The 144179-nt window shown below is 38.4% G+C and overlaps 2 long non-coding RNA genes across 3 annotated transcripts; one reads left to right on the top strand and one right to left on the bottom strand.

Moving 5' to 3' along the window:
• Positions 1–69651: 69651 nt before the first annotated feature.
• On the bottom strand, positions 69652–114167 carry LOC139075058 (uncharacterized). The gene is made up of 4 exons (XR_011525088.1): positions 114026–114167; positions 105880–106035; positions 73179–73214; positions 69652–70274 (listed from the first exon to the last, which is right to left on the bottom strand). It is a non-coding gene; the product is annotated as an uncharacterized lncRNA (long non-coding RNA).
• Positions 114168–114311: 144 nt separating this feature from the next.
• Positions 114312–143577, top strand: LOC139075057 (uncharacterized). Of its 2 annotated transcripts, XR_011525086.1 has the most exons (6): positions 114312–114671; positions 118401–118462; positions 130572–130972; positions 134534–134711; positions 140995–141722; positions 143056–143577. It is a non-coding gene; the product is annotated as an uncharacterized lncRNA (long non-coding RNA). The 2 variants fall into 2 exon arrangements; XR_011525087.1 differs by lacking the exon at positions 134534–134711.
• The last annotated feature ends 602 nt before the right edge of the window (positions 143578–144179 follow it).

Genomic DNA, 144179 nt, shown 5'->3' with positions numbered 1-144179 from the left:
ATCTATTGAAATAATCATGTAAATTTTTATTCTTCATTTTGTTAGTGTGGTGTATCATGTTGATTAATTTGCAAATGTTGAACCATCTCTGCATCCCTGGAATAAATCCCACTTGATCATGGAGTATGATCTTTTTAACGTATTTCATTTGCTAGTATTTTGTTGAAAGATTTTTGCATCGATGTTCATTGATATTGGCCTGTAATTTTCTTTTTTGTGTTGTCCTTGTCTGGTTTTTGTATCGGGGTAATGTTGGCTTTGTAGAATGAGTTAGGAAGCTTCCTCTCCTCTTCAATTTCTTGGAAGAGTTTGCGAAGGATAGGTATTAAGTTTTCTTTGAAAGCTTGGTAGAACTTACTAGGGAGGCTGTCTGGTCCTGGGCTCTTATTGGGGGGAAGGTTTTTGATTACTGTTTCAATCTCCTTACTGATGATTGGTCTATTCAAATTCTCCATTTCTTCTTGATTCAGTTTTGTAAGGTTGTATGATTCTAAGAATTTATCCATTTCTTCTAGATTATCCAATTTGTTGTTGTACAGCTTTTCATAGTATTCTCTTATAATCTTTTGTATTTCTGAGGTGTCTGTTGTAATTTCTACTCTTTCATTTCTGATTTTATTTAAGCCTTCTCTCTTTTTTCTAGCTAAAGGTTTGTCAATTTTGTTTATCTTTCAAAGAACTAGGTCTTAGTTTCATTGCTTTTTTTTCTATTTTTTTTAGTCTCTATTTCATTTATTTCTGCTCTGATTTTTATTATTTCCTTCCTTCTACTCATTTTGGGCTTTGTTTCTTCTTTTCCATTTCCTGTTAGATTGTTTATTTGAGATTTTCCTGTTTGTTGAGATAGGCCTGTATTGCTATAAACGTCCTTCTTAGAACCACTTTTGCTGTATCCCACAAATTTTGCCATGTCATATTTCATTTTCATTTGTCTCCAGGTATTTTTTTTTTATTTCTTCTTTGTTTTATTTGTTGACTCAATCATTGTTCAGTAGCATTTTGTTTAATCTTCACGTATTAGTGGCTTTTCCTTCCTGTAGTTGATTTCTAGTTTCATATCCTTTTGGTCAGAAAAGATGCTTGACAGTATTTCTTCTTAAATTTACTGAGACTTATTTTGTGGCCTAATATGTGATCTATCCTGGAGAATGGTCCATGTGCATTTGAAAAGAATGTGGTTCCTGCAGGTTTGGATGGAATGTTCTCTGTATATCTACTAAGCCCAACTGATCTAATGTGTCATTTAAGGCCAATCTTTTCTTATCTAGCTTCTCTTTGGATGATCTATTCATTGGTGTAAGTGGAGTGTTAAAGTCCCTTACTATTATTGTGTTACTGTCTATTTCTCTTTTTATGTCTGTTAATAATTGCTTATGTATTTAGGTGGTCCTATATTGAGCGTGTAGATATTAACGAGTGTTATATCCTCTTGTTGGATTGCTCCTTTTATCATCATGTAGTGCCCTTCTTTGTCTCTTGTTACAGTTTTTGTTTTAAAGTCTATTTTGTCTGATAGAAGTATTGCTACCCCAGCTTTCTTTTCATTGACATTGCATGGAGTCTCTTTTTCCATCCCTTTGCTTTCAGTTTGTGAGAGTCTTTAGGTCTGAAATGTATCTCTTGTATGCAGTATATATACTGATATTGTTTTTTTATCCAGTTGTCCACACTATGCTTTTTGATTGGAGCATTTATTTCATTGGCATTTAAAGTAGTTATTGACAAAAATGTATTTATTGCCATTTTGTTACTTTTTTCTGGGTGTTTTAGTAGTTCTTCTCTGTTCCTTCCTTTTCCTCTTGCTCTCTTCTGTTGTTGTTTGATGGCTTTCTTTAGTATTATGATTGGGTTCGTTTCTATTAATTTTTTGTGTCTTTGTTATAGATTTCTGGTTTGTGATTAACATGAGGTTCATATATAATAACGTACATATATGGCAATCTACATCAAGTTGATGGTTTCTTTAGTTTGACCTCTTGCTAAAAGCTCTGTTCTTTTATTCCTCTCCTCCCACATTTTGTGTTTTTGATATTATATCTAACTTCTTTTCATGTATATGTATGTGTATGTGTTACCTTCTTATCATGGAAATAGGTCATTTTAGTACTTTTGTCATTTGACCTTCATATTAGCTTCATATGTGGTTGATCTGTTACCTTTACTCTATATTTGCCTTTATCGGTGATTTTATTGTTTTTTTTTTTGGATAATTTTCTTATTCCTATTTCTGGTCTTTTCTTTTTCACTTAAATAATTCCCTTTAGCATTTCTTATAAGGCTGGTTTCTTGGTGATAAACTCCTTGAGTTTTTGCTTGTCTAGGAAACTCTTTGTTCCTTCTTTCATTCTGAATGATAACCTTGCTGAGTAGAGAATTCTTGGCTGTAGGTTTTTTCCTTTCAGCACTTTAAATATATCCTTCCACTCCCTTTTACCCTGTACGGTTTTGGCTGAGAAGTCAGCTGATAGCCTTGTGGAGTTTCCTTTGTAAGTCACTTGTTGCATTTCTCTTGTGCCTTTTAGGATTCTTTATTTATCTTTAATTCTTGTCATATTCATTTTAATGTGTCTTGGTGTGGGCCTCTTTGGGTTTATCTTCTTTTGTGCTCTCTGTGCTTCCTATACCTGGATATCTGTTTCCTTCCTTAGGTTAGGAAAGTTTTCAGCTATTATTTCTTTGAATAGATACTCTGCCCCTTTGTCTCTCTCTTCTCCTCTGGGACACCTATAATATGGATGTTAATGCACTTGATGCTGTCCTAGAGGCCACTTAGACTGTCCTCATTCTTTTAAATTCTTTTTTCTTTTATCTGTTCAGCTTGGATGATTTCCCCTAGTCTTTTGTCCAGCTTGCTGATCCATTCTTCTGTATCATCTACTCTGCTTTTGAGTCCTTCTAGTGAATTTTTCATTTCCTATATTGTATTCTTCATTTCTGACTGGTTCCTTTTTATATTTTCCAATTCTTTGTTGAAGTGCTCACTGAGATCATCCATTCTTCTCCCAAGATCAGTGAGCATCCTTATGACTATCAATGTGTACTCTTTGTCAGGTAGACCATTTATCTCTGTTTCATTTAGTTCTTTTTCTGGGTTTTGTCCTGTTTCCTTATTGGAGCTTATGCCCGTGCCTCCTCATTTTGCCTCTTTCTCTGTGCTTATATCTATGTATTAGGTAGGTCAGCTGCATCTCCCAATCTTGGACAGGTGGGCTTATGTAAGTGATGCCTTATGAGGCCTAGCAGTGTGCCTCCCTCTTTTCACCAGTTCCAAATGTTCCAGGAGTGTCCCCTGCATGGGCTACATGTGTTCTGTTGTGGCAGGGTTGTTCTTGCTGTAGGTGCCTGGGAAGGCTAGGCTGTTCCCCTGACTGGCTGGCTGTAATGCTAAGTTGTGTGTGGCTGCTATGGGCCCTTTAGTCACTTTGTCATGTGTGGGAAGCCCAGTACAGTTGGCTGCAAAGTCTAATAGCACATTCCTGTTGCAGTTTTTCTAAGTAAGTAGACCCCCAGCATGGTTGGTTGCTAGGCTCAGGGGCTTAAAACCTCTGTAGTCCTCCAGCTTGCAAGGCTGTTGTCAGCTCTCTCAGGATTGGCACTGATTGGGGCTGGCCTCAGGCATAGGACACCCAATTGCTTCAGGCTTTTGAAGGAGGAACCAATCCCCTATATGGCTGTTTGAGAAGCACAAGTCTGCTGCATTTGACAAGTACCACTGCCCACAGGGCCAGACACTCCATCAACACAGTTCTGCCCTGTGTACACACGCTGACCCACTGAAGCAGACCCAGTCATCCCACTGTAGTGGCCCCACATACTCCACCATTGCAGGCCCACCCCTTGCACATGCCATGTTCCACAAAGGCAGACCCACTTTCCCAGCTATAGAGGTTACAGTCACCCTACATATGTGGGCCCACAAGTTGCCCAAGGTCTTGCTCTTGTGTGGGACCAGTCCCTAGAATGGGCTATGTTCTCTGGCTGAGCTGGGTTAAATGGGTACTCTAGTAGGTGGGACACACCCTAGCCTAATAGCCCAGGGGAGAAACCCTAATGACATCTGCTAGTGTCTGTGTCAGCACACCTGTACTGGGTCAAAATAAAGGCTGCTGCAAATTCTTCAATCCCTGGAGAGGTCTCACTTCTCACCAAGATGTGCACAGAGCCTATCAAGTGAGTCTATTTTCACCAAATGACTGTGCACCTTTCTTTCTGGTGGTTTTATGTTGCTTTCTGAAATGGATGAATTTGTGCATGGGCCCTTTAAGAGCAGACTGTTTTTCCCCTTATGTCCAATAGTTTTTCTGGGGGTATTCCCCATTGTAGTCAATAGGCAGCAAAACCAGATATTATGACCCTTGTCTCAGTAGTGCTGAGTCTAAAAGCTGCTTATTGTGGCAATGCTCCCCAACTAAAATCTGCCACTCCTTCTGAGAGGGTTCCATACCTTAGGATTGCTCTTGGCTGGCCATGAAGCTCTGTGACTCTAAGATTGCTTTTTTTCTCTCTCCAGAAAGGAATTTCTGCCTCTTCCCTCTCAGTCAGCCTCATCCCTTATTGTTTGAGTTCTTTGTATCCTGTTTTCAGTTCTCTCTCAGGGGTAATTGATCTAAGAGTAGTTGTAAATTTGTTGTGTCCATGGGAGAGAGTGACTTCAGAGTCTGCCCATGCTGCCATCTTGACCCAACATCATTCTTAATAGTGAGAAACTAGAAAGTTTCCCTCCAAGACTGGGAACAAGGAAAGGATGTCCCCTCTCACTACTCATTTTCAACATCATACTTAAAGCCCTACCTAAGATAAGAAAAGGAAATAAAATGCATACAGATTGGAATGGAAGAAATAAAACTGTTTTTGCTTGCAGGTGACATTATTGTCTGGAATCTGAAAGAACTGACAAAAAAAGAAAAAAAAAAACCCTTCTGGAACTAATAGCAATTATAGCAATGCAGCTGGATACAATATTTAAAAATTCAATTTCTTTTCTATATACCAGCCATGAACAAGTGGAATTTGAAATTAAAAACACAATACCATTTACATTAGTATCCCCCAAAATTAAATACTCAGGTATAAATCTAACAAAATCTGTATAAGATCTATATGAGGAAAACTATAAAACTCTGATGCATGAAATCAAAGAAATAAATAAATGAGGAGATATTCCATGTCCGTGGATAGGAAGACTCAACATTATGAAGAGGTCAGTTCTTCCCAACTTGATATATAGATTCAATGCAATCCTAATCAAACTCACAGGATGCTATTTTGTAGATACTGATAAATTTATTCTTCAGTTTATATAGAGAGGCAAAAGATCCAGAATAACCAACACAATATTGAAAAAGTTGGAAGACTGACATATACCTGACTTCAGGACTTACTATGAAGCTACAGTAATCAAGACACTGTCATAATGGTGAAAGACTACACAAATAGATCAGTGGGACAGACTAGAGAGCCCAGAAATAGAGTCACATATATATATAGCCAACTGACCTTTGACAAAGGAGCAAAGGCAATACAATTGAGCAGAGATAGTCTTTTCAACAAATGGTTCTGGAACAATTGAACACCCACATGAAAAGTAAATAAATCTATACATAGACCTTACACTTTTCACAAAAATTAACTCAACATGGATCACAGACCTAAAGGTAAAATGCAAAACTATAAAACCCCTAGAAGATAACATAGGAGAAAACCCAGATGACTGTGGGTATGGTGATGACTTTTTAGACACAATACCAAAGGCACTATCCATGAAAGAAGTAATTGATAAAATGAACTTCATTAAAATTAAAAACTTCTTTCTGAAAGACAATGTCAAGAAAATGAGAAAATAAGTCACAGACTGGAAGAAAATGTGTCTCTAGTGAAAGACACATCTCATAAAGGACTGTTATCCAAAATACACAAAAAACTCTTAAAAATCTTCAATAAGAAAACAAACAACTTACTAAAAAAAATGAACAAAAGACTTGAACATACATCTCACCAAGAAGATATACAGATGACAAATAAGCATATGAAAAGATGCTCCACATATGTGGATCATGTGTGATCAGGGAAATGCAAATTAGAACAACAATGGGATACCACTAAATGCCTATCAGAATGGCCAAAATTTGGACCACTGACAAGAACAAATGCTGATAAGCATGTGGAGCAATGGGAGCTCTCATTCACTGTTGCTAGGAATGCAAAATGGTAGTCACTATGGAAGAGTAAACACACTCTTACCATATGATCCAGCAATCATACTCCTTGGAATTTACCCAAAGGAGTTGAAAATGTATGTCCGCACAAAAACCTGCACATGGACATTTATAGCAGCTTTATTCATAATTGCCAAAACTTGGAAGCAACTAAGATGTCCTCAGTCAGTGAGTGGATAAACAAACTGTGGTACATCCAGACATTGGAAAATTACTCACTGCTAAAAAGAAAATGAGCTATCAAAGCCATAAAAAGACATGGAGGAGACTTAAATACATATTGCTAAGTGGAAGAAAAGCCAATCTGGAAAAGGTACATACTGTTTAACTCCAACTATATTCTGGAAAAGACAAAACTATAGAAACAGTACAAAGTTTAGTGGTTGCGGGGGTTGAAGTGGGGGAGGAAGGAATAGGTGGAGTACAGAAGATTTTTATTGCTGTGAAAATACTTTGTATGATACTATGATAATGGATACATCAACACCAAGAATGAACCCTAAGGTCAACTACGGTCTTTGTGTGATTATGATGTGTCAATGTAGATTCATCAGTTGTAACAAATGTACCAGTCTGGTGGGGGATGTTAACAGTGAAGGAGGCTGCCTGGGGGCAGGGAGTTTATGGGAAATTGCTGTACCTTCCTCTCAATTTTGCTGTGAACCTAGAAGTCCTCTAAAAAATAGTCTTTTACAAAAAGTAACTATCACTATTACATGTGAAAAACTAGTATTAACTGCCGTGAATAATCGGAAACTGTAAAACTATCACAGTGAAAATAAATTCGTATTATTTATTGCTGGGGCCTTTTGCCTGCTGAAGGCTCTGAAGCTGTTTCTTTATTAAATAAGACTAGCTGATATTACAGAGGAGTTAGGGACACACCATAACCAAATTGAGTCTTTCTCATTCAGATAATCAGAAGGAATGGAAGAGAATACAAAAGAGAATATCTGTCACTATGTTATTTAATACCACGCCTTCATAGATCTTAAATAATCACGTGTAACCTTTACAAGCACATCCTACATTTTAAGATATGTTGGAATAGTGCTCCCGAGAGAGCTACTGCTCAAGTTTGACTGTTTGGGTTTAAATTCCCGCTCTGCCCGTTTACTAGCCTGTGTTATCTTGGGAAAATTACTTCTCCTCTCTGAATCTTGATGCCTTTTTCTTTTGAATATTAGCCCTGAGATATCATTTGTTGCCAATCTTCCTTCTTTTTTTTCTCCCCAAAGCCCGAGTACATAGTTGTATATGCTAGTTGTGAGTTATTCTAGTTATTCTATGTGGGATGCCATTACAGCATGGCGTGATGAGCAATGTGTAAGTCTGTGCCCAGGATCCAAACTGACAAACCTCAGGCCGCTGAAGCAGAGTGAACGAACTTAACCGCTTGGCCGTGGGGTGGCCCCTGAATCTTGATGTCTTAAAATAGGAAATAATAATAGAATAATACAATCTTTCTCATGGGATTGTCATCAGGATTAAATGAGATGGGCTGTGTAAACTACTTAACAGAGACTATGAGACTAAACACAGTACTTGGCTCAACAGACATTTCGTTTAATATGCACTGTCTATCATGTCATGCTATACCATGGTCATCGGGGGTGAGAAAAGGGAATAAGATGCTTTCCCGTTCTGAAACATTTCACTGTCAATTTTAGCCATTCATACCTTTATGGAAAGGTATACATCCTTTCATATAAATACCAATGGTATTATATACCACTGGTTCTCAATGCTGGTTGTGCCACAGAATTACCTGAAGAGCTGAGAGAAGAAATATAGACTTTCCAGCTTCTCTTAGATCTGGTGAACAAAAAGTTCCTTGGATGAGGCCCAAGCATGCATGCTTTCAAAATGCTCCCTGGTGATCTTTCTATCCAGCTATATTAGTTTCCTAGGCCTGCCATGATAGGTTACCATGAACTGGGAGGCTTAAAACAACAGAAATTTATTCTTTTAAAGTTCTAGGTGATAGAAATCCAAAATCAAGGTGCCAGCAGGGCCACGCTCTCTCTGGAGTCTCTAGGAGAGGATCCATCCCTGCTTTTTCCTAGCCTCTGACAGTGGCTGACGATCCTTGGTGTTGCTTGGCTTGTAGATACGTTACTCAAATCTTTGCCTACGTTGTTTCCATATCTTGACTGCTGTGAATAATGCTACAATGGACATGGGAGTGTGTACATCTCTTTGAGATCCTGAATTCTCTTCAGGTATATACTGAGAAGTGGGATGGCTGGCTTGTATGGTGATTCTATTTGTAATTTTTGGAGGAACTGCCATACTGTTTTCCATAGTGGCTGCACCATTTCGCATTCCCACCAACACAATCTAAGGGTTCCCATTTCTTCACGTCCTCACCAACACTGGTTATCTTGTGTGTGTGTTTTTATAATAGATCTCCTAACAGCTGTGAGGTAATATTGCATTGCAGTCTTGACTTGCCATTGTAACGTCAACTTAGCTTTATTACATCTGTAAAGAGCCTGTTTCCAAATAAGGTCACATTCGCAGGTACTAGAGTTTAGGGCTTCACATATATTTTTGGAGGACAATTCAACCTAAATACCACCTGTGGTTGAGAACCACTGTTTTAAACTTGAATCTTGCTATTTTACAGTGATAATTATTACTACCACCATCATCTACTGAGCAATTAGAAAAATCACCTACTTCACATTATGTTACTTTACTGTTATCCCCATTTTATAGAAGAGAAAACTGAGGTGTGAGATTAAAAAACTTGTTAGTTAGGGCTGAAGCCAAGACTGGAACTCAGGACTCTAGACGTCATTATTCCTTAGGGAGACCTGCAAAGACCAGGAAACTGTCAGACATCCATGCTGTCTTCCAGTGAGCTAATTCCATATTGATGAACATAAGGCTGGAATCTCATCCCCAGATGTTTCAGCAGATAATGAGGTGGAAAGAAGTCTGGACTGGAAGGCTGGTTTCCTCCCATCTCTGCCAGTAAGTCACTTTCTCCCTGGTGCCAGAGGCAGACTCAGGCAGAGTTATTGGATCCATACCTCAGCTTCAATAAAGCAGGTCATTTTTTAACTGTTTGGGTTTTTTTTTTTTTTTTTGCATTGGAGTTACATCTAAGATTTCGTTCAGAAAGAAAACTGTATTGCTAAAAAATATTTTTGTAAATAACTGACTTACAGGCTGGCCCAGTGGCATAGTGGTTAAGCACTTGTGTTCCACTTTGGCAGCCTGGGGTTTGTAGATTCAGATGCTGGACATACACCATTTATCAAGCCATGCTGTGGCAGCATCCCACATACAAAATGGAGGAAGATTGGCACCGATGTTAGCTCAGAGACAATCTTCCTCAAGCAAAAAGAGGCAGATTGGCAATTGATGTTAGCTTAGGGCCAATCTTCCTCACTGAAAAAAAAAGAACTGACTTCAATAGTGGCTAAGCAGAGAGAAGAACACACATTCTCTACCCAGCCTATGCTATTTGCCATAGATGTGAACTGCTTTCTTAAGTTCCATCTAGGCTTAGATGTGACATCAGTTGTTCACTTTCAGTCTCTTTCAGAATTGACTCCAGGTCAGATCGCTCAAGGTTTTCTGGGGACTGTTCTATTCAGGAGGAGTGGGGTTCTAATCGTTAAATGTGAACCTGTATAAATAATTTTAATTAAACATCCTAATAACATGAATAAACTTTCTGGTTTGGCAAAGAATGACAAACATGCTTTTTATATGTAAACATAGACTATAGGAATGGATTGATATTTATGAGGCACTTGCCTTGTGCAAAGAGGAGTATTTATTCCTCTCATTTCCAGCGGTGTAGAGATCTTCTCTCTTCTCTCCAAAAGGGGAACCGCTAATAAGAGGATCACTTCTAGCGCATGCACAGGGAAAACAGTGACCTGTCTTATTGGTGATATCTAAGAAAAGGGAGAGGGAGAATCTTTGATCAGCAGTTAGCAGGGCCCTGGACTATGTATGTCTCTTTCACTCAGGGCCATTGTCCACCTGATGTGCTTGCTTTCTCTTTGCTTTTCCTGGAGTAAGGGCACAGAGGAAGGCAATGTCCCTGAGTGTGAGTCTTGCAGGAGTCTGGCCATTCCATGTTGAGTGAGTGAGAAAGTTCACTTCACCAGAGAATGGGTGGGAAACCTATTTTAACCTCAGATCAAAGCCCTATGTTCCTATCCAGCTTATACCTGTGAGGTAAGGTGGAAAAGCTGATATTTGGATCCCTGTTTGCCTCCTCTGTCTATTTCTTAATGGTTCAGAATTTAGAGTGTAAAGGGGTGGGATTATCACACTCAAAACCTCAATAGGTTGTCTAATAGTTTGGAATATAAAAAAAGGAAACAAAAGAACCCCTACCCATAGGACTTAATATGGGTGGGTAGATATTTGGAAATAGCATATGATAAATTTCAAATGAATGGTGTTCTGAATTGAGCCAGAGGGAAGAATTCATAGACTCTATTAATATTAGAGCTTGAAGGAGTCTCAGAAATGATTTTATGTGATTCCCTCATTTGACAAAGGAGGCCTAGATATGGGAAACATCTCATTGAAATTAACCCACAAATTAATCCACGCAGATAGAGGATAGCACATGCTCCAAAATGCTCAATCCTTGTTCTTGCTCTTTCACCACATGGTCATCACACTCAGGCTTTCACGTGCTGGTTTTCAGTGGTAGCTGGCAATGAGATAATAAGTACCTACTAAGTGCCAGACTGCCATATGGTGGGCTCAACATTGGCATTTCGCTTATCTTATGTCACTTGATCCACAGACATTATGAGGTAAATACTATTGTGAACCTATTTTTCAGATGAAGTTATCAAGTTCAGAGACTCGATATTCCTTACCCAAAGTTGCAGCTTTGTAGGTTCAGGAGTCAAAATCTGAGCCCAGATCTAGCTGATTCCAAAGTCATGCCTCAACTACTTAACTGTACTGATTTTATTTTTTTTTGTGGTCTTAATTAATTCCTTCTCTATTGTAAGTCCTGGAAACTAACAAGAACACGGTCATCACTGAACCTGACCCCTGGGAGTGGCTCTGGGGTGGTTGGAGAAATTTTCAAAGGCCACAGAATGATAAAGACCAGAATTCACTGACATCTATAGCACCTATTTTTGATTCCAGGAAGAATTATAATGACTCCTCAGTAACAGAGTGTTCTTGCCCTCCTTCAAAAAAGAGGATAGGGAAAGAGAGTTGGCTGTGGCTGTATGAGAAGGTCAACAAACTCTTTCCTCAAAAAGCAACTTTAAAACTAGAAGAAATTGACAAAAGCCACCATTTCAGCTCTCTGGAAATCAATCAAAAGAATACAACAATCTGAAAAGCACTTATACTGGAAAAACTGAGGAACTTTGGGTAAGAATGGTGGGAGTCTGTAGTGTTCTTGGCTGAGAAATGTCTTATTTCTACCCCCATCAACACAGAAGTTCTTCCAAGGAAGGGTAGGTGGTAAAGACCAGAAGCTTCACTGTCACAATTGAAGAAGGATTACTAGATTTGGATAAGTGGCAAAATTCAGTGATCTTTTTAGTAGAAGTGATGGATATCAGGTTATGCATGGCTAACAGAGCTGGAGTTTGCAATTGAGGCTACAAAAATACATATTCCTGGCTAAGGAAGCAAGCATGTACAGCAGAGACTGGAAAAGGCCAGCAGAAAGTAAAGGCTGGGACAGATTTTAAAGTGGCCTCAGAGGCCAGCCCCATGGCCAAGTGGTTAAGTTCATGTGCTCTGCTTTGGCAGCCCAGGGTTTGCTGGTTTGGATTCTGGGTGTGGACCTACATACTGCTCAGCAAGCCATGTCGTGGTGGCATCCCACATAGAAGAACTAGAATGACTTACAACTAGGATATACAACTATGTACTGGGGCTTTGGGGAGGAAAAAAAAAGAGGAAGATTGGCAACAGATGTTAGCCCAGAGCCAATCTTCAAAAAATAAATAAAGAGGCCTGAATTTATAATGTACTTTTTTTATCCAAATAGATTCATTGGCAGAGGACGGAAGTCTCAGTGGGTAAAAGTATTTGAACACAGTTTCTGTCCAATAATTGGATGGCATATTAAGCATATCCAAGGTGAGCCCTAGGAAACTGGGCTTCAAGATGGAAATGAGAATTATTAAAAAAATAAATAAATAAGAAGGAAAGAAGAAAGAAAATCCTGAGCAGGGACGTCAGAGGTTGCACACCCTAGAAGAGACAGGTTTCACAGATTTAGCCAGAAAAGTTACAAAACTAATAGATGAACAAAAACAGCATCAACGACCTTTTTTGGGAGAGAGGGTGTGGAGAATCAGAATCCAAATGTGCTACAATATATTATCTAAAATGTCCAGTTTTCAACAAAAACTTGTGAGATATGCAAAGAATTAAGAAAGTATGAACCAGACTCAGGGAAAAAAGTGGTCAATACAGTCAATAGGAACTATGTTCCCAGATATTGGATTTAGCAGACAGACTTCAAAGCAGCTATTACAAACAAATTCAGAGAACTAATGGAAAGCATGTTTAAAGAATTAAATGAAATTATGCCAACAATGAATAAAAATATTTTTCAATAAGGAAATCGAAATTATGAAAAAGAACCAAACAGAAAGCCTAGGTTTAAAAAGTACAATAACTGAAATAAAAAATTCACTAGAGGGATCAACAGAATATTTAAGCTGGCAGAAGAATCAGTTGAATTTGAAGATAGATCGACAAAAATTATTCAACCTAAAGAACAGAGAAAAAATATTACTGGAGAGAAATAAAGAGAGCCTCAGAGACCTACGGGACAGTATCATGAGTATGAACAGACTCTCATTACGTATGAGAGTGCCAGAAGGAAAGGAGAAAGAGAAAGGAGCAGAAAAAAATATCTGAAGAAATCATGGGCAAATTTCCCTAAATTGATGAAAATCATTAATCTACATACCTAAGATGCTAAATGAACCCTAAGTAGAATAAACACAAAGAGATTCACACCCAGGCACAACATAGTCAAATTGATGAAAACCAAAGACCAATAGAAAAGAGGGCATAGCTACCTGAGTGTCTCACAATCTTTATCAATACTCTGCATGAAGACATCTCTGATCTCTACCTCTTTAGTAATTTGCTCACTAAACTATATAATTGAGTCTTTTATCCATGGGATTTGGATGGAAACAACTCTCTCTTTTCCAGGACCCTTGTGATCACTTGTACATAGTGCTTTATCCGTGACTATGGAACAAGTAATAATAACTTTAATGTAAAAGTTTAATCACGAAACCTACACAACTCGCCCATGTTCAGAGAAGCTACCCTGGCCTGACAGAATACATCTAGAATGAAACTTTTGGCTCAGAGGAAGATGTCAGTTGCCTCTTGGCATTTCAGGTGCATCAGATTCCCCAAAGAAGATAAGGATTTCCCAGCTTTTCTGAAAATGGTGCAGGAATGTTTACACCTGGGGAGGGCATATATGAACCTATTAATAGACTTATAACTAGCAAGAGCTCATCAAGACCTCACTGCTGATGCCTATTTTCTTTCTCCCCAAACTCTGCACTTGCTCATTTTCTCTCCCTAGACAGTCTTTCCAGTCAGGCTGATTTCTTCATGCAAGAATTCCCAACAGCACCTTTGAGAACTGAATGTTCAGATCAAAGCATGGGAGCATTCAAGAACAATACAACCCCAGCAATACAACTCCCATCCCCCTAATTTCTCGGGACAATCAATCTTTGTTCATTGTGAATCTGCAGCCTAGATGACAATCTTTTGGAAATTACAAAGCCTCAGATCGGCTTGTCTGTCAATATCTCAAAAACAGTGGGTCTTGCTCTGCCTGAAATAAGCTGGGCAGATCGAGGCAATGAAAGATTTTCCCACTCTAATCTTCTTACTCTCTTTATCTTCAAAGGATATTACATTAGCAGGATTCAAAGAGGGCCTCCTACTGTCAGCAAAACTCTGGTAGGTAGAAAGAAAATAAAAAGCAAGACCAAACTCCCAGCTCATGGGAGGAATTTACAGGGCCTAATTTTCAGCAGTGATACTGCAATGTCCTTACTAGATTTATGAGTGCCTTAAGGCAGAGATTAGGTCTTATTTATCTTATATCTTTTGACAATATTACATAGTATGTATTCAATGTTGAATCTTTACTTGCAGAATATCTGTTCTGGGAGTTTATAATTAGTCATAATCTTTTTTTGGCCTGTGATTCAAACCAATTTATTGGCCTAAAATACACATTTACTTAATCTCACTGGATGCTGAAGGTTCATTAATGTTCAGAGTATTTCCAATTTCTTTTTATGATTCCCTACCTAATGAGGCATCTATTTGTAGTGTGCTCAGAACATTTTACAGTGCATTAACATACATTGGTTCATTTTTTGAACTAGTACCTCATTTATAAAAGCACTGTACAAATAACAACACTTAAGTACATATATTAACAGTTCTTTTCACTTTTCCAAAGAAACTGAAAATAATTTTCATAAGCACTTAATTCCTTCAACCAAATTCATTAAAATATTCCTTCTTTTGCCTTTTCCTGTTTTAGTTTCCATTATTTGCTTAACCTTTCTAACCTGTTTCTCTCATAATCCAACAGGAAGGTGAAGGGATGGGCAGGGAGGAATTATAATCACAAAAAATTTTTATACACAAATTTTTTTCCTCACCAGGTTCTTTGGTAGTGACTGTCTCTGGCCCCAAGACTTTATATTAGCTTGTGCTGTCAACTTGAGCTATGAAAGTATTTGTAATTTTTATTTTCCTCTAGTCTTTTAAAGATACTTTTCAGGATCTTTATTCCATAACCAGAGGATGGCACATGGCTGAGCAACATCAGCATCACCTGGGAGTTGTTAAAAGTACAGAATCTCAGGTGCCATGACAGACCTACTGGATGAGAGTCTACATCTTATCAAGATCAAAAATGATTTCTATGAACATTAAGGTTTGAAAAGCACTGCTCTAACCCACTGGTTCTCAAACTTGGCTGCATATTGGAATCATCTGAGTTGTTTTCAAAACTATTGATGTTAAGTCACACTCTTGGAGTTCTGGTTAAATTGGGATGGGTATTGGTATGTTACAAAAATTCCCCAGGTGATTTCAGTATGCTGCAAATTTGAGAACTACTGCTATCACACATGTGTTACATATACAGACATACATTGGTAGATTTCTGTAAATAAACTTTAAGTCCTATGCCCATGATCTCAGTAAAACTAGGAGAGGAGCAGGTAGGTTATTAATACGTCAATTTTACAAAGGGAGACAATAAGAGTCCAGATGGAAAAGTCACATGGGGGGATAAATATGATGGAGTCTTCACTACAGCTTGCTCTTCTGATGCTTTTTCTATCCTGCCACATTGTCTCTTACATTAGTAAGGCACAAAGTACTATTTTAAAAACTTAGACTATGCGTAACATAAGCATGCTTTTTCAAACCCTATCACCAAAAGCCAGTTCTATTGAAACAACTTGAATTTTCTATATAGGTTATTTTAGAGAGCTTAAGTAGGAATAAAAGGAATATCAAATGAGCTCATCATTACTTGAGTAATTTACTTGTTATTTTTAAAAATAGAGGTCAAAGCTGTTGAAGCCCACTGGCCAAAAGCCATTAGGAACAACTGGCAAAAAAGTTTGGTTTATTTAGCTTGCTGCATCAAAGGAGGACACCTTCCAGAGAAACCAAGGAAAGATCTCAGTAAGAGGGAAGGAGGCTGGGAAGAGCTTCTTACAGGATTCAGGCTTATGCGGGATGATTCTCAGGAGAGATTAGGGAAACAGTGGGGTGGTTCTTGCCCAGAAGCTCTCAGGAAGCAGTAATTGCGTATCTTAATGTATTTTATCTAAGAGGTAGGAGGATTATAGGAGGCTAGAGTTGTCACTGGTAAAGAAGCAGCAGAATAATGCATGTCAGTCAGAAGAGGTGATGTTTAGTCATTTGTGGTTGCAGACAGGCCTTGCTTCTGTCATGTTCCAAATGTGGTCCTAAGGTGGTCTTGTCTGAGCCTTACTCATATTCTGTGAAAGCTCACAGTCCAGCTACAACATGGCTATTTCTTTGCTTTATCAAAGTGTTCCTTTGTATGCCTTTAAGTTCCGATTACTCTTTTCAGAATTCTAAAAGGAAAGAGAAAAAGAAGGAATACAAATTCTTATGTTCTTATTACTATTGGGCACTGAAAGTGGACACAGTGGAGATTCCCTTTGGAAGTGGACTCTAAAACATTGTTATTATAGACAAAAAAAAAAATCATCATTTATAACACAATGGCTTTTTAAACAGGGTGGATTTTGGTAGCTGGGAAGTTTTTCTTTTTCTTCTCAGGAAGATTAGCCCTGAGCTAACATCTGTGTCCATCTTCCTCTACTTTACATGTGGAACGCCTGCCACGGCATGGCTTGATCAGCGGTATGTAGGTCCATGCCTGGGATCTGAACTGGTGAACCATGGTCAGTCAAAGCAGAGTGCACGAACTTAACTGCACACCACCAGGCCAGCCCTCATAGCCGGGAATATTTTTGTTGTTGTTCTGTTGATTAAATTCTAGGCTAAGTGTTCATGCTAAAATGTTAAGGGTAAAAGAACAGAAATAGAGAATATAATTACCAGAATAGTAAACAAGGGGAAATGGAGTAGGAAAATAGCTATCTTAATCAATCACCAGAAAAAAAAATTAAAGTCAACAGTAACAGAGGGAGAAGAAAAAGCAGAGAGTAGGGGTGACCTGCTGGCATAGCGGTTAACTTTGCACATTCCTCTTCAGTGGCTCAGGGTTCATGGCTTCTGTTCCTGGGCTCAGACCTACATACCACTCACCAAGCCATGCTGTGGTGGTGGCCCACATACAAAACAGAGGAAGATTGGCACAGATGTTAGTTCAGGGCCAATCTTTCTCACCAAAAAAAAAAAGCAGGGAGAAAACAGAAAGAGATAGACAGCATAAAATGAGACAATAGAAATCAGTTCAAATACATTTGTAATCACAATTAATTAAAATGGAAATGCCTGTCAATTATAAGACAGAAACTAGCAGATAAAATTTTCAAATTCAACTCTCTGATATTTAAAAGACACATTTAAAGCCATAAGACTGAGAATATTAAGAGAAAAATGATGCAAACAGGCAAGTACTAACCAAGAGAAAGCTGAGTTATGAGACAAATTATAATAATTATAAATTATCTCTTTAAAGTAGATAAAGAGTGTGATTAGTGATAAAGTAAATTATTGTCAAATGCTTATATGATAGGTTCAACTTACCAGGAAGACATAATAATTATAAAATTATATGTATCTAATAAAATATTTATGTAAATAAATATTTATGTGTGTAAAATATTTTATGTAAAAATATTTATGTATATATAAATATATGATGGAACTACATGCACACATTGATAGACCCATCATCATGATACAAATTTTCAATGTATCTTTCTCAATTTTAAGACAAGCAGATGAAAATTAGTAAGATACAGAAATTTGAATACACACATAACAAGCTTGATATGATTGAAGTACAGAGAACTCTCCCTCAGAAAACTAGAGAAAAATCATTTTTTAAAGTACATACGAAATATTTATAAAGCAGACCTAACACCAGGCCACAAAGCAATTAGCAACAAATTTCAGAACATAAGTATTATTAGAACACATCATATAAGTGCATTCCATTTTGAAATAAATGTAAAAAATAAATTTAAAAAAATAGCTAACACCGGAGGAAACTTAAAAAATAATTCTAGATGGACTGACGTCAGCAACATGGCTAAATGAGCAGTTTTCTTTGTCTCTCCCTCTTCGAACTACAACTAATTGGACATTCATTGATCAATGGAAGATACTCACGTAGCACCTCAGAATGCTTGAGAGACCCACGCTGCTATACATCAGAAGGTGGATGCACTACCCTCAGGGAGGAGGTGGAGATAGGTGACAACTCTCTGGACCTAAGACAGCTTAGTACTTGTGAGTGGCTCTCTCCCAGCTGACACTCTCATAGCATCGCCATGGCCCCGAGGGTGGGAGTGCACATTGGCACAACTATGGAAACAGGTGACTACAGCCCTAAGCTCCCTGTGACTGCTCGTTGGTCCAGTGGGAAAATCCATGGTCCCACAGCAGCCACAGGGAGAGTCTATGGTCAGCCCTAGTGAAGAGGCCCCACCCACCAAACACAAAGGCTGGGAGACTTTGGGTCAGGAGTGGCTTGGCTGGGTGAGCTACCCATTGGCTGCATTAAACACCCACAGCTCTGCTGTGACCCTAAGGGGGCAAGTGTGATCAGGACCAGACATTTCTCCAAAGAAGATACATGGATGGCCAATATAGGCACATGAAAAGATGCTCATTGCCACTGATGGTCAGGTAAATGCAAATCAAAACTACCCTAAGATATTACCTTACACATTAGAATGGCTAAAATAACCAAAAAAAAACAAAAAACAAAAACAAACCACAAATGTTGGAGAGGTTGTGGAGAAAAAGGAAGCCCCATACATTGCTGGTGGGAATGCAAACTGGTGTAGCCTCTAAGGAAAACAGTATGGAGATTTCTTAAGAAATTAAAAATAGAAATACCATATGACCCAGCCATCCTGCTACTGGATATCTATCCAAAGAACTTGAAATCAGCAATTCAAAGGGACCCAAGCACCCATATGCTCATTGAAGCATTATACACAATAGCTAAGATGTGGAAGCAACCTAAGTGTCCATCAACTGATGACTGGATAAAGAAGATATGGTATACACAAACACACACACACACAAAACACACACTGGAGTACTACTCAGCCATAAAAAAGGATGAAATTGTCCCATTCACAACAACATGGGTGGACCTTGAGGGTATTATGTTAAGCAAAATAAGCCAGATAGAGAAAGACAATCTCTGTATGGCTCCATTCATATGTGGAAGATAAACACACACATGGACAAAGAGAACCAATTAGTGGTTACCAGGGGAAATGGGGAGTGGGGGCTGGGCACAAAGAGTGAAGTGGTGCACCCATAATATATAATATGACTGACAAATAATAACGCACAACTGAAATTTCACAAGGTTGTAAACTATCATAACCTCAATAAAAAAACAAAAAATAACTGAATTTTTTGTCTAGACAAAAAAAAGAAAATTATAATGAAATGAAGAACACAACCGAATAAAAGTAAAATATCGAGTATATTGTGTTATAGTCAGATAACATATAACATAGAGTAACGACAATTGACAAATTACTGGCACATGCAATCACCTGGATGAATCTCACCAACATAATATTGAACAAAGACGACAAATACAAAAGTTTACACAACCAATGATTTCATCATAAAAGTGGCAAAACTAATGGCTGGTAATAGATGTCAGTATCGTCCTTGCTTTCAGGAAGGGATGGTGACTGGGCAGGTGCATGAGGGTGAGGGTGTGTTCCGAGGTCCTGATAATGTTCTGTACACTGACCCGGGCAGTGGGTACATATGGGGAATACCTCTGTCACCACAACTACCACCACTAGTATGACTTTTATTTTATAAACATTTCACACACCGCAAATTTATGGTTTGTGCATTTCTCGATGTATACATTTCAATAAAAGGCTCCCTTTAAAAAAGCAAGAAAACTACATAAAATATTGTAGATGAATACATATGTGCTGAAACCTTTTTTTTAATAAGCAAGATAATGGTACACCCAAAATTTAGAATAGCAGTTACTCTGAGGAGCAGTGGGATGCTGGCATGTGATCTGGGAGGAATGTAGCACATCATTAGAACTGGTGGTGTTCTTGCCAGGGGTTGGCAAACTTTTTCTGTCAAGAGACAAACAGTAAATATTTTTGCTTTTGCAGACCTTGAAGTCATTGTTGTAACTATTCATCTGTTTCATTGTCGCAAGAAAGCAGCCCCAGACAATATATAGATGCATGGGCTTGACTTTGTTTCAATAAAACTTTATTTACAAAAACAAGTGATGGACTAGATTTGGCCCACAGGGTGTAGTTTGCTGATCCCTGTTCTAATTCTTCACAGAAGTTCAAATGGCCTCATTCATAGTTGTTCTCTACATTTTTATCATTTGAAACTTATATCTGCTTCATTTGTATAGTTTTGGATATTTCAGAAAATAGTCACCCACCAAACTCAAGTGGAGTGGTCTGAGGGAACCCAATGTGGCAGTGCTTTTAGGATGGAGTTGCTATTTTATATTTCAGTGGTACACAATGTGTGAATATATTAATGTCATTACTTCTTGGCTAATTGACCTTGAATAAATTATCTAACCTCTGTGTCTTTGCCTATAAATAAGGATAAAAATAATGTCTGTTTTTCATAGCTGTTTGTGAAGACTAAATGATATAGTACAAATAAAGTGCATAGCACTCTATCCAGTTCACAGTGGGCACTCGATGCTGCCGCTATGACCGCTAGGACTATGGCTGTCACTACTGCAGCTGCCACTGTACTGCCACTATCACCTATAGAGTCCCAGAGTCTTTTGGTGAAAAATGAAGGAGATAGACAAGGGAAACTAAAGCTGCTTCTAGCTCAGTGTCATAGGCAGGCAGGAACTGAGTTAGGATTGACGGCTTTGTCCAGTTTAGGTGATGATTTAATGAGTAAACAAGAACAATGATAATCGGCCTATGTATCGACTGGGTTCTTCTGATGCCCTCGAGGATGCTTGAGGACGGTTCGCTTCCCTAAGTAGTTCAAACACATCCACAGCAGCGTTTACTTACACTGGATGTGAAGCAAGTGTTTGCTGAACAAGGTGCAGTGGTAGCTTCAATATCAGAATGTTTACAAATCCCAAATGAATTAAGTCTTTATCGTAGAAAAGATACTGGAAAGAGGTCAGGAAGAGGTGAAAAAAAAAGTAGGGATAAATGAGGCCACGCAGCCAAGAATTTAGTGTAGCTGAAAAGTTCAACTGATGAGTATATGGGTTCTCCCAGTAGACCAAGATTCCATCTTGATTCTGCTCCTTCCTAACTAGGTCACTGATGGAGTTACTTAAAGATAGAGCCTCAGTTTCTTAATCTGTGAAAAGGAGGTAATAATGGAAGGCACCTCTTAATTGTGGAATACATATCAATCACTTGGCTTCGTGCCTGCATGTAGTAAATATTCGAAAAAGGGCCTTAGTATCACTTAATACCCAAGTCTGAGTGTTCCTTTTAAACAAGGAGGACAGAAGACAAGCTTTAAAATCTGCAGCACTTTCAAAGAGTCACATTTTTCCCATAAGGAATCAAGAATCAAAAAGGCCACCACTCATTTGTCCCTGCTCCGTGCCAGAAATCAGTCTAGGGATTTGTGTATATTATCTCACTTAATCCTCAAAAATCCCGCTGAGGTGGACATCAGTATCCCATTACAGAAAAATAAGCTGATGAAGAGAGAGGATGGATAACATTCTAGGTCACACTTGGACCTTAATCAAGGTCTCTCTGACTCTAAACCCAGTACTTTTTTCAGTTGACTACATTGTCTCTTTTCAACAAATCCCTGTGTTTTGTTACAATGTTTTAGTGGTTCAAATCAAAGGTATATTATTGCACCTGAAATTTGGGTATTGGTCTCTGACCTACTAGGCTTTCTGTGTCAGGGCTCTGAGGTTACCACATTCCTCTCTTGGCCTAGAAGTTAGCTTTGGAGAATAAGACAACTTCCTGTTTCCAGATGCCTCATATGTGAAGACATCTGCTGGAGGAAAAGTTGTCCAAGTGTCTTTTCAGGATAGACTGCATAGAGGCTGCTACACAAAGACCATGTGCGCGTGCTCTGCAAATCTGAGCCCCCTTCTCCCAAGGGCCAATACAACTGTATTTTACGTAATCCCAGCAAGGAAACATTTTTGATACTTCCCAAAAATCTACCATTACCTACTCCCAGTTGAATCATTAAGTCAAAGAATTTTACGCTTAAGGAGAAAAAAAGAACTGGGAAACAGTGGAAAAAATTTGGTCAACTGTAGGACCTTGAAGTCCTATAAAAGCCCCAATTTGGAAGGGGCAGACACAGTTGATGCCAGCAAACGTCCCGTCTGCCTGAGACGGACTTGGCTTCAGTGTGTTCCTTATTCCAACTTGCCAAATTCGAGAGAAAAATCACACTGCTTGCACACACAGAATCAATACGCCGTGATGATACCACTCACCAGCATTTGTGAGCTATTTTTGTCATTGTGACTGTAGGTTGACATCTTTCAACTACACCACTTCTGACCCATATGCAGTTGTGCGGCTGGTGTTCATAATTCATAACTATGAAAGTTAGAAGAAACTAATCGGTCTACAAAGATATCAGGCCCACTGAATTCCTGAGTGATGTCCATGTTCATCAACCAATTTAACTAGTATTTTCTTCTCTACTGACTTGGTAAAGTCACCTAGTTTACATGTGAGTGCAAAAAATTAATAAATTAACATATGAATATGTGTAAACAGAAGGAACTACACTGAGCAATACTCTGCACCAGAGTCTGCTCCAGGCATTTTAAATATGTCATTTGATTCTTAATATGACCTTTAAAGCAGTGTTATTATTCCCATTTACAAGCGAAACATATGGACTCACAGACACTGGGTGACTCATTCAGTGTCTTGAATCTCAGGGACCAGATTCAAATGCACATGCATTTTCATAATGCCATGCTTCCTTTCTCCTATAAAGTTTCCATTTTAGTCCCCATGCAAGGCTTTCAGGTAAGTACTATTATTATTTCCATTTTACAGATGAAGACACTGAAGTCCAGAGAAGTTAAGTAAATTGTCCAGGATGGCAGAGTTTGTATATGCAAAAAATAAAATTCTCATTCAGGTATGTCTGATTCCAACAATGATAAGTAGTAGTAGTGATACGTGGCCTTTGGTGTTCAGTTTTTTAAATAAAATGCTATGTCCAGCTGAGCCAAGTGACCATTAACTTGCAACTTCCCAATTGAAAGACTGGGACTGCATGGAGCCAGCGTCAACATTACACAGAGAGGACAGCAGTCTCAAAAGTATGCTCTGATTGGGCACTCATCAAACCTCTTTCTCCTTTTGTCTAATCAAGGGGCCGAGGGACTTAACTATTGCTTTGTCACAGCTTGATTAAGGACTATTGTGCTTTGATTGAGCAGCAGAGTTATATAAGTGAGAAGAAAAAACCCAGCAGAAAGTATTTTGCTTGCTACCTCCTTACTACCTTCCAGAAAGCATAGAGTGGCCTGGGGGTGTGGTGAACAGGGCAGTGGGAAGGAATTGGGAGGCCTGATGGTAAATTCTCAGGCTGAGCTGAGATTTGAACCAGGCAAATCCAATTCTGCTGGATGACCCGGGGCAAGTTATTTAAACTCCTGGGGTGTTATAAGGATTAAGCAAGTTTGTGCAGGTGATGTATTTGGCATAGGTCCTGGTACTAGTAATAAACACCTAGTAATAAGTAATAAATCATGAACACCATAATTGTTCATTAGTTTATCATTATAGCATCAACCAGGGCAGAGGGATGGAGGTGAGTTCCCACTTCTATTAACCATTTCAGTCCAGACTAAAATCTATCTTGGTTCATGTAAAGTGCCTCTTTCTCTTCTCTACTCTCTGAAAAGCAGAGGGGAGGGGGCATGAGGATGGCACCCAGGATCCCCTTGAGATGCTGCCTGCAGCTTTGCAGTGCAGACTGTTCTTCAGACCAGGTGTTCCAGTCACCAAATCTTTTGCAGGTATTTAGCAAATCAAAGCTGACAGCAGGAAGCTGTCAGCCTGACATATGATAAACACCCTCTGCAATTTAGCGCTTTAACACAGGGAGTGTGCTAGCAGGATGAGTTAATTGCCAAGCTATCAATGGAGCTAATGTTTCTCGAGCACCCTGGAAGCCAGCTGAGAGCCGTCTAAGAAACCAGGGTTCTGGCATAGTGGGCGGTTTTCAAGCCTGAGGAGAAAATTGGTTGAGGGTGGTCAGTGAAGGGATTGGCTGGCAGTAACACAAACTATATTAACTAACTCTTGAAAATATGATTTCCTATGTAGGGGAGGAAGACATTTCCTCTACCCACTGTGGGTTATTCTGGCTGGAGAACAAATTAAATTCACATGAGACAGAATAACAGGAGAAAATTAAACAAAGCTTTATAACATGTGTACATGGGAGAGGCTCAGGCAAGCTGAGAAACTTGCCAAAATGGCTGAAGCCACCACCTTAAATATCATCTACAGCTAAAGACAAAGGAGGATGTTGGGGGTGGGGAGAGTCAGTTACAGGAGTTTACCAGACAAGCACAGTAAACAGGAATAAGATTATTATGCAGATTTAAGTCCTTGCCTTCTGCATTGATAACAGTTCCTAGAGATAAAGTCATCCCCCTTCTTCCTGGTACAGAGAGGGAGACAACTTTACAGATGGAGATTTCCTTTACAATGTAAATATCTCTTAACAAAGGGTAAGTAAATTCTACTCCTCAGAGCCTCCTTGCTGTCTGCAATTTTTAAAAGTAACCCGCCTAAAATAATCCTCATGCCAAAGAGACATATCTTGGGGTGGCCAATTCCAGGCCCCCGCACCTACAAGCAGGCAGAAAAAAACAAAAAGAATAGGAGTCAAATGGAGGCCTAGAAATAATGTAATAAAGCCTTTCCTTCTATAGGTAGACGGCGAGGCAGGAGTTGAGGGGTGAGGAAGGGACTGAAGGCTACAGCCCCTGACAAAACGAGCACTGGAATGCTGATCTTGTAGTCTGAATTCAGTTTTCATGCAGTCCTATCGTCTTGTTGTCCATGCTTTCACTATTAAAGTTTTCCTCTGGAGTTCATAACAGGCAGCATAGCGCAGACTCTTGGCTTGGCCACTTATCAGTTCTGTCATCTCAGGGAAATTCTTCAATCTTTCTGTAGCTCAGTTTCCTTAACTCTAAAGTGGATTTATATTAGTATCTATTCCAAAAGATTATTATGACAAGTGAGATAAAGCATGTTAAAGGTTTGAAAGATTGTGACGGTGTCAATAAAATTCAACTAATATTATTATAAACTCCAGATTATTGGCTTTAAATTACTTGATGATAGGTTTGAGTGGGACTTTTGTAGTGACAGAGGACATGGCAGAAACATCAACTCTCTGATAATTACCACGAGAGTCCTCTCTGGCATTTCTTAAATACATACTGAAGGAGCAAAGCTATATACAGAAAAAGGGCCTTGGACCAGCATTGCAGGATTTGGTTGTGTTCTCAGCTGTGGATTAATTACTGGATTAACAACAGACAGTCCACTTGACTCCTTTGAGCCTTCTTTTCTTTATCTGTAAGAGGGATAGTAATGTTGATCTTGTTGTATTATTGTGAGGGTCAAATCAGATAATGCACATGAAGTATTTTGTGAAATCCCTATAAACAAAATGTAAGCTTTTATATTTTTAAGGCAAACCTTTGATACCTCCTTTTCTCTCATTTCTCTTTGTTCTGCCACTGAGTCCTATTGATTCTACCTTTAAAATATATCTCAAATCCAACCAGTTATCCACTTCCACAGCCACCATCTTAATCAGTCATTGTCATTTTTCACCTGGACACTTACAATAGCCTTCTAATACATCTCCTGTGTTCAGTCTGATTCTTTTCCCACCCATTCTCCACAGAGCAAATTGGCACTTCACTGCTTAAAACTATTCAGTGTGTCAATGTAAATAATCCATAACCAATCTATAAATGAAAAATGGGGTGAGTTTATTCTGAGCCAAAATGTGAGGAACATATAGCCCAGGCCTTCCTTCCCCAAGGAAGGGAGGGCACCAAAGAAGTGGGTGTACAGAGTGGTTATATACCCTCAAACAGCATGTTTCACATATGATTGAAATGTTCCTTTTGCAGGGAGAAAGCTCAAATAAACAAAATCAGAAATGAGCGAGGAGAAATAACAACAGACTCTGCAGAAATACAAGGGATTATAAGAGAATACTACAAAAAACTATATGCCAACAGAATGGATAACCTAGAGGAAATGGATAAATTCTTGGACTCCTAAAATCTCCCAAAGTTCACTCAAGAAGAGGCAGACAATTTGAACAGACCAATCACAAGGAAAGAGATTGAAACAGCAATCAAAAACATCCCAAAGAATAAAACCCCAGGACCAGATGGCTTTCCTGGGGAATTCTACCAAACTTTCAGAGAGGATTTAATACCTATCCTTTTCAAGCTATTCCAAAAAATTAGGGAAGATGGAACACTTCCTAACACATTCTATGAGGCCAACATCACGCTGATACCAAAACCAGACAAGGACACCACGAAAAAAGAGAACTACAGGCCAATATCACTGATGAACATAGATGCAAAAATTCTAAACAAAATTTTGGTAACCAGAATTCAGCAATTCATCAAAAGGATCATACGTCATGATCAGGTGGGATTCATACCAGGGACACAGGGATGGTTCAACATCCGCAAATCAATCAACGTGATACACCACATCAACAAACTGAGGAATAAAAACCACATGATCATCTCAATAGATACAGGGAAGGCATTTGACAAGATCCAACAGCCATTTATGATAAATACTCTGAATAAAATGGGCATAGAAGGAAACTACCTCAACATAATAAAGGCCATATATGACAAACCCATAGCCAACATCATACTCAATGGGCAAAAACTGAACGCCATCCCCCTGAAAACAGGAACGAGACAAGGATGCCCTCTATCACCACTCTTATTTAACATAGTACTGGAGGTCCTGGACAGAGCAATCAGGCAAGAAAAAGGAATAAAACTAATCCAAATAGGGAGGGAAGAAGTGAAACTCTCGCTGCTTGCAGACGACATGATCTTCTATATAGAAAACCCCAAAGAATCCATTGGAAAACTCTTAGAAGTAATCAACAACTACAGCAAAGTTGCAGGGTATACAATCAATTTGCATAAATCAGTAGCATTTCTATACTCCAATAATGAACCAACAGAAAAAGAACTCAAGAACACAATACCATTCACAATCGCAACAAAAAGAATAAAATACCTTGGGGTAAATTTAACTAAGGAAGTGAAGGACCTATATAATGAAAATTACAAGGTCTTTCTGAGAGAATTGGATGACGACATAAGGAGATGGAAAGACATTCCATGTACATGGATTGGAAGAATAAACATAGTTAAAATGTCCGTTCTACCTAAAGCAATCTACAGATTCAACGCCATCCCAATCAGAATCCCAATGACATTCTTTACAGAATTAGAACAAAGAATCCTAAAAATTCATATGGGGCAACAAAAGACCCCGAATTTCTAAAGCAATCCTGAGAAAAAAGAACAAAACGGGAGGCATCACAATCCCTGACTTCAAAACATACTACAAAGCTACAGTAATCAAAACAGCATGGTACTGGTACAAAAACGGGTGCACAGATCAATGGAACAGAATTGAAAGCCCAGAAATAAAACCACACATCTATGGAGAGCTTATCTTTGACAAAGGAGCTGAGGGCATACAATGGAGGAAAGAAAGTCTTTTCAACAAATGGTGCTGGAAAAACTGGAAAGCCACATGTAAAAGAATGAAAATTGACCATTTTTTTCACCATTCACCAAAGTAAACTCAAAATGGATCAAAGACCTAAAGGTGAGACCTGAAACCATAAGGCTTCTGGAAGAAAAGGTAGGCAGTACACTGTTTGACATCAGTATTCAAAGGATCTTTTCAGACACCATGCCTTCTCAGAGAAGGGAAACAATAGAAAGAATAAACAAATGGGGCTTCATCAGACTAAAGAGCTTCTTCAAGGCAAATGAAAACAGGATTGAAACAAAAAAACAACCCACTACCTGGGAAAAAATATTTGCAAGTCATATATCTGACAAAGGATTAATATCCATAATATATAAAGAACTCTCACAACTCAATAACAAAACATCAAACAACCTAATCAAAAAATGGGCTGGAGACATGAACAGACATTTCTCCAAAGAAGATATACTGATGGCCAATAGACACATGAAAAGATGCTCATCATCGCTGATCATCAGGGAAATGCAAATCAAAACTACGCTAAGATATCACCTTATACCCGTTAGAATGACAAACATATCTAAAACTAATAGTAACAAATGTTGGAGAGGTTGTGGAGAAAAAGGAACCCTCATACACTGCTGGTGGGAATGCAAACTGGTGCAGCCACTACGGAAAACAGTATGGAGATTCCTCAAAAAACTAAAAATAGAACTACCATACGATCCAGCCATCCCACTACTGGGTATTTATCCAAAGAGCTTGAAGTCAGCAATCCCAAAAGTCCTATGTACCCCAGTGTTCATTGCAGCATTATTTACAATAGCCAAGACATGGAAGCAACCTAAGTGCCCATCAACAGACGAATGGATAAAGAAGATGTGGTACATATGTACAATGGAATACTACTCAGCTGCAAAACAGAACAAAATCATTCCATTTGCAATAACATGGATGGACCTTGAGGGAATTATGTTAAGTGAAATAAGCCAGCAAGAGAAGGATAATCTGTGTATGACTCCACTCATATGAGGAATTTAAAATTATGGACTAAGAACAGTTTAGTGGATACCAGGGGAAAGGTGGGGTGGGGGGTGGGCACAAAGGGTGAAGTGGTGCACCTACAACACAACTGACAAACATTAATGTACAACTGAAACTTCACAAGATTGTAACCTATCATTATCTCAATTAAAAAAAAAAGAAATGTCCCTTTTGCAATAGTCATGAGACTGCTCTGTCGGCACAGTGATTGATGGACTCAGCAGGTAGTAGGTCTGCTGTCTCAGTGGACACAGCAGGGTGGCAGGTCTGTTGTCCTGAGCTGAGTGGTCAAAGGTGAGCACAGCAATCAGTTCCTAGACTAGGGAGAGATGCTTATCCTTAAGGAAATGCCAATGTCGAGGAAGTCGCACCTTTATCGTAAGGCCATTCGTTCTTCTCTTTGGGACATAGCAAATGCTTAAAGCAGATATACAATGTATGCTCAGTGGCCATGACAGGCCCTTTTGGAAAAACAAAGTCAGGCCAAATTAGGTTTACACCAAATGGCTTCCTCATATACTCTAATATATCCTATTGCTTGCCATTTCTATTTGTCAAATGGATAAAATACAAAATCTTAACATGATCGTAAGGCTATATACTACCTAGTCTTTGCTTCCTACATTAACCTCATGTAGTGACATGCTCCTTCTCTCTCAAGCTTGCATGTTTTCAAATGCTTGATAAAAACATATTTTCCTGCATTGGAAAAGCTCAAGTCTTCCACTTCCTGTGTCTCCTTTACTACTTGCACAGAATATTTCACTTCTGACACCTCCTGTCACCAAATGTGTGTGGGGTTTCCCCACACCAAGAATGCTCCGTGACACCAGCTGGGTGTCATACAATTTAACTCAATTCTAACATTATCTACCTGGAGACAGAGTCAGGTCCCATAGGTTAAGGGCTCAGTCCTACAAGACGGCCCCTCCCACGTTTCAGATGCCTGTCACAAGCCCAGTTTATCACCTGTGCTTCTGACCAAATGACCATAGATCAGAGGTCCCAATGACCCCCTCCTTAGGTATGATTAATTCGCTAGAGTGGCTCACAGAACACATAGAAACATTTTTCTTACTGGATTATTGGTTTATTATGAAAGGATATAGCTCAGGAACAGCCAGCTGGAAGACATGTATAGGACAAGGTATAAGGAAGGGCAGGGAGCTTCCATGCTCTCTTCCAGTGCACCACTCTCCCCAATCTCCAGGTGTTCACCAACCCGGAAGTTCTACGAACCCTCTCCTTTTAGGTTTTTATGGAGACTTCATCACACAGGTATGACTGATTAATTCATTGGCCTTTGGTGACTGAACTCCATTGCCAGTCCCTCCCCTCTTCCTGGAGGTCAGGGGGGTGGGACTGAAAGTTCCAACCTCTAATCACATGGTTGGTTCTCCTGGCAGCCAGCCCCATCCTCAGGTGTGGTCCAAAAGCCACCTCATTAACCTTACAAAAGACAGTTTTATCACTTAGGAAATTCCAAGGGTTTTAGGAGCTCTGTGCCAGAAATGAGGATGAAGACCAAATACATATTTATTATAAATCACAATCTCACGCTTTCCCCCTTCAGATTATTACATATAGTGTTTCTTCTCCATGAAGTGATCTTATTTCCACTCTTTTCTGGAATAAATTCTTCTTATTTTTCAGGTCGCAATTTATTTGTTGCCCCAGAGAGGATTTACCTGACCCCGTAATCTAAATCAGTAGCCTCTTACAACCTTATATTCTTCCATAACACTTAACTTTTTAAATTGCGTGCTGATTTAAAAGAAAAAAGTACCTAACTCTCCCGCTTGATGTGAGTACTATAATGGCAAGGACCATAAAAGCATTGTGAATATATGTTTGTATCACCTAAACCTAATACAGTGTCTGGTGTTTAACAAGCACTCACTAAATGTTTGCGATATTCAAGATGGAGACCTGGTCAGGAGCTGAGAGAGAACTTATAGAGAAATGTCTCACCTCAAATTCATTGCAGAATTTGTTTCCAAGTCAGATAAAATAAGTAGTAAGAAGTCATTGCTTCTATGCAGCAACCACACATAAGAGAATCAATAGTTAGAAATAGTATTTTTTAAAAGACATTGGAGAGATTTTTATCACCCAGGGAAGTCCCTAAAACTTTCTCCATGTCTAATGCTTTGTTTTTAATTTATGCTTACTTTTAGGAACCGAGGCAGAACAATGCAAAATGGCCAAATGGCAGACTGGTCCAAACCAGAAAGGTCCAAGATGGCGATAGGGTGTCGTTTACAAAAGGAAACATGTGCAAAAGGTGCCATGTGCAAGTGTTAGTGCCTACAAGCATAGGTTCTTTACCTGCCACACAAGAGGGACCAAATAAAAACTGGAATGCCAGGCTTATGGCAAGGAAAGCATTTTTATTTTGGGTGCTATCAGTCAGGAGATGAGAATGAGCCCTCAAATCTGTTTTGTTTCATTTCATCTCCCTGAAAGAGGGGAGACGAGGGGTTTTAAAGGTTTATGAGGAATATGGCTGCTTGTAGAGGCAGAGGGAGTCAGTGGCCTGGTTGGCAGAGCTTTCCCACCAGCCTGCATTTGGCCTTGGGAGGCTGCTTACAAGGAGAAGGATGGTAAGGAAATTTGCAGGTAAGTGACCTTGGCTGTTTGTTTCCATGATATATAGTGGATTCCGGAGCTGGGCAGCCGGGGAGTAAACCTGGAATGAGTGCTTTGGTTTTAACCCCATGTATGCTGGGTTTAATGTAGGGGAACTGATATCAGGGCCGGCATCACAAGAAGGGAAGATCTTTGCATGCCCCAAATGCCCCCATCTTAAGTGATGATGTGAGACTCCTCCCCCTTCACGTCATATAAGAACCCTGCTCATCTTCCCTTCAGAGAGAAGTGTTTTAAAGCACGAGCTCTGCCTCCTCTATTAATTGATCAATGGGTAAAGTTTCTTCTATGCTATTCTGAACCCGGTCTTCTTCTATAAGTTTGAGTGAAAGGATCCTCTTGAGGGTCACTGGTCCCTGAGGGCTCTCAGAACAGTAGGGAAGCAAAGATAGATAGATAACTAAAATTCCTGAGAGGAAAGAGTCTCTTCTAGGTGAGTTGCAATCAAAGTCCTTTTCTTTTTTCCTAGAGGATTTTTCCAAGTCTGGAAGCAGGCTGTCAATCTGGTTTGCTATTCCCAGAAGGGCACTTCCAGGAAAAAATGGTCAAGGTTGCTGCTGTGGCAATGTGAAATCTAGAAGACTTCCTATTCCACAGCTAGTTTTGCCACCAGGACATTTTTTCCCTGGCTTTATTGAGGTACGATTAACAAATAAAAATTTTATGTATTTAAAGGACAATATGATGTATTGATATACCTAAACATTGTGAAAAGATTATCATTACCAAGCTAATGAACATACCTATCACTTGACAAAGGTACCAATTTTTTTGTGTGATGAGAACACTTGAGATCTACTCTTTTAGAAAATTTCAGTTATACAATACAGTATTTTTAACTATAGTCACTATGCCTTACATTAGGTCTTCAGAACTTATTCATGTTATAACTGAAAGTTTGTACTATCTGACCAACATCTCCCCATTCCCTCTGTCCCAGCCACGGGTAACCACTATTCTACTCTATGTTAACGTGAGCTTGATTTTTATAGATTCTACATATAGAAGAGATCATGCAGTATCTTTAGTTCTGTGTCTGGCTTATTTCACTAAGCATTATGTCCTTCAGGCTCATCCAGGTTGTTGCAAATAGCAAGATTTCCTTCTTTTATACAGGATGAATAACACTCCATTGTGTGTATGTGTGTCACATTTTCCTTACCTGTTAATCCATGGATGGGCACTTAGGTTTGTTTCCAGATCTTGACTACTGTGAATAATGATGTAATGAACATAGAAGTGCAGATATCTATTCAAAATACTGATGTTATTTCCTTTGGATATATACTCAGAAGTGGGATTGCCTGATCATATGGTACTCCTATTTTTAATTTTTTGAGAAAACACCATACTGTTTTCCATAGCGGCTGTACCAATTTACATTCCTACCGACCACCAGGTTCCCTTTTCTCCACATCCTCACCAACAGTTGTCTCATCTTTTCGAGGATAGTCATTCTAACAGATGTGAGGTGATATATATCATTGTGGTTTTGATTTGCATTTCCCTGATGATTAGTGATCTTGAACACCTTTTCATATATCTGTTGTCCATTGATATCTTCTTTGGAAAGATGTCTGTTCCGTTCCTCTGCCTATTTTTTAATCTTTTTTTTTTTGCTATTAAGTTGTACAAGTAATTTGTATATTTTCATACTAACCCCTTGTCAGATAAACGATTTGCAAATATTTTCTCTCACTCTATAGGTTGCCTTTTAATTTTGTTGATGGTTTCCTTTACTGTGCAGAAGCTGTTTAGTTTGATGTAGTGCCACTTATCAATTTTTGTTGCTTGTACTTTTGGTGATCCAAAAAATCATTGCCAATGCCAATGTCAAGGAATTTTTTCTTATGTTTTCTTCTAGGAGTCTATGGTTTTAAGTCTTATGTTTAAGTCTTTAACACACTTTGAGTTAATTTTTGTGAGTGGTGTAAGATAGTGGTCTAGCTTCACTCATTTTGGAGGGACATGATTCAGTGTTTAACAGACAGAAAGGTCTTGGCCTAGCACATCCACATCATTAATGATGGGGTAAAGAGAAGGGACAGAGCTGAAGAACAAGAGGGTAAAAAATTAAAGGAATCTTCTTGGGGGCTGGCCCTGTGGAGCAGTGGTTAAGTTTTCATGTTCCACTTTAGTGGCCCGGGATTCACCAGTTCAGATCTCAGGTGTGGTCCTATGCACTGCTTATCAAGCCATGCTGTGGCAGCATCCCACACACAAAGCAGAGGAAGATGGGCATGGATGTTAGCTCAGGGCCAACCTTCCTCAAAAAAAAACCAAACAAACAAACAAATAAATAAATAAATAAGGAATCTTCTTGGAAAAATAGAGTTTCAGAGAAACGACAACAACAACAAAAAACTGAAAAAAATGAGCTTTTGTCAGTAGTTAAAAGTCCAAAAAGAGTAGAAACGATAATATTACTAGCCACTACCATTTGTTATATGCCTATTGTTAGGATTTGCTTGGTGATTAAATGAAATAATCAGGTAAGACTTCAACAAAATTCAGAGCATATAAGAAGCATTCAATAAATGCCACATATTGTTATTATTTCCGAGCTGTGTTGTTGTTTCTGGAAGGAAGAGGCAAGCAGTGGCTCAAGAGTTGATTTTTGTTTAAAATGTAGCTGTTAAAAATGTACAGTGCTGTTTTATCAAGTTTCTTTCAAGAAGCATAATGGCAAATGGAGTCTGCAGGAAGGAGTAACAAAGTATTGGTTGTCATGGTGAATCAAGCCTTGGAGTAAGCAGAACATGTTTCATTTTATTTTAACTCATACAAATGTCTATGAAAGTCTTCTCTCATTTGGAAAAGAATACAAGTAAGCTATGAAAAATTGATTTCTCACTAACAGGATATTTGGCAAATATGGTGTAAATATGTATAAGCAGGAAGGCGAAAAATGGTTTTAAGTTCTCTTTTAGTTGAGAGTAAAAGGAGACAGGATGGAATTGAACCATGAACAAGCATCTTGATGTTGCCCTCCAAGGTCTCTACCACCCTTTCCATTTCAAGGGAATAACCGTGACACAAATAATTACAAGACCTGACCTTTTTCAAACACCTACTACATGCCAGACGCTGTAAATCTTTTTCTTCCTAAAGAAAATCCACTAAACTAGGAACAACCCATTAAATAGCAACAATCCACTAAAATAGGAAACTGAGTCTGAGAGAGGGTATGTGACTTGCTTAAGTTCACATAGCTATAAGTGGGTGAACCAAGATATAAATCCAAGTTTGCTGAATTGAAATCCCATCCTCTATCTGCTAAAGAAGTGTTTGCTTATTCAGTGGTTATTGGGCAAAGTAAAGAGGCAGGACTAATGAAGGGCTGTGCCATTACTGAATACAAACTCTGAGGTTCACTACCTGTCTTCTCTGAGGAGCTATCGGAACTGGCACTTTGTCCTCCATGGAGGAAGGCAGCAGGGTAGCCCACCCACAACCCTCTCATCCATTCATCCTTCCTTGCCAACCCTTGTGCCATTTACATCATTCAAAACTCTAGTTCCTTTCACAGGACTTTAGTAACAACCTCCTAACTAATGTCCCTATCTGCAGTCAGTCCCCAATCAAAGTTATCCCCTACCTACACTGGTGTCATCTTCAGGTTTCCTGAAGCACAACTTGGAATGTGTCACTTCTTTGCTAAAACAGCAGCAACAATACAGTCATTCCCCTGTATGACATTTAGAACAAAATCTCAATTATCCCCAAGCTGCCTTTCCTACCTTCTCATCCACTCTACTCCTGCACTTATTGGTGTCCAGCCAAACTGAGTTTACTAGACCATGTTATGTAAGTAGGTCCTCTAATTCCTCACTTCCCTACCTTGGCTCATGCTATTCTCTGATCTATCCTCCTACGCAATATATGCTCATCTATCAAAATTCCTCTATATACTTTGAGGCCAACAGCAATGCAACTCCTCTATGAAATATTTCCAGACACCTAGAGTCCCACTTCTCCCAGAGTCCCGTCTGTCTTTACTGTCACATTTGACATGGCTCTCTTATTGGTTCCCCAGGGGATAAGCAGTTTGAAGATAGTGACCATAGCCTATCTCTTTATCTCCACTGCTTGACAAATAGTCTCTCCTCCATAAGTGTTTGCTTTAGTTGAATAGATAACTTGTGATACATGTACTCCACAGACATGTTGACTGTTTACTGAATGTGGTTATTAAAGAATTTAGGCAGAAAGGGAGGCAAAGTGGCATCTTAGGTTCTAGAATGGGAGTTAGAAATTTTGGGTTCTAGAGCTTGCTCTCCCATGAATCAATTTATTAACCTTGGGTAAGTCCTTAAAATAACTCATCTAGTGTGTGTGTGTGTGTGTGTGTGTGTGTGTGTGTGTGTGTGTTTTAACATAGATAATCTACATAGCCCTTTTTACTATACTAAAATTTGCTGTTAGTGCAGTAAAGCTTCAGAAATAGAGTTCATCATGAAAACATCCCAATTCTAACTAAAAAGCCTCAAGAGACAGCTTTCCAAATGCCTTAAATTATATTTCTAGAATTCTTAACATTTTTAAACTGATTCGTCTTTAAAATTAATAACTAAGTTTTTAAAAATCAATTTCTAGCTGTGAACTTTTGGTTTAGAAAGACAGTGGGACTTGGCTTAAGATTCTGCATTGATGAAAGATCTGAGCTCTCAGGGGGCTTGTGGAAGCTACATTTCATCTGAGAAGGTAGGTTTGTCTATAGGCCCCAATTGGGGTACAGAAATCAGGAAAATATGACTGTTACTGTGGGGAAATAGTTCTATATAATTTTTTTGCAAAATATATATCAACTCAATTCAGAGACAGAATTCCGGATTGGGGCTTCAGCAATTTTGAAGAGTACTCAAATAAGCTAATTTACAAAATAGTTAAAAATAATAATGTCTTATTTGGTCCAACTTTGTGTAACTTCAGAACTTTGTTTATCTTCAGATTCAGAATTCCTTCTCCTATTGAAGGAATAGCTAAATGATCTAATCAGAAAGGTTGAATTGTGAAAGTCAAAGTGAGAATCACAGACTCATTTTTTTTTCTCTAATAGAAAATGAATACACTAATTATGGATGAAACAAACAAAAAATGGGGGGGGGGGAAGTAGGCAAGAAAGGGAACCATAGAATGTTAGAACTCCCATTCATTTTACACATAGGGAAACTGAGGCATGTGAAATGACTGACCTAAAATCATTCTTTTATCAAATACTTGAATTCTATAGTCTAGTGGAGCATATAGACAAGACTAATGCTTGGCCCAGTACCCAAGTCTCCAGTCTTCAGCATTTTGTCCATAATTTATTTTTTTGTTGTAGTTGAGAGAAATGGCTCTTAAGTCGGGCAAAACAGGTTTTCACTATTTAGCAGTGATGAACTTGGACGAATTAATTAATTTGTCTAAGGCTCATTCACTCATCTGTAAAAAGAGAAAAATAACAGTGTCTACCTCATAGAGATGTTATGAGGATATAGTTGTATAATGCTTAAAAACTGCTCAGCTCAGAGCCAGGCACACAGAATAGAGTACTCAATGAATATTGGTGCCAACACCATCAGCATTATATTTTTATTGTCATTATTACTACACCACACTTCCTTACCAGTTCCTTTTGTGAGGTCTTGCGCATAGCTCCACTCAACAATAAATGCAATCTAGAAAAATGCTGCCAGGGTTTCCCTAATTTCTGTAATGATACGACTTACCTTCTGCGCTTGTTAAGATAGGCCATCAGGTCCTCCATCCCTGATTGCTCACACTGGAAATTCTGGTGCAGTAGATCTGGATTGGGGACCAGGAACTTGGTTTTAAAAAAGACTTGGATGATTGTTTAGAGAGATGTTTGCATCTCACAGAGCACTTTTATTGCTCTTTTGAAATTTCATGATCAAATCTGAGAGGGAGAACAACAAAGGTTCTGTTTTTGAAAGAAGTGCAAATGAGTCCTAGTCCACTGTAAAATAGTGGAGGCTGGAACATCACCAACGGAAGAATCATATCGCGCCAGACACTTTTCAGGACCAAGCTCATAAAATCTCTGTGTTAATTCTTTGAGGTGAGTGCTCGTATCTCGTTTTATAGGTGTGGAAACCAAAAAACCACAGTGAGTCACGTGCCCAAAAAGGTCATACACTCAGTGTGTTAGTAAATGTCAGAGTCAGCGTTTGAACTTATGTCTCGACTGCTGTGAAGCTCCTTCTAACATTCCTTGAATGACCATGGAAGGTAATGAAAATCTAGGGATGAAGAGCAATGAGATGAAATCCTTTTTGAAGCAGGAGGTGTGTATAGACAGGACCAGATCCCCTATGCCTAATGATATCTCACTCATTGTAGGTGCTCAATAAATATTTATTGAATGAATGAACATGGCTCTTTACAAATTGAAGCAAAGACATATTGTAGCTTGTTCAAGACAAATCATAAAAGTGAGTGATATTTATTGTGAGTTGCCCTCATGCTTTCCTTTGCTCTCTCTTCTGTTTGAGTTGTACAGTGTCCTTGGACTTGTCCTCCTCAGACCCTGACTTTTCAGAGAGACAGAGAGACCTGTTTTCAGGCTCTTCTCCAAATTATATTAGTTGGAACAAATGACCTTTGCTATAAAATTGCTCACTAGAGAGTTGTAGACCCAAACAACTTAATTTGAAAAAAAATCAAGGAGGGAGATATTCAATAGATAAAGTACAGAAGATATTTTTACAGTGGTGAAACTATTCTGTATGATACTGTAATAGTGGATGCATGACACTGTGAATTTGTTTAAGTACATAAAACTTTACAGCACAGAGAGTAAACCTTAATGTACACAAATTTTAAAAAATTTAGAAAGTTGGGGGATCTCATGATGGAAGGCAGACTATGATTAAATAATTTAACTATGTTAAAATGTAGGAAAGGATCTTACTTAAGGAGGTGGGGGAAGACAGCATTTGGAAATGAGTGGAGTCTATAAAACTAAAGGCAAAAGAAATTGCACATAAGCACAATACTCTAGCTGATAAGGTTGTTTCCCATGGGAGTATGGTTTAACAATTCTGAAATCACTTTACATGTGTACTGAAAGTGAACAATTAAATAAATAGATGGCGGGTGGTGGGAGCCAGGTCTCTCACTACTGGAGTGAAAGGTCAGAGACAAGCAAGGTAACAAGGTTAAAATGATCCATGTGGTAATGGGTTAGAGTTGGAGATGTAAGTATGAACTCATATTTAGCTTAATATAAGCATGGATGGTTACATAAAGAAATATTTATAAATATGTGTATATGTGTACAGATTAGCATACATACTTATATTTTCTTCATCTGTCAGCTGAGAAGGCCTACAAGCAAGCATATCCCAGTAGAAACGAGCACACCTGGTGCCAAGATACTGGTCTCTAAAGCTATTCTCCATTAAAAGGAAACAGCTCCTTGGAGAAATGGCCAATTTTAGAATTGGGGCAGAAAATATACAAGGTGGGCCTAGAGTATCTTTTGGTAACAGAAAGTTAGAAAGTGCTAAAAAAAAAAAAAAAAAAAGAAAGAAAAAACCCACCCCACAATGATGGGATTATGTCAAAGGGACACAGGAACCAACTGAAAGAACCCCTAACAGCCAAAGCCAGAACAGTTTGAACAATAAAACAAATACATTTGTATTAGATTATAACAAAGTATAAAATAAATATTCGTGAGTCCATACTGATATAATTAAATAAATAATCATATAATAAACAAATAAATAGAGGAAAAGAGACAAATCTCCTGGCCAGAAGAATTTTAAAGAATTTATTAAGATGCTTTGCCCTCAAAGAAGTGGAACCTAACTCTCTATTCCTTAAGTGTGGGCTGCTCATAGTGATTTCCTTCCGAAGAATGCAGTATAGAAAGGGAGAAAGGAAAGATTAACTTTACAGTGGAGAAACCTGGTGAATACAACCTCAGTTAGGTGATTAAGGTCAACATCAACAGTGATAAATAATGTTGATAATATGTACCCTGCTCTGATGTGATAAGCATGGCACTTCGCTTCTGTGATCTTCCTTCCCAAATCCCATCACACCCGTCTGTTCATAGGAAAAACATCAGACAAATCCCAATTAAGGGGTATTCTACAAAAGATCTGATCACCACCCCTCAAAACTGTCAAGGTCATCAAAAAGATGGAAGCTATCATAGTCAAGAGGAGCCTAGGGAGACCTGATGACTAAATGTAACCTAATATCCTTGATGGGATCCTAGAACAGAAAAACGACATTAGGTAAAAACTTAGAAAACATGAATAACGTATAGAGTTTAGTTAATAATAGTGTCTCAATATCGGCTCATCAATTATGACAAATCAACTGTACTAATTATGTAAGATGTTTACAATAGGGACAACAGAGGGTGGAATATACGGACCCTCTCTGTACTATCTGCAATTTTTCTGTAAATCTGAAACCATTATAAATTTAAAAGTTTATGAAATCGGATGGAAAAAGTATTTCTGACTGAAGGGAAATCTGGTGTTATAATGCTCTTGCTTTAGAGACATCTGTTGGCATATTTGGATTTAAATGTTCAGATGTGCATCTGATGCCAAGAAAACGCTTCCAAAATAACTGCCCCTAAGCGAGAAGCTGGCTGCAGCAGGGCGGCTTTGCCGCTGCAGTTTAATGGGCTGGAGCCGGCCCATGTGGCTGGTCACCAGATCCCCCTCCTATCTGACTTGTTCAATCAGCATCGAGAGCTCCCCAGTATTAGGGACTATTTGTCTTGTTTTTCAAGAAAAGAAAAAAAGAGGATTGTATAACTTAATACCTGTCTCAGCTGTATTTGCTTTAAAGCGTTAAGTTTTTCACTGAGGAGAGAGGAAAAACACTCTGGGAAGTGAGCTATTTGTATATTTTTTTCACCTAGTGTATCAGCTTTTTCCTAGGTTTCACTGTATTACGGAGTTTGTATTGACTGGACAGGGAACACACCAACTGCGTGTTTAGAGATCTGCTTTAGAGTCCTTTTCATATGGATGAAGTATGTTGTAAAAGACAGTCCTCTTTAATCCTTTGGCTTGTGGGTTTTTGTATGTATGTAAAAACACATACTCTATTTCTAAAATTTAATCTTGAAATGACTGTTTCCAATAAATAGCAATATTTAAACCCATCTGCTACTTCAATATATTGTTGAAAGCATGAGTCTTGGAGCTTCAATATAATACATGAACATTTACTACAGGATTATTGAGGAATTTATCTTTGTAATTAATGTATTCATTGAGAGAATCATTTTAATCTATCAGCAAATTAGATTATTAACATGTGCATTTAAAAAGGTAAATTATATGCTTTAAAATAACTAAATATTTATTTAGCTTATCAGGATGTTTTGAATGATTTAAAAATAATATTTTCTCCCATAAATTCAGACAGGAATTTCAGACACTCTGTTAAAGTGTTTATTTAAATTTTTTTTTCTACTTTACTTTAAACGGAGGGGTGAAGTGAGAAAATACGATGCAAAAATTATAAAACTAATTTACACATTTCCCCCTCTCTCTGGAATTCCCTTTCTCAATTCTGTGTGTCAAAATCTTACTCATCCTCAAGGTCCAGCCTGTTAACTGTCCATCCTTGAAGGTCTTATATTTATCCAGATATATGTAATGTCTCCCTCTTCAGAAACCCTGTTAACATCTCAAACTGATTACAAACATGTGAAAAAGACTTATATCTAGGGGCTGGCCCTGTGGTCTAGTGGTTAAGTTCAGTGTGCTCTGCTTCAGTGGCCTGGGTTCCATTCCAAGGTGTGGACTACACCACTTGTTGGCAGCCATGCTGTGGTGACAACCCACATACAAAATAGAGAAAGATTGGCATGGATGTTATGTCAGGGTGAATCTTCCTCAGGGAAAGAAAAAAAAGACATATCTAACTGGCCTCAATGGAAGAGACTCCAAATAAAGCTAATTCAAAGAGTTCTCTCTTGATGGACACATGCAGAAAATAATGTACAGGGATGTCCAGTTAAAAACTAATAGGAGAGAGTCACAAGGGGGATTGTAAGACGTATTTTTAAAGGTCTGGTATGAGGCTGTTAGGCAGAACAGACGGAGAGGGTGGGTAGCCTTCACTTCCGTTAGGGAATTATTAATCTCACTAAAGGCTATCAGATGATTGTTCAGGTATTTTATTAGGAATTCTAGTTACTTTCTAGGAGGGGTTGTAAAATACATCACGCAAAAAGGTTCTGTCCCAAATGAGGTTTAGGAAAACTTCCTTTCTCTGCACTGAAAGGTAATCATGGTAGACTGCATAACACAGGAAGCAGAGGAATTAACATGGAAGTCCTCCCTACACTATAAGTTTTATTGGAAGGATTATTATTTTATTTATTTTTTTTTTTTGAGGAAGACTAGTCCTGGCTAACATCTGTGCCCATCTTCCTCTGTTTTATACGTGGGATGCCTGCCATGGCTTGGCTTGACAAGTAGTATGTAGGTCTGCACCTGGATCCGAACCAGCAAATCCTGGGCTGCCAAAGTGGAACGTACGAACTTAACAGTTGCATCACCAGGCCAGCCCCTGGAAGAATTTTTAGAGAGAGCAAAATTTCTTTTCTTCTCTTAAAAGAGTTCATCACAGACATGGACAAGTAAATCAACAAACTCTTTTCTCCATTGACCCATATTATCTTTTTAGCCTTAGGTTCCATGTAAGCTCAAGGAACAGAACACTTATGTGCATGAGTAACTAGAGGATTTTATATTTGCATGCATTCAGAAACACTGTGGTGTTTGTGCTACATTAAATCAAAGTAAGTTAATGAGGGAGCTCATAATCCTGATCACTAAATAGCATATCAATATTACTAGCCGGCTGTCATAGATGAGAAAAGACTGCTGTTTTTGAAAAGTTCTCTTGCCATCTTAGAAATTAGGGTTTGCATTTTTTTCCCACAGTACTAATTACAAATACAAAAAAAGCACAGACTTCACAAACCAGCTCAATTTCCTGTATATACTTTCAAATGTTTCATTCACAAACAAGGGACTATACCCAATTTCTGTTCCCATCTAACAAAAGAGTCTCCAAATTTCTGGGTATTGAGATTTTTGTTTTCTTCTTCCCTAACTAAAATGAAGATAATTTTACTTGTAACAAGAAACACAAATTGATGAATAAAATAGGGTGTTTGAAGCATATGCTCACAGCCAGTGAAATTATGCAAAGCAATGAGGAAAATTCATAATAATTTTGAATCACTAATGTTCTTGATAAAGAAACAATATTTGATGTTGAAGGTACCACAATGAACTTAGTGGAAAGATGATAGCAATCCCAACTACAGTTAGAACTCCGTGGACTCCACTCTTAGGAATTGGTAGAAGAGCAGACAAAAAATCAGAAAGGGTATTGAAGATTTAAGAGCAAAAATAAAAGTTCATGTGACAGAAAATTGTACCAAAATTTTGAGAATGAGTATTCTTTTTGAGCACACATTGAACATTTAAAATGCGTGGATGCTAGGCTATAAGTTAAGTCTCAACAAATTTCAGAGAATTGCTACCATCCATTTTATATTCTTTGAACATAATTCAACTTATTAGGAAATCAGTGTAAAAAAAGGAACAATTATTTATGATTGAAAATTAAAAACAAAATATACACTTCTTAACAATGGATGGGCCACAAAATAAATCTTAAAGGAAAATAGAAGATATTCCTAATTTGACTATAATAGAAATATTACGTATTTACAAAACCTAGGGTGCAGGTAATTAAAGTTTAATTTGTACATTTGAATGCTTACTTTTGAAAAAGGGAAAGCCAAAATCAATAAGTTAAACATCCAATGAAAAATGTTAGAAAAAGAATAAAGAATAAACACAAAGAAATTTGATATCAACATCAATAATATAGAGCAGAATTTAGCCAAATAGAAAGCTACAATAGAGATAACCTCCAAAGCCAAAGTTTTGTTGTTTGAAAAAATTAATAAGTGACAAACTTCTGTGACTCATCCAAACACAGAGAGAAAAGGAGGAACAAATAAGCAAAATAAAAAATGAGAAAAGGAGACATAACCATAGATCCAGAAGATATTTAAGAATTTATGTAAGGATCATATAAACCGTTTTAGGTCAATGAATTTGAAAATTCAATTTTCTTAGAAAAATGTAACTAGTCAAATTGATTAAAGAAAGAAAATTTTTGCTTAGTTAGTCCTGTAACCACCAAATAAATAAAATATGTAGTTAAAAATCTTCCCACTGAGAAATCTTGCCAATACCCAGATGGTCTTCCAGGTCAGTTGCAATAATTATCCAAGGAACAGACGACCCCGATCTCACACAAGTAGCTGCAGATAACAGAAAAAGAGGGACCACAACTCTAGTTCCATTTATATAAGCCTAATATAATCTTGATACCAAAAGCTGATGAGGATGTAAGAGAAAGGCAACTTACATTCCAGTCTCACTCATGAACATCAATGCAAAAGTCCTAAACTAGATATTAGTAAATGGCTTCCGGCAGAGAACAAAAAAAACAATACAACATTAAAAAGTTAGGGTCAACAGACTGGTGGTTACAGAGGAGAAAGGAGTGAGGGGAGGGCGAAAGGGATGAAGGGGCACATGTGTATAGTGACCGATGAAAAATAGACTATTGGTGGTGACATGATGCAGTCAATATAGAAACTGAAATACAATAACATACACCTGAAATTTGCACAATGTTATAAGCCAATGAGACCTCAACAACAACAAAAAATATTGAGCTCAATCCAAAGATGCCAGATTGGTTTAACAACGATTAAAATCCAATCAATATAATTAACCACATTAACATATTAAAGAGAAAAAGCATTATCATCTTATCGACAAAGAAAATATGTTCAATAAAGTTCAACCTCAAAAGATAATTAAAAAAAAGATGTAGCAAATAAAAATCTGAGAACGTTTCAACTTGAAAAGTGACATCTACAAAATATCTATAGCAAGCATTATTCAGAATAATGAGAAACTTAAAACACTTCTTTAAGGTCAGGAAAAAAGGAAAACTGCAAAATTCTCTAATCAACATTCTGTTGGTAATTCAAACTAGAGAAGCAAAGCAGGAAAAAAAATAAAAGGTATACATATTGGAAAGGAAGGAGAAATTCTATCATTATGTGCAGATGATAAGATTATCTACATAGAAACCCCAAAAGAATGTACAGATATATTATTAGAACTAATAAAAGAATTCAACAGTTGTTGGATTAAAAAAAGATTAATGTATAAATTCCAAATAAATTTCTTTACATCTCCAATGAACAGAAAATATAATTTAAAAATATATCACTTAACTGGATATTACCTGGATATAATAAACTTAAATTATAATCTAAAAAGATCTGCAAGTCCATTATGGAGAAAAATTTTAAAACTTCATTCAAAGACATTAAAGAAGACATAAGTAAATGGAAAAATGTACCATGTCCATGAATTGGCAAATGAAATATCATAAAGACATCAATGCTCCTCAAATTGATTTACAGATCCAGTGCAATTCTAATAATTGCATGTTGTGTGTAACTTGGCAAGCTCATTCTGAGATTTATTTGTAAGAACAAAGGGCCAGAAGATAGACAAGATATTTCTAAAGATGAATAAGATAAGACAACTATCCTAGCAGAAATAAAGACTTGTAATCAAGCTATAAGCAGCAGTAATATAATGATATTGTAGCAGAGAAGGAGAAATGGACCAAACATAACAAAAAAAGTCCAGAAATAGAATTGTATGTAAGGATATTTGATTATGGCAAAACTAGAGTTACACATCATGGAAAAAGAATGGAGTATTCAAAAAACAATGCCGGAACAATTTGCTATCCATAAGGAAAAAGTTGAACCCCCAAATCACATCATACAAAAATTCAGCTTTAAAGGCAAATTTTAAAGCTTGTAGGAGAAAATACAGAAGGATACCTTGTGCCTGGCATAAGTTAGAATCTTTAAAAAAACACAAAAATGCAAATTATAAAGATTGACAAATTTAACCTCATTAAGAATAAAATGTATATTCATCAAAGGTACGAAGAGGAATGTCAAAATACAAACTAACCGTTGTAAAGAGATACTTAATAAAGTAGTCTTCTTTTTTGAATATGTGATAAAATTCTGCAGATTGACAAGAAAAAGACAAAAATATCCAATCAAAATGGATAATGGACTTGAACAGGCCTTTTACAGAAGAAACAAGAATGGCTAATAAATATAGGAAAAGATGTTCAGCATTGTTAGTAATTTTCAAAATACAAATGGAAATGACAATGAGCTTCTGTTTTATGCCCATCAGATAAGCAAAGGTCAAAAAGTTGGATGATAACAAGTATTAGCAAAGTTGTGGAGCAATAGGAATGCTCATACCCTGATGGTATTATTAATTATATAAATTGGTACAACTACTTTAAAAATAATTTGGCAATGTTTTCTAAGCTGAAATACCTATTTCCCACAAACTATTAATTTTAAGAGAAATCTTGCATAGGTGTTTCAGAAGTTATGCCCAGGTATGTTCATTACACTAGCAAAAAATTGTGCAGGCACCAAAACATCCATTGAAAGGAAAATAGGAAAATACACTGGAGTCTAGTAAAGTAATTCTAGATGAAATTGAAAAGAAATGAACTAAAGCTGTACCCATCAACATGGATGAATCTCAAGAACATAGTATTGAGAGAAGAGAACAAGCTACCAAAGAAATCCGACAGTATTATTTCATACACATCAACTTCAAAAACATGAAAAATGAAATTACCTATTGTTTGGTGATGTACATACAGGGCAAAATTTTTAAACATAAAGCAAGAAAATGGTAGACAGGAAATTCAAGACAATGGTTAATAGGGTTTATATGCAACTGTTAATGTTTTGACCCATAAACTGTTGGGTATACGGGTATTTGAATTATTGTCATTCCAAATTATTTGCACATATTATACATATTACTTTGTGTATAAATCCAGTCTTTAACACAAAGAAAAAAACTTAAAGGAAAATCCATTCATAGAATATTAGATCTCACCAGAGAGGTCTTGAATGAAAACAATTCAACTAAAGTAACTCAAAATAAAAAAATAAAGATCATCTGAATCTTCTATTACATAATCATTTAAAAATGTGAGGCTCACTATATAGGACAAAATTTGGCCATGTCCTGCTTGGAGAAGTTTGGAGTTGAAAAGTAGTAATCAATTTTGAAAATATGCACTTACTCAAAACCATTAGATGACACATTTCAGACTATGCACAATTTACAATACACTTCATCAGCTGCTTGGGAGAGTGGAGGTTACCTAATTCTTTCCTTAACTTTTATTTAAAACAAGAACTTGAATGCCATCATGATTTTGTCATTTTAAAAAGACGTCTTAGGCATCCTTAGAGTGATGGTCTGAAATGATCTTAATTTGCAAAGTGATTCATAATAAAATAATTATTGAAGATATTTTTCAGAATGATGTGTAAACATTTCAGTCCACAGGTGATTGGCTGGGAAAGCTGACTGGATATGTGTAGACGAGACCAAACTGTTAACATGATATACGATGAGAATGGGGAACTTGATCCTGGCTTGTAGGTTTTCTAAGGTCACCAGTAGACTTCATTGTTTGAGCTTCTCTTTTGGTTGTTTCACTGTGTACGATGGGCTACTTTAAAATAGTTCAAAAATGTGTTTTGAATGCAAGTTTTTTTAGAAAAATTTAGAATTGAAGACCTCACCTTCTATCTCACTATTTTCTTCCTTAGCCAGCAGAAGGGGCTGATCGGTGTAAACAAATTCAAAGATTGAATTTGCATTTCTTCGTGAGAAGAAATAAAATAGGTCACAATACAAAGAGAAAAGAATTAGACTGAGTAAAATATTTGTTCAGTTTAACAGTCAAGAGAGTCTTACAGAATTGGTTTATGTTACAGAGAGTTTCTCAAGGCTGCGTGCTTTTAAACAACAATCACAAGGCAAAAACTGTAAATATTTTTACTGAGCATGAGAAGATTGCTGCAATGTGAAACAAGTTTGAGCAGTGCAAGAAGCAAACTGGCCATGGTGACTGTGAGTAATTTGACATTCTTGATTCATTAAGATGTGCTGAAAATACATTGGCGAAAAACTAAAATATCGGTAACTTTTAATCTCTTTCTCTCTCTCTCTCTCTTACACACACACACACATGCATACACACACATACAGATCTTTTGGTAGCTATTCTACTGAGAAAGTAAAATACATTGACGACTTCAGCCTAAGACATGGCATCATGTTTGGCCTATGAGAGAAGAAGGTGCCTGTGGAAACTTTCACTGAACCTTACTGATTCTTCAGCAGCACACTGATCACACTGGCATAGTTCCTAAAAGAGCAAAAGTACTGTTGTGATTTATATCCTCAGGCCTACTTTTGTATCTGCTAAAATGTTTGCTCAGGTCTAGCTATGACACCACCTAGTCTCAAACATTTCAGAGAGTAGAGCTTATAATTTTGGGCCAATTTTAACAATTTTCTTTAGAGAATGTCAGAAATGAGAGAAAATTCAGGAAATAGTCCAACACTTCCCCTCCTCCCCCATTTTATAGGTATGCAAGGTCCAGAGAAGTGAAGAGGTGAGCTCAAGGCAACACAGTTCTACCTCTGGTTCAATCTCTGGTTTATTTATCAACTACCTTCACAGTGAGAGAGAAGAGAGAAAAAGAGAGAAAGAAAGGGAGAGGCAGAGAGAGAGACAGAGGAGTTCTATAAAGTAGAAATAGGACAGCAAAACAACTCAAAAGCTCAGAATTTTCTGAGCACTGAGTATTTGAACAATGATGGGGGAAAGTAAGGAGAAAGAACCAGTTGGGCACCACCCTTCTCCTTTATCTCCTCCACCTATATTTCCAGCCCCGATGTCAGCACAAGGGAAATTTATTATACTGGAGTGGCTCTCTCTAGTGTCTGAATCCACCAAATTGTTACCTATTCCTGTGGTTGCTGTCCCTTAGGTAGTGTAGATACATTCCTGAAAAACAGAAAGGAAGGAAGGAAGAAAGGAAAGAGGAAAGAAAGAAAGGAAGGAAGGAAGGAAGGTAGAAAGGAAGGAAGGAAGACAGGAAGGAAGGAAGAAAGAAAAAGAAAGAAAGAAAGATCCCTTTGACTGGTATTTGGAAATTCACTATGTATATTTAGTTTCTGGAAAAACTCCAATAACTAGGATGCAAATCACTTTACTTAGTTAAATTTCAAGAAACATAGCCACAACTATATACTCTTTGGAACTGCTAAAAGTGACTCTCCCATTAACAATACACTGGGCACAGCTGCAAGTCCTTGTCACCTTACTCACCGGTCAGGGATGGCACAGGAACCTAACTTTGGAATGAAAATGATAATATGGCACTCTTCCAAACATGGCAGCTTCTCAACTGTTGGGAATTCCCTCATGTGGAAACCACTGTAGCTGCTGTGGATATTTTGACAATAGTTTGAATGTGGTAAAATAAATAGGACCAAATTAAGAAGAAATCTGACATAGATACACATCCTGTCTTTATTTCTATTAGTTGTATGAACGAGGTTTTTTAAAAAATGTGTAACGATATTTTGAATTTTAAATAAAATAAATCATATTTTTAAAAAATCTAACAAATTAGGGCTCTCACATTCTTCTACAGCTACACTCTTAATTTTAATAGCATTTTATCCATGCTTGGATGAATTCTTAATTGCAGTAATTTGGTATCAAAAGACAGGAGATTTTTTTTTTTTTACCAAGTGACAATAGCAATGAACATCCTTATGAAGATACTTCATTCTACCTTATTTGTAGATTGCAATAGATTATGTAATAAGCTATTATCTGGGTACTAAAGAGAAGGCATTTTTCTATCTCCGTGGTATACGTATTAAAATTCTATTTCAAAGGTTCATTTTTGATGGCAGGCTGTCAAGGTGACGAATGCAAGTACTTGATGTTGTTTTCCTCGTTTCTGACTTGTGATAATGAAGTTGTGTGAAGATCCTCTTGCTCATCTTGGAGCATTCGCTGCATCATAAAACTTCTGCAGGAAGCTCAAAGCTAGCAAGGCTCCAAATGGTAATTGTAATTTTGTTGGAGTGAAAACTATTGACAGGCTTTCAAGATTGGCCAAAGATCACCAAGATGGTGTGAAGTTTGTTTCTGTTCCTTTGGAGGTTACACATGGGTTTTTTTGTTTATTTGTTTTTACTGAGGTTATGATAGTTTACAACACTGTGAAATCTCATTTGTACATTATTATTTGTCAGTCGTCTTATAGGTGTGCCCCTTTACCCTTTGTGCCCACCCTCCACCCTCCTTCCCGCAGTAACCACTAATCTGTTCTCTTTGTCCACGTGTTTGTTTATCTTCCACGTATGAATGGAATCATACAGTTTTTGTCTTTCTCTATCTGGCTTATTTCGCTTAACATAATACCCTCGAGGTCCATCCATGTTGTTGTGAATGGGATGATTTTGTCATTTTTTATGGCTGAGTCATATTCCATTGTGTGTGTATATATATATATATATATACACACACACACAACATATCTTCCTTATCTGGTCATCAGTAGATGGGCACTTAGTTTGCTTCCACTTCTTGGCTATTGTGAATAATGCTGCGAAGAACATAGGGGTGCATAAGTCTCTTTGAACTGCTGATTTCAAGTTCTTTGGATAGATACCCAGTAGTGGGATGGCTGGGTCATATGGTATTTCTGTTTTCAATTTTTTGAGGAATCTCCATACTGTTTTCCATAGTGCTGGCACCAGTTTGCATTCCCACCAGCAGTGTATGAGAGTTCCTTTTCCTCCACAACCTCTCCAATTTGCTATTTTTTGTTTTGGTTATTTTTGCTATTCTACGGGTATAAGGTGATATCTAGTGTAGTGTTGATTTGCATTTCCCTAATGATCAGTGATGATGAGCATCTTTTCATGTGCCTACTGGCCATCTGTTGTCTTCTTTGGAGAAATGTCTGTGCATATCCCCTGTCCATTTTTTGATCAGGTGGTTTGATTTTTTGTTGTTAAGTTGTGTCTTCTTTATCTATTATGGAGATTAATCCTTTGTCAGATATATGATTTGCAAATATTTTTTCCCAGTTGGTGGGTTGTCTTTTCATTTCAATCCTGTTTCCCCTTGCCTTGTAGAAGATCTTTTTTCTGATGAAGTCTCACTTGTTTATTCTTTCTATTGTTTCCCTTGTCTGAGAAGACATGTTGTCCAAAAAGATCCTTTTAAGATCCATGTCAAAGAGTGTACTGCCTATATTTTCTTCTAGAAGTCTTATGGTCTCAGGTCTTACCTTTGAGTCTTTGATCCATTTTGAGTTTATTTTTGTGAATGGCGTAAGAGAGTGATCTACTTTCATTCTTTTGCACATGGCTGTCCAGTTTTCCCAACAGCATTTGTTGAAGACTTGCCTTTCTCCATTGTATGTTCTCAGCTCCTTTGTTGAAGATTAGCTGCCTGTAGATGTGTGGTTTTATTTCTGGGCTTTCAATTCTGTTCCCGTTGATCTATATGCCTATTTTTGTTCCAGTACATACGGGGTTTTTGATTAGCAGTTATCACAATCATATTTTCTGGCACTTTATATAACCTTTATGTTGCATATTGTTATGTTTATGTATACTGATGTGCCAAAACAAAAGAAAAACAAAAACCGTGGTTCATTTTCCCCTTGTATTCACTAAGCATATGCCACAGAGGGAGCAGGAGATGAGAGACTAAATCTATTCTTCCTTTCAGGTCCTATCTGCCTCTCTGTGTATGGACTCTCACTTCACTGAGTGCAAGTCCGCTATGCAAAGGTGCAAATTTTTCATACAGTCTGGCTCTTAAGTCAACTTTCTCCATCTGGTCTCAAGTGAAGAAATAGATCTGTTCCAAAACTGGAGGAAATCCAGCTACATTGGACTGAGAGATGATCGCATTAGCTCTCCTATGTCGTGTGAGGGTAGCCTCGAATTAGGATTGCCAGATAAAATGCAGAACACCCAATTAAACTTGAACTGCAGATAAACAAAGAAAACTTATTTTAGTGTAAGTATCTTTTTATTTGCTAAATTTGGCAACCCTACCATAAATCCTATGCTTTAAGGAATACTTCAAAGATTTTTTTCACAGATAATTTTGACTTTGATTTTCATTTCATGTATTCATTTGAGAACCTAACCCTCATGTAACATGAGACCATGCTGCACTTCTGTAAAATTCATCCACAGCTCTTGTCTCATCTAGATCTCCACGATGATCCTCATGGGGACTAAAATTCTGTCTTACGCATCCCCATTTTCCAGAAAAGCATGTTGATATTCAGAATAATTATGTTACTCAAGGCCATTTGGAGAGTTAAGAGGAGTTTGAACTTATATCTGACTTGTCTATCTTCTAGCACAATGTTCTTTCTTTCACAAACTCATTCCTACATGGGAGCGGATAATAATTGATTAATCTTATAAATACATTCTAGCTAGTTTTTAAATAATACTATATACATATAATATATAATATATAAATTTACTATAGTATATATATTATAATACCATATAATAAAATTATATAATAGTACTTCTTTGATAAAATTGTGTCTTAGCCTAATAAAAATGTTTACTTTCTTTCAATATCCTAAATATAGGATTGTCTGCTAAGAGATTCAACAGGCCTATCTGTATACCTTAAAATTTCATCATATAGATTATCACTTACTGAAACCGTTCAGTGGTATAAAAAATATTGGTGCATAAATTATAGAAAATAAAATTTCTAAAAGAATAGACCTTTAAATGATTAAAGTCTTTTGAGGTACCTCCACTCCTCTGCCCATACATACACAAGTATTCAATGCTCATACCTTTTGTTGAAACATATTTTTAAACATTCTCTATGGAAATCGGTTTCAGATGGTTCATCCTATTGGGTTTTATAGTTTTGATGGTGTCAACCTGCTTTCCTTTCATTATTTGGTTCAGTTTCTAGGACTAGCAGAAGTTACACAGTGACAATATGATGCAATAGTTAGTTATTCACTGAAATATTCTAGATGGTTAGTAACACACCCCAGGCCATGTGGTTATGACTGGTTCAGTTTTCGACTTTGTCACTTTTCTGGAGTCATTTCCTCCCTCAATCACTTCAGGTCTTCTGGTAGACGGGGGGTGTTAATAGTAATATCAGGAGGAATAAATTCTGAGTGAATAGTTTCTTCAATGTTGAAAATGCCCTGACCATAATCTTCACAGCCTCGTCAATTACTGGCTTCTCAAAATGCCACATTTTCAAAGAATGGAACAAAGAAGTGCCAACCTAAATGTGGCTTGTCATGGCACACTACAGTGGGAAAATCAGTAAGAGACTAATATATATGAGAACGTGTAGCTGAAATTTCCCTATCCCCATGCATTTGTTAGTGGGTGAGCTCATTCTTTGGATTCTTTATCTTTCTCAAGGTCAGCTCATCAGATCCATTTTCAGTTAAAACCTCAGTCCTTTATCCAATAGACAAGCTTCTCTTCTTCATTAGGCATAGATGGCAACATACAGGTGCAGAGTGACTTTAATGAAGAAATCGAAGAAATCTGGAAATCAAAAAACCGTTAAGAAATAGAGGAGAAACTAAGGGGAGAGCAGTCAAAGTAGAGGAGAGATTGCTTGTGAGAAAAATAGAGAAATTGGGACTTGAAATACTTTTTGATAGTAGAAAATTATGCCCTTCTTTGCTCAAAGGAGACTGAAGGCTTTACAAGTTCTTTGGACATCAAATAGCATTTTGATACTTGATACTTCAATGAGGGAGAAACGTGCTGCTTAAACTTCCTTTGAAATCTACATTTGATATAAAACTCAAGTCTAAAAATGTTATTAGCATAAATAAATTTATTGGCGCCCAGCTCAGGAGGAACTTGCAAATAGATCAAAACACAACCTTATAGCATGCCAGTTTTCTCCCTCTCTGCTACTGGCATAGAGAAGACATTTTGATTTTTTATTTAAATAAAGGAGCAGTGGCTAAAAAGAGGCATTGAGTACAGATTCAAATGAACAGAACTGATGAAGTGGAAATGAATATGCTTGAATTAATCATAATGCTTTAATCAGGGTTTTCTAATGCTAGTTAATTGCACCCACAAAATATAGCACCAAATGAGTTTGGTGAGTTGTAAAAGGGAGACTTGGAGATCCCAAATAGGAGCCTGTTTTGAACAAGGGTGATGTGGAAAAGTTGTCCAATTGCCACTGAAGCTGGTGTGTGTCCAAGTGGCTGAGTAAGCTTGGCTATCAGTCAATTCAATTAAATTATAGGCATAAATTAAACTTATATAATAAAGCTACCATATTCAATTCTATTTGTTTTCCTAAGTAGTTCCATTCCCTAGAGACACTAGACATCTTCCATGACTTAAAATAAATTCTCTGTCCTTTCCAACGGTGTTCCTAATAATTCCACCACATAATAATTAGAACAGTTGACTCCCCTGGTATTGAGATGTCTGTGTGTTCAATGTGATCATGGTTCCCAACAGCATCAGAGTAGGGAACTCTGTGATAAACTCTGCCCTTCAGAAATATCACTCTGGTTTCTTTGAGAGGACCAAAAATTTTGATCACTAGTTCTCCTCTTTGGCTTACCACGTAAATGGTTTTTATTTTACCCTGCCTTTGTGATATAGAGGGCTATATCTTAAGCACTGGATTTGTTATTGCCAAAAAACATTTCAATAATTGAAACCAACCTTCTTTTTTCTCAAGAGCATATTCATTCAATTCCACAGCAAAGACTCTCTAGTGAAAATGTGTTATTAGCATTTATTAGTTACTAAGGGCTCTGTGACTCCACTGACTTGTCTCAACATCTGTGTCCCTGACAGCCAGCTTATTCTGAGAAGAGTCAATTATTATTTAGGACAAAAAGTTTTTATCAACAAATATCTAATCTTTTTAAATCTCTTACGAGCCTTAAGCTTTCAGATCTTTGAGGTTGATACTAACGGTTTTATAACCCAAATTTCTAATATATTGCTTTGTCTTTTTTTGAGTCTCCAAGGAGAGACCCTTTGCTTATACACTTGTCTAGTTTGATAAGTTGCATGATGGTAAGCTCTGAGGGTGACTAGACAGGTAGGAAAGATAACTTCTTGTTTAGGTAGGGGTGGGGTGGGAAAATGCCTGATAGGTGGGGAGAGTGGAAATTATTCAGTGAGGACGAATTGGGCAAACCAAGGCAATACTTCTCACATCTACATTCCTGGACTATGGAAGTTTATCATTCCAAAAATACTCAATTGACTTACTTAAAAAATAATCGAGACAACTTTATTTGCATTTTTCGTTTACATCCGCTGTTTTTGTGACTATCCTTTCAGAGTCAGGACACTGGCAAACAAGTGTTTGTTGACCACATGTATTGAACAAGTTAATAAGTTTGGCTGTGTCTGATGCATTAATTGGTCAGCAAAAACCTAGGCTCTGTGTTATAGTAGATGCCTAGTTTCCTTCCAATCAATAATCTTTTACGCTAAAAAACCAAAAAACAAAAACAGAGCAGATTCTAACCTAATTATGAAATGGACAGACTATTTCCTTACTCAGCTGTCTGCTTGCTCTTATCTCTCCAGTACCTTTTTTGGCCACCTCTCTTCTAAACAACTAAGAATCTCTCACTGTGATGCCCAACAATTTAGAACAGAATCCTATGAAGGGGAGTTTTCTACTAGGTGGAGGAGACTGGTAACAAGTTAACCTCCCTATACCTCAATTTCCTCATCTGCAAACTCACACCAATGTATCTCTTTACAGAAAAGTCATAAGATCAAAATAAACAAGACATTTTCATAATACATAAAAATGAACAGGCCAAACAAAATTTCTATTTTCCATTTTGCTCTATTAACAATAATAAGTAGCCTTAGAGCATGAGATAGATTGTTTTCAAACATAGCTGCAGCAATTTTCCCATGTTTTGCTGCTATGTGACTTTGAAGCTAGTCCCATCAAGAGGAGGAGCCTATTTTTCCCAGCCCTTACATAGCTGGCCTTGTGACTTTCTTTGATGAAAAGAATGTGGCAGATGACTTCCAAAGCTGGATCATATGAAGTGTTGCAAGTTTTGTTTTCACCCTCTTAGAATGATGTCCTGAGATCATCACACGATGAGGAAGGCTGGGATGAAGACCACGTGGAGAAAGAGATCCAGATATCCCAGCTATCCCAGCTGAGTCCAGTTTTCAGCCAATTCTCCAGGAGAAGGCCTTCGTGAATAACCCCAGGCAAGACCAGCAGAAGGACTGCCAAACCAACACCAAGAATCTTGAGAAATAATAGATTGTTTTTGTTTAAAGTCATGAAACTTTAGGATAACTTGTTTTGAATCAGTAAATAACAGGATTTTTGTGGTAAGCATTAGCAGTGAACGATAAAGGAAATCCCTGCTTCAAAGATCTATATTCTACTCTCAAAGATTACAAAAATTGTATTATAATTGAGATATGTCTTATGTGCTGTTCCTTTATGTTACAAAGAGGGATTACATGTAAAAGCATGAGTTTAGTAATTTGCTGATGGTTATCTGTTATGCTTAGTAGGAAACATGCTATAGTTAATGGCTAAAGTTTTGAATGCTTACTATATAACAGGATAGGTATGTTGACATGTATTAACTCATTTAATATGCATAATAACTCTATGTGATATGTTCTATTACCATTCCCACTTTGGGTGTGTGAAGACAACTTAAAAATCTGTAAGTTAAAGATTATTCTAAATTATTCTCTTATCCTAGGGCTTCTCATCTGTTCGGTTTTTGAGTAAGAATAAAATCATTTTCATTGACTTATTTTGAAAATCACAAATATTACTCAGGGACAGATAAGTTTATTTTTGTTTTTCTAATGATTGCTGGTGCCTAACTGATTAGATGTTATTATGTACTTTATTTGATTTGTTTATTATCACTACTTATTCCAAATAAAAAATGGAAAACTCTTGAGGCAATCAATCATTTTCATACCTTAGCTCACACTTTGGTAGCTGTTTGACAATATTGACAAAGTCAAGTTTATAAATTGGATGTACTGCTTTTCTACTGACTCCAAAAGTATGGATATCCTTTCTTTACTATTTTTTGGTCATGACCAGATAAGTTTAAAAGATGTACCCATGGTTGTGCAGGAACAGATGAGGGGGAGTGTGGATAGAATCTGTCACTAGAATAAGCTATTACTGAAAAAGCAAGGATGAGCCAGTAGTATATCTTTACAACAGGCATCATGTTTTTTATAACTGTAATATCTAACATTTATCGAGCACTTACTATGTCCCTGGAATGATGGTAATCACTTTATGTGCATTATCTCATTTAATCCTTAAAACAAGATATGAGAGATTCTGTTACTTTCTCCATTTTACTGATAAAGTAGGTGCTGCTTAGAAAAATTAAGTGATTTGCCCAAGACCATATAACTAGTATGGGATTCTATCCCAGAGTCTGTTTGACTCTGGAATTCAAACTGTTAATTATTATTCTATACAGACTCCAAAGGCATTAGGCATGGACGTGCATATGACATATATAGGGTGGGTCTATATATGTGTCCCATGATGACAAATACATTGCTTGTGTTGTTCAACACTATATAGCCAGGACCAGGAATAAAGCAGGTGCTCTATATGTGTTTGTTGAATGAGTGAATAAATATATGCATGAATGAAAGGCTAAGGATCTAAATGTAAAATAAAATTAACTCCTTTTTCTTCATAAAACCAGGTCACCTCTCATCATGCTATTAATTGATTTCCTTCTTTGGGTATTTGGCTGAGAAGACCTCTAAGATGCCTCCTGTTTAATAATTTTAACATTCTAGAAGATATCGCTTATTAGTTGTAGAGAAATAGCCCCAAACTGGAGACTAACTGAATTTTCCACCCATGGATGAAGAGAGTCCAAGTGCAACAGTGCTTGAAAACACCCCCAAAACAATATGTCCTACTTTGCTTCCTCCTCTCATTGGGTCATAAAGAAACATGCTGAGAGTGCTGCCTTTGAAGAGCTCCCAAGATAGCTTCCAGATGACCCCTTGGTCACAAGGGCCTGTTATTTTGAAAGGCTTAAGTACCATAGAGAGCAAAGGGAGTGGGTGAAATTTCCTTCCTTGATTGGTGCATTATTCTGAGAAGTGCTGATGCAGATGGTTTTGCCTCAGAGGAAGGGAACCAGAGCCCCTGGCTTTGCCTAATTTACAAACCCAGGAACTAATTCATCTTTTAGAATTCTATCAAACTTCCCAAACTGAAGAAAATAAGAATAATTCCTACATATGTGACAAGAAAATAAGCACAGAAACCCTGGAATCTATATTTGTCAGTACATACAGAGACCATGCGTACTCACCTTTAATCTAACCCTTCCCTCACTACTAACAGATGAATTTTTCTAATACATAGTGAGAAACTATTCCATTAATGGTTTGAAGGAAATTTAACCATTTCCCTGCTTAAGCACACTCACTGCTTACACTCCTTAGCATTGAGTTCTGGGCCCTCTATTGAACTCTAGCATTACCTACCACTATTGTCCTACATGAATTCTCTGCTTCAGACAAAATGATTTATTAGCCTCTATTCTAAAATAAGCTTCAAGGAACAACATTAGGATCCAGCATTTATCAAGCACATACTATGTGCTAAATATTTTGCTAAATGCTTTATGTGGATTATCTCTTTTAACCTCATAACTCTATGAGGTAAATAGCATTTTATAGGTAGACTGAGATTTAGAGCGGATAACCTGTCCTAGGTCACACGGCTCTTAGTGATGAACTAGAATTTGAATTTAAGCAATTTAACTCCTCATTGTCTTAACTACTAACTCTTTCTCATAGAAACAAAATGGTCTAGATATTTAGTTTTATCCTTTGGCAACACATAGGATCATAGTCACAAAATGGGCAGAATATCCTTCTTCTACCTCAAGAAATTAGAAGACCTGTAGATATCCTACAAATTTGGTTCATTTAGTTATTCATCAAGTGTTTATTGAGTATTTCCTATGTGCAGGCACTGTTTTAGACAATGCAGATACAGTACCAAAGAAAACAAAAACCCTTGTCTTCATGCAGCTAATATTCTAGTACATTCTAGTTCCTCATATTTTATCACAAGGGACCAAAGTCAGCCTGGGTGATATGAAAAAGCTTTTGTCACTGGCAAGGGACAAACAGGCATGTAACTAACTGTGTTTTCTCTTGGCGGCTGATCAGGCAGACAAAGGGACAGAGGTTCTGGAGGTGAAAATGAAGTTTATAAACCAAGAGATATCAAACTTTCATATCACAGGGGCCATGCGGAAATATAACAGGAAGTGGGCCAGGAGGGACTGTGATGTGTTAAAGAGCATTTCTCCAGTCTCTGAAGGCGGGCCCTTCTCAGCTCTCATGGGCTGTCACCATGCTGGGATGTGGAGCAGGTTGTATAGCTTTCAATAGATCAAGAGGAGGCAGAAATTTCTATTTTTTTGTGAAATATTTAATTTTGTAAATTTTGAAAGATTAATTTAAAGTAAAAACAACAAAATAGAAAACTCCAAAGTGTGCCAATTTAAAAAAACACACCTATTTTAAGGCTGAATAACATTGTGTTGTATGTATATACCATGTTTTCTTTATCTGTTCATCCATTGATAGACATTTAGGTTTTTCTATGTCTTGGCCATTGTGAATAATGCTACAATGAAAATTGAAGTCCTAATATCTCCTTGAGATCTTTATTTCAGTTCTTTTTGATAAACATCCAGAAGTGGGATAGCTGGATCATATGATAGTTCTAAAAGAAAGGAATCCTGCAATATGCAACATGGAGGACATTATGCTATGTGAAATAAGCTAGTCAGAAAAGGACAAATGCTGGAAGATTCTACTTATATGAGATATCTAAAATAGTCAAACTCATAGAATCAAAGAGTAGCATTGTGGTTGCCAGGGGCTGGAAGGAAGGGGAAATGGGGAGTTATTAATCAAGAGGCATAGAGTCTCAATTATGCAGGAGTAGTAGGTTCTAGAGATCTGCTGAACGACTATGTCTCTATAGTAAACAACATCGTAATATACACTTAAAAATTTGCTAAGAGAGTAGATCTCATGCTAAGTATTCTTACCATAATAATAATAATAATAATAATAATAACAGCTGCAGGTCAGAGTCTATCCACATGCTCTCAGTTGTATCTTTTTTTGTGTGTGTGAGGAAGATCAGCACTGAGCTAACTACTGCCAATACTCCTCTTTTTGCTGAGGAAGACTGGCCCTGAGCTAACATTCATGCCCATCTGCCTCTACTTTATACATGGGACGCCTACCACAGCATGGCTTGCCAAGCGGTTCCATGTCCACACCCGGGATCCAAACCAGTGAACCCCGGGCCGCCGAGAAGCGGAACATACGAACTTAACCACTGTGCCACAGGGTCGGCCCCTCAGTTGTATCTTATCCTCTGTGTGTGTGTGTGTGTGTGTGTGTTGAGGTGTGGCAATTAGAAGCATTCCATCAGTTAGCACCATGATTGCACTGGAGGAACATATCACCAGAGGCCTCTACTCTCAACCTTGTAGGATACAGAATGAAGGAGGCCAGGAACCTTGCAAAAGATCCAGTAAAGGAAAGGAGGAATTAAATCACTAACTGAAGGAGATACAAGGAGAGTTTGACAAAAGAATCAGGAGCGATGTCACAGTCAGCGTGTACCTTCCTACAAGAACATCACATAAGGTTTATTTCAACCAAGGCCACTTCCCTTCAGGTTCTTTGCAGCTCACTGACTTACTCAGAGATGGAGAACAGGCAGGTCATTTCTTCTTTGTCCTGGAGCTTTAGCAGGGAGAAACTTTTCCTTTGAAGCTTCAGAGGCAGGATAAAGAAAGCCTAAGGCTCTCAGAGGAGTTTCTTGCAAAAGAGATGACGTTCTACCTGACCTGTCAGCTGGCCCTCTTGCAGGATCTGGGCATTGCTGTTCTCTGGGCAAGGTTTATTTTAATTAATTAATTAATTAATTTTTTGTGGTAAGGACACAACAGATCTACCCTTTTAACTTTTTTTTTTTTTTTAAAGATTTTATTTTTTCCTTTTTCTCCCCAAAGCCCCCCCGGTACATAGTTGTGTATTCTTCGTTGTGGGTTCTTCTAGTTGTGGCATGTGGGATGCTGCCTCAGCGTGGCCTGATGAGCAGTGCCATGTCCGCGCCCAGGATTCGAACTAACGAAGCACTGGGCCGCCTGCAGCGGAGCGCGCAAACCTAACCACTCGGCCACGGGGCCAGCCCCCTTTTAACTTTTTTTTTTAAGTTCATAATACAGTATTGTTGACTATTGACACTGTGCTTTACAGCAGATCTCTAGAACTAATTCGTCTTGTGTAACTGAGACTTTACATCAATTGAACAACAATTCATTTCTCCCTCCACCCCGCCCCTGGTAACCACCATTCTACTCTCTGATTCAATGAGTTTGACTATTTTACAGACCTCGTATGAGTGGAATCATGCAGTATGTGCCCTCTGTGATGGCTTATTTCACTTAGCATGATGTCCTCCAGGCTCATCCATATTGTTGCAAATCTCTAGGCATGTTTTGACTCCCTGTGCCACTGACACAGGCCATGGATGAATCTGAATCCAAATGTGGAAGATTCGTGTTCTGGAATCACTTAGGAGAACCCTCTACCCAGAAGTAGAAGGAAAAATATTTTCCACATGACTGAATAATTTTGTATGTATAGAGAAAAAATGAGAAAGTCAATTCTTTTGTGGCATTTTTGAGTTTCGGTAGAAGGTAGATTCTCAAATAATATGAGGAAGAATAAAAATGTTTAGCTAAATGTCTGGCACATGGCAAACATCCAATAAACGTTAGCGATTGTTATTATTATTACTCAATTCAATAACTGTTCTGCCTTCTATTGCAATAGTAGTTAGCGTAAGTCTTGTTCATTAATTTAATTTAACTGAAAGCTTCACAAAAATTATGAAAACTTCAAAAATTGCCATGAAGTTATGTGCATATTTGACTGAAAAAGAGGTCTTCTTGAAAACACACTGTTAGTTATTTCCTTAGCTGAAAATGCTAATATTCTCAAGCAGCAAGACCATTGACCAACCAATGTCCTACTAAAATATAAGTAGTAATCGTAGTCATCCTGAGTCTTAAAAGATTCCTTGTCTGTTTGTACACTTCAACGTTTTTTAGGCTCTTTAATTTATTACTGTAGGTCCATCATTTCTGATAGAAAAAAATCAGTTGATTGTATTTAGAGGTACCAAAGGCACATTTGACATCAGCTCAGCTGCGCCTACAATCTCAGCTGAAATGGACTTCTATCCTTCTATCAGATTTAAGGCTTACTGAGTGTTCTCAAGTATATGCTCTTCTCCAAACCTTATCATAGTCTGCCAGGTACACTGTACCTCATTGTGAAAATCAGGGAACTGACTATGAGGGACTAAAAGCCTTGCCTTGGCTACCTGTGGGCAGAGCTAGACCTTGAACTCCTGACTCCTGACTCTGGATTCAGGATTATTCTCATTACTAGGCTATTGTGAGACCTAATTTATCTTTTAATCTTGGGACACTTGCCTTTTGCTTGTAATCATAGGTAAAGTCATAGTACATTGTGTCACGAAAACCACTTTAAAATGTATTAATGTGCTTTTAAATATTATTTACAGACTTGGATCATTTTTCTAACACCTAGAATCTAAGTAATGAAAATTTAAAAGCCCACAAGGACTTGGTGAAGACTCCAGCATATTTATTGATTATAATTTAGTTTGGATGTACACTATTCTCCAGTCATCTAATCAATAACAAGTGATTAAAATAACTGATTAAATGATAAACGTGTTGGAGTTTTCGACCTTTTTTTTGAGTGGTTTAGTCTGCGCATTTGGCAAAGTCATAGTGTAGGAATCATTAAAATGTTCACAAAAATTCTGAGAAAATGTATGCAATGATAAGTTTGTGTTTGGCCAAGGGGAAATTATAAAAATTTATGAAAGCAGATTAAGGAAATGTTTAAGAGCATGAATTCTGGAATCAGGGGAAACTGGCTTTGAGTTCCAACTAACCTCTGCCATTCACTAGCTGTATGTTGTTTGGCAAAATGCTTAACTTCTCTAAACCTCAGTGTCCTCATCCAGAAAATACAAACAACAATTTCCTCTACTTTGAATGTTTATTGTGGGGATGAGTCAATTTAATACAAGAATTACAGCATTAGCTCATACATCAAACAAGTTCAGGAAATAACTATCATTAACCACTATCATGGCTATTATCTATTTATTCTCTCTAAATTAAGTTCCCTCATTAACTTCTTTAACCACAAAAAGTAGTTAAAGAACCCATTCAGCTCATGGTATTGATATCAAAGTTAATGGGATAACTCAGAGAAAGCGTTTCTCACTTAGTGATTCGCACAGTCTACGCATTCAGTAAATATCACATATCGTATTGGGCACCTCCTGTGCCCTGTCTCATATCCTCTTGGCCTGCCTTCTGCTCTAGTCATTGCTAGGCAACTTACTTCATTTTCGAGCAGCCTGATAGCACCTCCCTCACCTCACCACAGCTGCACCATGTTTCTCATTTTCTGAGATTTGATCTTCTACGTGGCTGGGTTGAGGCATATATACAGAAATCCTTTAGCACTGGTACATGTGCAAATCTGGAAATGTGAGGGAGTTAACACTCCATGGGAGGCCTGCCCAATGAAAGATTGAAGCTGGTGGATAAATGCTCTCTTCTTCCATCCCTCAGGTGACATTGTACTTGCATTTTACACAGCAAATCAGGGGTCTTTGCAGGATTAAGTGCCAATTGTCGAAAGTAGTGGTCAGCTGGATAACACATCCTTCCTCTTGTCCCCTAGTCCAATCCTTCCAGTCCCCACTGCTGTTTCCTGGGATCACTTCCCAAATGAACTACCTGCATACAAGTGCTCATCTCCAGTTCTGCTTTCAGAGGGACTCAAAATGTTATAATATATGTGCCTAGAAGCCTAAGTGAAGTAAACATACTTTGTCTTCTATGTTTTATCTTCTAAGAATCATATTGAAGCATTTTTACAGTATCAGAAGAAGATTGTTGAAATCAATCTTGAAGCTAAGTTGCCCTAACACATTGAATGCTTCTAGATGCCCTTATTTATTTATTTATCTATTTTTTGAGGAAGAATAGCCCTGAGCTAACATCTGCTGCCAATCCTCCTCTTTTTTTGCTGAGGAAGACTGGGCCTGAGCTAACATCCATGCCATCTTCCTCTACTTTATATGTGGGATGCCTGCCACAGCATGGCTGGACAAGTGGTGTGTAGGACTGCATCTGGGATCCGCACCGGCAAACCCAGGGCCGCCAAAGCAGAACGTGCAAACTTAACTGCTGAGTCACCGGGCCAGCCCCTAGACTCCCTTTTAATGACCTTAATTGATATTCTAGCCCAGGGGTTGGCAAATTTTTTTAATAAAGGGAGAGAGAGTAAATATTTTAGCCTTTGCAGTCCAGGTGGTCTCTGTTGCAGCTACTTGACTCTACTGTTGTAGTGTGAAAGCAGTCTAAAATAATGAGGTAAATGAATGGGTGTGGCTGTGTTTCAGTAAGTATTTACATGTGGCAGGTCTAGGCTTGCAATACAGATGTGATATTTAACCTCAGACATTTTTCAGGCAGATGTGTTAAAAAATTAATAATACTGATTTTGTACCATAAAGACACTTTTCTCAAAACACTTACTTTATAATAACCAAATGTGCCCCCAAGTATCTCTACTCCTTCCTCCCCCACCAACCCCACCCCAATGCAGATGAACTCTGCTGACTCTAGGAAAGGCTCAAGATGAACGTCTGAGGCCTTATGGTTAACAATAATCAGCATTCACTGAGTGCCAACTATGTCCCCGGCTTGTACTAAATGCTCTTCTGCATTAGAAGAGAGAGAAACCGAGTTTAGAGAGGCTGGGCGCTTTGCCCACATCCTCACAGCAAGTACATGGCAGAAGTGAGATTTGAACCCAAATCCATCTCCAAAGTTTACCTTCTTAGAACCACAGGATAGCCTGTAGTATATTTGTAAAGCTAACAATTCTCTTCTATGGCATAGCAAGTTACATCTCAATATAAGGAGTCTAAACCAGAGCGGAGAAAAAACTAGGGTGGTTGTCTAAGAAGACTGTATCTACCATTCTCTGTCAAAATATTTAACATATTTTTGCAGTAAATAACCAATTTCACAACTTTAAAAATATCTAAAATATGTTGATGCTGTTATGTAGAACACAGTCTTACTTATGCTATAGTAATTTTTAAAGTTGAATTTTCATTGTTAGTTCATTGGGATTGGTTCAAGAATGCAGCAGAGCATGAAACTTCACACATGGACATTTAAATCATTTATATCCAAGCTAAGACTATGTCTACAGTAGTTGACAACTGTCACTGAAACAGTAGCTAATTAGAAGGAAAACAAATTAAAAAAAAATAAGAACAAGCCAGAATTCTGCTCTATAATTTAAGAGGACTCAGCTTCATATACCATTTATGTTATACAAGTTCTTTAGAATGGTGTAGAAGATATATTTTCTGGCTAAATTACAAGAAGCTGTTTTTGAATGCTGTAAATGATAGCAGGTTTTAACCACTATATGACTAAAAGAAAGAAAGCAATATAGAGGAATGGCCACAAACATAAGCTGAGAAGCCATTGTTATTGGATTTCTAATAAGCGGTGCTCTTAATCCATGTTGAACTGATGTACTAACAGACCAAGGAGATAAACCATTGGAATGGGAGTCCATAGTTAGTTCTAGATGAACAATGAGTTCAGACATGGGACAGAGAGTCTGAGGCAAATGAAGAACAAAGCAGAGTGTTCTTTTGACATTTAACCTTTGGTCTTTAAAAAGGAAAGAAGATAAGCTCACAATTAAATGACATTTGAAGCTGGCTTTGAGCTGAGAGTTTTAAAAACTCCAAGTCTCAGAATAACAGCAAAATTAGTGGGTGATAGGATTCAGTTACATGGTGAACAGAACAGAAGGAAAAGGGTAAATATCTTCTTGGAAAAGAAGATCTGCATGTAGGGAGAAATAGACATCAGGAGAGGATAAATTGGTTTGAAAAAATATAGAAATATGGATAATTTTTCTTTGAATGACAAGAAGATGTTGATACTGCTCTGCTTTCTTAGGAATTATCAAGAAATAATCTTTACCACCCCTAGACTGAATTTTCAGACTTGGTTCTGTGTTAGGGCATCTAAAATCAATACGAACTCAACTGTTCATTCACTTATTCAACAAATAGAAATCTTTAGTTTGCTGCCCTTCTCCTAAGCGCCACTTTAAGATTTTTCTTTAGTGCATATATCCTCTTTGGTACACGTACCCAGGTGGCATGGGTGGGCCCCACCACCATCCTGTGAATTCAAGTGTGTCCTGGGTTAGCTTAAGCCAATCAACATAGTCCATCTCTCTGGACCAAGGTTGATTCAAGATGGGCATACCACAGCCACTTTAAAAACAGCAAGAAGCTACTGGAGTTCTTGAAAAAGAAGTCTCCTCTCTCTTCCATGGGAGCAACTAGAGGATATTCTCTCTTCCTCCCTCTGATGGTGTGATATGAAGATGTGGAGCCTAGAATCACTGAAGCCATCATACTGCCAAGAGAAGACAACTGGGCCTTGGTGATTCAGTGGGTTTAAACCACTGAATCAAGCTTCTCCCAAAGTCAGAACATATTCTAGACTTTTGGTTTTGTGAGTTAATGAATTCTTTATTGTTTAAGCCTGTTTGATTTAGGGTTTTTTGTCACTTGTTTTCAACCGGCTTTGTAGAGTGAAAGTACATTGTGTCAGGTTGTGGGGAACCAAGACAAATAAGACTATGCTCTATTGTCAGACGACTTCCTATGCCACAGACCTATAATCTCTGAGCTACAGGTTGATGAAGACCTGGCTACTCTCAGGCCCTGGAGCACTAGAAGAAATGGACTGGGTTCGAATTTTGAAAAGGGAAGTTATAAGAGCAAAGAAAAGGAAGAAATACTTGGTCGGGGACCCAAGATAGAGAACCAGATAGCAACAGCTTGTGCTGCCCCTATGCACAGGATGAAGAATGAATTGAAAGATCACCTGAAAGTCCACAAAGTTTGATCTGAATGCAAATCAAATGAGTTTCTGTGAAAAACGCTTAAATGTCCCAAAAGTGAAACCTTGTTGTGCAGAACAGAGAGATTTTGAGGAGTTTCCACAGCCTTTGAGAGCAAAGAACATATTCTTTCTTCTTACAAATAATTGGGAGCAAGAGTCTGTCCAGCATTAATCATATTGGTGTCAAGCATGAGTTACAAAGCCAGTAATATCTAAGAGATCAACTGTGTTATCCTTATCCTTAAGAACAATTCAAGTTGCTAAAAATGGATTGATTGTATTTTGAGCTCATAGCTATATTCAGTTACATCCTCTGTCACGAGGAAAGTGGTTGAGATTTTTAACCTTTCTTTTTCAAAAGAGTAAAAGCAGCCCCCTGGCATGACCAGGAATGGTTCCTTTTACTTAACACAGAATTGAGATGTATGGTGCTGGGTTATGTAAAAGAAAAGGAAAATAAATGTATTTGTCTTCTGGCTATAAAGAATGATCTCTTGTGGATTTAGCTTTGAACTTCTACATACAAAATAGAGATGTGCAATGTACAACAGTAAGACTCAAACTCTAATGTGCCTACAGATCATGTGGGAATTTTGTTGAAATGTAGATTCAGATTCAGGAGGTCTAGAGTGGGGCCTTACATCTGCATTTTTGACAAAATCCCTGGTATGCTGATCCTTCCAAGTCCGTACATCACACTTTGAGAAGCAAATTTGCAGAGCAAAGAGCTGGGCTACATAGGATTCAAGAAGTCTGGGTCTAGTTCGAGCTCCATCATTAACCAGTTGTGAGACCTTGCTAATATCACCTAAACTTTGAATGCTCTTCATCTGTAAAATGACGAGGTTGAATTTAGTTATCTCAAAATCCCTGACAAATCTAGTCCAACAGGAAAAAGTGACTCTATACATTGTGTTCGGTGTTTTAAATCTTCTCTATACACCTTTCCTTGTTTCCTTTTCTTCATGGAAATGTCATCTACCTGCCAGCAACATGAATATTGTCCTTGGCTCTTCTCTCTCCATCACCTCCCTACATTCAATCAATCAACAAGTCTCATTCAGTTTCTTTCTAAATAATTCTATACTCTTTTATTGTCTGTTTATTTCTACTTTCAATGGTACAACTAACATTCAGGTAATCACCATCTTCCTCTTGCCCACACTATAATGCCCTCATAAGAAGTTTCTACCCCTTCTCTTCTCCCTTCCAATCCATTATTCCTTCACTTATTCAGCAAATGGACATCCTTGATGATGTGCCTAGCAACTTTTTCTGTGTCTTCTATACACTGTAGCACACCTCTCCTCCTGTCCTCTCAGCCCTGTGGTTAAATGGGTTCCACCTACTTTTCCATTTCAATATTGAATTTATTTCTAATCATTTCCTTCCCCTGTATGAAATCTTTCAGCGACTTCAGACATTTTGTAAGGATATGGACTGTAGTCTCTATTATGACATAGGTCGTGACTGATCTCACCCTCATCCACTCCCTCTATCCCCTTCTTGCTCTCACATTCTAGTCATACTGGACTCCTATAAGTTCTTTAAAAGCATCGTGCTCTTTATCATATTGGCTTCTTTGCAGCTGTTGTTCCATCAGCCTGGTGTATTCACTCTCTGTCTCCCTGATTCACTGAGTCTCCCCTGGTGAATTATTTTTCTGGGCCCAGCTGAAATGTGACTTCCTGGTTCCCAAGGTTAAGTTAGGTTAGGACTGTCTGAGCCTAAATGTGCTGGAAGTACTTTGCACTTGACCTTCATAAAGCTCAGTAACACACTTATAAATATTTGTTCAATGTCTGTTTTCTCCAGTAGACCATATGCTTGACAGGTAACCCATCTGCCTTACATAAGCCTGGGGTTGAGACTATTTTCAACAATTATTAACTGAATTCAAGCAGAAAATTATAGATACTAATTCAGTTTTTCTCACCTTTACTGTCCAGTTTTTCTAGAATACTGGGCAATTCTTGGTTACTTTGATCTCTCCACCTTATTTTCTCTTTATGGCAATCTTTTCTTCACATTACTAGCATTTATATTACACCACAGTCCCAGTCATCTTATGCCTCTGCTCAAAAATTACTTTATGGCTCCTCGTTGCCTATGGAGTAATTCTAAAACTCATAGCCTTTATTCAAGTTCCTCTGTAATCTGTCCCAAGAAACCTTGGGGACCCTATGCACTGCCCAGGCAAATATCATAATATCTGGCCCAATGGGAGAATTAACTGTCTCTCATGCCTCTCCCACATTTCCAGGTTCCATGATTTTGTCTCTAACATGCCCTTTCCTCTCATATTTCTATACGCATATCTCAACATAAATGCCATTTTGTTATTAGTGTTTTTTGTATACCCTGAATTAAAAATGATCTCTTCCTCCTTTATATTCTCTTAGTTCATCTGTCCCTTCTTGCTGGAAACTTAAAGGAGCTTAATCACCCTTGTCCGCTTGACCCAGTTCTAGCCATTGAAATGGACGCAAGTAGCCAAAAGGGATAATTAACAAATAAGGCTTAAAAGCTCATAAATGACAAATCTTCCTGTATTCTTAAACATGGTTTAGACCTAAAGGCTTCCCTATTCCTCACCCCTTCTCAAGCCTACATCCTGTGTGGGAAAAGTTGAATCTACTGAGAAGATGTTTATATATATATAGACAGCTAATTGCAAAATTATAGCCTCCTTCACATACTCATTCGGGAAAATGACGTAGAGCAGTACTGTGCAATAGTAATATAATGTGAGCCACATGCAGTAGCTACATAAAAATTTTAAAAGGGCAAATTAATTTTAGCGATATATTTTATTTAACCCAATATATCAAAAGCATTATCGTTTTAGCATATAATCAATATAAAAATTATTGATGAGATATTTTGCCTGCTTTTTTGCCATACTAAATATGGCATGTATGTTACACTTAAAAGACATCTCATGTGCTCAGTAGCCACATGTAGATAGTGGGTGGCATTTTATTAGACAGTAAAGCCTTAGAGAAACATAGAGGCCACTATTGCTTTTTAAAAATAAATTTTTATTTTGAACTAATTATAGATTCACAAGAAATTGCAAAGAAATGAAGAATAAGGTTTTATGAACACTTGACCCTGTCTCCCCTAATGTTGATATCTTTTATAATCATAGTACAATAACAAAACCAGGAAATCATAGTTGTCCATCAGTGACTTTTAAAAGCAATGGCCTTTTAATCAGATTTATACATACATATATATACAATATAATCAGATTTCTCTGAGGTCACCAATGGATAAGTTCTTTCTCCTATGGGGAGAAATGAATAATAAGATGGCGAGATGGATTAAAGTTGTTCATTCTAATACTGCTTTCTTCTCGAGAGTGGATCAGATGTCACCTTCCACCTGTGAAAGGAAGAACTCTTCCTCCTGCCCACCCCAGTATATCACACTCTGCCTTATTTTAGAGTTAATTATTTCTGATTCTACTTTTACTGAAGAGGTAATAAGATCCTGGGATATAGGCAAACTTGCCTTCCACACATACAGTGGTTTGCATGGAGGAGATGCTCAGTGACTATTTATTGAGGTGGTTTCTTGAAATAGTCCAATTGTTATGTGGAAAGGCATTCGTTATTCACATTTTCAAGCTCCTCAACTGTTGCGTGCCTAAAAGGGACATGACATAACCTTTGAATAGGTTTGCCGAATAGCTTTTCTTAGGAAAAAAAGATTTATAGGTCACACTGTAAATTAGCCAGTAGGGAATATTTTATCCATCTAGAGACACACTTCTTTTTTCATTACTTGGTTTTGATTGGAATTAAGTCTTTGAGGACTTGTCATCCATTCTGCAGATAGTTTTTATTGAGTTTGTCATCTCCATACTTCAAAAAGAGAAAAGTAGAGATGTAAAGACCTCCCAGGCAAACTAGCCCACCTGATTATTCAGCTAATAATTGGTGCATAGATACTTTCATTGGTGTCTTTTCTGTCCAGTTTCTATAGTCTAGATATGTTGAATCAGCTCCAGGAGCTACTGACTTCAAATAGATTAAAACCCAAACACCTCAGCTGTGTGATTAGTTATATTTCTAGATCCAGACAGGGCCAGGCACATGGCAGAGATTAAAAAATATATATATGTGAAATGAATGAATGAGTGATGTTCTCATTTAGCATACTTTTGAGTGTGTGTAGGATCTAAGGATAAATTGTCTGAGCTGGAAGGGTATTGGGTAACTTACAGGGAGCTATCAAAGCTCACTAGGAAATGTCACCAGCTGCTCAGTACCACCAAGAAATGTCACCAACTGCTCAATATCACCTGGAAACAGCCTTCTAGGAGCCTATGGCAAAGACCCTAAGCATACCTAGGGCCAATCACTATCAATTTCCCTCCATTTATCCCGGAATATCTCTACGTCAGAGCTGGGAGTTCTGGTATTACTGTGTTCTAGGATTACTCAAAGTCTGTACAATAAACAGCAGCATGTCTTCTGATCCTTGCTTACCACTTATCTAGATATATCCTCCACCCACCAACCAGCCCCTTCTCTAGCCTTTGACAGAAACCGAGGCAGCACGCTTGATTTTCCCCTTTTACTAAAGCCCCTACGTCCAGTTTAATACCAAATTGTATTGATTTTTGACTCTAAAACAGCCCTGGGATCTGTCCATTTCTCTTTCATATGGCTACAACCCATCTCTAACTTGGATACTTATAACAGTGTCCAGGGTGGCTCCACATTTCCACCCTTGCAACTGTCCATTTGCAGGGTGCAAATGTGATCGTCTTACTTCCCTGTTTCAAATCCTTCAGTGTCTTTTCATTAGTAATGAGGTGTATCTCTAAAATGGCTTCAAAGCCCTTCATGATCTGGACCCAGACTTTCTCTCTAGGCTCATCTCTGCCTCTCTCCCCTCATGAACTATACTTGAACCATGTTACACTTCCTTCAGATCTCTAAAAGTAATATGAATATCCTCCTCACACATGTTGTCCCCTCTGATTGAAACTGTGTCCTTTACTCCAGTGCCCCACCCTCTTTCATTAGCTGATTCCTATTCACCCTCCAAACTTCAGTTTAAATGTTGCTTGCTCAGGAAAGCTCATCTGGCATGTTAAATCAGGTTAGAGCTCTGTTTCATGATTCCATTCACATACCACATTTCTTCTCATGACATTTTTTATAATTATAACTTCTGGTTTAACCTCCCTTTCCCTTATTCTACTATAATTTCCATGAGGCCAGGGTCTGTGAGTGTCTTATGAACCATTGCCACTTCAATGCCTACCACAGTGCCTGCTAGGTTTTACATACTCAATAATTATTTATCAAAGAAATAAAGCATATGTTCTCAGCATTTTCGATGGTCATTCTTTTTCTTTCACAGACCACACTTTGCTTTAACCCATGACTCTTCTATCTTCATAAATGTTATTAATGATCATCACCTGTACATGCAGTACAGTGGGAAACGTGCCACTGCCAGGAGCTGGAGGGTTTGCCCGGGAAGGCATATTTGTCTAGTGTAACAAAAAAGGTACTCAACAGGGAATTGTGACTCCAAGTTTTAAGGCCAGCGTCTACCACTAAGTAGCTATACCATTAAGTAGCCAGTCCCTTCCTGACTCCAGGTCTTAATTTACCTTTGTGTAAACTGCACAGTAGAGAAACTTTAAATGACCACCCAGGGCTAATGTTCAATGTCTAAGGGCTTCCCCAAAGAACACCATGATATCTGACCCTTCAGTTATAAAGAGTAGATGCCACAAAAGGTTTTTAAAATAAAGTATAACTGCTCTTTAGAGAATCTACGGAAAAGTGTTGAACTCCTTTCCAGAAAAATGCATGTGTGTGCATGCATGACCCTGACAATTTCACTTAGAATTTCATGTTAAGAAGCATTGCTTCAAATTAAATTTACAAATATTTCTAAGACTACCTCTAGGCAAATTTTTAAAGTAAGTGAAATTTGATTTTTATTTCTTTTCACCCTTCTTTTTGCTTTCTCTTCGCTCGGTCACTTATAGGCTCTTGGGACCACTCACCGCTTTGGAGTAAAATCTCTCACATGTTTTTCCATTGTCATGAAATATAACTTACCCAGCAGATGGAAAAATTCCAAAAGAAATTGAAAGGCCTAGTGATTATGTAATAATATTAATAATGGCTAACACATGTTGAAGATTTACTAAATGCCAGGCATTGTTGTAAATACATTACAGTAAAATAATAAATAATAAAATACTTGGCTTATTATTTTAATTCTCACATCTCTACTACCCTATAGTATTTGTGAGGTAGATACTGGTATTATTCCCATTTTAAAGATGAGAAAATGAATGTACATAAAATTCAAATCACATCCCCAATATCATAAATTTAGAAAGTAGCAGAGTCATAATTCAAATCCAAGTATTCTGGTTCTGAATTTGTTCTGAACAATCTTCAGTAAAAATTAAAGAAAACAAGTTAAAACAGTGATATATCTTTTTGCCTATAAATTAATTATATTTTATAGATAATATTGCTGCTATTGATAGGGTAATTAAATGGGTGTACTCACTTAATGTTGGCTTGAGTATAAACCGGAGCAGCCCATCTATAAAGAAATTTAGCAAAACGTATTAAAAGCCTTAAAAGTATTCAGACTCTTCAACAATTCCACTTTGGTAATCTATTCTAAGAACATAATCAGATAATACAATAAAATGCTTATAAATAAATAATTTATGACAAGAAATGGGAAATAATTATAATGTTTTAAAATATGGTCAACTGATTTTTGACAAAGACATCAATATAGTTCAACAGCAAAAGGAATGTCTTTCCAATATATGGTGCTGGAATAAGCAGATATTCATATAAAATAAAGTGAACTTTAATGTGAGATGAATTGTAGCCTTAAAAGTAAAAGCTAGAGCTAGAAAGTTGTCTAGAAGAAAACTTATGAGAATATATTTATGAACTTGAGATAGGCAAATATTTTGTAAAGAGAGTAAAATAAAACCAATCATAAAAGAAAAAAATTACAAATCAGATTTCAACAAAATTTGGAACTACTGCTCATCAGAACACACCATCAATAACGTGAAAAGGCAAGCCACAGACTGTGTAGAAATATTTGTAATGCATTATATCTGACAAAGAGTTTGTATCTAGAATATATAAAGAACTTCTACAAATCAGTAATAAAAAGATAAATCATTCCACAAAAGAAGACATTTGAATGATTGATAAGCACATGAAAATCATTAGTATTAGGGAAGCATATCAAAAGTACAATGAGATGCTACTACATCCATCAAAATGGCTAAAACTGAAAAGATTATGTGTTGGAGAAGATGTGGAGCAATCAAAACTCTTATACATTGTTATTGGGAGTGTGAAATTGTACAACCACTCGGAAAACCATTTGGCAGTTTCTAATAAACTGAAATCAACCTAATGCCTTAGCAATTCCATGCATGGTATATACCCAAGAGAAGTGAATGCATGTGGTCACGGATAACGTCTATCAGCATGTTAAAAAATTCTTTGTTCATAATATCCCAGAACAAGAAACAATCCAAATGTCCATTAGTAATATTCAACATCAAAATTGTGCTATATTTATATAATGGAATACTGCTCAGCAATAAGAAGAAAATCCAGTGATTCCTGAGACAATATGAATAAATTTCAAAATCATTCTGTTGATTAAAAGAGACAGACAAAAAAGAATGCATTGTACATTCAGCATGAAATAATTTATATGTAGCTCAAGAACATGCAAAGCTAATCTATAGTGATAGAAATAAGAATGCTTCTTCCCTTGGGTAGGGGGATTGCCCGGAAAGAGGCAAAGGGGAACTTTTTGGCGTTATAGAAATGTACATCTTCGTCTGGATGTTTACATGGGTGAATAAGTGACTATTTGCGCATTTACCTAATTACACCACTATAAAGCTCTGTGAGCATTAAAAAAAGAACTTTGAAAATAGGGGATTGTTTAAAAATTTGGGGTAGTTATTTATATTACAGAATATTATGGCATTCAAGTTTTGCTTTCAATAAATATTTGATGACATGGGACATGCCTATAACATAACGCTAAGTGATCGAAAAGGAAGATGCACAATCCTTTAATCTATGATGTCAAATTTGCAGGGTAAAAAAGTACGTGTTTATATGTGTAGTATATGAATATGTATGTACTCATATACTCACTCATTGAAGAAAGACTGTGAGGAAATATAATGAAATATTAATGGTGGTTGTCTCTGTAAGAAAACTATGTTAAATTTTATTCTATTTTTCATATTTCTTGGGATTTTTACAAAATATGAAAGGATTACATTCACAATTAGAAGAAAATACAAGCATTTTTTTAAATATAAAATCTTAACTGTCCAGTGTCCCATTTCCTCAGAGTCACCTTAGGGCTTATCACAAAAGCTGTTTGAACCCCAAGACTAACTGTAGCAGACGGTGCTATTTATCTAAATTCATGTAGGTGATCAGAAGACATCAGTATCTTAAACCAAAGAATTTTATGTACAGTTTGGGTATGTGGTAGGCTAAATAAAGGACCCCCCAAAGATGCTCACGTCATAATCCATGGAATATATGATTGTATTAATTTACACGGCAAAAGGGACTTTGCAAATGTGATTAAGTTAAGGATTTTAAAATGGGAGATTATGCCGGATTATCTGGGTGGGCTCAGTGTAATCACAAAGGTCCTTATAAAGGAGAAGCAGTAGTTTTAGAGTCAGAGAGATAGTGATGTGATGGTGGAAGCAGAGACAAAGCTGAAGATGCTACTTTACTTACTGTGAGGTGGAGGGATGGGTCCTTAGGCAAGGCAAGGAATACAAATGGTCTTTGGAAGCTGGAAAAGGAAAGGAAAGAACTTCTCCCCTGGAGTCTCCGGAAGGAAACAGACCCACCAATAATGACTTTACCCAGTGGGACTGATTTTTGGACTTCCAACATCCAGAACTGTAGGATAATAAATACATGTTGTTTTAAGACATAAGATTGTGGGAATTTGCTACAGAAGCAATAGGGAACTACTGCAGGGGGGAGTTACCTTGAGTTTAATGGTGGCACAATGGTGAACAAAACAAATTTCCCGTCACAGAATTTAAAGTCTAATGAGTTAGGCAAATATTAATCAAATAATCAAAAAATATAAAATGGCAAACTGTGATCAGTGTGGTGAACAGAAATTACAGGCAGTTATGAGAAGGATTAAATAGGAAATGGATCTTGATTCGGGCATCAAAGTTTTATCTATTGTGAGACTACTTTACCTGAGATGTAAAGGATATGAAGAAGGTAAACTAGTTGAAATTAAGTGTGTGTCTGTGTCTGTGTGTTTGGGGCAGATGTGAAGAGAAATGGTTTGTTCGAGGAAGTAAAAGGAAACCAATGTGGTTGGTACATGAGGAAAAGGGGGAGAGGAGGGCTTAAGAAGGCTGAGGAGGCAAGCAGGACCCAGACTCTATGTGCTTTCTGTGTCACATTATGTTTTTGTTTTTGGCTATTTCTTTAGAGCAATGGGAAACCACCCTGGGATTCTAAACAGGGTAAGTGACGGGATCAAACTTCTCTTTTTTTTTTTTTTTTTTTTTTTAAAGATTTTATTTTTTCCTTTTTCTCCCCAAAGCCCCCCGGTACATAGTTGTGTATTCTTCGTTGTGGGTTCCTCTAGTTGTGGCATGTGGGACGCTGCCTCAGCGTGGTCTGACGAGCAGTGCCATGTCCGCGCCCAGGATTCGAACCAACGAAACACTGGGCCGCCTGCAGCGGAGCGCGCGAACTTAACCACTCGGCCACGGGGCCAGCCCCATCAAACTTCTCTTTTGACCAATCACACCAGCTAACTTGGGAGGATGGATGAAAGTTTGCAAGATGAGATGCAAGACAGTCTGAAAAGAATTAATTGCTAATGTTCCAGACAAGATATCAGTGTAGCTTAACCATGACTCATAGGTTGTTGGAGCTCAAAGGGATTTGTAAGTCCAAGTATCCAACCCCACCATTTTACAGGCAAGGAAAGTAAGGCCCAGAAATGCTACTAATTGTGCCTAATGCTTCCCCTTTCTTCAAAAGTTGCCCCGTCTTCTTCTCCTCCTGTTTTCTTCCTCTCCCTCCACCTCCACGCCTCCTTCTCTTTGACTTCCTCCTCATCCTCATCTTCCTCTTACTGTTCTTCCTCCATGAAGACCCTTTTGCTTTTGTACTCGGGGACTGATCCTTCCTCCGAATTACCGCAGTCCTTAGAGTCCTGCTGGATGCCCCTTGAAAAGGCATTTTCTTCTGTCACTCTTATGGGTCAACCTCCCTGCAAAAAGACTCTAAGACCTTAACAATGGAGACACATGCTTTTTGGCATGCCCAGCACATTAGGGTTTTTCTCAGAAGGATAATACTTCCAAATATTTGCAGGATAATGCATGCAATGAAGACAGCCCTATTAAAAAGTAGACAACTCAGGAATTCACTTCCAGAAGGAATTCACTTCTGTGAAATGAGAAAAGGCCAGGCAGATTCTGGGTTCTAATTGCAAAGGCCAGCTCTCTGCCGTTATTCCAATAGATGAAAGAAAAGAGGCCTGGATTGTCATCTCTCGTAGCCGTTAACTGGCTTCAACAAGTAGCTTTATTACTGGTCCTAAGATGCCCTGTTAGCAGAGATGATCTATGGCCAAAGATAAGCCTGGATTTCAGTCATTTATTTTTCTTATGATTTTAAAGAACCATACAGAAGACAAATCACAATCCAGCACTGACTCATAAGTAACCGTGTGACCTAAGCAGATCTTCTTTGTTATCCTCTACACAAAAGCCTGTAAATATCTTATAAATCTTGAATCACAATATGTAACTATTTTATTTATTATTTCCTCATTTATTGTCTATTTTCTCACTGGATTGTAAACTCCCTGAGGGCAGGGACCTTTTCTGTCAAGTCTTACGTTATACCTCCTGATACAGTACATTGACCGGGCCACAGCTGTTGTTCTGTTGCTATTTGTTGAAGGCAGGCATGAATGAAATGGTTACATTTTTCAACATACATATTCCAGGCCATTCTCAACACACCACCATAACCACCTGTACCTCATAAGAATGAGGGGAAGCAACACTATCAAAGCATTCTGTGGGGTCAGGGGTCAGAAGTCTTTGTCATCACTTCAGACGTGGTCATCTCACAAACCAGTGACTTTTTCTAGTTTTCCATTTTGCCCTTGGTATCTCCCAGTTTTTAGCACTTGCTGATATGCACAGAAGGATTAGACTTGCCTAGGCATCTTGCTGCCTAAATCATAGGTTGGCTCCTTCTTCATGTTCAACTTTAACATGTCATCTGAATACCAAAATTATATACCTCCTACATATCAGGCAGGGGTAAGGTTAAAAGCATTCTAAGATAATTGTGGAGTGCAGACTATCACTAGGTGGCCAAGACAAGTCTAAAAGAGAAGAGAAGACAGAAGACTGAAGCATCACTTGGAGCAATGCCTTGGTCCTAAAGAACAAACAGAAGACAATTTTCATCAAAGTAGATTTGCCACCACTTAAAAAGGGAGCCCATGATAGAACCCCAATTCCAACAGAGCTTTATCTTTTTATTTAAGCTCTCCAAAAACTTTTCTCTGTCCTCTATCTGTTTCTAAATTATGGTAGTGGAACTAGACATTCTCTGATTCTTCTAACATTCTATGACCTTTCCAAGCAGGTCAGAGTCAAAAGTTCTTGATTGTCCCAAACACTCATGCACAGTATATTACAGTAGCTTGTTTACTCCCCTCTCTCTAGTCTGTGAGCTCCATAAAGACAGGCACCTGCCTTTTCCGTCCATTAATGTAGCCCTGGCACCTATTACAGTGACTGACATATAGGAAGAAATCAATAAATATTTGTTGAATTATTGAAACATCTAATTATACAGAGCCCCAGTTCCCCATAGCTGGTAGACATAAGTAATCAATTAATAGGGCCATAGGATGTTACCATTGGAAAGGATTTCTCAAGCTTTTCTAGTTAAACTCCTTAACTACATACATGAAGAAACTGAGGTATAGCAAACTAATTATCTTGAACAATTGTTTCACACATCCAGGAAGTGATTAATTTGGCCTATTTTCTGTTCTGATTTTCTGTTCATAAACACCAAGACTTAAGAGAATCTATTTAACAATACAATCACAATGAATATAACAGGATCTTTTCTCAGTAATTCTCCAGCCCAGCAGGTTCTTGCAGTTTTTCTAGTTCCTTGTTAGGCATGAAAATTCTCATGGAGAGACACACCAGTTAGTAGAGATCGCTGGATTTTCAGGATGTCAAATGACAGGGACCTTGATTTATTTCTCTGGGTCAGCAAAAAATGACTCTATTTGAGATGTAGCCAGGACCTCTGAGTTAACAGATTTAACAGCTGCTAATATTTATTTTGCACTTACTTTTTGCCAGACGCGTTCAAAGTGCTTTATGAGAATTAACTCATGGAATCCTCATGGCCACCTTGTAAGGTAGATTCTACTATTGTCATTTTCATTTTATAGGTGAAGGAACTGAGGCATGGAGAATTTCTCCCAAAGGAACTTCCCCAAGATCACACATCTAGTTAGTGGAAGAGTCAGCATGTGAAACCAGCCAAGGTGTTTAAAGATAAGGGAGAAAACAAAGTATTATCGTTCTAGGTGAAGGGTTTATCTGGCTTCCATTCTTAATTGCTTGCCCAAGTGAGTCAGCCTTCTCACACCCCAGATATACCTTTGGACTACTGAGTTACATGGATCCATAAATTCTCTATTGTGAGTAAGTCTGTTGGAGCTGGATTTTCTGTTACTTGCCATCTAACTATTCCTAACTGATATAGTTTGCATGTTAATTAAATGAGTCAGTGTACATGGAGCTATGCCTAATACCTGGTACTTTCCAAGCATTTAATAACCTGTATCCAACATCATCCAATGAGAAGGTGCCCTCTACTGTTCTGGGCATTTTCTGCCTTTATCCCCACCCTCCAAGGCTCTTTCTCAGGTTCTTAAAGCCCTCTTGACCTATTGAAATCTCACCTACACTTTACAGCCCACCTCAAATTCCTTGTCTTCTCCAAAGCCTTTGCCCAGATCCCTGGTCATCCGTCTCTAGCCAACCTAGGCGAGATGCTCAGGGCCTCGTCCTCCATGCTTACAGAGCATCTTCTTCTTTTGTTACTTAACATACAGCATTGGAATTGATTCTTTGTCTCCCGCTCCTTGAAGGCAAAGATTGTGTTTTCTATGGCTGTATTCCCTTACAGCCTGACAGATGATAGGTACTCAATAAATGCATAGATGATCAAATGAGGTTTCATTAGGCAAGCTCCCTTCAGCAGTGACACCCCTGGAGAAGGAGCAGGAAGAACATCAGGAAGCCTCCCACATATATCAGAGTCACGTTAATAATTCATCACCAACAAGCAGAGGAACAATAAAGCAGAGAAAGCTTTCTTATCTACATACTCCTGAAAACCAAGAGGATTAATTGACTGAAAACTACTTATAATATATAGCATAATTTATAGGAGTCTCTGGTAATGGTTTGTAAATATCCTTGATTTATATTCGTCAGAAAGATATTTCTTCATCCTTTCACTCTAATGCCTCATATTTAAAATTCATTTCTCAAATATTGTCAAACTCAAAATCCAACCAGAGGCTCCCAACCCACCCAAGAAGTCTTTTTTCTTATCATTCCTGTGGGCGATCAGGTGTAAGGCTATATTTAAGGTTGGGGGAGTAGGGGACTCCTTGCCTTGGCTGCCTCGCTGGGGAAAACTTTAGGTCAAATTTTTCCTTTTAAACCCTAAAGTTGAAAGTAATTTCCGTGTTCTGTAAAGGGACTGGAGATAAAATTGAAGTGAGGGGACTGTGAGGGGGGGCAGGCTCCTCCAACAAGGCTTTCCAAGGACACTGATTAGGTCTCTTGTATTGTTTAAGAAGAAAACAGAGGGAAGAAGTGTTTGATGCAGAGTCTCTCTAGGATCGAAAATGCTTCTGTCCATCTATTCTGGCTCTTGAGGTCAAGTTCAAAACTGTGTTTCCCGACAGAGCAGCTGGAGAAAGGAGGCTCCTTTCCCCCGTGTCCTGCTGCAAAGCTGGAGAGCCTGGAGCTGCCTTGTTTCATTGAACAAATATATTCTCTGCACTGAGCTAGGGATCAGAGATAAGAAGAAGGACAATGCCACTTTTGAAATCCAAGGAGTGTGAGAAGGTCATCAAATATAGATATTTCTGTCCCAGATGACAACCATTTAGGTTATGAACCTATAAGCCAATGTTCTTAACCACTACATGGTATCTTTAGTCTTAGTAAGGTAGTAGTTTGTGTGGTTTTTTTGGTGGTAGTTGTTCTTTTGTTTTTTTAATCATATTATGATTATGCTCTCTCTCTCTCTGTCCTCTCCAATGCACAAACATAGGAGTGATTGCTATCTAAGTGCCAGAGGGGCAAATGCAAAGGGCTATACTCTTTGTCCTCAAGAAACAAGGAAGTATAGTACAGCTGTTAGGAGTTTCAACTCCAAAGTCATTGTCTAAACTTGGGTTTGGACTCTGGTTCCGTCTCAATAGCAATGTGGCCTTGGACAATTTACTCAGGTATACTCACCCACTTCAGGTTACTGTGAAGATCAAATGACATAATGTTCTATAGACAAGATTGTATATAAAATTGTATATAAATTAAGCAGTTTCCGACACATCATAGTTGCTTATAAGTAAATGGTGGTGATTTCCATAAAACAAAGTTTTAGACTGCATTATTTCTAGAAAAAAAATCTCATTACACTGGTCATTGGGAGTAATAGTATCACTATACTTTATCCCTCAATTACCCAGAGCTTAATAGTAATTCCTACGAAAGGACATTCTCCTTCCCATCGTGGAGACAGAAAACTGCATACACATGTGTGGGAGGGAGAGTGGGAAGTGGTTCTTAGAGGGGCAGCAAATCATTTACTGAGAGTGTGAAAGAGAAAAAAGAAGCCCAGAGTCCCTTTGCTGGGCCCAGCTGCTACGTGTGTTGGCTGCTAATGGCTCATAGCTGGATACTCTTTGGAAATTTGCCCTAAGCCAGTGGAAGCTACCTTGCTCAGGGATGCCTGGGAGGATATGCCGGCACAGCCAACCCCAACCACGAGTGCAGCTCTAAGTTAATGACTGATTGAAATGGAGGCATAAAAGCCTGGCTCTCTTGCCCCAAGGTGGGACGTTTTGGTGGGGCCATTGTTGCTTTAGAACTCCCTGGGGGGTGGGGATCAGGCTGAGTCTTTGCCTAGCATCTTCCCCTGCCTGGCACCCCACCCCGTCACTCACTCCATCTTCCCCTGCCTGATCCTGCTTCCTCACTCCCAAACTGATTTCACCTGAGAGCCCTATCTCAATGCGATGACAACCATTCATGACAAATTCCACGGAGGAATGTCCTCCTTGTGTCCTATTTCTGAACTTAGAGGGGTACTCCAGAAACAACCATTTGTTTTGATTTCAGCTGGCAGATGGGAGAATGAATCACCAAGGACACAGAAGCCAGCTTGGTGCTGCAGACCTGTGAGTTCTCCATGCTGTGAGGGTTGGGGAGATAGTAAGGGAGGGAACAAATTATTACTCAGTCTCAGACACTGTGTTCAGACCTCATGTATACTTTACCTTATCTAAATTCTAATAAACCTAGAATAATGCCCTCCAGGGTCATCCATGTTGTCGCATATGACAGGATTTCCTTCTTTTTTTAAGACTGAATAATACTCCATTGTGTGTATACACCACATTTTCTTTGTCCATATTGATGGACATTTAGGTCGGCTCCCTTTCTTGAATATTGTGAATAATGCTGGATGAAACTGGAGGACATTGTGCTAAGTGAAATAAGCGTCATAGAAGAAAAAGTATTGCATGATTCCACTTATACGAGGTATTTAAAACAGTCAAATTCATAGAAACAGAAAGTAGAATGGTGGTTGCCAGGTGCAGCAGAGAGTGGGGAAGGGGGAGTTTTATTCAATGGGTATAAAGTTTCATTTATGCAGGATGGATAAGTTCTAGGGGTCTGCTGTACAATGTTGTACCTGTAGTTAATGCTGTATTGTACACTTAAAAATCTGCTAAGAGGGTAGATCTCATATTAAATGTTCTTACCACAATGAAAAACAAATACATTCTAATAAGCCTAAAAGGTGGATTAATATTTTCATTCTTATTTTATAGATGAGCCAACTGAAGCAGGGCGAGTGATTTGCCCAGAATTATATAAGTCTGTATATGGCAGAAGAGGAAATAAAATCTATCTTATGTTTAGTTAACAGAATTCTTTCTAAATATCAACATAGCTCTCTTTGAAGACTAATTTGTTTTTTGGTGAGCAGGATATCATTTTTCTTTACACTGCTTGTTATCACTCAAAACCAAGAACTTAATGGTAAGTTAAGGAAAAAAAATCAAGGCAGTAAACCTCATTGAGTCTCTGCTTACCTGGGTCTTTCTTATCTGAAATGCAGGGTTTTCAGCAACGTTATTTCCAAATCCAGCATACACGGTTTCAGAGGCCTCGTGATTTGGAATAATTTTATAATATTACCATAGCAACTTATGTGATTACACAGATACTGAGAATATAAATCCACAATGAATTGGTTAGGAAGGAAAATTTTTAAAACACATATAAAGTTAGAATTTAATAAAAACAGAATTGCGCTTTTTGTGGGGTGATGGTGCAGAAAGAGTTAAAGATGAATCTTATCTTATTATTTTAAGTATGAGAAACTCTGTAAGAATAATTCAATACAATATGACAGGTATAAAAAAATCCTGAAGAAAATAGTGCTTGTATAGCAATGTAAGATAGAGGGCTGAAGGAAGAGTGTGCATACTAGGAGTAGGTTGAAAATGTACTGAATAGGAATAACTGGTGAATATTTCAGAGGACTGATGAAAATCAGTCCTTCCCCCAGCCAAATGTGCCCAAGTTGGGAGTTTCAAAGCTGGGGAATTAAAGACTATTAGAATGGAAAGAGTTTTCAGAGGTCATCTGTGATGCTTGATTCTCCCTGTGAATTTTCCAGTAAATGATATGCCAGTAACACACAGTGGTGGATACTGGCCTTTTTGCCTGCATAGTTTGTACTCCTCCTTCATACGGTAACATATACTCTTATCTTCTTTGGAAAGCCTCCCACCACATCCTTGTGTTTGAATGGGGCTGAATACATCCCAACCCCAGACTTCTGGGAACATGCATGACCCAGCTAATCAGAGCACAGCATCCCCTGAGCACAGGAATGAGATCAAGCTGAGCCAAAGCTGAAGTCCAACAGATCAGAGCTCACTAGGATTTTTACTGGAACTCTTGGGAAAGAGGCTCTACCTTTCCACTGGATTTGCTAGGCTACTAGGACGTAAACCAAGAGAAGCAGGTATCCACTTTGGCATAAACAGGATTGAGCCTGCCAGAAAATGAAGGCAGCATCCAGAAATATGACTGCAAACCTCAAGTGAGCCCTTGGCAATGCCTGGCAATTCTAATATATTTTCCTGGTCAATCTACTCTCTTGTTCTCAGAGAAGTCCGCTTCAAACCTTTTCCTTTCTCTTCAAGCTTCCCATATCTTCCCTTCACCATCCACTTGCATCTGATAATCCTGTTTTCTGTTTCAGTGAGAAAATAGAAGCAATCAGAAGAGAACTTCCTGTTTCCACTCATAAGTCCATCAGACTTCCAGCTTTGTACCAGATATTTTTCCTCCCTTGATTACAATAGTGATCTGTCCCTGCCAGTATGTAATAACAACCCTCTCCTGTGGGCACTGGATCCCAAATCTTATCACCTACTTCTCAAGGAGTTTGTTCCTCTGTTTACTCCTGGCTTTCCTTCATTATCAAAGTTTTCTCTACTATATTATTGCCGCCAGTTATGAACTTTCTGTGACTTTTCCCAACTTAAAAAGACGAACAAAACATTCTTTCCCTTAACTCTCACATCTTCCTTCAAGTTCTGCTCTATTTCTCTATTGTCCTTTACAGTGAACTTCCTTCGAAGAATTGATGTTCCCGTATGTCTTCTTTCTCCTCTCATCTCCTTTTAACCCTCACCAATCAGGATTATGATCACATCATCCCGCTGAAATCGCTCTTGTCACGTTCTCACCTGACTCAACGTGTTAGCATTTGGCGCTGTTGATCACTCCCACCTCTTGACATATGACTTCAGTTGACTTTGAGAACTTTTGTTTTTCGCTTGTCATTTGCTGTTCCTTTCTCCTTTTCGTGGCTAGGTCTTCTTCCTCTTGTAGAATAGAGCTCAGTCCTACAGCCTCTTCTCTTTACTGTGTACACTTGCTGTCCATGGCTTTAAATATCATCTTTTCACTTATAGATAGCTCCCAAGTTGTTACCTTTAGCCCTTACTTCTCCCTTGAGATGGTCTGATATGCATCTCTATAAATCTCAAAATATACATGCATGAATATTTTCCCGTTTAGGCCCCTAAATCTCAAAGCCAATCTTTACTCCTCTCTTTCTCTTACACCACACGTCTAGTCCATCATTAAGTCTTGTCAGTCACAAACCTGGCCACCTCTCTCCATCTTTATGGCTTTACCTAGTCCAAGCCACCACCATCTCTTACTGGGGTTATAACCATAGTCCCTAACTGGTTCCCTGCTTCTTGGAGTGTCTTGCCCCCTTCAGACAATACTTTACACAGCAGGTAGATGAATTCTTTTAATATATAAATTAGATCATGGAAGTTCACTGCTCAAAACCTCTAATCGTTTTGCATCAGTCTTGGATTAAAATCCTAACTGCTTACTCTGGCTTCAAGGTCATACACGTTTTGGTGCTTTTGCCTCCTAAACTCCTTTCCTACTGCTCTTCCTCTCACTCACTTGGCTCCAACGGCAGAGAACTTCCTGACACTCCTCAACTCAAATACGAAAGCATGCTCCAGTCTCAGCTCCTGTGAACTTGCTGTTCACTTTGCCTCAAATATTCTTGCCCAGTTCTCACCTAACTCACCTCCTGATCGTCACCTTCCTGACCACCCAATGTGTTATAGTCCCTTCTCAAACCCACCATCACTCCTTGTTCTTTAGGCTCGTTTTTCTGCATAGCACTCTTCACTCACTCTAATATTGTATATTGATTGATTGATTGATTGTCTTTACCATTAGAACTTCATGAAGGCAGAACTATGTCTATTTTACCACTGTACGCTCAGAACTCAGAGTAGTGCCTGACACAGAGTGAGTATTCAATAAATATATTTGAACAAATCAATGAATAGATGAGTGAATGAAAGTAGCAAAATTCCTTACATGACTTTTGAGCATCCAAATCCAGCAATGCCAAGGTATATAGCCTTCTCCCCTAACTTAGTTATATGAATCAAAAAATTCTCTCTTTTTTTTCACTTATATTTGAGTTCCATTTCCTGAAACTTGCAGTTGACAGAGTTTTGACTACAGCCCATGCGGTGCTAGAGCTGGCTTACACCAGCTTATGAGAACGGAATGTGCTTATTTCTCCCCAGCTCTGCTTTTAAGGATGTTAGTTAGACATGATGGGAAAATTTACACCATGGAATTCAGCAAACTCAACAAATCAGGGCTTTTTTGTTTACCCTCCATAGAGATCTAGGTTTCAACATTTGCCAGCACACCATTCCCTGTCTACAGTCATTCTCTGAAGGGTTCCAGTAATGGGCTCTCCCTGATCCCTAAAATGACCTAATTCAATGTGGGACAGCTGTCACTATTACAAGTACTTAGTTATAGTGTAGTTTCTGAAATCTGCCTCCTGGGGTGTTTCACTTTTTAGTTCTCATTCTGCTCTCTGCAGCAACACAGAGCTAGTCTTATCATTCTTCTATGGGATTAACCCCCTAATGTTTAAATAAAACTTTTTGTACATCATCTTCTCTCTTATTCTTCATTCCCATGTATTTCCAGGTTAAATATCATTGCCAAATCTATCTGGTATTATTTAACAGCACAAAGACTTATAATCTTTTATGATTTTTTTCTCATTTTCTGATTAAATATGTGACATTTAACAAAAAATATCGTTGCTTTTTCTTTTGAAACTTTTTGGATGCTCATTCAGTCAGCAAATATTTATTGAGGATATTTTATGAGACAGATAATCTTTTGGGCTCCAAGGGTACAGGGATGAACGAGATGAACAAGCCTCTGATCTCATGTAGCTCGTATTTTAATGAAGAGTGGAGAGGAGGAAGACAAAGAAGAAGAAAAACAAACTGAATTGTGGGTAGTGATAAGCTATTGAAAAAAAGGAAAACAGGTTTACATGGTAGCAATGATTCTGGGGTGGCGGGAGGGAGTTGACTGGTCAGGGAAGACGTATCTAAAGAAGAGACTTTTGTTTTTTTACTTTTTATTAAGATTATGATAGTTTACAACCTTGTGAAATTTCAATTATACATTATTGTTTGTCAGTCATGGTGTAGGTGCACCCCTTCACCCTTTGTGCCCACCCCCCACCCCCACTTTCTCCTTGTAACCACTAATCTGTTCTCTTTGTCTACATGTTTAACTTCCATTTATGAGTGGAGTCATACAGAGATTGTCTTTTTCAATCTGGCTTATTTCATTTAACATAATACCCTCAAGGTCTATCCATATTGTTGTGAATGGGATGATTTTATCCTTTTTTCTGGCTGAGTAATATTCCATTGTATATATATACCGTGTCTTCTTTATCCAATCATCAGTTGATGGGGACTTAGGTTGCTTCCACATCTTGGCTATTGTAAATAATGCTGCAGTGAACATAGGGGTGCATGGGACTTTTAGAATTGCTGATTTCAAGTTCTTTGGATAGATACTCAGTAGTGGGATGGCAGGGTCGTATGGTATTTCTATTTTTAATTTTTTGAGAAATCTCCATACTGTTTTCCGTAGTGGCTGCACCAGTTTGCATCCTACCAGCAGTGTGTGAGGGCTCTAAAGAGGAGACTTTTGAACTGAGGCTTCAGTAATGATAAGGAGACAGACTTGCAAAGTCCTGGAGAGAAAGAACACTCCAAGCAGAGGAAGCAGTGATGGTGAATGCTTGGTTTTTCTGCAGAAAAGGAAGAAGATTAATGTGGCTCTAATGCACAAATTGATGTTAGAGAGGATGTTAGGGGCCAGATCATGGATTTTATGAATAATGAGAAAGTCTATTATATTCTAAGGGCCATGGGAAGCCACTGGGTAGGAGAGTAAGATGATATGATTTATATTTTATAAATATCCCTCATTGCTAGGTGGAGTATAGAATGTTGGGATCAAGCATAGAATCAGGGAGGCCAGTTGGAAAAAGTCCACGAAAGAAATGTAGCAGAGTGTATCAGTAGAGATGGCTATATTTTGAAGGGTATATTTTGAAGGTTGAGCCAGTAGGATTTGAGGATAGATTGAGTGAAAGTATTGGGGAAAAGAGAGAAATCAAGAATGAGTCCTTGGTTGAGGATTTGTGCAACTAGATTGTTGGTGATGACATTTCCCCAAATGAGAAAGCATGGGGTGGAACTGATCGGAGATGGAACTGAGTCTCTTGTGTCGGACAAATGGGATAGCAAAACCTTTAAGAAAGTCACAGTAGAGGCAAAAGAACAATTCATTGGGCATTAGGAGAACAGATTTCTACCCCTCAGTCTCTTGATTATATGAGCAATCCCAGGCATTCTCCCTAAATACACCCCAAAAGTCTCAGATTTTTCATATTTTATGACTGGTTTAGTCTAGATTGTTTCTGAGGTCTTCTCGGCTCTTATCTTCTCTGATTTCCAGCAACAACTGCTTTTCCACAGCCCAATGCTCCAAGGCTCCTGTTTTCCCACAAGAAGAGAAGTCCTTGTTCCCAAAGTCAGAGTTGGGTGTTTTATTCCTTGTCCCCTTACTTTGACTTAATTATTTTGCATTGCCCTGCCTTTGCCAGGCAGTAGGCCAAACAGCAGTTCATGTGCCCTAATTCTGTAGCTTTTCAAGCTGCCTAAGTTCATGTCTTTAGAACACAGACTTGAAATAGCTGTGTTATTCAAGTTGGGTCTCACAACCGGAGAAATGTTAGGAATAGGTGTATGTATGAGGATATCATGTGTGCTTATTATTGTAGATCCCTCTCTATTGAAAAGTCTTTTCCTGTGGTCAAATTCATCCAAATGAACGACATCCAGAAATGGTATAAGTAGCCATTTATAAAGAAGAAAGAGGGAAAAGTAAACAAAGTAAGAAAGATTAATGTACACGCCTTTAGGAATAATGTGCTGCCTGCCTGAAAAAGACCTGAGAACTGTTGTCTCCAATAATACTTCCATTAATCAAAACCCTGAAGTAACTGCATAATGAGGCAAAGAAGTTAATGGATATTAGCATACTGCTGTCCTTTCTTCTTTGCTGGCACAAGTGGCAAATGCAGGGTCTGTACCAGTGCCATTTTCTCTCTCCCAAAATATTACAGCTGGGGAGAAAGAAACAACAACAATACAAGTCCCAAAGAGGGATCTGCAGACCACTCGCCATCATTGAAAGATGCTCAGAAGATAAAAGTTTCTCAGTTAGCACACGTAGAAAACTTTGCATTCTCTACACTTGTCTTGGAGATTCACAAAACATGTCCCAAAGCCTCACAGTAAAGAAATCTGGTTACTTTTGTTGAATCCAAAGTTTCTCAAACTACTTTGCTAACAGTCTAACAATCTACAATACACTTTGAGAAAGGTGGAACTGCTCTGTTTTTTTTATAGAGTCTCTACAGTTTCACTTACTTAATTACTAGAATTGTTCAACTCAGGCTCCGCAAGGCTCAGTAGCATGGCTTTTATGCTGCCTTTATCTGGGCACAGTGCCTGGTACAGAACTTGTGCCAAGTCAGCCTCAAAAATATTAACTCAATTTGAATTACATTCAGTCTAACATTCTGCCTGTTGGTAATGTGGGTTGTCCATCTCAGTTTCACTCAAAGTGTGAAGCCATTTCCCAAAAGCCCAGCTGATCCCCACTTGGAGTCTATCTTCAAAACATGTTTTGAACTTATTTAGAGGCTCAGCTTCAAGAAAATTCCATATATTTAATTCACAGTTTGAAACCCAGAATTACCTTTTCCTTGTTCAAAACCTACTGTTTTTCAGCTTCATGGAATTCTCTTTGGTCTTAATTGTTGTGAAATGTTTATTTGGTTTAAAGGAAAAGCTGACGTTTTAAAGTTTCCAGCAGCTTTTCTTGAAGATGGCAGATCTGCTTGGAGCAGTTTTCTTTGTCCTGAGAAGAATCTGACTGGCACCTGAGAGGTCAAGGCTAGATGGAGAGGTCCACAGTACTTGTGGGAACCGTGTAGCATGATATTGACAGCACCTCAGCTAAAGTAGGAAGGAAACTGGTTTATTTCTACAGTTTTTCAGATGAGTCTTTTGGGAGGAAAGGGATGGAAACCAACCACTGTCTTTTCGGGGAAGCTATTAAAAATTCTCTGATAAATTGGTTATAAAAGGAGGTTTTCTAGGGCCAGCCCTGTGGCCGAGGGGTTAAGTTCTCATGCTCTGCTTCAGCAGCCCAGGGTTTTGCTGGTTCAGATCCTGGGCACAGACCTAGCACAGCTCATCAGGCCATGCTGAGACAGTGCCCCATGTAGCACAACCAGAAGGACCTACAACTAGAATATACAACTATTACTAGGGGGGTTTGGGGACAAGAAGGAAAAAAAAGATTGGCAACATATGTTATCTCGGAGCCAATCTTAAAGAAAAAAAGAGTTTTCTATTAAACAAGGAGCCTCAAAAGGGAATTCATGATGAGGAAAAGGAAATCAAATGTGGTGAGGAACAAGGCAGTCATGAAGGGAAAGCGAGTTTGGGCAGAGAATAGGTGGCCTTTGAGGCCAGTGTTCTAGAGCTTAGGGCAAGCTTAGGGATGATGGCTGAACCAGTGATTGCAATCTAAAGGACTCACACAGGGGCGGGAAACTGTAGGCATGTCAGTGCTGTGCAGAATCCAGGTGTATTAGACTGTGTGGGGCTAATTTTCAGTAGCTACACTATGTGGCAGAAATAGAAGCAGCTGTGAGTCAAAATCTGGAATCTGTTAGTAGAAAAAGAACATTTCTAAATCTTCCTGTCTGGCAATGGATTGACCCATTTGGCTTGAGTAATCCCTTTGGGAGCCATAAATTTGAAGCAAAAAATTGGGGGGGTGATAAAAAGGCTTTTAACAAAACATGTGACTTTATGTTGCATCTGTTCATCCTTTGTTTCCAGAGCTATCCTTGTAGCTTCAGAATTCTGATCACTTGCTCTGTACTCATAGATCCTGTCTTCTTTGAATTATTTTAATTAAATACTTAAACATCATATTTCCTATAGAAAGAATGTTTGTCTTCTTTTTTGCAGAGGACACTTACTGAGAAAATGTGACATAGCATAAAGAGGACAATAAAGTTTTTACTGAAAAGTTTCCTTATCTGGTAAAGGGGGAGAAACTATCCAAATTCCTCCCTGGATTATTTAATATAAAAGCTTTTTTATTTACTAAAGGATAATCTCTCTTTGCCATTTTCTCCAATATCTAGCAAAAGTCTTTGCATATATTAGGTATTCAAAAAATATCTGCTGGTTGATAGGAGGACAGGAAATATGGCAGTAACAGGGTGATGTTCATAGAGATGGCAGACAAGCCAACCAAAGCAGGCTGGTGTAACAGAAAAGGACATACAGCCACACAGTTCTAATCTGTGCCAGGTGCTAGGGTAAGTGGTTTTTTCATGTATCTCTTCAGAAATTCATAAAACAAAGCTATGAGAAGGTGCTCTTACTAGACCCATTGTATACACTAGGGGAGTTATAGGGCTTCAAAGTAGCAGAGCTGAGAATTTGAATACAAACTATTTAAATCCAGAACTCAAGCTCTTAACAATTTCACTATAATAGCTCTCTTATAAGAATTGAGGTTATCCCTATCTACCTCATAGAGCGTCTAAATAAAAATACTTTAAAATGTATTTATTTATATATAGATACATAGATATAAATATTGTCGTATTTTTAAAATTAAATGACCAGATTTATAGGCCCAAAAATAAGCTGCCTATCCTGGTCCTTCCCTCTCCCCTGACTCTGTGATGTATCTCTCCTGTTCGTTTTCCAGCAATGATGATAGTTGATGCATATTTTCTATATTATTCTCTAATATATGAGCAGAGAAAAACACAGATTCCTAGCCTAGTGAATCAACACTATTTGAAGATGGCTTTTCTTTTCAAACAAGTTGACATCCCATTCCAAGGGGGAAACATCTTCTCCTTCAAGGGCTACCACTATTTGGCAGACTGTCCTAAGACCACGATGAATTCAGCCCCTGGACACCTCAAGTAAGCCATTCAGCCTTTCAAGGTCTCATTTTCCCCTTCTGTATCATGAGAGGTGAAGCCAAATTCCAAAATAATATCTAGCAGTGAAATTTTGAAGACCTAAGTTAAGCATAATATTAATTAAGGGATTCATATTTAGCTTATATCTGGACCAGTTTCCCTGCCATTCCCAGAAGATAAATTCTAAATGAAGAAGCAGTCTTTGGTTATTAGAAAATTGTTGATTTCTATTTAATTCCATTAATGTCAGAGAACATGGTTCATATGATTTCAATTTTTAAACATTTTTTGAGGTTTGTTTTGTGGTCCAAAACATGGTCTATGTGCACTTGAAAAGAATGTGTATGAGTGTTAGAGTGCTCTATAAATGTCAATTCAGTCAAATTGGTTGATAGTGTTGTTCAGATATGCTGCATCTTTACTGATTTTTCTGTCTACTTATTCTATCAACTACTGAGAAGGGAGCGTTGAAGCCTCCAACTATAATTGTGGTTTATCCATTTCTCCTTTCAGTTTTAGCCTCATTTGTTTTGAAGATCTGTTGTTAGGTGTATAGCATTTAGGATAGTTGTGAATTGACTCCTTTATGTAATTATATCTTTAGGCAATGCTCTTTTTTTTTTTTTTCTGGAAATATCCCTTGCTCTGAAGTCTACTTTTCTGATATTAAGATAGTCATTCCAGATTGGCTTTGATTAATGTTTGCATAGTCTATAATTTGCTATCCTTTCATTTTTAATCAGAAGTGTTTACACGTGAATCATCTTTCTTGTAGACAGCAGATAGTTGCGTCTTGCTTTTTTATCCAATTGACAATCTCTATCTTTTAACTGCTGTTAAAACAACTGTAATTATTAATATTGTTGGATTTAAATCTACCAACTTGCTGATTTCTTTCTATTTATTCCCTCTGTCCTTTGTTCTTTTTTCTCTCTTTTCTGCCTGTTTTTGAATTAAGGACTTTTATTATTCTATTTTATCTTCACTATTGGTTTATTAGTTATACCACTATTTCTAAATTTTTTTAGTGGTTGTCGTAGAGTTTACAATACGTACATTTCATTTCTCATGGCATACCTTCAAATAATACCGTATGATTTCATACATGGTATAAGAATCTTATAAGAGATTACTTCCTCTTTCAATACTCTAACCTTTGTGTTTTTGTTTTCTCATATTTTACTTTTACGTATGTTATAAAACAAAATACACTTTTAATATTTTTGCTTCAAACAGTCAATTATTTTTTAGAGTGATTAAAAATAAGAAAAAAGTCTTTTATATTTATCTTCTTTATAACTATTTCTAGATCTCCTTAGTTTTTTGTGTGTAGATTGAAGTTTCTGTATGGTATCCTGTCCTTTTGCTTGAAGAACTTTCTTAAGATTTCTTGTAGCACATATCTACTAACAATGAATTTTCTCAGCTTTTGTTTGTTGAAAAAGTCTTTATCTTAATTTTTGACAGATATTCTCACTGGGTATAGAATTCTGGAATGCCTTTCTTTTCCTTTTAGTACTTTAAAGATGTCATTCCATTATCTTTTGGCTTGGAGCCTGCGATAATTTCTATCTTTATTTCTCTGTATGTAATGTGCACTTCTGTCCTCTACCTGCCTTCAATATTTTCTCTTTGTTTGATTTTCAGCAGTTTCAATAGTTTTAGTTTTACATATTATTTTCTCTACTTGGAGTTCACTGCACTTCTTGGATCTGTGGTTTGATGTCTTTCAGTAGTTTTGGACTCTTCTTGGCCATTATCTCTTCAAATATTTATTCTGTTCCACTGTCCCTCTCTCTCTCTCTCTTTTCCTTCTGGAATTACAACTACATGTGCTAGGTCATTTGATATTGTCGCAAAATCCTTATAAGGTTTATGCTATTTTTTCCCACACTTTTCCTCTTTGTGTCTCAGTTCAGGTGACCTCTATTGACCTATCTTCAAGTTCACCAATTATTTCTTTGACCATGTTGAATCTATTGCAAAGCGTGTTGAATAAATTATTCATATCAAATACCCTGTTTGCTACAGTAGTTTCCAACTGCTGCAATAACAAATTACTACAAACTTAGTGGCTTAAGACAATATAGATTTATTATGTTATAGTTCTGGAGGTCACAAGTCTAAAATGGGTTAGCAGAGCTGTGTTCCTTCTGGAGGCTCCAGGCGAGAATCTGTTTCCTTGCTTTTTCCAGCTTCTAGAGGCTGCCTATATTCCTTAGCTCATGACCCTTCCTTCTATCTTTGAAGCAGCAAAGCATCTTCAAATCCTTCTTACTCTCAGACTTCTGCTTTGGTCATCACATCTCATTCTCTGATGCTGACCCACATGCCTCCCTTTTATAAGGACCTTTGTGATTACATTGGACCCACTTGGAAAATCCAAGATAATCTCCACATCTCAAAATCCTTCACTTAATCACATCTGCAAAGTTCCTTTTGTCATGTATGATAATATATTCATATGTTTTGGGGAGGCGAAATAAGGACATTTTGAGGGACTGTTATTTTGTCTACCATATCCTATTTTTTATTTCTAGCATTTTCGTTTAATTCTTTTTTATAATTCTATCCCTCTACTGAAATTACCATCTGGTCATGCAAATTTATACATTTTCCACTATATCCTTTAACACATTAAATCATATTTATTTTAAAGTCTGTATCCGATAGCTCCAACAGCTGGGTCATGTCTGAGTTGTTCTTTTGTATGCTTTACCTTTGGCAGTGGGTTGTTTTTGTCTTGCTTTTTTATGTGACTTTTTATTGAATGCCAGGCATCTTTGTGGAATGGAAGATACTGAGTCAAATAACATTTACACTTGGAAATAAAAGCATGTCTCTTGTCAGGCAGTAAGTGTGGAGGATTGAACCAATCTAGTCAGGAGCTGAGTTCATTTGGAGTTTGTTGTTGCTACAGTTTCCTTCAGAATTCTATAGGTTTTTAAATCCTTAATGATGCCTTGGGCTTAGAGTGAGGCTGGGGTTACCAGAGATTCTTTTCCCAAAATTTTTGCTCTAATCTCAGCTTTCAGCCTTCCCTATATGCTAGTGCTCCAGAAGGCGCCTCTCTATGCTCTTGTCTCATCCTTAGTGGTAGATTCTTTTACTTTACTTGGTTCTTGCCAGGTTGATGGTTAGGGTCAGAGTGTCTCCTGTGGTTGTATTCTTGCTTCAGTCTTAGATAAAACCTGTGTGCCTAGGCCTTGGAGAAAGGTTTTGCACATCAGTCCCATCCTTCTTCCCCATTGCCAGCAGCCAATAGCACTCCCTTGTATCTGTAGTGTGGGAGAGTTATTTCCCACTTCCCAGTGTTATGAGACCTCCAATAGTATTATAACTATGGGGTCATGCACTTGGGACTATGTTTTTGCCCCTTCCTATGGGTATAATGTTGTTTTCCATTTGTCCCCCAGTAATATTGACTCTTTACTCTGTGCTTTGGGAGTTACAGAATTTGCTGTCTCTCTCCTAGATGCTTAAGACTTGAACAAAGAGCCAGCTAGGGGGTCAGGGCTGATCTTTTTTATCCACAATTGCACTGTTAAGGGTGGCTCTCTATGGTTTCCTGACTTGCCCCTAATCTTTCTCATGAGCAACTGGTATAGATCCATTGAAAAGAGACTGCAAGTTTGTCCAAACTTCCTTTTTGTCTGTGGGTCCCAGAAGTTTTATATTGTCATATTAGTCCATATTCGGGCCTTAGCAATTTGTTAAAAATTTAACTGATATTCTTCTACTTGCTTTTGTGGTGACCCAGTGTTTTTCTTGTACTCTGTCACAGATGAGTTACTCCATGAGTCCCATTTCTCCTAGAGTATGAGCTATAATGTCCTTCCCTTGATTTTGGGCTACTTGGTTTCCCTGCCACCTCACCTCTCTGAGATGTAACAATAAGAAAAGTTGTGACTTTCTAGTTTATACAGGTTTCTTTATTGTTTGAGTAGGGGTGACATTCTTTACAGATTTCTACGTTCTATGTAGAAGCAGAACTACCTAGAAAATTATTTATTCACAATATTATTGATGTTGCTCTTTTCCAAAAAGGAAAAACATCTTGCTGAACTATGTAATCTCATTCTTTTCCATTAACATTCCTCCTGGGGCTGGACCTGTGGCCAAGTGCTCAAGTTTGCGTGCTCTGCTTCGGCAGACCAGTGTTTTGCCGGTTCGGATCCTGGGCACAGACATGGCACCACTCATGAAGCCACACTGAGGTGGCATCCCACATGCCACAACTTAAAGGACCCACAACTAAAAATACACAACTGTGTACCAGGGGGCTTTGCGGAAAGAAAGGAAAAATAAAATCTTAAAAAAAATATTCCTCCTAAGTAATAAATAAAAGTGATAATTACGATGGTGATGAGGATGCTGTTGATGATACGGTAGCTTTATTGTTGTTATTGCCATTGATTATGGCAGCTACCTTTCACTAAATGTTTACCATGTTCCAGGCAGTGAGCTAAATACTTTATATACGTTATATTTGGCTTATTTTCAATACTTTCATAAAACCTAGGGAGCAGATACTATTATTATGATCTAAAGTCTATATATGGGGAAAAAATCTTTAAAATTTCCCAAGCTACTGAGTAGAAAAACTGGTATTTAAAATAAGAAAGGCTGATACCAGATTCCACCTTCCAAATTAACCCACGGTATAGCATGTTCACTCTTCTTTTATTTTCTTTCTGTCTAACAGTGTTCTCCTGCTCAGATGCTTTTTCTTCCTTACGGGATTTGATAATTCACTGGGACTGGTGTCTTTTTAAAACTATGTCCTTGCTCTTCTTAAATGATATATCATTTCTCATATTTATTATCATTGCAAATTTTTTTTTTTTAAAGATTTTATTATTTCCTTTTTCTCCCCAAAGCCCCCCGGTACATAGTTGTATATTCTTCGTTGTGGGTTCTTCTAGTTGTGGCATGTGGGACGCTGCCTCAGCGTGGTCTGATGAGCAGTGCCATGTCCGCGACCAGGATTCGAACCAACGAAACACTGGGCTGCCTGCAGCAGAGCGCGCGAACTTAACCACTCCGCCACGGGGCCAGCCCCCGCAAATTTTACCTTCCTGCTAGACTCCTAGATCTAGGGCTGTATTTGGAATTCTATCTGACGTATCGCTGTGTCTCCCACAGCTCTTAGTGTAGGGCCTTAAAGCTAGACAGGCTTTATACATAAGCTTGCCAATCAATCACCTCTAACTAATTTGCAGAAATTTGAGGAGAAAGATGCTGTACTTTTTGCTATTTGACTTAGGAGAACAGAAGATGACATCTGAAAATGTTATGTATAACCTGGTCCTTCCTAGAATCTTCAATTGTTGTTGTGGAGTGTGAGGGGTCCATAGGGCATCCAAAGAACTAATCATCTCCCACTTCCTGACTCCCCAATTTTCCCTCCACCTAAACGTTCAACTCCTCCTCCAATGTTTCCTATCAAAGTAAAAGGAACCACTGGCTACTCTGTTATCAAGAGAGTAACCCTAACACAATCTTTGTTTCGTATTTTCCTCCCCTCTACCCACCACATCCAATCCAGCACCAAGCTCTATAGGTTCTAGCTTCTATGTAACTTTTGAATTATTCTCTTCATCTCCCCTGCTATCACCCTAGTCTAGGCTACTTTTACACATTGCCTGAGTTTGTGCAACATCTTCCCAACTGGTCTCCCTGCCTGCAGAGTTACATTCACTAATGTTTCTCACACATCAGAGCCACAATGATCTTTCTAATATGCTAATTCGAGCCTGGTACTTATCTGCTTAAAACTCTTCAGTGGCACCCCACTGCCTCAGATAAAAGGGACAAACTCCTTTAAAAGTCTTCTGTTTGCTACTGCTGCATAACTAACTACTCAAGGTCAAGATTTTAGATAGAGCACAGTGGGGACAGCTTGTCTCTGTTCCACAGTGTAAGAAATCTCATCTGGGAATATTTGAAGACCAGGAGTAACCCGAAAGCTGAGGGCTGTTAACATCTGGAGGAGAATTCACCCACATATCTGGTGGGTAGTGTTAGCTGTTGGCTGGACATGAGTCAGCAATTGCCCAAAACACTTATATGATGTGGCCTCTCTCTGTGGTCTTTTTGCATGGACTAGTAGGGCTTTCTCACTGGATGGTGACTGAATTCCAAAAGCAAATGTCCTCAGAGAACAAGAGAGGAATGCATAGTATTGTACAGCCTAGTCTCAGAAATCAAAATGTCCACCCAGGTTTAAAGGGAGAGAGCACAGACTGCACCTTTTGATGGAAGAAACGTGGGAAGGTCACATTTTACAAGAGCATGTGGGATAGGAGACACTGTTGTAGTCATCTTCAGTAAACATAATTTCCCTCAGTTTACTGAAGGCCTTTCTTGATTTGATCCCTGCTTACATCCCTATGGCATTGTCCTCACTTGTCTTGAAATCTGCTTTCCAGACACACTAACCTCTTTCCCCTAAACCTACCCTGTCTACTTGCCTCTGATCTTGTTCACAAGACCACCCCTCTCTCTGAAATACTTTCTCATCACATCCTCCCATGCCCCCCACCTTTCCTGGCTAATTTCCTCCTAGATGCTTTTTCTTACTGCTGACCTCTCCTACAAATCTGGGTTGTGCCTCTTTTTCTATCATTTCCAGATCACCCAACATGGTGCTTGTGATGCGGGATCGGTGAGCCGAGGAGTCGAAAGAAAGATTTCTTAGACTCTCAAGATCTGGCAGTAGTGCTCTTTTATTTAGAGAATAGAGATAGAGTAGCATGGGGACAGGACCCATGGGCAGTCAGAGCTTCTGCTGCTGCCACTGCCCCGAACTGACGGTTAGGGCCAAATTTAAGGCATAGGTAAGTGAGTTATCTCTTTATTAGTGCCCGTTTGGTCTGGCCATTTGGCGGTCCCATAACTTTAAGATAAGAATCAAACCGGATTGAGTAAATGGCAGAAGTCACCGCTCAAATATTATCTTCAACTAAAGACAAAGGAGGATTTTGGGGTGAGGGTCAGTTACATGAGGTTGCCAGGCAGTTTCCAGAGATAAGGCCATCCCCCCTTCCTCCTGGCTCAGAGGGGGAGGCATCTTCACAGATAGATGTTTCCCTTAGAAGTGTAAATGTTTTCTCAACAAGGGGGAAGCATCTTCACAGATAGATGTTTCACTTAGAAATGTAAATGTTTTCCCAACAAGGGGCAAACAAATTCCAGAGAGGGAGGCATGGAGATTTCCTTTACAACTGCAATTGTCTCTGATCAAAAGGGCAAACAAATTCCACTCCTTGGAGCCTGCTTCTTATCTGTAGTTTTAAAAGTAACCAGCCTAAAAATCCTCATCACTTGGAGTATGGTAAATGCTCAAGAAATATTTGTTGAATGAATGGCTGTCTCTCCCAAATTAGAGACCTTAATATCCAGCTCACCATGGTATCCCTGAGACTAGTACAGTGTTGACCCATAGTAGGGGCTCAGACATATTTGCTGAAAGAATAAAGTACTGCATTTTCTCAGTGATCTATATAGGATTTTTGAGAATTCATGGGGCTAGGCAGAGCTCTTTGAAGAAGGCTCCATGCTGGGCCAGTGCTCTATCAGTTGTTGCTAACACACGCAGCTAAGTCATGATTCTATTGTGTTAGCATCCTAAAACTTCTTCCAAGTTGATTCTCTCCACTGCTCTTCAAATCAATGCTGTCTCTGCTCCAAGGAAGGAAGCTAAATTGATCATGTAAGAACTTGCCAAATGAAGAGCATCCTAAAATTGCTGCCAGAAACTCCAGTAGGGATTGAAAAGAAGAAATTATGCAAGTTTTCCTCTCTCAAGCTGGGTAACAGAGCTATGTGAGACTCTTAGTCTTCCTATAAACATTGCTATGGTAACTGACAGGTAATTAACTGTTTATCACACATACACACATGCATACCCACACAGTTTCAAGCTGGAGTCCTCTCACTGCAACAGTCAGTGAGCATAAGGAAAGGAAATCAACCTGCAGACTGTTCTTAAAATTACATTTTTGGAAGGTCTTCCCACTGTGAAACTTCTGGGGAAACAAAATATTTATGGTATGGACAAGCAGTACTAAAAATGATCGTATTTTCAGCTGTCCCCTAAACATTTTTCCTTTCACTCCTCTCTTAAAAACAGAATTTGGGTTTAGAGATCCATCTTAAAGTTGTAGCTGAGAAACTGACAGAAGAGATTGCAAAGCAATGAGATGAAGATAATAATAGCAACATTACCAGTGAACTCAGCCTGTTAAAGAAATATGCAAAGAAACTAAAATTTCTTTCAGTTAGAGGCCAAAATGACTAATTATTTTCTTTCTATTCCCTAACGTGTTCTATAATGCTAATGCGAAAAAGGAATAGATAAGGTGGATACTCAAAGAGAGCAAATTGCTTATTTTGGTTCTAATCTATATCATTTTATGAGAAGAATACTAAAGCCCTTTGTGCATTTTATTCACACAATTTCTGAACATATTTGTGCATAATAACCTTCCACCCATGTGTAATTATATCCTATTTATGCATAATCAAAAGAGGCAGTTGGAAGAAAAACAAGTTCATAATAAGATCTGCAATAGAGATTAAGAAGGGTCTAATTAATATTTCTAAGGAGGAATGAACTCGTTTTCAATGTACTTGATAATTATGTGGCTTAAGTTTCCTGAATCACAACTTTATTTTGAAAAAAAAGACAAAACGAAAAACTTTGAAGCAATTACCAGAGTATCTATTTTGTCTTACTTAAATGAGCATGGCAAGAGATGTTTCTGGTGCATGTAGACATAACCTAAGCTAGCCCGATATTTATTAAGTGATAACACATATCATAGATCAAAATAGTCTAAAAAGCATATTTTAGGAATTGTGCTAATGTGTTTCTCAGCAAGGGGCCTGTGCTCCTTCATCACTTCTCTCCAGGAAGCCAAGATGGTGTCATACACTAGCAAGGAGTGAGTTTGAAGAGGACGAGTCATCAAGACAGAGGCAGGAGAGCTACTCTGTAGACTCTTAAAAGGAGTCGTGATTGGAAATCTCAATGTGTAACGTGTCTCTCATTAAACTCTGACATCCTGGTTGTTACAGTTTTCCAAAGGTATATTTAACAGAAAACAAGCATGAGGTGTGGCTTCCACTTCCTGAGTGTGACACTTGACAACTCTCTTGGTGCTTAAAGCAAGAAACTAGGGCCACCACCTCTCTTTCCATCACTTTAACTCCAGGTTTCCCTGTCCCAGTTCTTGCCTCCAATGAGATGAGACTCCTCATTTGGGCTTTCTAGACCTGAACATCTGTGAGGAGGGGAAGGTATGGGCACCTGCAGCAACTCTGGTAGCTTATGGTTTGGCAGGAAGAGAGGACATACACCCATACCCATACATCTATTAAGCTGACCCTGACACAACTCTTATTGGGAAGAGCAGATACAACATAACTCAGTATTACTTCCCTTGGCCCCTGCTATGTACTAAATTGTGTCTTCCTCAAATTTGTATGGTGAAGCCCTAACCCCTAATGTGACTATATTTGGAGATAAGGTAACAAGGACGTAATTAAAGTTAAATGAGGTCATAAGGCTAGGTCCCCGATCCAATGGGATTAGTGTCCTTATAAGAAGAGATATCAAAGAGCTCACTGTCTCCCCCACTGCTCCCTGCATGCACACCTAGGAAATGTCACATGAATACACAAAAAGAAAGTGGCCATCTACAGGCCTGGGAGAGGGCTTTCAGTCAAAACTGAATCAACTGATGCCTTGATCTTGAGCTTCCCAGCCTCCAGAACTATGAAAAATATATTTTTGTTTAAGTCACCCAGTCTGTGGCATTTTGTTATAGCAGCCTGAGCAGACTAATACCACTACAAAGGTCTCTGATGGAGCCACAGCTGACAATGACACTGTCCATGCATAAGGGATCTTGCTGAATCTGAAAGCTCCAGTCTTGCCACATCATTGCCTTTTTATACTTAGGGTTGTATCAATTAGCACTTCTAATTTAAGGACGATTTACAAATATACAGCATTCCTTGTTTTGTAGCATCAATCACAGACTTGATTGTGGTGAGCCTGGAAGGTACGAGGGGAGTAAAGCATAGTCATTGCTCATAGTCCCTAAGGAATATCTTTGCCTCCAGCTCTTTCATGCCCAGGAAAATCCATTTTCTTATGGCCCCATTCTCTCAGGGAAAGTTCATCACTTTCTATATGGATAGCTGAGTCATTTCTTGTCCTTATTGTAATTCTCACAACATTGTACAGAGTTATTAACCTCATTCTTCCAGATGAGGCATCTGAGAAGCTCAGTCATTTGCTGAAGATGAGTGGTCCAGATTCTGGATCTTAGACCCACATTTGGCTGACTTAAAAGCCCAACCCCATGACTTTAACACAATAACTTCATCCAAAGTGTCCTAGGGAATGGGTGAAACTTTACAGAATATGGAACTAACCTGATAAGGAAACCTAGACTCAAAGATAAGTTACTGTCTTAATAAAGTACTCATCTCTGGCAATATACTTGAATCTTAACAAGCACCGCTTAGCTATACAGATTTTCTCAAATTTGGAAGTGAGATTTTGGCCTTTAGAATTAGATGTGTAAGAAAACTTTTATGTAGGAGAGAAAAAAACTAATGGTCACATTTGTGGTTTCTCCAAACCATGAAAAGGATCCAGAAGGTGAAATTCCACTTTCAAAAGCTAGTTCATTAAAATGAAAAATACCTGGTGTGGGTTAGGGTATTAGGATTATGAGTATGCTTTCCTTTTTCACAATTTCTGTGATGTTATTAATTACCTTTATGATTGAAAAAATTCACAATAATGTTTACTGAAAACTTACTATTAATGTCTAAATACTTAATGCATAGTTAGCTTGTTTAATCCTTATAACAGCATTGTGAGCTAATTGCTATCATTACTTTCATTTTACAGATGAGGAAACTGAGGTCCTGAGAGGTTTAATACTAGTAAGTGGTGGAGCTAGGATTTAAGACCAGGCATTCTTTCTCCAGAGACCATGCACTGATCTCCTCCACTAAGCTGCCTTTTGAATGGTTGAACCTAGTGAAAGAGAGAGGGCCCGAGCATTAGTGTTTTGAGGTCTAAGATAGTAGACAGAGGGAAGGAGGTGGGACAGGACAGCTAAGGAGCTAGATGAAGACCCTGGATACCTGAGGAGAAATCACCCTGGTTCAGAAGAGCTAGCAGAAAGGGTTTTGCTCTACCACAGTCCTTTTTGTAAAGTTAGCTTATCATGCTAAACTAATCCCCAATCCTAAAATAAATCAGTGGCTTTATATTCTTATGCCCTCAGCCTCAATAATCATTTTCTACGCTTTATTTCACTCAGTCTCTCATCTCAAGTTATAAGGTACATGCCTTTAATGGGTATGTTTTAGCCTTATAATTAGCAATCTTACATAACAAATTAATTTTTAGGTAATCCCATCCAGAAAGGGTAATAGCTGTAGTATTATCGTGGTTTGTAAATAATAGAAACAAAAGGTGTTGTCTAGCAGCCAGGGAACTAAATACTCAGATCAAGTAAAACAACTCCCTCATATTTTATATCACTCCATTACCATCTCAAAAATAACCGCGTAACTAATATTAGTTCTACTCAGTTTGTAACAACAACAATATATAAATCAGTCTGGAAGAGCAACTATCCACCATTGTATATTCTAATGGTTTCACACAGGGTGATGAATTTTGCCTTATCTGAGGAGAGCTGTTTAGATAATGTTGGCAAGATCACCATTTAGTTTGTCTATAAAGAAAAAGAAAGCAAGTTCCTTCATCTACATGTCCAAACATTTATCCGTTTCATTCTATCTGCCCATCCACCCATCCACCTATGCACCAATCTATCCATCCATCTACTCATCCATCCATCTATCTTCCCAGCCACCTACCGATCTAATGAACATTTGTTGAGCACCTGCATTGAGCGCAGCTTGGTCAGGAACTGCACATTTGCTGTTGTGAATCTTGTTTGGGCACTTTCTTTTGCTCCTAGTCCATTATTTTTTCCTAGGTGTAGTCTGTAGACCAACTTCTTCAGAATCTCCTAGGGGTCTTATTAAAAACACATACTCCAGGTATCCATCCACTTTATCAGAATTAGATGCAGGAATCTTTGTTTTTTATAATCCTAAAGATAAATTTAATCCATTATAGCTTAAGAAACCCTAACCTAGACCAACTCTGCTTCATAGGAATTCTTCTAAAGAGAATTCAGAGAACAGAAACAGCTACAGCAAGTCATTCAAAGGTATTTATTAGTCTCTAGATACAAAGAACTGATGATCTAGAGATAAGAAAGTATGAATAGGATGCTGAAAACCTTGAAGGGCCATTTGCAGGAGCCGAGCTTCCTTAGGCTGGACTCCAGAGTTAAGAGAGCGTAGATTGAGAAAGAGTAAAATCAAAGATTGTTGGGAATTCTTAGGCAATCATGGCTCTCCATTCATTCATATCTGATAAGCTTCTTTTCTGGCCTCTGACCACTTACCTTCCAGTTCAGAAGCATGCATACCTGACTGTCTTTGAATGTGGAATCAAAATCTCAGCTTACTAGTATGATCATAGACAAGTCACCCAACTTCTCTGATCTTTAGATTCCTTAACTGAGAAATGGGAAGGATTACACCATGTAACTCATAGGCTGTTTTGAAACAAATGTTGATATTACATTCCTTTTGGTTCTGTAGCCTTGCTCACCACTGAATTATGCTGTGGATTGTTCTCAGCTACCTCCAGCTCCCTAACCACACTAGACCTGTTTATTGTTTATTCCTTCCTTCCATTGCACTCCTCTCCCTCTAACCATCTACCCCAAATAGGCCAAATCTCTCCTTTACTTTTAAATTTGTGTTGAATATGGAGAGCTGCCTATCCATATACCTGCATGCTAAGAGCTAACAATCCAGTTGTGCCCAAGAAGTTGAATTTTGTATAATTCAGAACAAGATTTTCTACCATACATGTACAAGTGATGAGATCGCAGCCAACGTATGATTTCACGGTAGATGGCATTCTAAAAAGATCATTGGCAGCCCATGCCAAATATGAGTAATAAATTCCAGAAGTGCTTCCTATACAAATTTCATCATTAGAACTCATTCAGGGTCACTCAATCATTTATTCACTCACTTATCCATTCATTTATTTAATTATTTATTAAATTTCTATGGGGTTTAAGCAATGAATAAAAGAGTTAGTTGAGGACACCTGTACTCACAGAGCTTATAGTCTAGTGGGGGAGTGTGTTCTTTTATGCATGTAGATGGAAGGACAGAACAAACTCTTGAGAATTAAAGTTAGTGATATTTCAGCAAGTCAGTTTTGTCCATAGGTGGAAAATTAAACAAGTCACTCTGTAGACCTTGGGGGATGGAGAAAGAATTGGGCAGAGAGAAAAAGAACTGGAAAGAGTGGTTTATATATTCATGAAAGTAAAATGCTACTTTTTAGGACTCTTTGTCTCTGTTCTCTGGATTTACAATGATTATCTTTTGTGGAGTGAGTGAGCACAGCACTGCCCACGGTCATGTTCAAAATTCCTTCCACTCAGGTCGTTTTGCTACATCAGTTAAAATGGCGAGTGACCCCTCAGAGGTAGAGGCATTAGGTGCAAACGCATGTGTTGTAATGGAGTGGTCCATAAACTAGTGTTGAACTTTCTGTTCTGAAGCTAACGCGACGAGCAGCCCAGTAGGAAGATTAGGGAAACTGGATGAGAGGAAACAATGCCCATAAAGTTGCCTTAGTTCTATGCAGGGACTGATTCCCAGAAGCACTGGGGTGCACAAAACCGACACATCACCTCCAAGATCAGCAAGTTGTCGCGTCCAAAAGGGGGAAGTACCTTATTCGAGGTCATGAAGCAAGTTGGCAAGAGAGCTAAGGTGAGAGCGCAGGTCTGTCAATTTTCAGTCTAGTGTTCTTCTGACCACGTGTCAGGGCAGCCATGGACTGAAGGTTTAGACTGTCATCTGAGAGCCTATTCATGTCTCTCTGGAAGCTGTTGACAAAGAACCCATTTTTCACTGGATATGTAACATGCAAGAGAGAGACCCGCACCGGATGTCCCATGACCTCAATGCCCAGCCTATCAGTGAATTTTCCCCTCCCATGGTGTGGAGGCGCTGCATAGAGCAAGACTGAATCTGGGGCTACAACTCACATCAGGAAAGGCTCCACTCAAAAGGCTTTGTGCCGTGAAACTGAAGTCTATTATTCTCCTCATCATTGTTCGTGTTAAAGTCATCAGCATTGCCCACATAACCAGTATGAATGTGAGCCAGACATTTTGCATGGTAAAGAATTCAAATGATATAATAGCATATATGTATATTCTTACTTAGTATGCATGAATTCAACTCTGCATAATTCTCCCCACTCCCCTCCTCCCTCCAAAACAAAAAAGGTTGTGTAGGGGGAGAGAGAGAGACAGAAGGGGAAGAAACAGAGAGAGAACTACAAAAAATAAGTTAAATAAAACAGGCAATTTTATTCCTTCATCCCCAAATGTCTTTGCCACTTGGCATAAATAATGACTAACTTTAGCCATTAGATTTTTCTCTTCAGGTAAAACTTTGGCAAATTGTACATTACCTGGCATGAGTGAGAGATGATAACATTGGGCACTGACTTCATACCAGGTATTCTGTGTAAAGCTCTCACACTTTGTCCCATTTAATCTTTCCAACAGCCTTACAAGCCACCTGATACCTTACATAGCTAAGGTTCTGAAATAATGAAACAGAAAAAAAGTTTGTATGATAATATTAGCTTTCATTTGTGCTAGGCTTTATGGTTTTCGAAGCATATCCACATCCATAATCTTACTGAAAGCAATTATTTTACAGATGAGAAAATAGTAGGAACAGTCATTGTCTTTCTGACAAGTACCCTTTCCTTTAGTGACTATTTCCTTCCGCTTTTCATGTGGTCATGGGAATGTCAATCATGGTGCTCGTGAGCAGCTGCTCTGCTCTGCCACCCTGCAAACACATAGGGCTGAGCATGTTACCAGCCTGACTTCTCAGATGATCACATCCCCCTGGCTCCTTGAGTTTTGATATATGGACCAGGGAGAGATGGAAAGATCCTTCTTCCTTTTGGATAGTGAGTTAAAGCAAAAAACTTGGAGCTACCAGTGGCCATATTTGTTACCATGTTGAGAGAGACAATATGAGAACAACGTCTGATTTTAAAAAGTTAAGAGTTGGATTAGGTCAAAAGAAGGAGGGTTGAAATGTAGAGAGGAGACTGAGGCTTGCTGTTATTGACAAGCCCTTGGATCCAGCAATGCCTGAAGTCTTCACCTTCCTTGAACTTCAATTATGCCAGCCAATGATTTCCTTTCTTAAGCTAGTTTAACCCGGGTTTCTGGAACTTGTAGCCAAAGAAATCATGACTAGTACATCTGCAGAACAGGGACCAGAACCCGAATCCTGGTTTGTTCTGATGTCTAGTCTAGTGCTCTTTCTCCTAAACTGTAATGTCCAGGGAAATCTGGTGCTTGAGGAATCATCCAGAGAAGGCATATCAGATGTGAAAGCAGAGACGGAAATACTCTGCTTTTAAAGGGAAGAGAAAGAATAAACGTGGCAGTGATTGCTCAAATAGAAAAGGGCAAAATGAAGAGAACTAAGAAACGGGCACAATGTATATAAGCATACTTCTTTCCTAACTTTACCAGTAGCTACTCCTAAAAACTAAACTTCAGTTGCCGCCCACTGCTGATGCTAAGGCAACGAAGCTTGTGAAGGAGTTCACAACTTCATTACTTAGGCATGCTAACTAAAATGGGATGGTTTCACTTTTCTTTCCATCGTTACCACTGTTTTCTACAACGGGGTCTTCTGACCTGCTTAGAATATGTTAATTTACAGGATGTAGTCATTTCCCTTATCAGCCCCTCCAGGCAGTTGGCAAGAAGTATTTTCAGCTACAGACCTTGCAATCAGCCACTCAGACCTGCTGCCTTCCTGTGCCCTGACGGATAGAGCTAATTAGCACTCAGCAGCTTTTAGGCATTATCTCTGGCTCCAGAACATCCCCATAAATGAGGGGCAGGCCTGTCCTTACCCCTGAGGGAAGAGAAGAAAATCTCAAATATTTGGAGGTTAAACAACTTCCTAAAAGTTCCTCCCTCTATCACAATTTACTTATCCTTTACTGGTCGGCTCCTGTCCTATCTTATCTGAGCAGACTTAGGAGACTGCATCAACCTTTTGGAGATGTTTTCTTTGTCATACAGGTTTGTATATCATTTTCGTACCACATCATTACCATATACAGTGCAACAACTGGTGGCATAATACTTACTCATCCATCTATCCGTCCATCCACCCACCCATCCTTCCGGCCATCCATCCAGTCAACCAGCATTTCTTGAGTGTGTACTGTATGTCAAGCACAAGTGGGAATTCATAGAACTATGCAGAAAGGAAAGCTTAGTTATATCCTCGTTGGGAGAGAAAGATAATTATGTATAATGAAGAGAACTATTGAGTTAATAAAATCAAATAATGGTATGTAGAGTGAAGGGAGGATTGGGTGGTTAGAGAAAGCATCTCTGAGATAGTGACATGCAACCTCGGATAAGAAAGAGTCACCCAAGCAAAGAGGCAGGGAAGAGCATCTTTCAGGAAGAGGGAAGCAGTAAGCACAAAGGCCTTGTGTGGAAATGAGGTGTGAGCATTTGAGAAACAGAAGGCAGGTTCAGCGTGGCTGGAATATAATGAGAGAGGGAGAGGGCGGCAGGAAAAGAGGTCAAAGATTCACTCCTTCTTTGAATTTTCTTCTGACTGCAGTGGAAAGTCTTTGGCAGGCTTTTACATGGTCACGTAACAGGGACTGATTTAAGCTTTCAAAAGATCACCCTGGCTGCTGAGCGGTGAACGGACTGCAGGTGCAAAAGACAAGTGTGACAGCAGCAGAGCAGCTGCATGATCATTTCAGTGCCCAGCGTGTGCCTGGCACTGCCCTGAGTGCTTTACAGTCCTCCCATATCCCTGCAGAGCCTGAAGAGGCTTTGATTATTTTTGTATTTTATAAATGAAGAATTAGGGATTTATCCCAAATCATAAACATTAAGTGGCTGAGCTGGGATTTGAACCTACATCCAAATAACTCCAAAGCCATTGTGCTTAAATACTTTATTTATTGCACTATGCTGTGCTATAGGCCCTTGACCGTCATAGGTTTAACAATCAACGTCTTGATTAATTTTAGGAAATCCTAATGTCCCATGATATATTAATTTTAATTTTGTGGAAGCACCTACTTGCATGCACTATAAGGGAGGTATATCGCAAGGAGGCACTTGATGGATGAGTGGTTCTTCAGCCAAGAGTACATGGTAACTGTCATGGAATGTCTCTCTAGAGACCAAGCATGAGGAACATATAATTCTCCAGAGAACTGTGATTCCAGAACAACTTTTTCTGATATAGAGAGAATTAAGAATGTGATGAGAACACACATTTTTCAAATATTACTGCTTTTTCAGGAACTTACACACTATAGATGTATTTGCAAATTGGAGGTTTCTGAATATCTGCAGATACCCTCCTCAGAATTCAAGTGTCTATACTAGATCTATAAATGAAGCTTTGGGAATACCCATCACCAGGCCCCTTCAGTGAGGCTGCCACACTTTGTTCTGTTAATCTCATTTCTCCATAATTTACATATAAAAACCTAAATTTGATTACAGAATTCAATAGCCATGAACTCCATGATGAAATTAAATAAAGCCATGCAAACTTTTCTAATTACTTTCAAATCTGGTACCAAGATCTTGGAGGCATCAAAATATTTGAGAGAGGGGCTAGCCCCGTGGCCGAGTGGTTAAGTTTTCGTGCTCCGCTGCAGGCGGCCCAGTGTTTTGTTGGTTTGAATCCTGGGTGCGGACAAGGCACTGCTCATCAAACCACGCTGAGGCGGCGTCCCACATGCCACAACTAGAAGGACCCACAACGAAGAATATACAACTATGTACCGGGGGGCTTTGGGAAGAAAAAGGAAAAAAATAAAATCTTTAAAAAAAAAATATTTGAGAGATATTCTTTTCAAAGGGAAAAACGGCACGTTTGGGTAAGGCCCAACTTAGAGGTCATTGGGTGGAAAGGAATTCTTTTCCTGGATTTCCACAGGAAATAGAAGAATACCAGTCTCTAGCCATTCACTGAAGTTGGAGCTGGTCACAGGAATCAACAAAATTCACACACTCTCCTGCACCAATAGTTGTCCTCCCTAAATTGGGGGAAGTACCACTCAACGATGTACCTTTCGTACCTGTCCCAGTCTCTTCTCCCCTGAGAATCTGCCTGCATTAGGTCTTTTCCTCTTTGGAGGCCAAGAACTCATATAATTATTTGTTTATGCATCTTAGAGTATATATAATCACCCTAGTTAAGGCAATTATACTCTACCAGTAATTTTGTAGGTACTAGACCCATCCTGAAGACCCAGATGCTAGGGAAGCTTTGTGAGTAAGAAATGTCTAGATAACCAGGCCTCATAGTTCCCTAACTACCCTGTTTACTCAAGGACTCCAGTTATTTATTATGGACCAAGCCATACTAAGGGATGCCTCAAACACTAGGTAGTGGTAGACTGTAGTGTATAGGATGGAAAAGTCATCTAGAAAATTCTAGAATTAGTAAGTAGCATCCACTATGCCCCCTATATTTCATTTATCCAACAAATTTTTATTTAGCATCTCCTACGCAAAAGGCACTGTTCTAGGTTCTTGGGACGTGTCAATGAACTAAAAAGACAAAAATCTCTCCCTCTTATTCACAATAGCCAGGACATAGAAGCAACCCAAATGTTCATCATGGATGAATGGGTCAACAAAATGTGGTATATACATTCAATGGAATACTATACAGCCTTAAAAAGGAAGACCCAACGTAGATGGAACTTGAGGGAATTTTGCTAAATGAAATAAGCTAGTCACAAAAGGACAAACATAAGGTATCTTGCTTATGCTTGCATAAGGTATCTAAAATAGCCAAATTCGCAGAAATAGAAAGTAGAATGGTGGTTGCCAGGGGTGGGTGGAGGGAGAGATGGGGAGTTGTTTAATGGGCATAGAGTCTCAGTTCTAGTAGATGAAAAAGTTCTGGAGATCTGTTTCACAGCCAAGATAAATATTCTTGACACTACTGAACTGTATACTTAAAAATTCTAAGATGGTCAATTTTATGATATGTGTTTTCACCACGATAAAAAAAATCCCTGGGGCAAGGCCTGTGGCAACTAGTTAAGTTCGTACACTCAACTTTGGCAGCCCAGGGTTTTGCCAGTTCGGATCCTGAGTGCGAACATGGCACCACTCATCAGGCCATGTTGAGGCAGCGTCCCAGATGCCACAACTAGAAGGAGCCACAACTAAAATATACGACTATATACTGGGGGGCTTTGAGGAGAGAAAGCAGGAAAAAAAAAATGCCTGCCTCTTGGAGCTTATATTCTAGTGAGACTGGGTGGGGCTAAGTGAAAATGTATAGTAAACATAAGTCAATTCTATAGTATGTTAGAAGATGATGAGTACTTTGAAAAAAGTAAAAGATTAAACAGGTAGGGAGGGTTTGAAGGGCCAGTTGCAGAGAGAAGTTTCGGTATTAAATAAATAGCGTATAGGACCTCAATTAAAGGTGAGATTTGGGCAAAATCTTGAAGCAAATGAGTGAGTTAGCTAAACAGATACCTGCGGGGAAGGCAAACGCTTTAGGTGAAGGGAACAGTAGAATAGACCTACTGGTGGGACAAGCCTGTGGTTTTGGAGGAACAGCAAGAAAGCCAGTGTATTTGCCCTTCTGAAGTATTTCTAATGCCTATGGGCCATTCAACAAAGTGGAAGTCTGTGTCTCTGTGGGGAAGGTGATTACAGTTTTACTCTAAGGCCCATCATTTTTTTGCATGTTTTACTATTCATAAAGTTTCCAATATTATGCTGGGGCTAAAGATAAAGTGGTAAGCAAAACAGGCATGTCCTTGCTGCCAGTGGGAGAGAGGTGTGATTCCACAGGCAATAGTGGTGCTGTGGTCAGTGTTTCATAGGGATGCAAGAGCACTAACCACTTCCAGGAGGTCAGAGAAGGCCTCCCTGAGGATGGAACTGATGTTTTAGCCAAGATGTCAAGGAATGGAAGTTAGCCAGAACATGAGCAAGGGGAACAGTGCCCTGGGTGGTGGGGTAGCATGTTGAAAGGGCTGCAGGCAATATGACGCAGAGCATATGAGAAACTGAAACAAGTTTAGCATAAATCATGTATATGGGAAAAGGGTGTATGATGAGCATCAAGAGAGAGAAAGACATTCGGAGATATTGTGGGGTCCTTGAAAGCTATTTTAAGGAATTTTTTTTTTTAATTTAAGAAAAATAGGAAATTGTAAAGTCTTTTAAAGTAGGAATTGATGTAACCAAATATTACCTATTTTCTCTTTTTTTGGTACGAAATTGATCTCTTCCTAATCTTCGGCTCATTACCACATTCTCATCGTTGACCCATGTATGGCAGTTTTTTATTGATGATTTAGTTATTGTCAATAGTATTGTAACACCTTTGGACTCACCACCCATTTTGAAAGCTATGACACTTTGGCAATTGCCTTCATCTGTTTATATGGCTTCCTCCAGTCACCCTATACCCAAGGTAAACATTACACTATATTCTGAGTTTATCCTTCTCTTGTTTCTTTTCTTTTCTCTTTTTGTTTAAAGTTTTACAACTATATGTATTCTTTTACAAAGTTTTTAATTGTGGTAAAAAACACATAACATAAAATTTATGATCTTAACCACTGTTAAGCATACGGTCCAGTGGTGTTAAGTATATTCACATTGTTGTGAAACAAATCTCTAGAATTATTTTATCTTGTGAAACTGAAATTATATCCACTTGACAAGAGCTCTCCATCTTCCCCTCTCCCTTACCTCTGGCAACCGCTATTCTACTTCTGTTTCTATGATTTTGACTATTTTAGATACCTCATATAAGTGGAATCACGCACTATTTGTCTTTTTGAGACTGGCTTATTTCACTTAGCCTAACGTCCTCAAGCTTCATCTATGCTACAGGATGTGATAGAGTTTCCTTCTTTTTTAAGGCTGAATACTATTCTATTGAATATATATATCACATCACTTCAAGTTCTCTTAAAAGGTATACTTTTATTTTGGCAAGGGCACTCTAGCCGCTCTTGGTGGAGTCTGGAAGGAGACAAAATAATCCACAAGAGGGCTATGATATCCAAATTGCACTAACGGGATTGGGCCTTGTATTCTAGGCATTCCCATACATAAAGCCAGTTAACTAGATTTCCTCAAGCCAGTCTACCACATGCTTTTGGCATGATGCTTGGTGCCTGGGAATTATCCTCTCTTTGGTGAATCTGCCACGATTCGTGGAAATCTACTCATTTCTCAGTGTGTCAGATTAGATCTTCCACCTTACCTGATATCTGCAGAGTTCTACAGGCTAGCAGTGGACAGGAAGACTCCTACACTTCCTCAATGACCAAAGCATTTTCTCCTATTTTTTTTTTTAATCAGAAAAATCCTTAAATTGAGTACCAGACACAGAAATGAGAATTTCTAATAGTGTCTTCTTTTCCTTCTCATTAATTCATACATGACCTCTTTCTGGAACACTTGTGAATAAACAAGAATTTAATGGGGTCAGAAAGGATCAAGATGGAGCTGTTACATCCCAAAATATGGGGAGGTGGGGGAGGGGGGTGGGGACAAACAGGAAGCAGGGAGAGAAAGAATTGTGTGAGGCTGAAAACGTGGTCAGTCAGTGAGATGCAAAAGGAAGTACACAGAGAGAATATGTGCTGGGGCATAAAGCATTACAAAAGCTACAAAAACAGGTAGAGGAGGAGGTAGGAGAGGGAGAGAGAGGGCAGAGAAAGGGGAGCGACCAGAGGTGGGAATTGGTCCAATGAAATCGCGCCAACTCCCAGGGAGATTGCTGAGGGGTTCCAACCTGCAGATCCATCTGTCTCCTCGGATTCTAGGGCAAACCTCATTAGTGTGAGGAGGCACCCCACGGCTCAGTCCCTACCCCAGGGACCTCAGATTCCCATCTGGCAAGCTAGAGGAACAAGTGTGCTTGCTCTGCTGTGGGGTTTGGCTTCTTTCACATACTTTTTTTCTGATAAGAAAAATGTACCTTTTCCACTATTTATTAGCTTTCATTGGCTGTTTCATGCTCTGCTATTCTAGCCTTAGGAGTCACACTAACTTGATTGCTGAAGAAGGCTAAGAACTTAACTCTTTGTGTAATTAAACTCTGAAAAGCACATTCTCATTCTCCGTCATCCTACCTGGAAGGTGGTCAAAGACAGCCACCAGTCTTCCAAATCGTGGTTCCTTGGATGCAGGCCAGATGCTGCAGGGCTAGGGTTACTCAGAAGGCCACAGGGTCACATGCTTGGTGAGATGCTCTGTTTCTTCCTGGAAGGAAATGAGAGAAGTTAGGGGCCACTGCAAATCCAGAGATCTACATTTCTAGAGGTGAAAAATGCTAGACATGGGAACCACAAGGAAAGTGAAAATACAACTGAAATTTATTCAAGAAGCATTCATGCACATAACCAGGGCTTACTTGAGGATGGTTAAAACTCTCACAGGTGAGCCTTCCTCTGCCAAGCAGCAAATTCATTCTTATTAAAGATTTGACGGTTTGGCACTCTCTTTGCATCTATTAATTCATCTATTTATTCAAAAAATATGTATCAACTACTCACCCAATGCCAGCAGTGTGATAAGCATTGGGACGTAGTCCTGTAAAAGACAGATCTTTTTCTTGCTCTCATGGAGTTTACAATTTCTTATGATAGTTAAAGTTGCATAAGGGGAGGGAAATTGTCAAATATTCAGAAGACATAAATACACTCTTCCTCTTTGGGACAGTTGCAGACACTGCTCCAGATTCCTCCCTGTCCTCTATTTACTTGAAAAAGGAGCAAGGGAAAGAACGTGGGGTGGGAACCCCAATATTGCCTGTACTTCCATCTCCTCTACTTTGTGGTGTAACCTTGGGCATGTCATGTGACCATTCTGAGATTCCATTTCCCCCATCTGTAAAACGCAACCAGCCAGATTTACTTACCTCATGAAACTTCTGTGAAGTTGAAATAAAATCAAACGTGGGAAGCACTTTGTAAATTGTAAAGCAGCATACAATGAAGTTTTCTCTTCTGCCCCTCTTCCCTTAGGCTTCAGTGTCAAGCCATAGGGTGGTCAAATGCGCACTCTGCCACATCCAGTTGTGTGCCTTGGGTGTTTTTATGAGACTTTCTGAGGCTCTGTTTCTGAACCTGTAAAGTGCATATTATAGCATTTAACACATATGATTCCACTGCAAGGATTTAAAAAATACATCAATGTGAAGTTCTACTCTGCTAGGAAAAAAGTGTGCCCTTGATAAAGGTAAATTCATTGTTTCCTTTCTTTCTTTTTGTTCCGCCTGCTTTCTGTCTCTCTTTCACTTTACCACTCAAGACCACTAAGAAAGCAATATCCAGGTTATTGTGGGTGGAAGGGAAACTATATGAGAGTTAGTTTTCCCTGTCAATACAATACTTAATTACTTAGCACCTTTCTTCTCTTACAAAGAATGGGGGTAACAATGATTGAGATAATAAAAATAGTAGATAAAAAATAGGGCTAACTATGGAATTATGCACCAAGCACTTCATAAGAATATCTCATGCAATCCTCCACTCTCTGAATTAGGTTCTATTATTATGAGGAAAATGAAGCACGGAGAGGTTAACTGACTTGACTAAGGTCATGCTGTTGGAGCCAAAACTTGAGCCCAGCTAGTCTGATACCAGCATTGATGTTCATAACCACCTGGTGTTTTGGGCTCCTGGTCACCGTGTTTTATAAGGCCTGAGCTAGTCAAGGAAAGTTGAGACTTCTTCTGACTTTCTCATCCAAGTTATGCAATTAAGGTGTTTGTTAAGAGTTAAAAACAAATCTTGAATGAAAGGATGGATGGATGGATGGATGGATGGATGACAGTCCCTGAGAATTTCAAAGAATATCCTTCTAGACTCTAAGTGATTTTCAACTTTCTAAGCAAAATCTGTCATGTTCCAGAATTCTTTTGTCTTGCTCACTTTTGTTTCCTTATTCTTTCTCTCTTTTTGTTTCGGAGATGAACTACCACCTTCAATGTCCGTTCTCCTTATGGGAGAGTCACTAGCCGCTGCCATGGCAGCTCAGTTCTTACTCTCAGGTAGTTTACTCAGTCCCTTCAAGACAAATCAGTTTGATTCAAGCACTACAAATCACTATTGCTTTCTTGTTCATCTCTAATGTCCTGGTTGGGAATAGCAGAGGGGCTGCGGGTAATCAATTTGCTACTAGTCTAATTGATAACACAACCATCTGAGAATCCTTTGGAAGCCTGGAATTGTGATAAATTGTTTCACTTTTTTCTTTTATTTTATATGCATAATTTTCCTGCTTGGATGTTATTCTTTCAATTTTATAGATGAGAACATCAAGTTCAGAATCCATATCCTTAGTTAACACAAAGTGCAATTATGTTACAAGTCTAGGCCTGTGCTCTAGCAAGTTTTATATGTGTATACTAAGCAACTTCCCACTCTCATTTGAGTTTCAACTTTCTGATCAGTAAAGTGTTAAATGGATCACTAACTCCTTTTTGGAGCTCAATGTTATATTTTTGAGAGAATGAAAAACAGTTTTTTATCTGTTTCCAGCCTCAAAATTATCCTTTTTTTTTCTTATTAAAATAGGAAAAGAGCCACCTCTTCATTCCAGAATTCTCTCTGGACCAGTGATACCTGAGAGCTTTGTCTCATTCTTTATGTTTTTATTCATATATCACTATATCCTTGTATAATGGTTACATACTTCTTTTAGTATAGGAATGAAAAAAGTAGCATAAAGTTCTCTTCTTTACCATGAATGATGTGTTGTGACAATAAGTATAAATAGGTTAAATTTATTCCATGTGCCATGTGTCTATTTCAGTGAATACTTATTGTGAATGTTTATTATAAATGTTTGAATACTGATGTCACCTCTCTACCGGGCAGGGAAAGCCAGGATAAAAGATGTGGCCCTTACCTTGGCAATTATTATAGCAGGTAGACACTACATGTTCCTGCATCATTGCTGAACATCTTGAGGGAGGAGCATGTGCATGAGAATGCGGCAATCCCCTCTCATAATCTTCAGGCAAAAGTGATGCTTCATTCTCTGTCCTCCTCCTGCTTTAGATAAATCAAAGGTTTCTGGAAAGCTGTTAAAGAAGATAAGCATAATTCCAGCTTTGGAATAAGAGCTATGTTTACTGGGTCCTCTGGGAGCAGGTGCTGAGATGGAATTAGGAGTTCAAGAGGTTTATTACGTGAGAAAGATGAAAGGAAAAGAAGAAGCACTGAACAAAGAAAGCTTCCAACCAGAGTGTAGATATGACAAAAGTCTTGGTCAACCCAGCGGATCTCTGGAGCAAATATTTCCCATTAAAGGAGTCCTATGTTAGACAGAAATATCCAGGCCCTATTTATCCACCATACTTAGTCTTAGGCTGGAGTTACACAGGAAGAACTTGATTTCAGCTTGAAAGTTGAAACAAGTTCTGAATGTGTTAAGAGCTGGAAGCTGTCAACTTATTGCACTCCTTGCAACTGAATGGAGAGTTCTTTCTTGAAGGAGATTCAAGGAGTATACTTTGTGGCTGCCACAGTAGCTCATTCAAGGTCTTCTAATCCTGTTCTCACATGTTACTGTTTGTCCTAAATTCTCCTGAAGAATTCTTCAGCATCCTGCAGCCTCTTCAAATACTTTTTATACTTCATTGCATTTTTTTTTAAAGTTGTCTTAGGGAAAACAATATACATCCTTATTTTTTTATGGTCACTTAGAGATAATGTAGTGCCTTTTCACAAAAAAATGTAGAAACTTTGTAATACTATGCATCTCTTTACACCCAATCCTTTATGTTATAGTGGTTATATGTATTTTGTCTATATGTGTTATAAATATCAAAAGGCAATGTTAAATTTTGCTTTAAGCAGTTTTGCAATTTACAAAGAGATTCTGAGAAAAATAAAAAAGAATAAAATAATTTTTGAATTTATCCAGATATTTACCATTTGCAATGTTCTTCAGTGTTATCTGAGCATCTGAGTCTGCGGTTTTTATTATGTGCAGGTTTTATAGCTGTTTTCTGCAGGGGAGTCAAGTAGTCTTTCTCTGCGATGACTAGATGTTGATAACCAGTAGTTTTTAAAAATATCTCAGTGATAATGCAATTACATTCGACTTTGTTAACTTTGCTCCCTGAATGTCTCTTGAATCTGCTCATATCTCTCCAGGTTGACAGACACCTCACTGGTATCATTACTTCTGAAATGAATCTACTTGAATCTACTCTTGTGTGAGTACCGTCAATAGCAAATTCTCCACACAGTTGTCAGAGAGATCCCATTACAGTACCAATCTAACTAGGTCACTCTTCTATTTAAAACCTTTAAATGTATCCCCAATGCATTTAGAATAAAATTTAAAATCCTTACATAAACAAGACACTGCACAGAATGGCTCTTGCCTATTTATCTTGACTAGATCTCTTTCTTTGTGAGCTCCAGCCACGTGGACTTTTTTCTTCCCTTTCAGTGACATGAATTTTCAGGCTTATTGCCATGCACAGGGAATATGTTTTGACAGGACTACTCTTCTATTGTTCTTTGCTGAGTAGCTTCAATTCCTCCTGAGACCTCAGCTCAAATATCAGCTTCTCCAGGGAAGACACTGTAAGGGAGGAAGACAATTCCTCTACCCTCTAGGTTCTTCTGGCTGGTCTAAGAATTTAATTGACGTGAGACAGGATAATAGGAGAAAATCAAACAAAGTTTAATAACATATATACATGGGAGAAACCCAGGAAAACTGAGTAACTCATCAGAATGACCAAAGCCCGCCACCTTAAATACCATCTTCAGTTAGAGACAAAGGAGGATGTTGGGGGTAGTGGTTTAGATCTTCAAAGAGGAGGAAGGCAATTTACATGGAGATGGAAATGAAAATGAGCCAACTATAGACAATGTGACCTGAGAAACACACTTAACATTACACTAGAGTTATCTTAGGGTATTATTAGCTCCTTCCTGGAACAGGCCCCTTCTATCTTAAATTCTTTTAGGCAGTTGGGGCGAAGGTCAAAGTTTCTTTCAAGGTCTTTTTGTCCTTGAAAATAGTCAAGGCTAAGAGACACATTTTGGGGAGACCAATTCTGATCCCCCACAACACCTTTTGCCCTCCAGATTAGGATAAAACCCTTGTGATAGACTCTCATAGCAAATGATTCTATGATCATCACCAGTGTATCATCTTCAACTTTTTCCATTTGAAACGTCATCTCCCAATAGTAAACTATTTGATTTTACGTTTAGGATTTTGAGTCAGTTATTTCTGAATAGATTCTGGGTCCTTTACAGTTTTTGTAGATTGAGGCTATCTTTCATGGGCTGCGGTTTACCGAAGCATTGAGGGAATCACACGTTATAGTAATTAGAGAACTGAACATTTTTGGCACTCAGGGCATAATAAGCGTATTGCCTATCAATGCTGTACTCTTGGAAATTTAGATCCTGTTCTTGCATATTCACTCTAACATGATCATCATTTGAGTTTTGATGATTCTGAATGCTTTCATATGATTCAGGCCCAGTGCCAAATTGTCTTTATTTTGTATATTTATTTTTGAAAAGAAGTTAAAACATCTTGAGATTCAGAAAACTTTAGTTTGAAAAGACCTCAGGGTTTCAAAATTGTAGCTGTGGATGCATAAACTTGTACAATAAAACCCTCTGGAAGATAGAGATGAGCTGGAAGGATAGGATTTGTTGAAAAACTGTATCCCCTCTCTTTACAGCTAGAGAAAAGTGCCTTTTTATAGCTCATGAAGACAGAGTCAAAAAAATTAGTCACTATAAAAATATCTGGTCCAGCTTTCATTTTTGTTGGGAGAACTGAAAAGTTCTGACTTTTGAATACATTTATTTATTATTCTCTTGTAGATTTACTCATAAATGAAAATGAGTGGTATAGTAAAATTAGGCCTAATGCATTCTTATTCTTTTTTTCTTGTTTGCACTTGTTTTATAGGAACTAAAGGAAAAAAAAAAAAGAAAGATGTGCTATAAACATATCAGCATAAGGATTTAAAACTCTATGCCTTGCATGACCTTTTTTTATTGAGGTAAAATTCACATAACATACACATAAACTTAACCATTTTCAGTTGTATAATTCAGTGAAATTTAGTACATTCACAGTGTTATGCAATTATCACCTCTATTTAGTTCCAAAAGCTTTTCTTCACCACAGAAGAAAAACTCATACTCATTAAGCAATCGTTTCCACTCATTTCCTCCTCTCCTCTGGGTCCCCAACTGGTTTTCTGTCTCTACCGCTTTACCTATTTGGGATATTTCTTATAAATGGAATCAATCATACAATATGTGATCTTTGTGTCTGGCTTATTTCACACTGTGGCCTGTATCAGTACCTCATTCCTTTTTATGGCTGAATAATACAATGTCTTATGTACATACCACAACTCCTTTATCTGTTCATCTGTTTTCACTTTTTGGCTATTATGAGTAATACTATTATGAAAATTTGTGTACAAGTTTTTGTTGGAATACTTGTTTTCAATTATTTTGGAGATATATGTAGGAGAGAAATTGTTGAGCATTTGGTAATTCTATATTTAAACTTTTGGCAATCCACCAAACTATTTTTGAGAGTGACTGTACCATTTACATTCCCACAAGCAGTGTATGAAGGTTCCATTATCTCCACATCTTCACCAAAGCTTGTTTTTTTTTATTTTATTATTTTTTAAATTAAAACCTAGAGAGTGTGAAGTGGTATTTCATTGTGTTTTTATTTGCATTTCCTTGATGACTAATGATATTGAACAGAATTTCATGTGCTTGTTGGCTATTTGTATTTCTTCTTTGGAGAGATACTTATTCAATCACTTTACCTATTTTTAAAAAAATTAGGTTGTTCATCTTTTTTGTTGTTGAATTGTAAGAGTTCTTTATACATTCTGGATATTAGACCTTTATGATATATATGATTTGCAAATATTCTTCCCCTTTCTGTATATTGTCTTTTCACTTTCTTGATAGTGTCCTATGATGCACAATAGTTTTAATTTTGATGAAGTCCAATTTATTTTTCTTTTGTTGCTTGTGTCATGTCTAAGTATCCATTGCCAAAACCAAGTTCATGAAGATCTGAGTTTTAGTTTTACCTCAGATATTTTGATTTTTGATCCATTTTGATTTAATATTTGTATATGGAGTGAAGTATGGGCCTAACTTCATCATTTCGCATGTAGATATTCAGTTGTTGAAGCACTGTTTGTTAAAGAGACTATTCTTTCCCTATTGAATGGCCTTGGAATACTTTTAAAAAAATCAATTGACCATAAATGTAGAGGTCTAACACATTCTTGTTCACCAGTGTTTTTACACTAATAAATATCACTTTGCTCTTGCATAATGGAAACAAGATGTGTTTATTTTAATTTTCATGCTTTGTTTTTGGAAATCAATCCAATCTGTGCATTTTTCTTGTTAGAGTAAATATTGACATTCTGTGCTATAATATACTATGCTCTTCATTTGTTCCACTATTCATTACTTTCATTATAAAATTGTGGCTTTCCCCATGGAAACCAGTTATTCATGGGCTTAGGTCCATACTTACTATCTTGGTTCTTAAATTTTATTAAAGGTCAAAAGTAGTACTTACAGCATCTATTGTGAATGTTAGACTATCATAAAGCAGTTATTATTGAACATTTTGAACATATTGAATATCTCGTATTTTCTTTTTATCAGTTTTTAAACCTTGTGCTGAAATTGATGTCTTTTGATTACACTTTATATACTACATTGTTTCTGCTAAATTCTATTATGTTAAGATAAAATGGATAATTTTCAATGTAAAGTCTCACACTAAGCCCAAGTACATGCCTTTTTAATTTATATTTTATGGAATGTGGTGTACAGACTCTCTTCTTAATTCTAACTCTAGTGAAGAAATGGTTCTAAATATATGAGGATTTACATTCTAAAAGTATTATGGAAAAAATGCAGGAATATTAATGTAATCTATAAGTATTTCTAAATGTAAGTTTTTCTGCATTTATTTCCATTTTTGCTAATTTGATTTTCTATATAGCTGATCATAGCCTTCTGCTGTGTGTATATGTGTGTGTACACACATATACACATATGTATACATACACATGTGTACACATATACACATGCACACATATATACATACACATATATGCGTAAACATACACTAGGAAAGACTAACAAAGAACAAACATTTATCAGGGAAATCTCTAAGCCAGAGATTGGCAAACTACAGCCTGTGAGACAAATCTGGGTTGCTGTCTTTTTTTGTATGGTTTCTAAGCTAAGAATGGTTTTTAGACTTTTAAATGGTTCTGGGAAAAACTGTTACATGAAAATTATGTGAAACTCAAGTTTCAATCTCCACAAATGAGTTTTATTAAAATACAGCCTGCTCATTCATTTACCTATTGTTCATGATGCTTTTGTGCTAAAATGACAGGGTTGAGTAGTTGTGACAAAGATGCTATGACTTACAATCAATGCCTTAAGTATTTACTATCTGCCCTTTACAAAAAATGTCTGCTGACCTCTGCTTTAAGTGAAGGCTAGAACCCAGAGTGGTAGGCAAAATGATGAGACTGCTTTTGACCAAAGGGTATTTTGAAACTGGGGAATTTGAGCTCCAGTTTTCTGGGTCTTGCTGGAAAAACTGAAAAAGGAGGTCCTTATAGGAGCTTCTCACTGTATAAATCTGGCAGACCAAAGGGCAATACCTTTAGCGTAAATTATGAGTCAGAAATAAATGGCTCCTCCAACCCCTAGGGACCATAATAAATGTTGCCTTGGTGCTAAGCAGAGTACAGGAATCCCTGAACCGTTTAACAATAAGCCTTCCTTGAAGGGCTCTGAAGCACAAGTTAATATTATTCGGGTAGTTCAAAAAGCCTCAAGTTGTGAATTCATTTTAAATTTGTCCTGGAACACTTCTAGGTGCCCGGCAAAAGCAAGTTAAGATGTGTACTTTAATTATTATCTCAACTTCGCTTATTTTCTCTTATTTTAATGAGAAGATAAAAAAGCAGAATTTAGAAAGCTGCCTGGTCCTCTGTTAACTTTCTGTATTATTTTCTTTTTTTCTTGAAATATATTTGGCATATAATGCTGTGTAAATTTAAAGTGTACAACATATTCCATGATCACTTGGGATTTATACCAGAGATGTGGGAATGTTTCAACATCTGCAAATTAATCAATGTGATACACCACATTAACAAAATGAGGAATAAAAATCACATGATCATCTCAATCGATGCAGAGAAAGCATTTGACAAGATCTAACATCCATTTGTGATAAAAACTCTCAGCAGGGACTGCCCTGGTGGCATATCGGTTGTGTTCGCATGCTACGCTTGGGCAGCCTAGGGTCTGTGGGTTTGGATCCCAGGTGTGGACCTACATACTGCTCATCAAGCCATGCTGTAGTGGCATCCCACGTGCAGAGTGGAGGAGGATTGGGATAGATGTTAGCTCAGCAACAGTCTTTCTCAGTCAGGGAGAAGAGGATTGGCAACAGATGCTAGCTCAGGGCCAATCTTGCTCACCAAAAACAAAACAAAACAAAGAACCTCTCAACAAAATGTGTATAGAAGGAAAGTACCTCAACATAATAAGAGCTATATATGACAAATCCACAGCCAACATCATACTTAATGGTGAAAAACTGAAAGCCATCCCTCTGAGAACAGGAACAAGACAAGTGTGCCTACTCCTTTTCAACATAGTACTGAAAGTGTTTCCCAGAGCGGTTAGCCAAGAAAAAGAAATAAAAGGTATCCAAATTGAAAAGGAAGAAGCAAAACTCTTGTTGTTTGTGGATGACATGATTCTATATGTAGAAAACCCTACAGAATCCACCAGAAAACTATTAGAAAGAATCAACAACTACAGCAAAATTGCACAGTACATAATCAACTTACAAAAATAAGTTGCATTTCTCTACACTAATCACGAACTAGCAGAAAGAGAAGTCAAGAATACAATCCTGTTTATAATCACAACAAAAAGAATAAAATATTTAGGAATAAACAACAAAGGAGGTGAAAGATCTATACAATGAAAACTATAAGATATTGTTGAAAGAAATCAAAGACATAAAGAAACAGAAAGATATTCCCTGCTCATGGATTGGAAGAATAAACATAGTTAAAATGTCCACATTACCTAAAGCAATCTACAAATTCAATGCAATCCTAATCAGAATCCCAATGACATTCTTCAAGGAAATAGAACAGAGAATCCTGAAATTTATATGGAACAACCCAAAGACCCCAAACAGCCAAAGGAATACTGATTAAAAAATAAAAAAGCTGGAGGCATCAAAATCCGTGACTTCAAAATATACTACAAAGCTATAGTAATCAAAACAGCATGATACTGGCACAAAAACAGACACACAGTTCAATGGAACAGAGCTGAGATCCTGGAAATAAAACCACACATTTATGGACAGCTAATCTTCAGCAAAGGAGCCAAGAACATACAATGGAGAAAGGAAAGTCTCTTCAATAAATGATGTTAGGAAAACTGGACAGCCACATGCAAAAGAATGAAAGTAGACCATTCTCTTTCACCATACAAAAATTAACTCAAAATGGATTAAAGACTTGAATTAAAGACCTGAAACCATAAAATTCCTAGAAGAAAATGTAGATGGTACGTTCTTTGACATTGGTCTTAGCAGCATCTTTTTGAATACCATGTCTACTCAGGCAAGGGAAACAAAATAAAAAATGAAGTGGGACTACGTCAAACTAAAAAGCTTCTTCAGGGCTTCTGCAGGTACAAAATGAAAAGACAAGCCACCAACTGGGAAAAATATTTGCAAATCGTATATCCAACAAGAGGTTAATTTCCAAAATATACAAAGAGCACATAAAATTCAACAACCCCAAATCAAACAACCTGATCAAAAAATGGGCAGAGGATATGAACCGACATTTTTACAAAGAAGATATACAGATGTCCAACAAGCACATGAAAAGATGATCAACATCACTAATCATAGGGGAAATGTAAATCAAAACTACAATGAGATGTCACCTTATGCCTGTCAGAATGGTTATAATTACCGAGACAAAAAATTAACAAATGTTGGAGAAGATGTGGAGAAAAGGGAATTCTCAAACACTGCTGGTGGGAACGCAAACTGGTGCAGCTACTATGGAAAAGAGTGGAGATTTCCCAAAAAATTAAAAATAAAAATACCATGCAATCCAGCTATCCTACTTCTGGGTATTTATCTAAAGAACATGAAATCAACAATACAAAAAGATCTGTGCACCCCTATGTCCATCCATTGCAGCATTATTCACAATAACCAAGACATGAAAGCCACCCAAATGCCCATCAATGGATGAATGGATAAAGAAGATGTGGTGTATATATATATACAGTGAAATACTATTCAGCCATAAAAAAGACAAAATCATCTCATTTGCAACAACATGGATGGATCTTGAAGGTATTATGCTAAGCAAAATAAGCCAGACAGAGAAAGACAAAAACCATGTGATTTCGCTCACTTGTGGAAGATAAACAAACACATGGATAAACAGAACAGATTAGTGGTTACCAGAGGGGAAGGGGGTGGGAGGTTGGCAAAAGGGGTAAGGGGCACATATGGATGGTGATGATAAAAACTAGAGTATTGGTAATGAGCATGATACAGTCTAAACAGAAACTGATATATAATAATGCACACTTGAAATTGCAGTGTTATAAACCAACACGGCCTCAAAAAAATAATTAAAAAAAAAATAAGGTGTACAACATATTGATTTGATACATTCATATATTGTAATATGACTGCCATTGTAGCAATATTTAGCACCTCTATCACATCACATAATCATCTATTTTATTAATTTCTGTTTTTATATTTAAATTTTCCTTGCTTCTATTTATTTTGAGTTGAATTTGCTCTTTTTCTAACTTCATAAGGTAGAAATTTCAATCATTGAATTTAAACTCTTCTTTTCTAATATAAACACTTGAAGTTATAAATTGTTTTATGCTACAAATTTCCCTCTAAGCATTGTTTTAGATGCATCCCACAATTTTTTTTAACTTTTTACTAATTTTAGATTAAAAAGAAGTTTTTTTTTTTTTAGTAAGAGTACACAGAGTTCATGTATACCCTTCCTCCGCTTCCCCTAATGCTAATGCCTTACAGAACCTTAGGACAACTATCAAAACCAGTAAATCAATATCTGTACAACACTATTAACCAAACTATGGACATTTTCTGAATTTCACTAGTTTTTCCAGAATCTTTTTGTTCTGTTATTTTTCCTTGTTCTCCTCCAATATGTGACAGCTCCTCAGTCTTTCCTTGTCTTTCTTGACCTTAACAATTTTGAAGAATACTACTCAATTATTGTGTAGAATGTCCCTCAATTTGGGTTTGTCTGATATTTTCTCATGATTAGAATAAGGCTATACATTTTTTTTGCAAGCATGTTACAAAAATGGTGTTTTGTACTTTTTAGTGAAACTTATCAAGGGATTTATATCGTCCTACTGTTTTTGACTTTAACCTTGATCATTTCATTTAATATGCTGTACATTCATTTTTTCTAATGTTTTCTAATACTCTTTGTCATTTCTTCTTCAACCTATAGATTATTAAGAAGTGTGCTTTGTTTTATGTACAAATATTTGGGATTTCTCAACATCTTTTTTTTTGTTGATTTCTAACGTATTCCATTTTAGTCAGAGAATATATTTTGCAAGTCTTCAAATTTTTTGAAATCTATTGAAACTTATTTTTAGCTTAGCATATAGATTTAAAAAATGTGCATTCTACAATTTGGGTGAAATCTATAAATGTCAATTAGCTCAGGGTATTAAAATCTCCAACTTTGGGGATTTATCTTTTTCTTCCCTTAATTTTATAAGTTTTTCCTTCATATATTTTAAAGCTTTGTTATTAGGCCTTTATGATTGTTATACTTTTCTGATAAATTGACGTATTTATCATTATGACATGTTCCTCTTTATCTCTAATAATTCTTCTTGTCTATAAGTCCATATGTTTCTTCTGTTAATATAAGCCTCACCTGCTGTTTGCATGACATTTCTTTCTTTAGCCTTTTAGTTTTAACCTATCTATGCCATTATACTTAAAGTCAGTTTCTTGTAGACAACATATAGTTGAGTCTTTTAGTAAATCCAATCTAACAATCACTACCTTTTAATTGGAGTATTTAGTCTATTAAAATTTAACTATCAATATAGTTGGACTTAACTACACTTTTGTAATCTGTTTTTCATTTTCCTGCCAGCCTTTTGTTCCTTTACTCCCTTCTTACTTTCCTAAGGTTGTTAATAAATATTTTTAATGCTCCAGTTTAATGCCTCTGTTGACTTTTTTTCTCTAGTTTTTTTTTCTTTGCAGGGGAAGATTTGCCCTATGCTAACATCTGTGCCAATCTTCCTCCTTTTTCCTTCCCCCTCAAAGCCCCAGTAGACAGTTGTGTATAGTCATAAGTTCTTCTAGCTCTTCTTTGTGAGCCACCACCACTGCATGTCTACTGACAGACGAGTGGTCTGGTTCTGTGCCTGGGAACCGAACCCGGGCCACTGAAGAAGAGTGGGCCAAACTTTAACCTCTAGGCCATCAGAGCTGGCTCTTCTGTCAACTTTTTAGCTAAACCTATTAGCATTATTTTAGTGGCTGCTCTAGAATGACAATATTTATCCTTAACTTATTACAGTATTCTTAGAATTAACTTGTATGACATGTAGTAAAATACTAGAAAGTTGCAATAATATAGCTTCAGTTACTTTCTGGCTTTTGTGCTATCGTTACTTTATGTTTTGCATAGGCATATAATAAATCACATAATACATGTTATAGTTTTTCTTTGAATGACCACATAACCTTTAAAGAAATTAAGAGAAGAAAACAATCATATATGTATTATTTGAAGTGTTCTTTCTTTCTTCTTATAGATACAAGTTTCCATACAATATTTCCTTGGTGTCATTCTATCCTACAGAACTTTCTTTAGTATTTCTTGTAGTGCAGGTCAGATAGTGATGAACTATTTGTTTTTGTTTACTGATTCTTTCGTCTGCCAACCTGCCATCAAGTCTAACCAGGAAATTTGTCATTTCAGATACTATACTTTATAGCTCTAAAATTTTGATTTGGTTCTTATAGTTTCCACATCTGCTCTGGGTTTTTACATAATTTCTCTCATTGTAAGCATATTTTCTTTTACGTCTTAGAAGTATTTGAGATAGAACTCAAAGTCCAAACTCTTCTCTTCTCTGTGGTGGGCAGCTGTTGAAACTGCTCAACTTTTTTAGTCTTCCATCTGCTGCTTTACATTCAGAACTTTGGAGCTTCTTTGGTTCATGAAAAGTTTAGGGATCACCAAAAAATTTGGGCAGAGATTATTTATAGGTTTGGGGAGTTTTATGCCACCTTCCTTTCCAAAATTGTCACCTTTATTTTCCAGGCACTCTGGCTGCACTGGATTTCATTGTCTGACTCCTCAAGCTAGTCAAATTGACCCGAGCCATGCCTGTTCAGATTTGGAATGTTCAGTTACATGAAGTAATAAATCCCCCATGCACTTCTTGTCTTAAACTAGTTTGATTTGATTTTTCATCTGTTGCAACTGAAGAAGGCCTGCCTAATATAAAGGCTTTTGCTAATCAGCAGACTCTGGCAAAAATGGAGCGTTTTCAGTGGAGAGTCATAGATTTTAATCCTCTAGTCCATGTTAAATTCAAATTAGGTAGGAGCATCTGTAACTTCACCTGGGTAAAGTCAAAACTGTAATTGATTATTGTTTAATTTCTGTATTTTTTGTTAGACTGTGAGATTCTTGATGGCAGAGGCAACATCTTATTTGCCTCTGTATTCCCAATGCATAGCATGGAGTGCTCAACAAATATTTGTTGAGTGAATGAATTTTGACATTTGAATTTGGCACTTGAATTGTAAGTTACTATCTAAACATGCAGTTATTAAGTCAGAGATTTATTGATCAACACATCCTCTACACTGAAGCCAAAATAATCCATTAAAGAATTAAAGTAAGTCATTTCACAGACTCCTTAATATCATCCAATGGTTTTCCAATGCACTCAAGATAAAATGTAATCTCATTTCCAAGGCCTAGAAAGTATACCTTGTTCTGGCCCTTTCTTCTCTCTCTAATCTCATTTCTTACTACTCTCCAACTTTTTGATTATGCTCCAACTTACTGGCCTTCTGTTTCAAGAATTTATTCTCCCCAAGCTTATTTCCGACACAGCTGTTTCACTTGCCATTCACCCTGCCTAGAATGTTCTTCCCACACTTTTCACATGGCTGGTTCCTCATCAATCAGATCTCAAAAGCTCACCTTTTTAGAATACTTTTCCCAGGTATCCCTACCTCATATAGTACATAAGCATGAGCGTCCTCCTACCAGACATAAACTCTGTTTAGTGTATTACTTTATTTGTATTATTTATAGCATTACTACTTTGTGAAGTCATCTTGATTGTTATTTGTTTTCTTCTTTACGGTCTGTCTCACATCTAAAATATAATTTCCATGGGAGCAGAAACTTTATCTGCTTTGTTTACCCATGTGTCTTCAGTGCCTGTAACAGTGCTTGCTGGGTGCATAGAAAGAATTTGATAAATATTTGATGAACGAATGAATTTAATCATAACAATCAAATCAAGGTGGATTGTAAATAATCTGATTTCAAAACAGTCAGTTCACCATAAAAAGAAGTCAAACTGGTTATTTGGAATCCTGAGGTGAAACTGTTGTTCCTCTGGTTTTGGATGCCTAGGAATTAGGTTGAGCCACAGAAATACAGCCACCATGTAAGAAAAATAGCAAAGGGCCAGCCAGCCTAAGTTGTTTTATTGCTCTTTTTTAAAGTAGAATTTATACATAAAAATGAGAACCATTAAAGTTAATGTTCTCACACACAGCCATATTGATTTTTCTCCACAATTGATCTCATTCATTTTGTACATTTACTATTTACTAGATATTCATTTAGGGGCAGACATTGACCTCTATACTCATTTGATCATTTTTCTTGTTCATTTTTTATACTGTTGCTCCAAACACACCCATATGAATGCCTTTGGTAATTTTTACTGTAGAACATGCCATTTCTTCTGATGAAGATCTCTTCTCAGCATTTATTTATAAGCAGGATAGCCAGTATAGCACTGTTCCACCATTTGTGCTATTTGTCATACAACTGTGTATGAAGATGGCATACACCACCAAGGCTTTAGTAGCGTCATGCAGGAATCAAGACAAGCATCGTTCTCTGACTCTTTCCTTTACCTGTTTTGCAGGGCTTCTACTTCTGGAGAGAGCTCCTCCTTCCTGTGGGTTCCCACAAGTCCCGGAGGTGAATAGCGAACAAGTTTGGTCAGTTACCACAAAAAGAACACTATGTTTTCTCTACTTGTTCTGGTTCCTCCCTAGTGAATGTCCTATCTCTGCATCTTCTGGGCACCACAGCTGTTTCCATATGTTCCACTGTTTGCTTCCTCTGAGCATTACCACATGCTGCCTGCTACCTTCATTATCATTCTTGCTGCCTAACAATCCACCACACTATCCACCACAGCCCCTAAGGTGATAAAGCCATGCTGTTTCAGGCAGAGGCAGAAGGATTGACTCTCCCCTTTTTTGTAGTCCACTTTGCCACATGGCCTCCAACCAAGAAGCCAGTGTCTTCTGAAGTTTCCTGGTGAGTTAGTTGCTTCTGATTTCACTCAAGTTTCCTGATCCTCACCTCTATTCAGATTTTGCATAAACGCATAGTGGGGTCTATATATGAATAACAATTATGAATAATTGCATTCTTCCTCTGATGACTAAGTCCTCCTTACTGAACCATACGTCTCTGCCTGACTCAACAACACTTACTAACAGTCACAGAGCACTAGCCGTGTGTTGGCACCGTGCTAAGTGCTTTATGTCTTTTGATCTCAGCTAAATCCTCTGAGGCAGATATTGTCATTATCTCCAGGAAGGCAAGGAATTTCCTCTCTTTTGTTCCCTGCTATCTCCCCAACACCTAGACCCGAGTCTGAAATAGAGTAAGTGTTCAATAAATATTTGTTAGATCAATAAATCTCCATTTTGTTCATGAGACAACTGAGATTTAGCAAGGTAAAGCAACTTGCTCAAGGATTTGACAGCACCAGGATTTGAATTTAGGCCTATAAGACACCCAAATCCTCACCCAGAACCTCCTGAAGCTTCCTTGGTTTCAGGCAGAGATTTCTGTAAGACCCATTTCACCAGATACACCCATGTCTAAACCTCAGCATGGAGTACGGACCAGGCTCCAGTGAGGACAGTACCACATTTATTCTGCAAGGAAAATTGAGAAGTTGATATGGAGTTGAATGTTTTTGAAAAGTCAAATATGAAAACTTAAGAGAAAACAGGTTTAACGACTCCTAATCACATTCCGTCTTCTTCCAGTCTAAGTTCCTTTACTGTTGGCCTGGGCTCAAAAACTGTCATTGCTTCCACTAATCTCTCACTGGAAAGCCCTTCTCCTCCTCTGCCCAAATCCTTCCCATCCTCAATGATCAATTCAAAAAGCATCATGCCAGTGCGATCATGAATGCCTTGGTGAGACATTAGCTCTCTTCTAATTGAGTTTAGTTTTTGTTTGTCCAAGATTATCATGAAGCTCCTAAATAAATGTAAGCCATTTATATTAATTGAGCAAATTGAGGGGCTCAACTTGAGTAGAATTTGTTGTATCACTTTGTTGTTAATTGCTACGACCTTGCATTTCATTTGTGCACATGTCTTCTCTCCTCAGCTGGATCTCAAGAACCTTGAGGACAGAGTTTGTGTCCTTTTTTGCTTCACACTGCACACAGTGCAGAGACCATTGTTGGACACTAACCTTTTGCTAGTGACTGGATTGATTGGCAGATCTGGTGATTACAACTGGGTAGGGTCTTGGCAAAGGCCACTGTTGTCTTTGGCATCACTGTGCTTACCTTAAGCTCCATTGCGTTGATCCTTAAGGTCTATATAACTCTGAGTCAGAGTATAAAATTCCCAATGAGAGTTTTGCACATAAATGGTTCTATTCACTTGAGATTCTAATTTTCAATAAAAACTTCAGCTCCTCTCTTGTTGTTAGGCTTTCTAAAGTACTTGAGCAGTTCATAAGTGACCGTGTTTAGGCTTCTTGGAGTAGAGAAAATATGTAGGCAGAAATTTTGTCCAGGGAGATCCGGATTCTAACTGTTTTCTTTCCTGGATGGGGATTTGGCCTTGCTTAGCTGATCACAACTGAAGAACTAGAAGAGTCTAGAATGTGTCAATATCCCCTTAAATGGAAGTAGCATACAGCTAATTTAAGTTATTCCTTAATGGCTATATAACTCGTCACAAACTGGGTTTTTCTCAAGTCCAACATGATCTTACCCTGCAAGAAGTGCGATCAACATCTAAGCCTCCACTAGGGACCCACATGCCATGTGAAAGATAGGATCAAATAGGCCACATCCACGTGTGCTACTGAATTTTTATATCCTTGACTGGACAAAATACACATTAGAATATTTGTATGTTTCTACAGACTCTCCCAATCAGTCAATAACATGCCTGAAATGCTCAGGGATGTCACTTGTATGTCTAAATCTGAAAAGGAAAGTATTATCTGTTAACTCTTTGTATCAATTTTCTGCTTCATCTAAATGAATCTTTTCATTTGCATATTTTCAATAAGAATATGGAGTTCTTTGGTTATGAATTGTATGAGTAATTCCCAATTTTTCTAAATTGTTTTCTGTTTTAAGCACAGTCAAAAATGAGAAAAAGATGTTCTCCCTCACACACCAAACAGGATGTGACCTTAACTGGGACTTTGTATCTATGACGACATTTTGAAGTACATTTCTTAGCTGCTGGCACAGACCTTAATCTCAAATTGCATCATCTCAAGACATGTAAAAAGTTGCCAGCTGATCAATGACAGCTCTGAAATAACAGACTGAGTAGCAGACAAAAACATGTTATCTCAAGCAGATCACCTCAGAGAGGACCCAGGAAAGGAAACACAGATTAAACAATGAAAAACAGAAAAGTATGCAAAGATGCTAAAGAAAAAGCATATCTTCAGGCCTCAGCAGGACATTCAGATTTCTAAGCATCCAACCAATGCCCATCTTATAGAATAAAACACACAGAGCTTACCTCATCTTAAATCTCATATATTTGCTAAAATGCACTACAGTTTACAGAAATATTTTACACATGCTATTTTTTTATTTGATTTTCCTAACCGATGTGTAAAGTTGGCAGGGTTACATCTGTGTCAAGAAGTGGAAATTGACACATGGAGAGCTAAGCTTGGTATTGAGAACCTGGTTTGAGTTCTGGTTCTTCCAGAGACCCTGGTTATTAAGTTCTAGTGCCAGAGTTCTAGTTATTCAGGGAGGTCAAATAACCTAATCTCATTGAGCTATAGCTTCCTTCTCTATAAAGGAGGACAAGAAGTCGTACTCACCTGATTGTTGTAAGGAGTAAATGAGGTAAAGTGTGCAAAGTGCTCATTAAGCATAGTGTTTGGCACATAGTACATGATCTGATATTATTGGCATCTTCAAGATTACTAAGCTAATAAATCACGGAGTCAGACCCAAGACATCAATTCTTACTGAGAAGTAAATAGTCTAGATATTGACACTCAGTATAATATTATCTGTTCATTTACCTTTGACAACCTTTTGAAATTGATGTCAGTGACTTCCACTCCTAGGACAAAGCTGTAACTAGCACCTTGGCATTTCCATTGCATTTGATATTTTCATAAAGACTTTGATGGGATTCAGGGTAGGTTGCCCCAAGATTCGCCACTCTGGTATGTGGATTATTTCGATTTGAAGACAACAAAGGCTCAGACTCAGGAAGAACATTTGACCTTTCCCCCCTAACTGCCTAAAATAAATTTAAATAAAGGCTTGTCCCCAGGACAGGCCATCACCATAGATAACTCTGGGTATCTGATAGACTGGGAGGATCCTTGCTAAGCCCACTCTTATCAAAGTTCTATTTACCAAACATTTGCTTTTCCATTTCCATATGAGTTGCCTTCCTCCCCTTTGAACCCCAAATCACTACCCCAAATGTCCTCCTTGTCTGTAGTTGAAGATCCCTAACAGGCAGCCTCAGCCAGTTGGCTGAGTTACTCAGTTTCTCCTGAAACTGAGTATATGTGCTATTAAACTTTGTTTGATTTTCTCCTGCTAACCTGCCTCTTTAATTATTTGACCAGCCATAAGAACCTTAAGGAAAAGTGGAGGCGAATTCTCCCACTTCCCTGACAGTTTTGCTGTCACCAGCAAGATCCCCACAGGCTAGCAAGTTGCCTTCTCTGGCTGGAACAACTGCTTCTTCCCTGGGGCCACTGCAGATGAGGAGATCCCGGGTCTCCTGATGAACGCTGGCAAAAGGTAAGATTTCTCACCATGTCAGCCCGCCGGAATGTCTGTCTGCAGGGTCCAGTGGAAGCAAGTGGTGGGAATTGTTTTTCTTTCTAAATTTAGATTAGCAGGAGAAAATATTTAGGAAACTAGTTTCTTGTGTGACTCTCGTAAATTTGTTAGAGTACTCTTGGCTTTATTGATCCTTTTTCTCCTAGAGATAGCTACTGTGATTTTTCTTTTGTTTCTGTCTTTTGTGTCGTGTGTCATAAGAAGGAAATACCACAGGGTGGGATGTAGGCATATACCTTATAAGCCTCTTTTCCTGCCGGCCCCACAGGCTGGTGAGTTTGTGGTCTCACCAGACTGGCATTTATTTAGACAAACTTTGCTGTGGGTTAATGCGCACATGAAGTGACAGCTATTGCTAAGAGCATCTTGGAAGCCAAATAGGCTGCAAATGTGGTGGGCGCAGGTCATGCAGTTGAGAGCCGTTAGGATGCTCACTACCTCAAGAAGTCTCCCGTGGAAGGACAAATTAGTCATGGAATGGGGTAGATGACACAGGTCCCCAACCAACTTCAAGAAAATGTCCATGCAATGACAAGGTACTCTGTAAAACACACATGATCCCCAACCCCACAGCACCTCCCTCCTAGTTATTATTCTGGCTCCAAGAGACCCAAAGCTTAGCTAAAGCTGTCATTTATTATTCTGGCTCCAAGAGACCCAAAGCTTAGCTAAAGCTGTCATTGTGCATATAAGAAAAAAAACAGATGAGGTTTTTCCTTCCCTCTTGTTCTGTGTCCTGAGAATTTGCCTTCTTGACCAGTGAGAATATTTTCCTTAATCTCTACCATACGGAAGGTGCATTTACTGGGGTACACCATGGTGGCCAGTCAAATAGACTGGGGTTCCAAGCTCTCTCTTTGTTTGGCTTTGCCAAGCTCTCAGGGGAGTTTGTCATAAAGGGCCCAGTTCATAAGGGCCTTTGTTGTCTCAACCTTCGTTGCTTGATAATGCTAGAAAAATCCCCTTCCAGTAGCGCCTGCCCAGTGTCACAGATTAGTGGGTCTGTGACTGGAGGTCTCCCACGCTCTCGTGGGAGACCGGAGACACCGTTTTCACTACACCATCCTTAGCGCCTGTGCAACGAAGGTCTTTCCTTTCTCTGACTAGCTCTGGGAGTGAACTCTTGGATCATGGGGCTACATCATCTGCGCCCTCTCCGAGGACGCCTCTTGTGTCCATGGTAAAGATTTATTCTGAGCCTGGAAAGTTACCTCCGGGTCTTTCCTTAAAAAGCCTTATTGGGTTGAGTTACTGTTGGAATAAACATGCAAATGGAGATCTTACTTGTCAATGGCCAGATGACAGATCTTTTGAATTGGAAAAACTTCTATATTTGAAAAGTATTTTAGAGAGCTCTCCTAACAAGCAGCTGCCTTATTGGTATTTATGGGAAGATCGAATTGAAAAGAAAGCCCCAAAAAATATAATGGCTAGCCTTAAGGAATCTCTTAATAAATTGACAGAAGTCAGACTTAGAGCAATGATTAAAAAGCAAATTCAATGAAAATTCGCCTTCTCCTCCCTCCCATGCTCCCCTATATCACCAGCTCCCTGTCCCTGATTCCCCAGAAGATGTGTTGGATCTCTGGGCCCCTGGTTCAAACCGACCCCCTCAGGCCTTAGCTCCTCAGCCAGCTCCTCAGCCAGTTCCCTTAGATCCTAGAATGCCAGCTTCTCCAAAGGGCATTTAATTGCCTGTTTTAACTTCTCTCTCTCGAGAAGACTTACAGAGGGCATGCAGGCCTGAACTCCAAGTGAGATGCATATAGGTTACTTGTGTAAATGCTGAAAGCCAGGAAGTGAATTTAGTAGAAGTGGCCAGAAAAAGCAGAAAGGTTCGCTTTGCTGTCCCTTACAACTCTTACTTTCCAGGGCTCTGTAATCAGGCTTTGCCAGCTTTGGGGGTTTCTATGCAGTGTCCATTGCAGATGTATCCTGGACCACCGCCGCAGAGAATGCATGTCCCCTGGACAGCAGCTGATCTATTGAATTATAAAACTCTCCTGCCTCCATTGTCAGAAGATCCTACTAGGTCTAGAGAGGAATTAGAAAGATTAGTGGCTATTCATAACCCCACCCACAGAGATCTTGACTGGCTGCTAAGGGGCGTTCTTCCAGACTATGGTTACACTGTAGTTATCAGACAGGCCAGATGACCCCCCCCCCCCCGGGAGAAAACCCCCCTCACAGGGGAAATAAATGGCCAGACCTTCTCCCAGGCCCTCCTGCAAATGAACAGGAAGTGGCACAACTAGAGGCTGATACTCAAGGTTTAGTAGGAGCGATTTTAGAGGCGTTTCCTCCCAAAGTTAATTGGCCAAAAATTGAATTACGTGCTCAGAATGAAGGGGGATGTCCAAAAGCCTTTGTTGAACATTTATACACACTTTTCAAAGCACACTGCATTAAACCCTGAAGCCCCAGACGTAGGACTCTCCTAAAATTTCTGCTTTAGTAGGAAACTTTCTTCCTGATATAAAAAAACATTCAAAATAGTGTGGTTGGTTGGTCAGGGCAACCATTAAGCGTAATAATGGAGGCTGCTACACAATTCTTTGAAAATAGTCAGCAGGAAAGCAAAAGTAAAAGAGAATTAAAGACAACTCGTCTCGCTTTACAGGTTGAATCTTTTGAGAAGAAAAAAGGCAACTCTGAAAGTAAACTAAAGCCCGCTCAGAGGCCTCCCTGTTGGCCTCAGACAATTGCAGGTATTGCAAGAAACCAGGGCATTAGGAAAGAGAATATCTTGCTCTTAAGTGAAGGGAAAATTTAAAAAATATCCTTGCTTGGCCCCAGAACCCCCAGATGAAAAAGTCTCATTTTTCTCCTCCTGAGGGGCATTTCTCCCTAAAATGATGGGGTCAGCTGATGCTCAGTCGCATCCCTGAGCCACCATTAACCTTGAAATAGAGGGTCGGGAACTGGATTTTTTAGTTGATACTGGTGTGACTTTCTCTACAATCCGTTCGAAGGATTTATTTCTACTTGTCACCTCTGAGTCTATTCAAGCTGTTGGAGTCTCTGGGCAGCCTATTTCACTGTCCATATCTCAGCCCACTCCAGTATCTTTAGGCTCCCTTACGGCTCATCATGCTGTTCTGGTCTCTGACTGTTCACCAGCAAACCTCTTTGGCAAAGATTTGTTATGTAAATTTAACGCTACTATAAATTGCAATTTAAAAAGTGTTTTTATCTTCTTGCCCTCTGACCAAACCCCAAGTCTCCTACTTTCCTTGCTAGAAACTTATCCTGATTTAAATTCTTCTGAAAAAGATGAGTCTCTAAAAGATGTTCAAATTAGTCTCTAGGCCACACATTCAAATGAGGTAGGATTGTTGCTTAGTGCAGAACCCGTGCACGTTACTTGGAAAAAGAATAAACATTTCCATCAGTAGCCTAATACCCGCTCTCTGGAGATGCAGAGCGAGGAATTGAAGCCATAATAGACTCCCTTTTGCAACAGGGTGTACTAGTTTTTACTTCCTCACCCTGTAACACTCCAATCTTGTCAGTAAAAAAAGAAGACACACTTTACTCAGATGGGAACCAGATCTATAGATTTGTACAAGACCTCAGAGCCATAAACACTTTTGTAATTCCTGGGCGTCCTGTGGTCCCAAATCCGGCTGTCATCCTTGACCTCAATACCTGCCGATACAGCCTGGTTTACAGTCACTGACCTTTGCTCTGCTTTCTTCTCAATCCCATTGCACACTGACTCACAGCTTCTTTTTGCATTGACATTTAAAGGGAGACCATTAACATGGACTCGCATACCTCAGGGATATTGTGAGTCCCCCTCAATATTTTCCCAAGTCCTTAAAGCTGACTTGCATTCTGTGGCCTTTACTCAAGGCTCCACTCTTGTTCAACATGTGGGTGACCTTCTACTTTGTAATCAAACCGAGCAGGGAGCCCTTACAGACCCCTCATTCTCCTGAAGGCACTCGCTGAACGAGACCATAAAGCCTCCAGATCTAAACTTTAGTGGGTGCAAACAGCTGTTACCTCCTTAGGGCATGAGATATCTCAAGGCCTTCAAAAGCTAACCCCCAAGTGCCTTGAGTCAATTTTGTCCATCCCTCTCCCCAAAATGAAAAAACGGTTATGTAAATTCCTGGGGCAGGTGGTTACTGCCTCCAATGGAGTCCTAATTTTGCAGCCCTTGCTAAACTCCTATATGCTCTTCTCCCAGATATCACTCCAGAGCCTATTTCCTGGACTTCAGAGGCATTAACCTCTTTTGAAGCTTTAAAATTAGCTTTGTGCAAGCCTCCGGCTCTTGGCTTACCTAATTTTGACAAACCTTTTCATCTATACTGTCATGAAAATAATGGAACTGGTGCAGGCAGTCTAGAACAATCTTTTGCCTCTCAAATATGTCCTATAGGATATTTCGCATGCCAGCTAGGCCCTGTGGCATCATGTATGACCCGATGCTTATGTGCGGTGGCCACAGCTGCCACCTTGATTGACAAAGCCAGTACTTTAACATTAGGCTCTCCCATTCAGCTCTATGTTCCCCATGCTGTGTCTGCTATTTTACAAGTACTGAGGACCCAACACCTCTCTACATGGTGACAGACCATCTATGAGCAGGCTCTTTTAACCAACCTTTCCATCGTCTTACATCATTGTAACACTTTAAATCCAGCTACTTTACTGCCCCTCCCTGATGATAGAGAGCCCCACTCCATTCCACGTGATTGCCTGGCAACTATAGAAACGGTCTCAAAGCCATGAGTATCTCTTGGACATCCCTTTAGACAATCCAGACTTACTTCTGTTTTGTGATGGCTCCTGTAAGTGAAATTTCCAGGGAAACATAATAACTGGTTATGCCATAGTTTCCCCATATGAAATGCTTTAAGTTTATTCTCTGCCCACTGTAAAATCAGCCCAAGTTGCTGAACTTATAGCTCTTACTATAGCTTGCACATTAGCAAAAGGGAAAACTGCCACTATTTACAGACTCCAGATATGCTTTTGGAGTCTGCCATGCTTTTGGCCCAATTTGGAAATCCCATGGATTCGTAACTTCTTCAGGAACTCCCATTGCTAATGGATGTTTAATAGCAGCCTTATTACAAGCTATTCACTTCCCTTCTAAAATTGCCATTGTTCATCACTCAGCCCATACTAAGGAGACCGATTTCATATCTTTAGGAAATGACAGCGCTGACAGAGCTGTTAAACATGCAGCTAACAATGGACCCCCTTATCCTTTTCCCACCCAACTTTTAAACCTGCCTTTATCCCTAACTGATATCATTAACTATCAGGCAAATGCCCCACAATCTGAAAAAGACAATTGGATACAAAAGGATGCTGAACAATTATCAGATGGATTATATATTGGGCCAAATGGACTTCCTGTAGCTCCTTTTCTTTTGACTTTTTGGCTTGCACTTATTTCCCACCAAATGGGACATATGTGCAAACGGGGAGTAGTTAAGCTAAAAGACAATTGGTTTTGCCCTGGCATCCATAAAATTTCTGACCAAATTATTTCCCAGTACACTAGTTCAAAATCTTACCAAGTTTCTGGGCAAAACCAGCATACCCCAGGAAGCCCTCCCAGGCCCACAGTGCCCTTTGCAGCACTCCAAATGGACTTTCTAGCCTTGCCCCCAGCCCCCAGCTTTAGGCTACTCTCACTGTTTGGTTACCATCTGCATGTTTAGTGGATGGACGAATGCTAGCCGATTAGACATACACATGCCACAGCAGTGGTAAAGAAGTTAATAACTGAAGTTATTCCTTATTTTGACATCCTTTACGGATTGAATCAGACCAAGGAAGTGATTTTACAGCAGAGATAAACCACTTGCTTCAGAAACTCTGGGGTACTCATTAAAATTTCATACCCCGTATAACCCCCAGTCATCAGGACAAATGGAACGTAAAAATCTAGATGTAAAAAGGACTTTAGGAAAGGTCTGTCAAGAAACTGAACTTAAACGGCCAGAAGCTCTGCCCTTCACCCTTATAAAGATTTGAAACACTCCAAATAGGAGACATGGATTGACTCCTTTTGAAATAGTTTTTGGACGCCCAATGCCTATTGATCTCTAAACCTTTGATTCCTGGATTAAGTGAATATTATGGGAATTTAAGGGAACAATTTGATGCTGTGACTAGCTATACACAGAAATTAACTAGCATATTTGAAGCATATCGTCAACAGGTAAAAGAGGCGTGGCCCCATCTTCTGACAAGCCTCGCCATCCCTTTCCACCAGGAGATTGGATCTACATCAAGGTCTTTAAAAGAAAAAATGTACTGTCACCTTGCTTGCAAGGACCTTATGAAGTCCTACTGACCACCTACACTGCCATCAAAATGAAGGAAAAATCTTCCTGGATCCATGCAAGCCGCGACAAAATAGACCCAGGACATCGCTCTCAAGACAACTGGGAGACAGTCACCACAGGCAACCTTAAATTAAGGATTTCCAGGGCCAATTCTCAGGCCCCAGAAGCAGCTGACATCACAAAGTAGACAGCTTTTCCAATATCACGGATCAAGAAAACTTGCTTTCACCTATTTCCTCCCCTTTGCATCTAAAAGTTCCCTAGACACACACACACACACACACACACACCTATTAGCAAATATATATATTCCTTTAATCATTTATTAGAAAGCTGACTGGAGGTGCCAGTCTCTATCCACCCTACTTCCCCTCTCTAAGTCTCCACTATCGGCTCTTTTCCAACCTGTGTCTTGCTTTTACTAACCCTCTCTTTTTCAACAGGTTGAGCACAGACCAAACACCCCTTTATGCTGGTTTACCAAGTCTTGGCCATGCTAACTAATCAGTCTAACTGCTGGTTATATCAACAGCTAGATAGTGCAAAAGAACCTGAGCTAGTCTTTCTTCCTGCTGAAGTGAACACCTGGTGGAGATGGATGAACAACATCGCATGGTTTCCTGACAAGGAAAACTTCACTCTGCCTCTTCTCCTGGTGAGTCATTTGGCCCCAGAAAGACTCTCTAGCAGCTCCAGGACTGTCCCCTGCCCAGGTAAAGACAATAAGTGAGTTTTCCCCTCTGCATTGAGAGTAAACAGGACACTGGACCTTTCCTGGGTGACATACCAGGACAATAGTGTAATCAAACTCTGTGGTTCGATTCCACAGGTGGCATCTTCAAACCTCTAAAGGGAGTTATAAGTGACTTTTACACTACTCCCCTTGGCACAAACATCTGCCAATTCACCAAATACTCTGGATGGCTTACAAGCCACCCATGTACAACTTGGAGTACTGCAGCTGCCTGTGTGGTTAAGCTGCCCAGTGCCACAAACTATATATGGCTGGATCAAAAGTCTAGACTCAGTTGGTCAGGTGACCAGACCAGGCTTTATAGCTGCCGAAATCAGACTGCAGGCCTCCTGTACCAGCTATTCCGCAATCTGTTCTTTTCTCACAGATTGACAGGAGCACATGGAAAATGGAGATGTTTAGGCACTGACAGTACTAGTGGCATAGGTCATGGAATTCTTCAGACCATGGGAAACCTAGATTCAGTTCTAACTTTGTCTATAAACCGCACTAGTCTTTTTATTTTATGTGGCAACAAAGTATATAAAGGTTCCCCACCTAATTGGTCAGGGCACTGTGGACTCGGATACCTGGCCCTTTCTGCCACTAAATGCTCCACCCTAAACGCCAGCCAAATTGCAAACCTGGGTTCCTTTGTTCTTAAGATTGTGCCACATAAACACGCCAGTAGGGAAATTGTGAATTTCCTTGTGTGTCAGAACTCCAAGTTCTTTTCAGCACTGAGAGTCTTATTCCCCAGTTTTGGAGATTACAAGTTGGAAAAGGTGATCTTAAATCTCTCCATGGTAATGGAACAAGAGTTCAACACCACCATGCAAACTTTGAAAATACTCCAGTCAGAGATGAACAGCCTAGCCTCTCTGGTACTCTAAAATCGACATGCTCTGGATACATTGACTGCCCAGCAAGGAGGAGCCTGTGCAATCATTGGTGAAAAATGTTGCTTTTACATGAATCAAACTGGGCAAGTAGTATCTAACTTACATCTGTTAAAAGAGAAGACTGACATTTTCCATCAGATAAGTGAAGCTCACACATTTTATTGGACTGATTTATTTCCAGGATTGGGGAACTGGTTTAACGGAGTGTGGGGAAATGTGCTACATTTTTCACATTGTTCACAATGTTTCACATTGTTCTTTTCTGCTTGTTTATCCTCTTTCTAACCTATGTTCTTTTCTTTCTTTGTAGATTTCTCACCCCTCGGCTACTAACTCAACTTTTCTCTCCACAGCCACCAGCTCAGCTTTTTATATGTGGAACTTCCAGGGAAGTTTCAGAAGAGGGAATTGATGGGGTTCAGGGCAGGCCGCCCCAAGATTCGCCACTCTGGTATGTGGATTATTTCGAGCTGAAGACAATAAAGGCTCAGACTCAGCAAGAACATTCAACCTTTCCTCCATAACTGCCCCAAAGAAATTTAAAATAAAAGCCTGTCCCCAGGACAGGCCATCACCATAGATAACTCTGGGTATCCAGTAGACTGGAAGGATCCTTGCTAAGCCCACTCTTATCAAAGTTCTATTTACCAAACATGTGCTTTTCCGTTTCCATGTGGGTTGCCTTCCTCCCCTTTGAAGCCCCAAATCAGGACCCCAAATGTCCTCCTTGTCTGTAGCTGAAGATCCTCAAACAGGCAGCCTCAGCCAGTTGGCTGAGTTACTCAGTTTCTCCTGAACTTCTCCCATATATGCATGCTATTAAACTTTGTTTGATTTTCTCCTGCTAACCTGCCTTTTTAATTATTTGACCAGCCATGAGAACCTCAAGGAAAAGGCGTGGGTGGGGTGGATTCTCCCACTTCCCCGACAGCGTCCTAGGGATGATTCTATTTTTTCTTCACAAGAATCCTGTGTAATCAGAATAGATTGTATACTGATGTTCCAGAGAGATCAGGAAATTAAAATCCAGACTCATCAAGTTCTCCATAGCACTCAGTGGCTCAGTAACGGGACCAGATGATACTTACCTGCAGGTAAGTATTTTGGATTCTACTTTTAAGCGAATTTGAAATCCAGCCCCCTCTCTCCATCCAGGTCAGAACCCTGGACCAAGCCACAGTTCTCCCCCTTGGGCTCCTGCAATAACCATCCAAGTGGACTCCCTGTTTTCATTCTTGTTCCCTTTCAATTTTTTGTCATGCTACAAAGTGATCGCCTTTAAAGTTACATCATATCATGTCTCTATCCTCCAATGACTTCCCGTGCTCCTAGGACAGAGTTACAATTTCTCATTGTGACCTTGAAGGCCCAGTATGCTCTGGCCCCCGGGTACTTTTCCCCTTGTCTCATGCTACTCTCCCACTTGCTCATCAAGCTCCATCCACATTGGCTGACTTTAGCTTTCTTGAACTCAGCA

This window comes from Equus przewalskii, chromosome 13, assembly GCF_037783145.1.
Source record: "Equus przewalskii isolate Varuska chromosome 13, EquPr2, whole genome shotgun sequence".
Taxonomy (NCBI): Eukaryota; Metazoa; Chordata; class Mammalia; order Perissodactyla; family Equidae; genus Equus; species Equus przewalskii.
This window is presented reverse-complemented; position numbering and strand designations above follow the sequence as displayed.